At 36.0% G+C, this 144,179-nt stretch overlaps 11 protein-coding genes, 1 long non-coding RNA gene and 2 pseudogenes across 12 annotated transcripts in view; 7 read left to right on the forward strand and 7 right to left on the reverse strand.

The window, feature by feature from the left end:
- LOC128676513 (uncharacterized) overlaps positions 1 to 1,114 on the forward strand; it is a 2,263-nt gene extending 1,149 nt beyond the window's left edge. The window contains exons 1-2 of the mRNA XM_053756650.2: positions 1 to 411; positions 527 to 1,114. The exon at positions 1 to 411 is cut by the window's left edge and continues 1,149 nt beyond it. Coding sequence (XP_053612625.2) covers positions 1 to 411; positions 527 to 1,114 — 999 coding nt within the window. The remainder of the gene's footprint in view (positions 412 to 526) is intronic.
- A 5,674-nt stretch (positions 1,115 to 6,788) lies between these two features.
- On the forward strand, positions 6,789 to 35,803 carry LOC128676386 (fatty acid synthase-like). The gene is made up of 24 exons (XM_053756474.1): positions 6,789 to 7,170; positions 9,340 to 10,106; positions 10,397 to 10,627; positions 11,685 to 12,002; positions 12,647 to 12,959; positions 13,184 to 13,606; positions 14,514 to 14,739; positions 15,210 to 15,465; positions 15,567 to 16,508; positions 16,944 to 17,264; positions 18,565 to 18,861; positions 20,608 to 20,817; positions 21,202 to 21,756; positions 21,917 to 22,104; positions 22,542 to 22,687; positions 30,329 to 30,449; positions 30,573 to 30,772; positions 31,237 to 31,434; positions 31,725 to 31,931; positions 32,518 to 32,849; positions 33,015 to 33,245; positions 33,974 to 34,138; positions 34,435 to 34,649; positions 34,843 to 35,803. The coding sequence occupies exons 1-24, from the start codon at positions 6,987 to 6,989 to the stop codon at positions 34,994 to 34,996; spliced, it is 7,200 nt and encodes a 2,399-aa protein (XP_053612449.1). The 5' UTR covers positions 6,789 to 6,986; the 3' UTR covers positions 34,997 to 35,803.
- Positions 35,804 to 37,410: 1,607 nt separating this feature from the next.
- LOC128676616 (acyl-CoA Delta(11) desaturase-like) lies at positions 37,411 to 44,336 on the forward strand. The gene is made up of 4 exons (XM_053756815.1): positions 37,411 to 37,527; positions 38,254 to 38,458; positions 39,014 to 39,350; positions 39,772 to 44,336. The coding sequence occupies exons 2-4, from the start codon at positions 38,260 to 38,262 to the stop codon at positions 40,280 to 40,282; spliced, it is 1,047 nt and encodes a 348-aa protein (XP_053612790.1). The 5' UTR covers positions 37,411 to 37,527; positions 38,254 to 38,259; the 3' UTR covers positions 40,283 to 44,336.
- Positions 44,337 to 46,831: 2,495 nt separating this feature from the next.
- Positions 46,832 to 50,022, forward strand: LOC128676615 (acyl-CoA Delta(11) desaturase-like). The gene is made up of 4 exons (XM_053756813.1): positions 46,832 to 46,926; positions 47,105 to 47,309; positions 47,603 to 47,939; positions 49,189 to 50,022. The coding sequence occupies exons 2-4, from the start codon at positions 47,111 to 47,113 to the stop codon at positions 49,697 to 49,699; spliced, it is 1,047 nt and encodes a 348-aa protein (XP_053612788.1). The 5' UTR covers positions 46,832 to 46,926; positions 47,105 to 47,110; the 3' UTR covers positions 49,700 to 50,022.
- A 3,303-nt stretch (positions 50,023 to 53,325) lies between these two features.
- LOC128676483 (O-acyltransferase like protein-like) lies at positions 53,326 to 63,710 on the reverse strand. Its single transcript, XM_053756617.2, has 13 exons — positions 63,460 to 63,710; positions 62,039 to 62,324; positions 61,765 to 61,953; positions 61,484 to 61,563; positions 60,035 to 60,222; positions 59,680 to 59,794; positions 59,271 to 59,485; positions 58,685 to 58,878; positions 57,420 to 57,549; positions 57,027 to 57,213; positions 55,867 to 56,009; positions 55,166 to 55,274; positions 53,326 to 54,678 (listed from the first exon to the last, which is right to left on the reverse strand). The coding sequence occupies exons 1-13, from the start codon at positions 63,635 to 63,637 to the stop codon at positions 54,557 to 54,559; spliced, it is 2,136 nt and encodes a 711-aa protein (XP_053612592.1). The 5' UTR covers positions 63,638 to 63,710; the 3' UTR covers positions 53,326 to 54,556.
- Positions 63,711 to 67,540: 3,830 nt separating this feature from the next.
- LOC128676514 (uncharacterized) lies at positions 67,541 to 71,176 on the reverse strand. Its single transcript, XM_064436464.1, has 4 exons — positions 71,134 to 71,176; positions 69,849 to 70,051; positions 67,937 to 68,052; positions 67,541 to 67,668 (listed from the first exon to the last, which is right to left on the reverse strand). The coding sequence occupies exons 1-4, from the start codon at positions 71,174 to 71,176 to the stop codon at positions 67,638 to 67,640; spliced, it is 393 nt and encodes a 130-aa protein (XP_064292534.1). The 3' UTR covers positions 67,541 to 67,637.
- Positions 71,177 to 72,614: 1,438 nt separating this feature from the next.
- LOC128676485 (acyl-CoA Delta(11) desaturase-like) lies at positions 72,615 to 76,113 on the forward strand. The gene is made up of 4 exons (XM_053756619.1): positions 72,615 to 72,734; positions 74,096 to 74,300; positions 74,600 to 74,936; positions 75,025 to 76,113. Exons 2-4 carry the CDS (start codon positions 74,102 to 74,104, stop codon positions 75,527 to 75,529), a joined length of 1,041 nt encoding a protein of 346 aa, XP_053612594.1. The 5' UTR covers positions 72,615 to 72,734; positions 74,096 to 74,101; the 3' UTR covers positions 75,530 to 76,113.
- A 131-nt stretch (positions 76,114 to 76,244) lies between these two features.
- LOC128676484 (nose resistant to fluoxetine protein 6-like) lies at positions 76,245 to 85,133 on the reverse strand. The gene is made up of 12 exons (XM_053756618.1): positions 84,998 to 85,133; positions 84,213 to 84,355; positions 83,067 to 83,364; positions 82,780 to 82,891; positions 81,945 to 82,032; positions 81,361 to 81,533; positions 80,458 to 80,640; positions 79,926 to 80,105; positions 78,760 to 78,910; positions 78,208 to 78,385; positions 77,687 to 77,829; positions 76,245 to 76,807 (listed from the first exon to the last, which is right to left on the reverse strand). Exons 1-12 carry the CDS (start codon positions 85,053 to 85,055, stop codon positions 76,703 to 76,705), a joined length of 1,812 nt encoding a protein of 603 aa, XP_053612593.1. The 5' UTR covers positions 85,056 to 85,133; the 3' UTR covers positions 76,245 to 76,702.
- LOC128676486 (uncharacterized) lies at positions 81,941 to 86,768 on the forward strand. The gene is made up of 2 exons (XR_008405417.2): positions 81,941 to 82,052; positions 84,924 to 86,768. It is a non-coding gene; the product is annotated as an uncharacterized LOC128676486 (long non-coding RNA).
- On the reverse strand, positions 86,239 to 93,607 carry LOC128676482 (O-acyltransferase like protein-like). The gene is made up of 13 exons (XM_053756616.2): positions 93,398 to 93,607; positions 92,968 to 93,256; positions 92,520 to 92,708; positions 91,430 to 91,509; positions 90,960 to 91,153; positions 90,511 to 90,625; positions 89,958 to 90,172; positions 89,454 to 89,647; positions 89,052 to 89,181; positions 88,262 to 88,448; positions 88,040 to 88,182; positions 86,660 to 86,768; positions 86,239 to 86,389 (listed from the first exon to the last, which is right to left on the reverse strand). The coding sequence occupies exons 1-13, from the start codon at positions 93,573 to 93,575 to the stop codon at positions 86,286 to 86,288; spliced, it is 2,127 nt and encodes a 708-aa protein (XP_053612591.1). The 5' UTR covers positions 93,576 to 93,607; the 3' UTR covers positions 86,239 to 86,285.
- A 1,587-nt stretch (positions 93,608 to 95,194) lies between these two features.
- Positions 95,195 to 97,480, forward strand: LOC128676515 (uncharacterized; annotated as a pseudogene).
- A 967-nt stretch (positions 97,481 to 98,447) lies between these two features.
- Positions 98,448 to 108,897, reverse strand: LOC128676445 (nose resistant to fluoxetine protein 6-like). Its single transcript, XM_053756554.2, has 13 exons — positions 108,666 to 108,897; positions 107,831 to 108,113; positions 107,558 to 107,746; positions 107,266 to 107,345; positions 104,723 to 104,910; positions 104,363 to 104,477; positions 103,961 to 104,175; positions 103,399 to 103,592; positions 102,213 to 102,342; positions 101,760 to 101,946; positions 100,355 to 100,497; positions 99,470 to 99,578; positions 98,448 to 98,998 (listed from the first exon to the last, which is right to left on the reverse strand). The coding sequence occupies exons 1-13, from the start codon at positions 108,841 to 108,843 to the stop codon at positions 98,910 to 98,912; spliced, it is 2,100 nt and encodes a 699-aa protein (XP_053612529.1). The 5' UTR covers positions 108,844 to 108,897; the 3' UTR covers positions 98,448 to 98,909.
- A 6,882-nt stretch (positions 108,898 to 115,779) lies between these two features.
- LOC128676444 (O-acyltransferase like protein-like) lies at positions 115,780 to 126,043 on the reverse strand (annotated as a pseudogene).
- Positions 126,044 to 128,870: 2,827 nt separating this feature from the next.
- On the reverse strand, positions 128,871 to 140,400 carry LOC128676443 (O-acyltransferase like protein-like). Its single transcript, XM_053756553.2, has 14 exons — positions 140,343 to 140,400; positions 140,110 to 140,309; positions 139,390 to 139,741; positions 138,345 to 138,527; positions 135,893 to 135,972; positions 133,647 to 133,849; positions 133,194 to 133,308; positions 132,428 to 132,642; positions 132,037 to 132,230; positions 130,619 to 130,754; positions 130,335 to 130,521; positions 129,837 to 129,979; positions 129,352 to 129,460; positions 128,871 to 128,997 (listed from the first exon to the last, which is right to left on the reverse strand). Exons 2-14 carry the CDS (start codon positions 140,291 to 140,293, stop codon positions 128,882 to 128,884), a joined length of 2,217 nt encoding a protein of 738 aa, XP_053612528.1. The 5' UTR covers positions 140,294 to 140,309; positions 140,343 to 140,400; the 3' UTR covers positions 128,871 to 128,881.
- Between the last annotated feature and the right edge of the window lie 3,779 nt (positions 140,401 to 144,179).

Here is a 144,179-nt window from a genome sequence, read left to right on the forward strand (position 1 = left end):
GAAACGCCGAAAGAGGAGCTGCTGGATATAATCAGCAGCCAAAACCAGGTAGCCGTCGACGACCTCCGTCTCTGCTTCCTTCTAAAGAACAGAAACGACAAATTCTACAATGTAGTCCTGGAAGTGGCACCGGCAGTTCGACGAACCTTCGTGGAGGAGGGCCGCGTCAACGTGGAGCATCAGAGGGTACACGTGGCGGACTTCAGCCGCTTCGTGCAGTGCCGGAAATGCCTACAGTTTGGGCACACCGGCAATAAATGCGAGGCGGAGTTCTACCCGTGCGCCCACTGCGGCTCCGCCGCGCACCATATCTCCACCTGTTCCCATAGAACCGACCCGACTAAAATGTGTTGCTACAACTGCAAACAAACAAACAGCACAAACACTAAACACTCCGCTCTTGACACTAAAGTTTGCCCAAAGATTCTGAAAGCCCAAAAATCCCTAAATGAATCAACCGACTATGGTTACTAACACAATAAACATCGTACAATGTAACCTTAACCGGTGCTATACATCCCAACAGGAATTTTTAGTGCACTTCCGCGATAACAACTTCGATGTGGCCTTGATATCGGAACCCTATGTGGGTAGTGGCCTAGAAGTTAGGCCCCCACCGGGAATTAATGTCTACCAATTTTCAAATGGCTCCCGAGTCAGAGCTTGCATCCTTACCAAATCCACGGTGGCCGCCATTGGCGTTACGCAGCTATCCACCGCGAACCTGGCCGTCGCCCGCATCAACTTTGGTCCCAGATCCCTGGATGTCGCCTCAATTTATGTGGAACCCGACACAGACAAGGAATCCACACTGCCCAAATTAAACAACTTCTTGCGGACGACCAACTCCTCCTTGCGGCTGGTCGGCGGCGATGTCAATGGAAGCCATCAGGAATGGGGACATCGCGATGCGAATGACAGGGGAGAAGAAGTGGCCACCATCATGGCATCTAACAACATGGCAGTCTGCAATGTAGGCGATGAACCGCGACCGACCGACCGACCGACCGACCGACCGACCGACCGACCGACCGACCGACCAACCAACCAGCGACCTTATTCCTTGGAATTCCTTAATCGTTGGAAGAAAAACAAACAATTTGTTGAAATATAGGTTCATATGTTCAATGTTTATACATTAAAAAATGTGTTTCCGCCCTACGTTAGGACCACTTCACAACTGCCTACAGTAAAGTACCAACAGTAACTTACTACCTTTTTCGCACGCAAGAAATTTATCGAAGTAAAATTAATTTATTACTATGATTCGCATAAATGTTCACCTACATCATTCCCCCAAAAATCCTGTATCTACAAGTGGCGCTTAATGCGCTGTGTGAATTTTAAATCAACGATGTAAAAATTATGGCTAGGAGACGTTCACTACAATAGGAATGTTGTCAATACTTTGATTTGAACATTGGTAAACAACTTCCTCTACTTTGTAAACCACACATTGACCTTATACCTACATCTTTTTTGTGTCTTGAAAACTTTGTCAATTTCTAGAGTTGCGACTTGCTACAGCCACTTTAAATTTTACTTATCTGACAATTCGAATAGCTTTACTTTTTTTGGAGTGTTTGCCATATGGAATTAGTAGGTACTCCCTACAAGTACTTACTAAATCCATGGTTTTTATTGTTTCGATTTCGCCCCACCTCTCATCCCGTAGGTAGGTACTTGTCCCGTGTATATTTCTTATAGTTATTTTATAGATCCAAATTTTAGTCACAGGTAAATCATTGATTTACCACCTGTAACCGACGAAGCACCGCCCGAAAGGAAAACTTTTGGTCGAACATTATTTGCAAATTCAGTTACTTTGAAAAGTCATTGTTATCTACCGGAATTAAATATAACCTATGTCCATTCTCACATTCCATGCTACAAATTGGTACAATAATATATAAAATTGTTTCATTTTAGTAGTACCGAAGTTTAAAAACTCATAAACTAACAAACACTTCTTCTTTAATAATATTAGTGTAGAAATCTAGATATGATGAAAATAATAATGGAGATTAGAAAACTAATAAAAGAATGTTATGTAAATAGATGAAATTTAAATTTTATTACTTATAGTACCAACAGTACCAACAATGTATACAATAACTTTCTCTGATCCATCAAATTATTGACGTATAAATTAATGACGCGAGAGAAACCATAGCGTGTTTCCGAAGTGGTGACTACTATGTATGTCACGCTCAGCCGCATACAAGCAAACATCACGTGCGGGAGACATGGCTGCACACGAGTGTTGTATTAAATAAGACGTACCAGATTTTATGTTTTGTAATGACGCAAGCAATATCCGCAAGAGTAACACAGATTCGTTAGGTAACGTTTTTTCCGATAAGTAAATAAACAGCTTAAATGGCTCGAACTATTATATCGTCATAATTTAACCCGCTACTTTTCTACACATATTATGTGATGGTGGCGCTAGTGTGCAAATAAAGCGCCTTATGAATAGACGGGATGGGTCATTATGAACTTGCACCGTTCTAGAGATTGAAGATGTTGTGAGGTGTCTGTACTCGACAACATCATCGTCGTAGCCCGTGGCCTGAACCCAAACTGAGTTTATGTAACGGTTCTTTACTGTATCCTAACGTAAATAAACGATACATCAAAGAAATGTAACGATCTCACTTTTACAAGACAGTTGTCTTTGGCATGGATTGTAGTAGCATTGAGCTAGGTTATGCAGCCTACCCTCTGTCGCACCCGCGCCTGCGACTGGGTGCCAAATCGGTATTTTCACCTCGAAAAAGAATAATATAAAGAGTGGATGCGATAGAGATAATAAACTTCACCATCAGTCCGTCTTGCTTACAATATTTAATGCCCGGGTCACGCCGTGTGTTTTTTTCTATGAAATCTGAACATAGGTCGACCTTGAAGCGATATTTATTATTTTTTTATTTATTTCGTCAAAAAAACAAGTTTTTTTTAAGAAACTACATTTCTGTGTAATGTTTGTTTTGAACGTAAAGCAAACGGTCATAAGCCTACACCTAGTCACTTCTTAGACAGATTTGAAATATTCAACTGAAACAAATCCTACTATCCTACTAATATTATAATAGTACGTTTGTGAGGATGCATGTGTGTATGTGGTATGTTTGTTACTCTTTCGCGCATAATCTACTGGGCGGATTGTTGGATTGTTATGAAATGACCAATAGGGTTCTTTTTATCCGGAAATTCCCACGGGACATTTCCCAGTAGTCAACAAGTACTAATATCAGACACATCTTGATTTGGTTATTAAAAACAAAGTTATTTAAAAATATGCAAATGAGTCACATGACAAAGTAGTTTTAGTAAAACAGGCATATAATTAGTATATTTCAGTAGGACAGTCTATATTTATTTACTAGCTGTTCGCCGCGAACGTAGACCTCGCGAATACAATAAATTTTGATGATTTTATAAAATTGTGAATTTTTCGAAAACGACTTAATCGATTTTGTTGCGCCACGAACTTAAAAAGTCCATTTGCATATCCTACATACCTTTTAAATTTCATCGAAATCGCCGTTGGTACGATTTTGATTTTCAAAAGTTATCGCGTTACCAACATACATACATACATACATACATATACATACAAAAAATGTATTTTTGTCTCATGTCGAATATAAGAAAATAATTTGTAAAATAAACTTTGAAATGGCGTTCGCATAAAACTAACTCGTAAACTAAATATCTATAGTGAATTAAAAGAAGTCGCCTTCCAGCGGGATTCGAATCCTAGACGCTCAAGTCAATCAGTTATTATCTTTTTGTAAACGAACTGGACTATTCATCTTTTGACAACGCTGATGAAAATATCCGTCTATTATGTCTATGTGTATGTCATAATCCGATGAAAGAAAACATCGTGAGGAAACCTGCACACTGGTTGATTCTTATTAACTTGTGTGTGAAATGGAGAAGGCAATGGCAAACCACTCCATTAATAATGCCAAGAAAGTTGTTGTGTGTGTTTCATTCCACGTAATAACCATGACCCTCAGCCATGAGGAATACGATTATGAAGAAGATATGTCATAATAGAAAATGAAATTCCTTTGTTATTTCGTTGTCGCTACAAACACAAAAAAGTCGTAAGAGCCATCAATTCCAAAGGCGCTCAGGCCCTTTGTGCCAACTCACTCTCTCCCGCTTTGCTATGCGGGCCGTCCTACATTCCTTTTTTTTATTAACCACAAACGTAAACCAAACATTTTGCGGGTCTCTCTTCAAAAATAATGAAGTTTTATATAGTTGATATAATAACTTGAAAATTGTATTAGGTCCTATACAATGTTTCACCCCCCTTTTGACGGGGTAGAGGGTTAATTTTCAGAAAAATCTGAAACACATTCATTAATTAGTGTGTAAATAATTAAAATCCATATTTTCAAGTCGTTACCTGAGTAAGCAGGTATAGTATAATGAACACTGTATATTTCATTTCATATAATATAAAAATTGTAACTTGTAAAAGTTTCTTGATTTTGTCACTCACTCACTGACTGACAGATCATCAAAAGTCCAAGGCACTTCTAGCAGACATAGAAGCTTCAAATTTAGAATATAATTAGTGTTTAGTGTCTAAATCAAGGGAAAATCTAAATATTTTGTAATATCGGTTCATTTTTCTAGATACATCAACTGCATGAATAACTTTGTAATTCCATTACAAATTCGTTTTGGAGACGAGAGTTTCAATCGCGTGGGGCGCCATAGACTAGACAATCTAATATGATATGTATTACTTGTAAGATACATTGTGTTTCCATGTGATGGCCAAGTCGATCTATTTATTTACAAGATGTTTAATATTGATAAGATAATAACTTACGTAATAACTAAATATAGAAGGTCCCTAAGTAGGAACTGAATAAATTAACCGACTTGGTATCTCACAACTTTTTACATTTTTATATTTTAATTTATTTATGGTAGAATAACTGAGCTGCGAGACTTGATTTTTACAGCATGTTTTTGATTGCATTATATCTTTTCGAATCCGGAGGTTTTGGAAGCTAAATGTCCTTGGGTGCACATCGATTGCAAATAACGGAACAGACTTAGTACAAACCATTTTATTAAATACTTCTGACGTTTCAACGTATGTAGTTGTGTGTTTAATTCAAAGCTCGAAAGTTAAAAAAACACTTCTCGTCTCCTTTGTGGTGAGTGAAGGACTCTACAGGCTAGAGTCTTGTTGCCGCGGTAGACGAATCATTAACTATGTTTCAAATGTCATCGATATAGGCCAAGTGACTTAGGCATGACAGATAGACATATATTTCGCATTTTTAATATTAGTGGTATTTATATGGATAAAATGTATGTGGATATGGAAGGATGACAGTATGTATATTGGTAAATTATTTGTGAGTTCATCAGTTCATGTTCATACACTAATGCTCAGTATCAAACACAATGATTTGTGCAAAATGTCTGGAAAATACCAGCATTGTTTATTTTTGGTAAGTGTTAATGTCCTGGGTAGGAGTTATTCATTTGGGAAACACAATGATGTCACAACGAGAAGAACAAGCGCCGAGTAACGTCACCGACATGCGAAGACTAATATCTGCACATTTACTTTGTACTTTAAATTAAATTATACACGTTTGTTTACTTAAATAAACTTTAAAAAATAAACAACATTTATTTTTTAAAGTATTAAAAAAATAAATGTTGTTTAAATTAAATACTTGTAATTTCTATAGTAAACAAATTTTGATTATAAAAGTGTATTATATTAAAAGATATATCAACACTATTTATCTAATCAAATTTTATTCAGAACGCATATAACACCTGTTTCACTTTCAAATACACTTGTTCCTACGGTGACACGAGTGTCGGTCAGTGTCCGCCCGAGTGCTGCGACAGCGAACGGTCTGTCCGTAGCGGATCAACGCAGAACAACGTAGAAATTGTTTGGTCATTCTACGTACCTACATCAAAATCAAAACCTATAAAAAACAACGGAGTTGCAACGACTGAGCAATGGGGCCTGGCTCTACTATGTCTTTGGGCGACTGTGTTAGCAATAACACACTCGATAATCAATTTCCCACAAAACGATCTTAACTAATCCCAACTAATAATTATAAATCAGAATGTTACCGAATGCTATATTATCTGCTCAAACTGCTCAAAAAAAGTATGGAGAAGGACATACCTTTCATCCCGGAAAACTAAATGTCCCCATGGAAAATAGACGCGGACGAAGCCGCTGGCAAAAGCTAGTTTCTTAATTTAACTGAAATTTCCAATATTTTTGATTTTTATATTATTAATGACTTTTTTATGATTTTGAACAACAGAATATTGCTTTTATCTGTTTATTTCGTAAGTTTTAAGACTTTATTATTATACTAGGTTTTGCCCGCGGCTTCGCACGCGTGAATTTCAGTTCTTAAAAGGAATAGTAGTAAAATTTCAGTTATTCTTTTATTGCGCATTCTACAAGACTGGTAAAATTTATTTCTTTATTACTATGATTCAAATTCGTATTTTTGTCATCTTTAGTTCAATTCTACCTTTCCCGCTACGACTTCCGCTACGTGTCTCATAATAAAAATTTCGGAAACATTTTCAGACGTGATCTGTCGATTGATTTAGATGTTTTCGAATTACAAATATGACGACGGAACCCATGTTCTCTATATTTTGAGACGCATTTTTATGCTTTTTCTCAATATTTGATGTGACGACCCCTAAAAACGAACGTGTTTAAATATCACGATAAGTGGTTAGTTACGTCATTTGAAGAATCTGTTAGAGTCGTCGTAGGACGTGCTGTCGTCACTTCCCACCCTCATATAGTCTTGCGGAACTCCATTGTGTCACCATCTCTGTGAACATAGTCGACGGCGCGCGTTCTTCTTTTGTAGTGCAGCTTACTTCTTGACTGTCTTTTAATTGAACAGACGAATAAATTCAATATTAGTAAGTGTGATAATTTAGAAATGAAGGATCAGTTTGAGAAGCCTGCATCGCTAGTGAACGGCAATGGGTCGTGTCCGCAGCACGAGGTGGTGCTGACGGGCCTGTCCGGCCGCCTGCCCGAGTCCGACTCCATCGAGGAGTTCGCCAGCAACCTGCTGCAGGGGGTCGACATGGTCACTGCTGATGATCGCCGGTGGCCTAAAGGTAACTAACTATTAAATAAGAACGAGAAAAATAACGATATTATAATATTATGCTAAAAAGAAAAATATTGAATACTGCTATAACACTCATAAAATATTATGAGGTTGAGCCGACATCTATATACTTAGTCTCTGGCCACGTGGTTCATACTATTAAAAAAGTGTGTCTGTCCGTCACGTTTTCACGGCTAAATTGCTCAGATTTAGATGAAGTTTACAATACTTAATTATAGTTAACGGCTAGAAATTAACAGCAGGCAGCAGCTAGTAAATTTTATATTGCTTTATGTATATTATGCATCGCATACATGCTTTTAAAACTAAATTTAAATAATCATATGAAAAACTACATCGCGCTAGAATCCTGAATTATTTCATGTCATTTAAATTTAATTGCCAATTAATAAATTATAAATAGGTTTTTATTATTAATTTTTTTTATTAATTCATTAAAAGCAAAGCTAAATGAATATTTGTCTTCGAGTTAGTTATTTTTCCTGGAGTAGTTTCGTTGATCTGATTGATAAATCTGCTGCAATTACAAACTTATGTAACTCTTGTATGTTCGCTCGGGTCAAATAAACTTAATGAGAACTACTTGCACTCGTCCGAAGATTAGTAATATTGCATTTATCTTGAGTTCTAATAACAACGCTATGCTAAGTATAACCTGACAGTGTTATCACATTAACATTAAAAGGGGGACTCTTCTACGGTCAACAATGGCTAATTTAATGGCTAGAACTAGGTGCAACCGGTGTTGCTGGGTTACATCTAACGGTAGCCCGCTGGACTTAGGTAAAATATACTTTCATCGTCTCTAGACCTAGAGTGCAGCGGGTCACAGATGGCTAAATGTAATCATCACATGTATCTAGGAACTAGCTGATGCCCGCGGCTTCGCGTGGATTATATGACTCCAGCATTGAGTTCTACGTACATACAGACGTAACATCGGAATGTTCTAGGTTTTTGATTTTTGTTCGTGGTCAGAAATGCGGTCTAGCCGAAATAATAAAAGCTAAACCTAAGCTGAACATAAACAAGCTAAACCTACGTGTAGCCGAACTTAATTAGGCTGACACCGGCTGCAGCTAGATCTAGCCTGATAAACCTAGATGTAGCCGCACTTCGGGATTTAGCCATGACATATATAAATATTATATATGCTACTAGAGGAATAAGAACATAAGGTACTTTTTACTACCAATTTCATACTGAAGCGGATCTCTTGGGGATGCTATCAAAGTCAACGTTAGTATGTAAATAAATCCACTGTAAGAGAACCTGTGTTGTGGAATTTGGCTTCTTCCCTATGAATAGATCTTCTACCTATATAAAGAGTAAAAGAAATAATGATGTACTTATTTTAAGGAAGTCGGTATATAGCAAGTTTTTGTAAAAAATATCCGTTCACTTTATTTGATGATTCCATTACATAACACAAACATTGTTTGTACAAGATCTTTCCATTATTTTCCTCACATGACACCCGAAAGTGACTATTGAACCTAATGTATATTTTATGTTTGTTTCAAAAAATACCATTATGAGTGTTTACGCATACAATATAAGAATAGGTACATAGATAAATATGCAAGGCAAAGGTGACTGATCTATTTAGCACATTAATAAATGTGATATCATCCATTGTGAAAGGAATTCAGGAAATTCTAGCCCTACTTTCTAGTTTGTACTTCAAAATTACTACAGGGTGACCAAGAGTCTAGTTTAACTGATGAACTAGTGAGTATCTCCTTGCCTCATTTATTTACGCTGGCTATACAGGGTTAGGGACAGAGGAAGTAAGACCACGTGGTCCGGAGCGGATTTCTTTTATAACCATAAGCAATAAATTAGTTATTTCATGATTGCCGTCCTCATTACCTCTTTTATTTTCATTTAAATCATTACAGGTTGTATAAATTTTTGTAATCAACTTCGAAAACTGAAGCACTGGTTTCCCCGCTCGATTGTTGGATTGTTTTTCAATTGTCTGTCCGTCTGTCTGTCTGTCGGTGTGTCTGTCTGAACAGTTCTTAAAAAAAATTGAATGATACATAACGTACAACATTTTAACTTTTACATTTTTTAAATTCGCACTTAAAACTTTTGTTGTGATAGTTTGTCTTGACTGTTTCATAAATATGCTGCTGTTAATTGAGTACAGGACTCCACGGGCTGCCAGAACGCAATGGAAAGTTGAAGGATTTGGCACACTTTGACGCGACGTTCTTCGGCGTGCACGCGAAGCAAGCGCACCTCATGGACCCGCAGCTGCGTCTTCTGCTGGAGCTGACACACGAGGCCATTGTCGACGCCGGCTTCAATCCGCAAGAATTGCGCGGCTCACGCACCGGCGTCTTCGTCGGCGTGTCCAACTCTGAGACTGATGAAATGTGGACGCATGACCCGGATAAAATAAATGGCTACTCCCTCACTGGCTGCTGCCGCGCCATGTTCCCCAACCGCATCTCTTACACTTTTGACTTCAAAGGGCCATCGTACGCCATCGATACTGCTTGTTCGAGTTCAATGTTTGCGCTATCACAGGCGGTAACCTCTATGCGTGCAGGACACTGCGATGCAGCTATAGTCGCTGGAGCTAACTTGTGTCTCAAACCTGGCACTTCACTCAACTTCCATCGCTTGAGCATGTTGTCTCCTGAAGGTCGATGTGCGGCATTCGATGCTGAGGGGCGCGGATATGTGAGGTCAGAAGCCACAGTAGCAGTGCTGCTACAAAAGCGGGCGGACGCGCGGAGAGTATACGCCACAGTCAGAGGCGCGCGGATGAATACAGATGGCTACAAAGAGAATGGGATCACGTTTCCTACCGGCGCAATGCAGAAGCAGCTTGCAGAAGAGACGTTTGCTGAGGCATGTTTAAAACCTCAAGACGTCGTATATGTCGAGGCTCATGGTACGGGTACAAAGGTAAGTACTTCAATGTTTAGAACTTTGATGTAACTAATTAAGTAATAAAATAATTATTCTTGACAATGACAAGAGAAGCTAATTATTTTAATAAAACTAACGTAAGAAACCGGCACTTTACATTGTTAAATATATATATGTGTATTTGTTGATCCTTCTTTAATGTCAAAATAGATGAGGCAACTTTTAGTGGAGAGCAGGAGAGTAATAAAGAGCACGAGCAAAGCCAATGGCATAAGCTTTATAAAATCGTTAAATTGCACGATTTTTTAATTGTAAGTTTTTTACAGGTGGGTGATCCGCAAGAAGTAAATGCTATCGCTGACTTGTTTTGCAAGGGTCGTGAGACTCCACTGCTGCTCGGCTCGGTGAAATCAAACATGGGCCACTCAGAACCAGCTTCGGGATTGTGCGCTATCGCCAAGGTTCTGATAGCGATGGAGCGCGGCGTCATCCCTGGAAATCTTCACTTCAACAACCCTAACAAAGAAATTCCTGCTTTGAATGATGGAAGAATTAAGGTATATACTAATTATTAACCAAGCAAGAATTTACTATTTCTATGTAATAAATGAAATGCATTTGAATATAAAAATGTGTGAAACGGTCATGAAGATCGCGTACTGTGATACTGAGCTTTCTTAACGAGTCTGTCATTGATTGACACTGGTGTCAGGTTTTAATCAAGTTGCCAAAAGGCATTTGACATGACTTTTACAAATATCGTCATTATGAAAATGTTTTTGGTGGGATTTCATTTATTTTTGTAAGTTGGTAAAACCTATGCAACCAGATGTCTTACTGTTGCATTTCTTTAGTCCCACTATTTTTGTTATGCTTTCTTTTTTTAATTTTTTTTTATATATCTTTAATGACTTTGTAGCGACCGTATAAACTTTCACCTCCTTTTTAGTTTAGTGTGTTAGGGGATGATTTTTTAAAAATATTTATTACAAGAAATATTTTTACTAACTTTAAAATATCTAGCACAAGAAATAGTGCTAGTCTCATACAAACTTCCACCTCCTATACCAAGGGTTAGGGTTAGGTTGGGTTGGGTTTTTTAATTTTTTTGTTGTCTCTGTACTAATATTAGCTTACATACCAAATTTCAGCTTTCTAAGACTTCAGGAAGCACCCTAACAATTTTGTGAATCAGTCAGTGAATTAGTGACGAAATTATGGGTTTTTAGACATCTATAAAATCTAAAGTATACTAGCTACGATATTCAAACTTTGTATGTTTAATTAATGTACTCATGGTATTATATCTTGAAAATTTAAACTATCTGGCATTATCCAAACCAAAGTCACAAATACGACGAAACGTTTTGAGAAAAGGTAGGCGCTTCGCTTGGCTCTTCTTGGCGGGGGCACTCCCGTGCCCCCAGATCTTAAATTTAATCTAGTGTCCAATCAGTATTCTTGTTTGTACGTTAAATCTTACTATCTCTACGTCAATGATTGAAAATACCCGCGATATAAGAAATGGCGGTTGATGGCAATTTTGATAGCAAATAGTCTGTTATGGCAAATCGATAAGTCAAAATCAATCATTAGAAAAAAAATTAAACGCAGGTGGTAGAGAGAAACACTCCTTGGAATGGCGGGCTTGTCGCAGTAAACTCATTTGGGTTTGGAGGAGCTAACGCCCACGTTATCTTGGAGTCTGAGAAGATGAAACCGAAGGTGAAGCACAGTGGAGAGTTGCCAAGGCTGGTGGTGGCGTCAGGCCGCACGGAACAAGCGGTTCAAGCCGTACTGAGGCACGCTGCTATGCATCACGACGATGCAGAGTTACACGCTTTAATAGATGCCGTCCATGCACAGAATATTCCTGGACACTCCTTTAGAGGATATTCCATCCTTACTGATAAACCCGTGGAGGATATCGTGGTAAGTCCAGTCATGCTTGATTAAAAGTTCAGACTTTATAATTTGTTTAGGTAAGATATTTATATTGGTAAGAGAATAATGGTTAAGACGCCCGCCTGCGCCCGTAAGGTTCGAATTTTACTCGTGCCAGATGAGTTTGTATACCAATCTGACTCATGTAGAGTAGGAACTTTTCATAGACCACCCTGTTTCCGGCGAAGGAAAACATCGTAAGGAAACCTGCACATTGGTTGATTATTTCCTTGTGTGTGAAAAATGGAGAATGTGTGTGAAAAAATGAGGCAATGACAAATTACTCCATTAATCACGATTAATGCGGTAATTTGTCTTTGAAGATCGTGGTCATTACGTGGAATGAAACACACACAACTTTCTTGGCACTCCAAGATGTATGTTTCATTCCACATAATGAGCATGATCTTCAGCCATTCGGAAATACTACTATGAAGGGAACGAAACGATCCATACGATTTTTATAAAGAGGTAAGCGTATGTGAGTTTGAGTATCGGGTATCTCCGAAACTATCGAACCGATTTCAAAAATTATTTCACCATTGGAAAGTTACATTATCCAAGATTACTGAAGGCTATATTTTACATCAAAATTCAGGCAACATCTAGTATATTTTTGTGAATGTTATCAGGAGGCAGAAGGCATCGGTGAGAAGCGTCCTATTTGGTTCGTGTTCTCTGGTATGGGATCACAGTGGGCGGGCATGGCGCGCGATTTGATGAGGATCCCGACCTTCGCAGCCACTATAGACTGCGCTGCCAAGGCGCTTCGACCTCATAGCATAGACCTCGTCAATATCCTAACGACGGCAAATGAGGCTGCGTTCGACGAGGTCATCAACTCATTTGTGTCGATTGCGTCAGTACAAGTGGCGCTAGTAAACATATTACGGGAAATTGGATTGCATCCCGATGGGATTATTGGCCATTCTGTGGGAGAATTAGGTTAGTGTTTAATCTAAAAAATAATAATAATAAAAAATACTCATAAATCATCTGCGTATTATCTGTTATATAACTAAGTTTTTTGCGTTAGGTTTATCAGTTTGATCACAATGTTTCCTGATTCTCATATACATAATACTAATTTACGACTACGACAAGAACTATCATTGAATAGCAGTAACAGACTTTGACAAAAAGTAAATTATTTTTCATGTGCTTTGCAGGTTGTGCTTATGCAGATGAGACTCTGACAGTAGAACAAGTCGTGCTTGCGGCTTATTGGCGAGGTCGCAGCATTCATGATGCCAAGCTAGAACCAGGTGCTATGGCAGCAGTTGGTCTTACGTGGGAACAGTGTGAAGAACGCTGTCCTCCAGAAATCATCCCAGCTTGTCATAATTCGTACGACAGTGTTACCGTATCTGGTCCAGGATCCGCCATCGAAAAGTTTGTTGCTGCTTTATCTTCAGAGGGCATCTTTGCTCGCCGTGTCAACAGCAGCGGTGTAGCATTCCACAGCAAGTACATCGCAGCCGCGGCGCCCCTGCTGCGCAAACATCTTGAGACAGTAATCCCCGATCCCAAACCACGCTCTAAGAGGTGGATTTCCTCATCTTTGCCAGAAAATAAATGGGACTCTGATATTGGTAAGTATTACTGTGTGAAGCTTATGATGTAATTTAGTAGGGTTTATGATTTGAAAACATTTGATTATTATTATTGTAGAATAGTCTATCTTATCTTCTTTTCGATATGTCTTACTTATCTTTAGAGTAGGATTGCTTCATATTCTCCATTCTATATCAAACGAGGTGACTAAGGAATTCATAGCTTTGGGAATTAATATACACAGAAAACACTCTGTGCTAGTAATTTTCAGGTTCTCGATGATTACTAATGCATTATATATGAATATTTATATAGGAAACTGCAATTCAACCGTAATCCCAATGCCAGATCTTGTCGTCCTCCTTTGCTGGTATATCGACCCAGAACGGTTGCGTTTAGGGGCAGCTACTAGATATATATATATATATATATATATATATATATATATATATATATATAGTTGTTTATTTTATTATGTATTGTAATCTATTTATGTATTGTAATCTATTATTTATGTACTTTAGCATCCTTTACTAATTTACCATGTTGTATTTTATTTATGTTTTCTTTATTTATTATGTTGGGTACGTGTATGTAGCAGCTATAGTCAATGTTTAATGTTTATGTATATCTCCTTCCTCACTGTTAATATACACACACACCGTTCGCACACTGATTCAGGTCTCATCTGAAAATCAGTGTATCGCCCCTCTACATATACTGAGATGGGCCTTTTTGTATTGCTGCAACATAGTACACTTGCTCAATTGTGCTATGTGAATACTGTGTTTTATTTTGTGTTTTTAGTCTGGTTGTGTATTGTGTTGTTGTTTTACAAATAAATGTTTTATCTATCTATCTATCATTATCCGTCATGGTAACAGATAGGCGTCCAGTTGTAGAAAGATTGAGAAATGCTAATGAAAGCATGTTTGAAATGTGCAGCGAAGCTGAGCGGACCAGAGTATCACGTGAACAACTTGCTGTCGCCGGTGCGCTTCACGACAGCCATGCGCGCGGTGCCCGAGCGCGCCGTGCTGGTGGAGGTGGCACCGCACGCGCTGCTGCAGGCCGTGCTGCGGCGCGCGCGCCCGGCGCCGGCGCTGCACGTGCCGCTCGTGCGCAGGGACGCGCCCGACGCGGCGCTGCATCTGCTCGCGAGCATTGGCAAGTCAGTAATCATTTATTTTTATTTCATATTCAAACCTCTGTGTTTGTTACCTCGGCTCATACTATTTTTTTTGGTAGAAATATGTATTCTATGATCAAGATACATTTGTAGGCACCCATCTCATGACCGACCATTGTGAGAGTGTCTTAACCGCCACTATCACAGGCCGAGCGCACTAGCCATCGAACTTCCGTTCCGTGCTTCGAAATCAAGTAAAGCCGATGGTCACGGTTGTATTTGCAATCATTACAATAGGCCCGCGGGATGGGTCATGGCCCATACTTCTTATCCATCCGTAAGGAAGGCCTGTGCCCTAGCAGAGGGGACGTTTAAATGGCTTATGACAACTCATTCTTAGAGTTTATTAAAACAAGTTTTCCTCAAAGTCCATGGATTGTTATATTATTAATATGGTTTTCTGAGATACAAGCAATGTTATTTTTCAAGACCCAAAAAATTATATTGTTTAGGATCTATGCGGCGGGCGGGCAACCTCAAGTGGGTGAGTTATATGACCGCGTGCCTTTCCCCGTCTCCCGCGGGACGCCGGGTCTGGCATCCCATGTGCTGTGGGACCACTCTACTGAGTGGAGCGTGGCCAACTTCGGCAGCAGTCAGCGTACGGGAGAGAGCGTGTTTGAATTCGATCTCAACCGCGCCGATGACGCCTTCCTCGCCGGACATCAGATTGATGGTCGGATACTGTTTCCAGCTACTGGCTATATTGTGAGTCTATTATTTTCTGACTGCCTTTATTTTTCTAGCAATTTAAAATTATTTTGTTCTGTTTTATCAGATTACAATACATAATTTTTAATATTTGGCAGATGCTTGTATGGCGAACAATAGCTAAAATACATAATAAAAAAATCGAGGAAACCCCGATCATTATTGAAGATGTAAACTTCAAGCGAGCTACCATCATTAATAAGGAGACACCTGTGCGATTTCTTGTCAATATTCTGGATGGTACAGGTGAATTTGACATCTGCGAGGGTGGCAGCGTAGCCGTCACTGGAAAAGTGCGGATCGCGGAAGACCCAGCTGAAGAATGGCTAGACTCAGAGATACCTAAAGCGTCTAATGAACCTAGTCTCTTACCATTGACATCGCAAGATATTTACAAAGAGTTACGGCTTCGTGGATACGACTACAAAGATATCTTCCGTGGTATCAAGACTGCGAATGCGCGTGGAACCGAAGGTGAAGTACTCTGGAATGGAAACTGGATTTCTTTCACTGATACTCTACTACAGTTCCATATCATAAGCAAGACAACACATGAGCTACCGACGCGCATTCAGCGCCTGCTCATTGATCCTTCAAAACAGCAGGCAGAAGTTGATGCGGCAGTGGACCGCGGTACGTCAGCGTTAGTGGTACGTCGCTGCTTATATAGTGACGTTACCGTGTGTGGTGGAGTCGAGCTGCGCGGGGTAAAAACAAGTATAGCTCCCCGTCGAGCCAATCCCCAGGCACCACCGAAGTTAGAAAAATACGTGTTTCTGCCGTACGATAACGCGGTCATAGATGACAGATGTTCGAAGCGAGACGCGTTGACTGTGAGCCTTCAGTTACTACTGGAGAATGCTGGTACGCTGCGTCTGAAGCTGACTGAAGCAGCATTGGAGAGACCCGCGGAGTCGCTGCTCGCGCCCCTGGTGATGCAAGTCCTCGAAGCCGAGCCCCAAGTACGGGTAGAGGCAACCGTGGCTGCCGGGGCTAATACAGCACCATACAATGCCACTCTGCAAGAATATGGAATTAAGGTATGCAAATAGGGTCTCACTAGTATAGTTTATTATACTTTATTTAAAAATACTTTATTTTATAAAACATGAAAAGATAATAGTGGGGGTTTTAGATCTCTATATATTTCGTTAATTACTAATTTACAAATGAGATGGGCTTTGTCCAAATATAATATTTTGAATTGAATTAAGTACGTATTTTTAATTATAATTAATAACTTTAAAAGTATAGGTATCTAAGAAAAGGTAGAATTTGGCAAGACATTAATAATAATATTATTTTTCCAAATTCTACCTTATGTTAACATGCGTGGCTAAATAACGATTTTTACTCCATCGTTAGCTACTAGCCGTTTTGCCAATAGTGACAATAGTGTTTTTTCACCGTGTTATCAATCTAATGATTATTTAGCTCAACTCCTCTAAATAAAACCAATTTATCCCATTTTTTAGGTTACATCAAAGAATGGCTTCAATACACCTGCAGATACCGAATGTCACTTGGTGATAGCTGCCAATGTACTGTCTCAATATGGCGCAATCGTGCTTGGTAACCTAGTGGCTGCTCTTGGTTCCGATGGCATGTTACTCCTGGAGGAAGCTCATAGAGTTTTGGAGGACCCTACAAAACTAGAAGTTTTATCCCACGCTGGAGTCACGCTAGTGTCACGTCAGGTTACTGCCACTCACGAGTATTTGATTCTACGTCACAAGGTTCCACTTCCAAAAGAACATATTGTCATCGATATCGGAGAAGACAGCGAATACAAATGGGTTAGTAGCATAATACTTTATTTTATCTTTCTTCTATGTAAATAGAAAATAAATAGAAATATAAGGACAAATCACACAGATTGAGCTAGCCCCAAAGTAAGTACGAGACTTGTGTTATGGGATACTAACTCAACTATACTATATTTATAACAAATATATATATATATATATATATATATATATATATATATATCCAAGACCCAGGCCAATCAGAAAAAGATCATTTTCCATCATGACCCGACCGGGGCTCGAACCCGGGACTTCTCGGTTCAGTGGCAAGAACTTTACCACTGCGCCACCGAGATCGTCGAAATGTAAAGATAGAGTGATATCATTGTTATAATCAGTATGATATTTTCCAAACATTTGATAGATAAATTGTTTATTCAACTGTTATAGACACAAAATAACAGTATAAAAAGAACAGTACACCCTTAAAAGCACAATATGAACATTAGTGTGCTACCAGCAGTAAACATGCTCATAACTCAGCGATACTTTTTGCATTAGCGAGAGTACAAAAACGCTGACTTTCAGTTATCACCTAAAATAGAAAAGATAATAATAATTTTAAAGATAGAGGTTAATATATTATATAATGTGTATTAATACGGAAGATATAACAATTGATAATTAAAATACTTAGTGTTAACCTTCGAGATGATTTGGCAGGAGCTAGCATGTGGTATGGAATATAATATTCTTTGGGCAGGCACGGGTTGTATAAAGAAATCTATCGTCGGTTTGAAAATACCTGGAAGATTTACTGGCCCATAAAAACGCTAATATAACTGTAATGTAATGTAATGTACTGTATACACTTATTCATAATCACCTTTAACCCATTACAGAGAGTTTTTGACTTGAATGTCTCGGAAATTTTACAAAAAGTGCTGTTTTAAAGATAACAAGTGTTTAGTAAGTTATGTACTTAAATCACTTAAAATTAAGGAAACTTATTTACAGTTCAAATTTGTTCATTAGTCACTTAGCGGATGCGGATAAGTAGTTACTTAAAATTATGTATTTTTTATTTCAGAATCATGTTCATCTGAAACGTAGTAAACGTTCCATTATAACATGTGCAATTAACCTCTATGTTATTATTCAAAATTGTATATATTGTAGTGATTTTCCAAGTTACATTTCGAACACTTATTAGTGAAAATACTTTTTTTTCTCCCGATTGTACACGACCACCACACATATCGTGTGGCTATCCTGCCCCTAGCTGTTTGGTACAAATTCCAGACAATTTAACATCCTGGAGCCACAACCAGTAAAGGGATAATCATTGTAGGTGGAGTCCCTTCGCTCGAGTATGAAGCGCGCGGAGAGCGAAGACCTGCGTATATACTTGGTGTCACATGACGTCACGAGCGGTGTGCTCGGACTTGGCACATGTTTGCGAGGAGAGCCGGGCGGGCGCGCAGTGCGCGTGTATCACCTGCCAGGGGCCGAGGAACAGTTTTCCATAACTTCACCTATCTATAAGTCTCAGGTTTTCAAGGATCTTGCGAGCAATGTGCTTCACGGTAATGTCTGGGGTAGCTACAGGCATTTGCTGCTTAACGACACTGTTGAGGACAACGTACAGGTACCTAATTCATGACATTTGTGTCTACATAATTTTTCATGTTTTTGTTAGTTTTCATGAATTGTTTGTAGTTCTATCATGTTTTAAATCTTCTACTGTAAGATATTAAAGAAATGTTATCAGCGCGCTTAGGATTTTTTGGAGTTGTTGTTTACAAAATTATTTCTTATTGTACATATATAATACTGTCACTATCGAGAGGTCCTATGTTCGATTTCCAACACGGGCAAATAATTTATACTTGTGATGCCAGATATGTGTCTGCGCTTCATGGTGTAATGTGTTCGTGTGTGTTTGTGATCTTTGGTTCTATGATACAATATTAGTTACACTAGCTTTTGCTCGCGGCTGCCCGCGTGAATTTCATAGTAAAATATCGGTTATTCATTTATCACGTATTCTGTAAGTCTGGTAAACATATATTATTCGTAAATTCGTATTTTTTCTCATCTTTTTAAATTATATCTAAAATTTTCTGCTTACCTCTACGTGTCTCGTCCCGCAACTTGTTCAATCCGGCTTCCCGATTTCTTCTATGTTGGGATTCAGTACAGTTTCCTACAAAATATTATTTCATCTCGTTGTTCGTAATATGGCGGGCCCCGTTTCCCAATACTTGCCTCGAGCATTTTCCACTACGTGTCTTCGTCCCATTTTCCGCTACGTCTCCCACTCCCACATTTTGCAACGCCTGCCGCCTTTTTGAGATAAATTATAGCCTATAGCAATCTTGGATAATGTACCTTTCTAATGGTAAAATAATTTTTGAAATCGGTTTGGTAGTTTCGGAGATTGTAACATTTTACGGTTCTCTCTTCAAAAATAATGTAAAAGTTTCATAAAAATGTTCATCCCTACATCATTCCTCTAGAGATGCAATTTTCAAATAATAACGCATTACCTATTATATTTTCTTCTTCATCCTCTTACCTAACATTTCAAGATATTTTCACTTCAAAAATGACAAGAATTTTTCTTCTTTGTCGAAATTTTTTAAGAAGAAAAATTCTTTGTCATTTTTGAAGTGAAAATAACTTGAAATGTTAGGTAATATGAAGAGTATGTTTACCAATTTTCAGCTTTTTATTTTGATAATTGTATTAGCCCCACAGAATCGTTCAACCCCCTTCTTTAATGGAATGAGGGTTAATTTTATGAAAAATCTGAAACATGTTTTGACATTTTGTTGTAAACAATTAATATCCAAACTTCACTAACTTCAACGATGTAGAAGTTTTATTTAAAAGTTGTTCACCCGTTACACCCCTTCCGGTTAGAATTTCCTCTCTTAATGCTCACCAGCTTCCTACGCCCAGTAGTTTCGGCTGTACGTTGTCTGTTAGTTACTCAGTAACAGAAGAGTTTTATAATATGTTGATTAGTACGTAATTAATCTTCAATTCTTAACTTGTTAGAAGATTAGACATTAACTTCTAGTTTAGTTAAAAACCAATTTAACTATTTGTGTACCGTATTCCAACGGCAAAACATTTATAGTTCATTTACCTATGATTCAACATCTATTGCATGTACCTATGTTTTATAAATAAATAACTCTTTTTCTCTCATTCTTAGTAGCGTAGATTCTAAACAATATTCCTTTTCTTATCTTCTAAATAACATAGTATAACAATGAATAAGTACAAACAAGATAAGACTAGATTTGGCTATGGAATTTTTAAGAACTTGCCAATATCTATATAGATTCAAATCCCGCATAAATTGTACCACATTTGTAATGTTCAGGTGGAACATGCGTACGTGAACGCCCTGATCCGCGGCGACCTGTCCTCGCTGCGCTGGATCGAGAGCCCGCTGCGTTACGCGCGCGAGCAACGGTGGCGCGCTGACACCGAGCTGTGCCACGTGTACTACGCACCGCTCAACTTCCGCGACATCATGCTGGCCACGGGCAAGCTACCGCCTGATGCGCTGCCCGGCAACCTCGCTGGACAGGTTATTGCATTGTCTTTATTTTTTTAAATAGTAGTATGAAAACGAGAATGCGGGTAAGCCAACACCACAGCCCATGGACACCGACTACCCGATTGTATGTGTTAGTATAATTAATTGGGCTTCCCAAAAGGATTTCATTGATTTCATGGCTCAATACAGAACTCTGGTACTTGTTTCATTTACTATGTAGCGTTTGTGCTATAATGCCTAAAAGAAACATTAGACATGATCAAAATCTAAGTCTTTGTAATACAACAGACTTGATACTGTGTGAACTACTTATCAATTTCTGTAACAATTACGTTGTTATACAATGGCGTTGTTAAAAATCGGTAAACCGTGAAAAGATTAATTAGTTATTAAAAGTATTTGTTTCAACCATAGGAATGTATCCTGGGCCTGGAGTTCAGTGGTCGTTCTTCCTCCGGCAAGCGCGTGATGGGAATGGTGGCCGCACGCGGGCTGGCGACCACTGTGGCGGCGGACAAGGGCTTCTTGTGGGAGGTGCCGGCCAAATGGACACTGGAAGAGGCTGCCACCGTGCCCGTCGCTTACGCCACGGCATATTACGCGTTAACAGTGCGCGGACGCATGCAAAGCGGCGATGCCGTGCTAATACATGCGGGAACTGGAGGAGTCGGCCAAGCAGCTATTGCTATCGCTTTACATGCTGGTTGCACAGTTTTTACTACTGTCGGGACGATCGACAAGAGGGCATTCCTCCGGAAGCGTTTCCCGCAGCTAAAAGACGCCAATATCGGTAACTCTCGAGATGTATCGTTTGAACAATTGGTAATGCGACAAACTCGAGGCCGCGGAGTGGATCTTGTTCTAAATTCACTGGCTGGAGACAAACTTCTGGCTTCTGTCCGTTGTCTGGCTGAGGGCGGGCGATTTCTAGAAATCGGAAAATTAGACCTCTCGGAAAATACGTCCTTGGTAAGATATTAATAAAAAATAATATGGTTATTTTATAAATATAATAAAATTATCTTTACTGCATATTTGGTATAGGTTGTAATAATTATTAGTATCAATAGGCTCTAGTAACATTTAACATGTTGCCTAAATACTGATCGACCAAATGAATGTCACACAGGGAATGTCAATCTTCCTGAAAAACACGACATTCCACGGCATCCTCCTAGACGCGCTATTCGAAGCCGACGGCGATAGCCCCGAGAAGACCAAGGTGTGCCGCTGCCTGACCGCGGGACTCGCGTCCGGTGCCGTACGGCCGCTACCGGCCACCGTGTACGGCGACCAGCAGCTTGAGGCAGCTTTCAGGTAATTTGCCATAATAAACTCTAAAATAGGACAATAAAATTATTGACTATTAGTGTAGGTATATACATAGATAAATAAATAAAACACACTTTATAGACATCACAGTTCCATCTGTACATAATAGGATAGGAGCTAAAGAAATGAAGAAATTTAGTAAATACCTGCTGCTTAAGAAAGAAGTAACTAGATTATGGAATACCACCACAACAATTATACCAGTAAATTAGCAGTAAGAACGATAGAAGTAGTCTCATAAAACATCATCACATAAAATTCCCGTGGGAAACTCATGCGGGCCGAGCCGCGGACAAGAGCTGAAATAAATGAATGGGTAAGAAATACTCAGAAACTACACATATTGATTTACTACAATCTATTCATTAAAGACCATACCATTGCGGCCCATTTTTGACCAATGTTGAATGGTATTTATTCAGGTTCATGGCTACAGGCAAGCACATCGGCAAAGTATTGCTCCGAGTCCGTGAAGAGGAACCCGGAGCGCCAGCTGTGCCCGCCACCAAGCTGTTGGCCGCTATTCCACGCACCTACTTCCATCCCACCAAGAGCTTCATCTTAGTCGGTAAGGATTTTTTGTTCTTCACCATTTCAATTTCATCCATGATGTTCACGAGGGATTTAAAGCTGTTCTGTAGATTGGTTGTTAGTTTTAACTTGCTTATTTTAGAGATGAAGTTTTTATAGAGTATAAAGTATACCCGGGTTTATTCCTTAAAAAAGCATATGATTATATGTATTTACAAATATTTAATTATTATCAGTACTTACTGATAATATAAACTTTTATATTATTATTTTTGTACTTCTGGGTTCATAGTAGTAGTATTTGTGGTTGGCCGTGTAAATAGGCCTTCCAAGCGGGGAGGATAACTTCAGGTTCATAAGTACAGACCAAATAGATTATGGTCATTTTATATCTCTGTATATGAAAACTTCCGCAAGTCAAACCGCACTACTTCCAAGACAGTACAAAGAAGGCACTTACCAACTATCACCACCAGCAACCAGCAGCTCCTGATGTCCAGGTATTCACGTCGCTATCAGGGGGCTTAGATTGATACGTTTTTCTTGTCGGAAGCTATTTTCACTTGAACACGAGTCACAAACCAAACCACTGCACTTATTAACAGTGTCTCCAATAACTTAGGAGAATCTATGGCGGTTTTCTCACAGAGGCAAAACGAGCAACACCAAAACACCACCGCGTATTATGAGAACATGACGCAGAAAAAACAAACAAAACACTGGTGACATTTGCCCCTTAGAGTCTATGGGAACTACTAGCCACCAAGAAGATCAAGGAGGTTCAGTACCTCCGTTTATAATGCCCGAAAGAAAGCGCTAGTTCAATCTTACGGGAAGTTTTCATATTATATAAATTTCTTATGTATAAAGAACTAAAAATGAAACCCATTGGTCCAACCATACTCCCCGGCTTGGAAGTTCAAAGAACTTTCAAAGAAGTTTAAACAATTATAATCACTATGAGAGTACATGACTAAACCAAAACAATTGACCTTTAATTGTTCAACTAAAATATATAACTCTATGTATTTAAAAAGATAAAATATTAGTTCTAAGAGATAAGTTATTACATTATTGAGTTGGTAAAGGATAAAGTTTTACAACGGGTCTTTTATATACACCGTATTTAGTTTTTACCAAGGCGACTCTGACGATACCGTCCGTCCCAGGATAAATCTTAGTGATTAAACCTATGGGCCAACTTAAAGGAGCGGCGTCATCTTGCCCCATCAACACCACAGTCCCTACATTGACAGGGGAATCTTTCGTAGCCCATTTTTGTCTTACTTGTAGAGTATGCAGGTATTCCAATTGCCATTTCTTCCAAAACGATTGTACCATGCAATCCAATAAACGTTTACGTTGCACGATATTAACCTTTTCATCGGTTAAATCGGGTGCAGGTAAATACTGCAATGGCGTGGACATTAAAAAATGCGCCGGGGTGAGAACCTCAGGATGAGGATCAGAGGACACTACATTTAATGGCCTCGAATTCAATATGCATTCAATCTGAACCAAAACTGTCTGCAATTCCTCGTAAGTAAGTAATTGAGTTCCTATCACCCTATATAAATGAGTCTTTAAACTCTTAATATTACTTTCCCAAATTCCTCCTTGATGCGGGCTTTTAGGAGGAAGCATTTTCCATTCAATACGACGATTAATAAGCTCCGCATTCAAAGCATTTTGAAAATTAGAGTCTAATAGAAAGGAGTACAAACTATCCAACTGAGCTTTAGCTCCAATAAAATTCGTTCCGTTGTCTGAGTATAAACAAGACACTGGACCACGACGGGAAATAAAGCGCTTAAAAGCAGCTAAGAACGACTCAGAAGTCAAATCAGAAACCAGCTCAATGTGAACTGCCTTCACTACTAGACAAATGAAAAGGCATATATAAGCTTTTTGAGAATGCTGGCCCCTGCGACGGGCTAAAGTAATGCGGATAGGGCCGGCATAGTCCACTCCAGTATGCATGAAGGCCTTTGCTTCCGAAATACGAAACTTGGGTAGATCTGCCATCTTAGGAGTGGGGTGAATAGGATTCGACCTGAAACAGGTATTACATTTCCTAACCATAGAACGTACAACCGTCCTGGCATCTAATATCCAGAACTTCTGTCGTAATATAGATATAAGCAAACCTGGACCTGTATGGCAATTGGTCTGGTGATAGTGAGTAATAATAAGATCAACAACATGATCATGCTTAGGTAAAAGCGCAGGATGTTTTACCTCGAATGGCAAAGCAGAATTCGCGAGTCTACCTCCAATGCGGAGAATATTAAACTCATCCAAAAAAACTGATAAGTTCTGTAATTTTTTACATGGAAGTTTGTTAGATGCTATAAGATTCATATCTTCAAAAAAATGTACATACTGTACAGCGCGTAACAAGTATATTTCGGCTGTCAGATATGCCGTTACATCAATAGTTCGGATTTTCTTTAAGAAACGCAAAATATATATCGTTATACGTAAGAGTTTATTCCAAGAAGAAATGCGTTGAGATAAAACATAAAACACTGACGTCTCATTAGGACAAGTTTTACTAACGAGAACATTAACTTTGAGTTCAGGTATAGAATCAAAACTCAAAGGAGAAAACGGTTTGATAGGCCAAGAAGTTGGTGGGTTGACTAACCATGGAGGACCATTCCACCATAAGGTACAAGAAAGCAGCTGCGATGGTAACATTCCACGTGATACACAGTCACTAGGGTTCTCATTTCCATTTATATGATAAAAATTATGAGCAGACAAATTCTCTTGACACTGCGCGATACGATTACTAACAAAGACCGACCAGCGATGTGGTGAGGAATGTATCCACGAAAGCGCTATCGTCGAATCAGAAAAAGCGTATATTCCACTAATGTGTATTCGAGCACTATAAGTGTCCAGCACAAGTTTCACCAGTCTTGACATCAACACAGCAGCACATAACTCAAGACGAGCCAACGAAATGACTTTCGTGGGCGAAACCTTAGATTTCCCACACAATAATCTAACACTAACTGACTGATTTTTATCCGTACAATGCAAATATATAACGCATCCATAACCATTCAAACTTGCATCACAAAACGCCACAATATTAATTATACAGTCATCGGAAGCTCCTACATGACGTGGAATTCTTAAACCAGATAACAATGGAAGTTCCTGTATGAAGGCCGCGAAACGACGGATTATACCCTCAGGAGGAGTTTCGTCCCAGTCAACCTTGCAGAGCCATAACTCTTTAATAAGCAGTTTAGCATATAGTATAACAGGGGCAATTAAACCCAAAACATCGAATAAACGAGCTACAATAGAAAGCATGTTTCTCTTAGAACATTCACCGAGAAAATCACAAACCGTGACAACAAAGTTGTCGTCAGCGGGCTCCCATGTAAGACCCAAAACCTTGGAAACATTCTCCCCCTTAGAAAAATCCACTGGACTACGGTAAGAATCGGGCAAGTGCTGTAAAGCCGCCGAAGAGTTACTAGACCACTTGACCAGGTCGAAAGATCCAGCCTTAAACATAGAGACCATCTGCTGAGATAAAGAAATAGCAATCTCATCATTAGCTACGGAATGAACTAAATCGTCCATGTATAACTTACAGCTCGTTACGACAGCTGCTGCCTCAGGAAACTCATGAGATATATCCTCAGCTAACTGTCTAACGGTCCTCATTGCGAGGAAAGGACTAGACTTCAGCCCAAACGGTAATCGATTAAACTGAAAAGTACGGATATCCTCGTTAGCATTGAAACGAAATAGAATTCTTAAATATTTCCGATCATCTTCAGGAATACCAATCTGTAAATACATTTGCTTCACATCGGCGGTTAAAGCAACCGGAAACAGTCGAAAACCAAGTAATAACAAAAACAAGTCAGCCTGCAAATTAGGCCCAACATGTAATATGTCATTCAATGACAAGCCAGTATGAGTTTTGACGCTCGAATCTAAAACTATACGTGGCAAAGGCTTGTCCGAACGCACAACCGCGTGATGAGGTATGTAATAACCCTCTACATGAATATCTGATTGAGGAACCTCAGACAAATAACCGTTATCAATATAATCATTAATCACCGTGTTATAACTACACCTTAACTCAGGAGAATGATTAAATTTGCGCTCTAAAGCCATAAATCGGCGGAGAGCGATAGCCTTAGAATTCCCCAATTCAGAAGGCGAGCGACAAAAAGGTAAAGATACCGAATAACGTCCACACACATCTCGTGTCACCGAAGAAGTGAACAAATTCTCACATTCTGTCTCTTCCGGACTCATATATTTAACTCGGGGCAACTCTTCTAACTCCCAGAACTTCTGAATGATGTCATTAAGAGCATACCCAGTGAAAGTATTCACAGAAGAAACTTTAGGAACATCGCCCATTAAAACATAACCGAGGGTTGTCAACAAGGCGGGTGGCGCGTTAGTACCTGACTCAACCCGATTCCCCAAATAAATATAAGGAAACAACTGAGCGCCGAGAATCAAATCCACATTCCCAGGAACATTCCAGGTGAGGTCTGCCATACTAATACTCTTTAAATAAGTAAATTCACTGCTATCTATAAAACAGGATGGCAATTCATCCGTAAGACAATCTACCACCAAAGCGAAAATTTGGTATTTTTGTTCACTATCTACGCGAGATTCGATTTCTAACAAAACGTAACCATGAATAGGTCGCGAAGACAAACCAATTCCTTTGACACTTGAATTACTCATGGGAATTATAGGTATATTCAATAACTTGCAAGTGTCAATCGTCACTAAATTATTCTGGGAAGCATTATCAATTAAACAACGTATTAATGTTTTATTGTTGTTTGTCGCATCCTTAGCCCGTGCATATACCTGTGCCGTTGCTAACAAAATTGTGCTAGATTGCATTTTAACATTATAAGACATCGACACACCATCAGTAACAAAAGAAGACGTCACAGGGGCCGGTAGTATAGATGTTTGCTGCACTGACACACAACCATCAGCACGCAGGTTCGAACCTTGCAGCGCAGGAGCCGTTGACGTCTGTGGCTCTGAACAGGAGCACTCGACACGAGGAACCAAACGATTTTTACCGACTCGCAAAGTTTGTAAATGCGTTTTGCTTTCAATAGCATTTCGATTCGCATTTTGCACCTTATTAAAATGCAATAAAAAATGATGTCGTTTGTTACATAAATTGCAAACAGATGACGAGGTACAGCTGGAAATTGTGTGATTCAATCCACAACAATTCACACAACCATTTTTAGATTTGATAAATTCAAACCTACTTTCAGGAGATTCTAAATTACGAAAAGAAGGACAACTATACAGAGCGTGTTTAGTACCATGACAACAGGGACATTTTTCCTGTATCATAGTCACACCGTTATCACTCTGAACAACCAATGAGGTATATGAGTTTTTCTTACGTAAATTATTAGTTGACGGTGAAAATGATTTATTAATATTCGGATTTCTAGGATTTAAATTACTTAACCGCTGTAATATTTTAACTTGATCCCTAATAAACGAAATCAGATCATCCGAAGTCGGAATTTCCTTATCACGCACAGATAACTCAAAGGCTTGAATAGATTGTGCTTCTAAATTACGCAAAGCACAGTTGAGAAAATAAAATCCGTTAAATTCGGTATATCTAATTGTTTCAAAGCTAAAATCGAAGCAGAGTATTTCTCAATGAATATCTCAAGACTCTGAGCAGTTTGAGAAGTATTTTTTAAATCAAAAATATTTAACAAGTAATGAGCACCTAACGTACGTATGTCTTGGTATTTTTTAACTAAGCTTTCCCATATTATCTTATAGGTTTCACCAGTCGGGACGATCCCAGCAGTAACATTAAGGGCATTGTGAGTCAATTTACCTATTAAATATTGCACACGCTGAGAATCTGACAATTGAGTGTTATTATGAATATTTGACTTGAACGACTCATAAAACATAGGCCAGTGTTCGGTACGTCCATCAAAACTAGGAATCTCGATGGCAGGAAGCTTTATAAAACCTTTCTGGTTGGGTTTAGAAGTCGAGGGCTCATTGACCTTGACCTCCTTATCAACATTATTACGAATACGTTTTATCCGACAGTACATATCGTCAAAGGCGCTTAATTCTTGGTAAGAAGGAATAAACTTAGGATCATCAGCTAACATCAATTTATTAAGACGATCGATTATTTTTTCAAACAATTCACGTACATCGTCAATTGTCTCTGACGCAGCCATGAAACTTTCACAAGATCTCATTGAGTAATCTGTAACCTTCTTTGACAGCTCATACAAACTGCTCACACGAGAAAATAACATTTCCTTTTTTGATGTAAGGAGACATACTTCCGAATTAACCACAGACTCATTGGAAGAAGTCTTCGAGGAAGTCATTTTAAAAAATTACGTTTTAAATTTATTTATATAGTTAGAATGAGAAATATATAGATAAGTATTAATCCACAACACTAAGAAATATCAATGTTATTTTCAATGTATTTCCTGAGGAGTGATACTATAATAATAATGTATCGAATTAAAATTAAAAGGAACTAATCAAATATGTACCTGTCAACTGAAAAATATGACAATTTAAGCCAAATTTATCTTGATACAATATGGCGGTCGCTCGAACGAATTTACGCGTCAATTATATTACACGCTATATTTCGAAAGATTGACCTAACCAGTTCGGATCCGGCTCGAAGGACCAATAAAATTATGGTTGGCCGTGTAAATAGGCCTTCCAAGCGGGGAGGATAACTTCAGGTTCATAAGTACAGACCAAATAGATTATGGTCATTTTATATCTCTGTATATGAAAACTTCCGCAAGTCAAACCGCACTACTTCCAAGACAGTACAAAGAAGGCACTTACCAACTATCACCACCAGCAACCAGCAGCTCCTGATGTCCAGGTATTCACGTCGCTATCAGGGGGCTTAGATTGATACGTTTTTCTTGTCGGAAGCTACTTTCACTTGAACACGAGTCACAAACCAAACCACTGCACTTATTAACAGTGTCTCCAATAACTTAGGAGAATCTATGGCGGTTTTCTCACAGAGGCAAAACGAGCAACACCAAAACACCACCGCGTATTATGAGAACATGACGCAGAAAAAACAAACAAAACACTGGTGACATTTGCCCCTTAGAGTCTATGGGAACTACTAGCCACCAAGAAGATCAAGGAGGTTCAGTACCTCCGTTTATAATGCCCGAAAGAAAGCGCTAGTTCAATCTTACGGGAAGTTTTCATATTATATAAATTTCTTATGTATAAAGAACTAAAAATGAAACCCATTGGTCCAACCAATTTGTATTATTATTATATTATATTGGGTGAGTAAGTTTTCTATTTATTATTTGCACTTTATCGCACCACACTACTGTCTCTGTTTGGTCTAATGGTTGACTGGTAGATAATGTGACGTTAAGTCCAATATTTGTACATTTTTTTTAAATAATTTGAGCAATAAAGTTTTAAATAAAAATAAATAAAGTACCATATAAAGCACACAAATTCTGCAATAAAAGGATGCAATCCAATATTTGATACGATAAATAATTTATAGTTATCTCAGAGCTACCTATGTAAAAAAATGGACACTATCTGATTCGTATATCAACGTAGTAACAATTTGAAAATATTTGTCTACCCTCAGGTGGTCTGGGTGGGTTCGGTCTGGAGCTGGGCTCGTGGCTGGTGAAGCGCGGCGCCACCAAGCTGCTGCTCAACTCCCGCGGCGGCGTGCGCACCGGCTACCAGTCCTGGTGCATCAACAGGTAAACTATTAACGAGAGCTATCAATATTATACTTGAACCTATTACCAGTTACATATAAATTGAACATATGAATTAGTATGAATAATAATAAATAAAAACAAAGTTGCATCTTTTGATTGCAGATGGCGCGAAAAAGGAGTAATGGTGTCCGTGACGAACACAAACGGTACAACCGTGGAAGGCGCGAGACAGTTGCTGCGGGAGGCCTCAGCGCTGGGCCCCGTCGGCGGCGTCTTCAATCTGGCTGCGGTTCTACGGGATGCCTTCCTTGAGAACTTGACACCAGCTGATTTCAAAGTCGTTGCACAACCTAAAGTTGATGGTCAGTATCTTTATAAACAAAAATCGAGTAAATTGATTAGGCAGATGAGAGACAATGTTTAAAAAAAATTCAGTAATCTAAATCGTTACTTAAGTCTATTACACTAAAAATTTTCAAAAAATATAGAGTATACAAATTTGACCCTTCTTCAGTTTTAACCCCCGACGCAAAAAGAGGGGTGTTATAAGTTTGACCGGTACGTGTTCTGTCTGTCAATTTATTTGTCAGTCTGTCTGTGTACGTGGCATCGTAGCTCATCAACGAGTGGACCGATTTGGATGCGGTTTTTTTATTTGATAGCTAATTTTTATGGTTAGTGGTGGTGTGACAGATATGTTCAAAAGTTGTAGCGAAAAGCGAAATGAATATTGAAAGTCGGGGATTTTTTAATTTGTCTAACAAATAAACTTGTATTATATATATTGATAACCGAATGTACTTATAATTTATTTTTATTATTAAAGGTACTAAAGCCCTGGACATTGCAACCAGAGAATCGGCCCAAGATCTCGAGTATTTTGTTGCCTTTTCATCGGTGTCGTGTGGGCGCGGGAACCCTGGACAGAGCAACTACGGGTATGCAAACTCCGTCATGGAACGCATCTGCGAGCAGAGACGAGCTGATGGTCTACCAGGGCTGGCTGTGCAGTGGGGCGCTATCGGTAAGGCCAGTCCATGTTTAGGGTTCTGAGCTAGTTAATTTATAAAGTTGTTTATTATTTAATATAAGTGCGTTTAATATATGTGCTTTCTTGTTTTTGGTAAATTAAATATAATATTGTATAAGTAAAATGTAAATGTAAAGCACTGTCATACATACTGTAAATTATTCTTAGGTTTCCAATAATTATTATTAGGTGAATTTTGTTTTTGTATTGTGATATCTTGTATCTGTATTCAATCACGAATAGCAATTAATTATAAGTGATACACGTATGTAATGTGTTGGCAGGCGAGGTGGGTCTGATCGTGGAGACGATGCACGCCGACGCCGTAGTGGGCGGCACCGTGCCGCAGCGCGTGGCGTCCTGTATGGAGGCGCTGGGCGCGCTGCTGGCATGTCCGCATGCAGTCGCGGCCTCCATGGTCCTCGCGGACAAGAGGCCCGCCTCACAGCAACAGCAGCAGGATGTGGTGCACGCTGTGGCTAATATTCTCGGTAACTTTATTATCCGACATCACACACTAGCTTAACTATTGATATTAAATAAGCCAGCAATTGGAACCTAAATTCAAATTTAAATTTAATTTGGTATGCATGTAGTTAAAGACCCAATGTATAATTCCTACTCAAATGTACATAAAGAAATGCGAAACACAATACATTTATGGGTAGCCCGATTTCTTTCTAGGAAGAAAAATATGTAAGTGTCAATAAAAGCAAATTACCTATAAATATTGTATTTGATTAGTCAATTCTAACTTCATTTACCAAATTAATTAATAGTATAGTTTACCAATAAATATTCATGAAAATATAGTGAGACTTAGAGCACCTCGAAATAAATAGTTACCAGTTCTATATTACTTCGTTTTGAAGGTTTTCAGTATTTCTTAAGATTTTCAAACCGTTAGGTGGTATTCAATGGGGCGCTCCGCGAATCAATCATAGGCTACTTTTTTAAAAATCAACCCTCAAATGACTATAATAGGTCAAAGTTTATATGATAATCAGAGAAATAAGTTAGTTACAGATAAATTATATGTAAAAATAGTAAAAGTTGTCATAAAATATAATTAACCAGGTATCAAGCACCCCAACAAGACTTCAGACTCTGCCAGTCTCGCTGAACTTGGCATGGACTCGCTAATGGGCGCTGAAATCAAGCAGACTCTGGAAAGGAGCTATGACCTAGTTCTCGGCGTGCAAGAGATTCGATCTTTAACATTTTCTAAACTTCGGGCGTTGACTGGAGCGGAGGCGGGTGTTGTGCCTGCGACTGTCGTCAAAGAAAAGCCCTTGCAGAGGGTAGAAGATCTCGTAAACCTGGCAGACATGGCAGAGCTAATGCCTAAACAGATTTTAGTCAAGTTGCCCAGTGCCCTCTCCAACGGCGGCTCACCACCTGTGTTCATGGTAAATATTTGTAATTATATGACTACTTGAGCCTCAGTATCATTTAAACTAAACATAATAAAAACCATGTAGCGAATTATGATATGTACAGAACAAATAGCAGGCTATAAAATATATTAATCGATGTCGTGACTCCATAGAAATATCAGTACTGTAATTATCCAGATCCACCCGTTGGAAGGCGTAGTCGACCTCCTCCGACCAGTAGCGGAGGCGGTTCGCGGCGCAGTGTTCGGGCTACAGTGCACAGCGGAAGCTCCACTCGACAGCATGGCTGCGCTGGCTCGCTTCTACATTGAGCACATACGTTCAGTTCAGCGCGACCCACCCTACATGCTACTTGGCTACTCTTTCGGTGCTGTTGTAGCGTTCGAGATGGCGTTACAGCTCGAAAAGGTACCTTATCTGTTACTAGCTTTTGTCCTCTACTTCGCCGGCATGAACTTCCACGGGAGCAATGAAAGAGGTTTTCCGTTATGAAAGTAACTGCCTGGAAACCAACTGCTCCCGTTTGTTTGTCCTTCAGACAAAGCAGCTATTTTACAAGGTCCTTCTCCGTACTTCCAACTACATTACTTATACAAAATTTAAGGAAGATTGGTTAAGTAGATAAAGCGTGAAAATGTAATAAATAAACAAATATATTTACTTTCGAATCTATAATATTACTATCCTTGTGGATAGTATGGATGGTTCCATGGAATTAGTAGGTACTCCGTCGAAGTACTTATTAAATCCATGTTCATGTTTATTAAACGAAAGCGACAACTGCAACTATCCGCATTCATTAGCAGCATCCGGTGATGTCAAAACGACAGACAAGACATATTACAACTCCAGATGTCACATAGGTCACTTAAATTTGTTATACAATTTACAAAATGTGTGCATAAAAAATGAGGACATATTTCGTCATATCATGCTTCTCACTTAGAAATTCGACGCAATAGAGTAGGAGTTAAAAGTAGTATTAGTACGCTTTACGTAAGATTTAGAGAAGTGAGATCCTAGACTCGAAACTAGGATAAGTAGCAGAAAACGAGGTAAACTAAGATATTTCTAACAATACGACTAATGAATTGATGATGAAGCTAAGATCCATTCGATGACTTTTTTACATTCAGGAGGGTTGCAAATCCCAAGTATTCATGGTGGACGGGTCGCCCGCCTACCTGGCCATGCACACCGCCCTCGGCACGAGCAAGTCGGCGCAGCGAACGAAATCCAGCGACGAATCTGATGCGCTTGTGGTATTCTTACGGCTCTTCAAGGAGGGAGACTTTTCCAAGGTAGAGTTGAATGCAAAACTAACTCCCTGCATATCATTGCTTTGAATAAGTATTCGCAAAATATATAAAGATTTTATTTAATCGAATTGTTATTAGTAAAGACTTTACCAAGGAAATATTGGTGGTTGAAATGGAATGATTTATCATAACTATTGTACACACGGGCTGATTAAACATGAACAAGTGTATGGATTTTGACGTTATCTTTTACGGGAAGCAAATAGGTACACACAGTTATCAGGAAACATAAAATATAGGTACCTTCACTTAACCTAACTTTATATGAAACGTTTCAGTTATCAGCGGAGTTGGATAAACTTCCAAACTGGGATGCGCGCATGTCCCGCATTCACAAGGAACTGAATGGAATGACGTCGCATTCTCCCGACGAACTTGGCACTGCTGCTTGGTGCTTCTACCGCAAGCTGGTGATCGCAGACACATACAAACCCAGCGGGAAGATATCAGCGCCAGTCACGTTGTTCCGTGCTAGAGATAACTATGTGCTCACGTTAGTTATTGTTCCAAGTTTATTCTCCTTTGTTATTTCCTTATAAGAAAGAGTGCTGACATTATATCAAATACTTACTCCGCTTGCGTAAAGATTTCAAATAACATCATAATTAAAAATCATAACTAAGTCCGATTAGGTATGATTTTTAATGTATAAGATATAAATCAATATATGTTAATTTGAACTTCAGGTTAGGTGAGGACTACGGGCTGCGGGCAGTGTGCTCGGGCCCGCTGTCTCTGGTGGAACTCCCCGGGACGCACCGCTCGGTCGTGACGTCATCGCCGGCGCGAACTATCGCCGAGCACCTCACGGCGGCGCTCGGCGCGAAATCTGCTGCGTGAACGATTAGGCACGATGACTTCGGACAAAGTGACGCTTTTCGTTTTCAATTTTATGTGGCAATTGGCAGTGATAAATAAAAATTAAGCAGGCATAACACGTAAAATTTAAAAACGAGTGTATTTTACAGAAATCGAGCTAGTTAATTAATCTAGTATTTATTTTTAATTCAAAACTTTATTGCACAAGTTACAAAATTTATGTACAAAAAGATGTAGGTACATACATTTTCTTATTTGTGGAGTGAACGTCATTATGGCATGTTCTACCAGTCAACCATTAGACCAAACAAAGTTAGCGAGGTGATGCCATAAAGTGCATCTAAAATAATAAAAAAACATATTTATAGGAGTAGTTTAGTAGAAAACAAAAGTATGCACTGTAAGTTGTGGGATACAATTTGCCGTGCATGTAAGAGGAAGTTCATACAAGTGCAAGCGCATCATATGAGCGTATTGCGTTAGTATAGAACGCCGCATTTTTTTCTACAAAAACATTTTTATTTCGGGATTTTTCTCAAATGCAAATAATTTTCACGCTTAGTATTTTGGCAATGTATAGAGAAAGATGTTCTTATATACCTACCTATTCTTTTTATCAGGCTATTGTTGTTCACTTAACTGCATTAATATTATTTAATTTGAAACAGTGAATGACATCACATAACATTCGCCTATATTATTATAGAAAATAATGTAGTTGTAATTTTAGCTAAGTAATTTTTATTTTTAAAATATTTAATAGAAACATAAGCTTGTTGTCATCGACGAATCATCAGCGCGCTGTAATTAAATATTTATTCGATAGTATTTTTCTGTTTTATTAAAAAAAAAAGAAAAATGGCTTTAAATTAAGTACCTAACCTTTTTTTAAATTAGCTTTATTGACCTGGATCTGAGATTCATGGAATAAACCTAAAATGCATATGATGTATGGTAATGTATATGAGTTTTCTCCCGACGGTCCCATTGTTTGCTATTGTAACTGAGCCACGTGAACATTGTGATCGTGTTGTTTGTTATCGAAAGCAGATCCTGGGTGCTCAATTATCAAAGTAATCAATTATCATGGCCACGCAAAAGATTTAATACCTTAAAAAATGAAAGTCGGAGTCTCATGAAATTGCCAATAATTCGTCAAGCGGAAGAATTTATGAAATGCGAAAGTAAGTTTGTTTGTTACCTATTCACGCGTTATCTACTCAACGGATCTTCTTGAAATAGAAGGACATGCGGTACCTTTCTGGAAAAAACTATTGTTTCAGTGGGATTAGGGAAAACCTGTATTCTATTACAGGTGGCGCTCTCTTACTCTGCAATAAAAACACTAGATTCCAATTCTATTTTAATACGAAGAAAAAACTGTTCCCGAGGGCATTAAGCGGGCGAACCCGCGGGTGAACAGTTAATACTTTATAAAAATATATAAATATCGTTTATAAATCTCTAATTCATCCCAAATACTGCTTTATTAGAGACTGAGATTATATTTAAAATACATCGAATAAGGCAAGAGCATTTTGTTGCACATAATTGAACCATGGTATTCTAGCTTGTTCGGAACAAGTGCGCAACTTGCTGTTTTTTTTATATACCTACATTTTTTTCATTTTTACTTATTGTTAGAGAAAAAAATTTTCACCTCAACATCACAAAAATGCTTGAAATAAAAAATATTCTACGCATTCGTATAAAAAAAGCAAGAAAGCAAGATTCAACTTGTATTCGAGGTTCCGCGCAGTTAATATAAATTTAATTATTTAAAATAAAAACAATATGACTTCTGAGTCATTTGTAGGGTTCAGTAGCATGAACTCATAGATTGTCATGTCTGTAAGTCTGTCGCTCTGGCTATGCCTCTCCTACCCAAGTAATGCTGGCTATGATGTGATGACTAGGGGTGTTGACGACCGTGCAAAGTTGAGACAAAAGACAAAAGTTGAGTAGAAAAGCGGTCCCTGAACTCCGACGCTGAATGGCTGCGGAAGAAACCGGGAAAATGCTCAGAAGAGAGAGATAGATGTAAGTCCGTCCGTAAGTCACAGTCACTTTATTTTGAAACTTATAGGAAAATACAGTTGAAATGTAGCAAGCTATACGATTTTTATACAAAAATGAAATATAGTGAAACATTTCGGGAGCTCCCAGTTTCAGGTTTCAGGTTCTGACGTACTGAGGCTCAGGCTGCGCTGACAGGCAACAATAACCGCACCGAATTTTCAAAAAAGTAATGGTACATTTTTCACGCTTATCCCCCACTTAGCGGTGTCACAGCTCCAAATGCAACTTCTCTTGCTTTCTCATCTTTGAGAACACGCAAAGTTGTGAGAACAAGAGAGAGATAGCAATTCACGTATTTATACCGGTAGTTTAAACTGGTGGGTAGAGAACTCTAAATAATATACTTATATAAAAAAGTTGTGTTTAAAAAACTCATAGGCAGTCAAAGGTAAATTATTCGCGAATCATTTCAGTTGCGGTGAACTTTGGGCTGTGTGAAGAGGCGCACTTATCTCTCTGTAGGCCTTCTATCGGTTAGTTGATTTGTTTTATCTTTCTTCGCCAGCGTTTCCGTATAAAAATGGGATTGGGATAGTAGGAATAAAATATCACATCGCCATCCAGTATTTTATTGCAAAGTAATAAAACGTAGTATTTCGTTTGTTGATCGTTCTTGGGATTTGCAGAAAACCTGTATTATGAGTATGTTTCGTAACGGGAGGACATGTAGCCTATGTCCTTCTTATGTTTTTGTTGTTTGATTTTTTAAATCACTCGTAGGTACTTATTCAAAATTACCCGTGCCTTTGTCCGCGTAAATTTGTCGACCTGTGATATTGTCGACCTAGGTGGCGCAGTGGCAAAGTGCTTGTCTCTGAATCGAGAGGTCCCGGGTTCGATCCCCGGTCGGGCCGTGATGGAAAATAATATTTTTCTTATTGACCCTGGTTTTAGATGTTTATCTATATATGTATATGTTATAAAATATAGTATCGTTGAGTTAGTATTCCATAACACAAGTCTCAAACTTACTTTGGGGCTAGCTCAATGGTGATTTATCCTAATATATTTATAATTTACCTTCTATAAAAAGAATCGAAATACAATTTTATACATTATTTTTATTACATGGCAAAATGGTAGAATACATACATGATGAGATTAGTGTATTCAAACTTGTCAGCCTTATATTTATTGTAATCGTTCAGATAACACCAAAATCGCAAAACCAACGGAATGGGTTCATTAAATATTTGCAGGACACCATGGCTCCCCATGTGGAAAACGAAGCGAGGCTTGAGGAGGAGGCACCGCGGTTTGAGAAGCTGGTGGCGCCTTCTGCTGATTCTTTCAAGTTCAGGCCCGACCCCATCGAGTACCCCATAATGATGGCCTATTTCCTCTACGGCATGTATGCGAGCTTTATCGCCTTAACGACCGCTAAATGTACAACTCTTCTCTTTGGTTAGTGTAACATTATTTTTTAAATTATCGATGACGTTGATTCGCTCTCTAATGTAATTACATCATATATTATTTTGTTTGGTCAATCGTGTTTTATATCTGTACCTTTTCCTATCAACAATGGATCACATTCATAAGATATGCTTTAAGACATTATTTCCCATAAAATATAAAATTCACTTGTAATGAGAAATATTAACAAAGTACATTTAATGAAAATTATATATACTCGTATAAAACTCTTCCGTTATTATGTGACTGACTAACTGATAGACAACGTACAGCCGAAACTACTGGGCGTAGGAAGCTGAAATTTGGCATGTAGGTTCCCTGGGGAGTGTAGGTTAGCACGAAGAGAGAATTTTTGGAAATTCCACTCCGAAGGGGTTGAAACGGGTGAAAAACTTTTATATGAAATATCTATACCGTTGGAGTTAGTGACTTGATATTTGGATTCTAGTTGTTTACAACAGAAAAAGGAAAATGTGATTTAGTCATCTCCCCAGCTCACAGTTGGTCATCCAAGTGGTCTAATATTTATTTGATTGTTTACAGCTTTTCTCATGGTGATTCCGGGTATGCTGGGTCTGGGAGCGGGCGTTCACCGGCTCTGGTCACATCGCTCCTACAAGGTCAAGGCTCCACTCGAAATTATGCTGACGATATTCTATGTGATGTGTAACCAGCGGTCCATCATCACGTGGGCCCGTAGACACCGCCTGCACCACCAGTGCTCGGACACCGACGGCGACCCGCACAATGCTCAGAGAGGCTTCTGGTTCTCACACTACGGGTGGATGGTCATGGAACAACACCCAGAAGTGAAGAAACGATTAAAACACGTCGATGTTTCCGACTTGTTTAACAATCCAATTATCAAATTTCAACATGAGTAAGTATAATTTACAAGCATTAGTAAAAACTGCTAACGATAATAGTAAATAAGAATACTTTCTTAACGTTGTCCTGCATTATTGATAAAAGATCAATATCATTATTGACCTTAAATATCCTATAGAAGAACGAAAATGCTATTTATCAATAGCATATATATTCTACATGTTGTTAAGATAAACTATTATTATTATTTTATTATATTTATTTAACTATATTATTGACTACTCAGGACAAATAAATTGATGAATATAATGCCATTCCTTATCAATGTTTAAAGTCAAAATATCAGAAATCATAACATTACAATGTATAGTATTTAATAGATCCAGATTTTTACATTTGAATCTTTTATAGTTGTATTTTTAAGTGGAGTCTTATTCTCTTTCAGTTGCTTAATTTGTGTGTTTATTTTTCAGTTATTACGTTGCCCTGGCGATATTACTCAGCTACGTCATCCCAGTATACATTCCCACCCTGTGGGGTGAATCACTATACGCGTCGTTTATGGCAAACTTGTTGCGTAAACATATATGTCTACACTTGATATGCTCGATCAACAGCGTCGCTCACCTGGTCGGATATAAGCCAATCGACAGGACCGTCGTCGGTACACAGACGCAGTTTCTGGCCTCCGTGACGGTGGGCGAGGGCTTCCACAACTACCATCACACCTTTCCTTACGACTACAGGTCATCTGAGTTCGGAGACTACAAATACAACTTGTCAGCTATGTTCATCGAACTCATGGCCAAAATTGGATGGGCCTACGATTTGAAAGTAACTTCTGAAGAAGTTATCAAAAACAGAGTACTGAAAAAGGGTGATGGAACTGATCAATATTACATTCCTAATAATCCAAAGAAACAGAAATTCTTTACCACGCAATTTTACAAAAACTTTACAACGGACGATACAAATGATGATTAAGGAAATAAAATGACATACGGTCCATATAGTGATGTGACTATTTACTAAGGGTTAAAATAGCGTTTGTTATGTTAGTAGAATGCGATGTGCTTTTATCATATTACAAGAGCCATAATAGTTTACACAGCGGAACTGATTGCCTTGTAATGTTAGCGTGCGTGGTGGAAATACAAATTATATAGGCCTACTTTTTTCAATGTCTCATTTTTCATCTACTGGAAGATACTTGATCTTCATAACGCAAACCATTCATGTCTTCTCTATGTCATTTAAGTCTGGTTAAATAAAAGGTTTTCAAATGACTGACTCTTGACACCCATATTTGACATTATCAAATATCATTAACAGTAAACAAGTAGTGTGAAAAATATTTAGAAATTAAGCAAAAGTTATCTGATAACATATGAAAGTAAACTATAATATTAGTTGATATATTGTATGTCTATTAATGTTTATTATTAAAATGTATATTTAAAATTGAGGTTGTGTAATGCTACTAGATGTTTACACGCGGCTTCGCCCGCGTAGTATTCCCTCTGGAACAGTATTTTTATCATTTCTATTTAAAATTCACTCAGTGCATTTAGCGCCATCTATACAGATCCTGTATACAGGTGTTCTGCAAATCTAACGAAAATTATAGTTTTTAAAGGTAGGAAATTGAAACATAACCTATTAAAACCTTATGTCCTTCTCCTTAAATTTTTATTAGTTGACTTTTAAAATCATTCGTACTTATTAGAAACTGTAGTTCGTCCGCAAAAATGTACCTTCTACAAAAAGAATCGAAATAAAATTTTAAACATTTATCAAATTGTATTACGTAGGTGCATCATTAGGAATGCATTTTTTTTTCTAACCTGAATGTAAATTCATAATTTCATGGCGCATACTTTAAATATAACGAAGTTTAATACAAACTTGTAACCGCTATTTACACCTTTAGGGAAAGAATTTTCAGAATCTACCTTTCTGTCAAATTTTAACTTCATTGAATGAAAAATTACTCAGCGCATTTAGCATCACCTATATAAGAGTTACTGTTTTTTTTCACGGGAACAATAGTTTTTTCCGGGATAAAAAGTACCCTATGTTCTTCTCCATACTCAGTGTATTTGCGAAATTCCAAGAAGAGTACATAACGCGTGAAGTGGTTACAAACTAACAAATAAATAAACAAACTTTCTCATAGACAAGTTATTTATTACTTATTAAACTTAAAACTCTCCTCAGTTTTAAGTTTAACTTGTCTATTATCTGTATATCTGTCCGTAGCGTCGTAGCAGCCAAAAGGTTTCTTGCTTTTCTGTCGTCGGGGGTTTAAAAGATGAATAAGGTCAGCAGAACGAACATTATGACATTTTAATATGTCATGAAAAATATAATATGGTGTGAAAACTCCTTTCTATCTGCAATGTTTACAGCTCACTGAGCCACTAGTTAACAAAGAAAGAATATGAATTAGCAACTAGATCAAAATCTATACAATAAACCAGAACAATGTAGGACGGAAAACGGAACAAATACCTGCGGTAGGAGACGGGGCGAAGGTCGAAACGTGAGGGTACCAGATATTGCAGAGAGAGATCCCTCTAACTCGACGTCAAAAAAATTACTTAAACTAAGTCTACTGCCGGCTTCCAAAGCGCAGGTGAAGAAAAAGCGGCGCAACAAACTTCACCGCAGCCTTTTCTCCAAGGACGTCAATTAACAAATATAGGTCTTATACATATATTAAAAATTAGGAGTACGAATTTACATCATTATTAAAAATGACAAAATTTGAATGAATAAATAAAATAAAAGTTATATTTCCAATAAAATTATTGAAAGTTGCCACATAATATACATATATATTATATATAAAAAAGCTAAATGTACAAAACGTACGTAATAATAACATAAATCGATTACATATGTTATGAGGATACTGCACCATGCTTGGGCCAGACATTACTGTCGTTCACATAATCATCAGACTTGTAATATGCCTTTTTACAAAGTACTCCTTTTATATAATTTCTAAATTTTTTGTCCGGCAAATAAAGAATCCATTTTACCATTATAAAAACGGCTACAGTTCCCAACAAAAGACGTTCTAACTTTGGCCAACCGATGCCCGGGGACAGACAATTTATCTTTATTACGTAAGGCTCTATCAGTGTAATCACCAACTTTTTATAATAAGTTTAAATTTTTCCGGACATGCATGATGTTGTCAAATATGTGTTGAAAGGGTAATGTTGAAATATTAATATCTTTTAAAAAATCTCTAAGGGAATCCCTTCTCCTCAAACCATATATAGCATTATACTACATATAACATAATACATTTATTAATTAGATCTTTAAAACCACGCATCGGATTTTGATGCAGATTTTTAATTCTCATTTTTATTAAATTGTGTGAAAAATAATCTGTTGTCTAAAAACCATGAAACATAAAACACTTAGCACGACATTGCGTCAACAAGTTCTCTCTTTTTTTATACGATGCACTACACTATACTAGCTTTTGTCTGCAGCTTCGCCCGCGTAAATTTCAGAGTAAAATCTCGGTCATTCTTTTATCGCGTATTCTGTAAAACCAATTTTCGGTGGAAGTATACATAGTACAATGTACAGGGATTCCTTTTTTTTGTATAAATTTTTTATCCTAATTTAATTTAGCACAACGAGTTAGGCATATTTTTTTACATAATAATATGGCTGTGACAAACGGACGGACGAACAGACAGACAGACATAATGAATCTATTTATAAGGGTTCCATTTTTGCAATTTGGTTACGGAACCCTAAAAATCTACCAATGCATTTGTTGTGTCTGCATTTAATATTCTGTGTAACTTTTTTCTTGATTTTCGAGAATTATTTTTTATTGGTTGAAGTTAATTGTTTAAAGTTCATAGGAGAAAAAAAAGTTAAGAATAAAAAACAAAAAAAGTATTATATTAATAAGTATACAGCCTCTGCTTAGTTCATTCACCATTCTCCTGCAATCTTTATATTGTGTACATAAAATGCTTGTAATTGACCGAGCGAGTGAAGCGAGGAAGGTCTTCGTTCAGCTCGGCTCAAAATGTTGTGTTCTCCTCTAGAGGTCGCATGTCTAAACTGAGTCCCGTGAAATTTTGGGAGCAGGTTCAATAAATATGTGGCGGTCGAGCATAATCACCTCGCTCCCGCTACAGTGGTGACCTCGACGTGATTGAAAGCTGCATTCGCCATCATCACACCCGATGTGAATGGAAGCAGCCTTCTCCAACGTCTTACTCTTCAATCTTCAGCATCAATCCTCGCACTCTCATTGGTCTCAAGTCAGTAGCAAGGTGTCACTCTCAGCAGCAAGCCATCACTCATCTTCAAGGGCATCTACAGGACCATCGCAGCCGACGCAATATGCCGACGCACCCTTCAGCCCACATCTGGACGCGCGCACTCACCTTGGCAGCCTTGTAGAGACCGGTGCCAACAAGTCACTTTCCGCTCACGACAGTCTCGACTCACCGCAAACTACGAGGTCAACCTACGTATCCCGACTCACTGCAACATCGAGTAACACGGCATACACGAGAGCACATACTGCACATTAAGACTTCATCTGATCAGACCTCCGGTCTTTTGGGGGAAGTAATATGGCGACATCTATCACGCTACATACACAACGCGGCTGACTCAAAAAGTCGACTATACAAGTCACTTAAAACGTCACGACACTACGGACAGATGGCACTACGGTCGACTCACTATAGAAGCTAAACAAATAGATTATGAAATCGAAAATCGATAGTCGAGTCATTTCTTAAATATTTTTGAATTTTTGGTCCTAAGCGCCTTTAGATTCTATAGCTTTTACGATCATTTTGTTTGACAAAGGAATTTTACTTTTTATTATGACGTCTATAGACCGACATTTTCACCACCATTGTCAAAAGATGAAAAGTCAAGATTGTGTGCAAAGAGGCGATTGATGTTTGAGTCAAAAGTTCTAATTCCACCGGTAAGTGTTTGTGTTGTAAGTGGTTGTGTTCAATATATTTTTTTTATTTTATGACCATTGAAGTTTATATCACAAGTCTTTTTTATTGTTTTCTTGGTAATTATCTAGCAACTGAAAATATTCGTTTCGGTCTACTTTACTAAAATTTTATAATAATTCATTTTCATAACGAAACTAAAAAGAGAAGTTAACTTTAACCTTTATTACCGGTTCATGAGATACTGAATGCCTATGGTGACAGACAGACAGACAGACAGACGGATACAGTCCTCTGTTTATCCATCTCTCTATCTTAGTAGGTACCTAACAGGGTCCCGTTTACATGTAACCCATAAGAACCTATACGAATAAGAACTCGGGTCTTTAATTATATCTATCCCAAATTTCTTCGAAATCTGTCCAGCGGCTTACCCGTGGAAGCTTGACGGCCTTGACAGACAGACTTTCTACTTACAGAACACACCTACTTATTTACAGAAATTATAATATTATTATTGAAATGGAATAAATATAATATATGTTGAATATGCACAAGTTTGTATGCCCGCTTGCCGACTGAATAATGAAACTTTATCTCAGATGCGCAGCGGATGGTCTAACTTAATATCTAGTATAGGTCTCACCGCGACATATTGCTTAGAACACATGTGACATTGATAGTTTTGAGCTGACGCACGAAGCTGGTAATAATATTACTAGCGACTCGTCCCGGCTGCGCTCGGGTAAAAATAAATTATATATCTAAACCTTCCTCAGGAATCACACTATCGAAAACGAAAAAAAAATCAGTTGAGTTTCAGAGAATCTTTTATCTGACAGCACGTCAAGTTGCCAGCATGGTGTCTATTGCCATGGTAATAGTGGCGCATTTGCAACGAAATGAGCTGCTGGTGTCACACAGTTGGAGGTCTGACGCAATTTCTATTGTAGTCAAAATCGATTTTTCATTATTGTATAAGTTTTTTAACATAATAAATGCAGATGTGGCAGGCAAGTTATGCATTCATATTTTAAATTACATACCTATTTAATTTTGAATACAATTTTGTTTCATCCACCTAAATATTCATGGACATTCAATTTTGGCAAAATTGATGTTTCAAAAACGATAATTAAAAAAAAACTATAATCTGTCTACTAACCCCGTAAGAGCTAAAGACGTTTAATAATGATTTTGAAGTGACTAAAGAGCTTCATACAAGGAGTTACATACAATGCCGGCCATACCACACTGATATAAATGTCAAGAACTAGAAGAAGCACAAGCTTTAAAAAATGACTTTCGAAAATATGAAGTTTCTCTCTTATCTTCGCGTGTTCTGTGTTGTATTCTGGACTGCGATATCGTGAAACCAACATAGATTCAAGATTAGGCTGTGATTTCATAACCCGCTGCCTGGCTGACTACACACCTCCTTGGAAATGCTTTCTTTTTTATTTTTATTGATGTATGGCTTGCGAAGCCTATCAGCTGCCAGAGCGTCGTCGCTCGTGCGACATCCGCCGGGAGGACGCTGAGTGGGGCTGAACTAGATGCCACAATTCGAAAACATAAAGTAAGTTTTTGTCTTATATTTTAGATTACAGGTTGATGACCTTGATGCTCAGTTTTGTTCGGGACTCAATGTACACTTTTTCATTCATCAACTGACAAATGTACACTTTTTCATTCATTTTTTGAATTGTTTCACTTTTTGTTGGAGAAAAAAGTCTTGGTAAATATTGTTCGTTTCCTTTTGTCACGTGTAGAATTCGGGTAAAAAAATGGCGACGTGTGAATAAAAAAAACTCTTAGTGTTCTGCATAGTTAATTTATTTTAAACATAATAAGAAGTTGATATTTGCACGAATACGGGAAATTCGAATCCCCGTAAAACTTAGAATGAAAGTTGAACAATAAATAACCAGAATAATAAATATAACAGAATATTTCATAGATACAAAATGAGTGCATACGTAAGTAAAAGTTTTGAACTTTTGAAAGTAGGTATTTACACATACGAGATGTCATTTGACTGGATTTTGATTTGAGCACAACCCAGAAACAATAGGTTTCTTGAATGTTTTGCGTCGAATCCCACTTTAAGATCCCATTTTAAGATGTCCCATTTGAATAAGCTTGGCATCAAATCAATCATATAATAGCTTTTCCGACTCGACAAGAGAAGAAGATCCCATGTAACATATTTGTATATCTTCATCAAAACGATTTACGTGAAACGCTATAAGTATATCTGTTGAGATAGAACAATAATCGATTTTTCAGATATGACATAGTAGCTTTTTTATTATTATAGCTATATATATTATAATAAATAATATTATAGCTATATTATTTATTATATTATATTATCATTGCTCAGTTTCTCCAGTTCAGGTTTTAACAAATTTACAACTGTTCCAAAGCAGATTTGTAGATATTATAATATATGACATGAAACAGATAGACAGACAGGATATGAGTGGAAAAACTTGTATACATGTCTGGAAACCAAACTTGATGAATATTGACAACTGATGAGTAGGGAACTCTAAAAAGTATAAAAACGTTGTGTACTTATAAGTAGTGAATGAAAATAAAATTGACAAATACATTAAAGTAGTTGGTGTGAACGAATCTGTGCATCTTCTACCGGTTTCCTTGGTACGTTTTATTTTTCTTTAACATTTATTTCTCCCCAAGTTTACTTACGATGTCTGAAATAAGAGTATACTTCAAAACTAGTTAGTTTCAGAGACTAGCACGTTCAACCAACTCTTCAGCTTTATTAATACAGATATCACCAAAATGATTTCCGAATGGATTCATTACATGTTTGCAGGACACCATGGCTCCTCACGCGGAAAGCGAAGCAAAGTTTGAGGAGGAGGCACCGCGGTTCGAGAAGCTGGTGGCGCCCTCTGCCGACTCGTACAAGATCAGGCCTGACCCCATCGAGTATCCCATCATGTTGGCATATTTCCTCTTCGGCATCTATGCGAGCTATCTCGCCTTGATATCCGCTAAATTAACAACTATACTTTTTTGTTAGTAAGATTTAAAATTATTTCATCTTTTTCTGATCTAGATTACATAATTTGACATTTGACTCCCAGTGGTTCATAAAACTTGCTCATCAACTGACCATGTCATCCACCCATTTCACAGCTGTGCACTCAATGATCATATAATGATCAGAAGACAGAAGACTTGAATGACGCCAATGACCAAGCAATTGCTACAGATGCTTACTGGATTGAACAAATATAATTTGACCGTTGTTGTTTATCAACTTGAAAATAAGAATTCAATCATCTAAAATTATTTTAATTGTTTTTAGCACTTTTGATGGTGATTCCTGGTATGATAGGCGTGACAGCAGGCGTACACCGTCTTTGGTCACATCGCTCCTACAAGGTCAAGCCTCAACTCGAAATTTTGCTGACAATGTTCTATTTGTTGAGCAACCAGCGGTCCATCATCACGTGGGCCCGTAGACACCACCTGCACCACCAGTGCGCGGACACCGACGCCGACCCGCACAATGCTCAGAGAGGCTTCTGGTTCTCACACTACGGGTGGACGATGATGGAACCTCATCCAGAAGTGAACAAACGCATAAAATATATGGATGTTTCATACCTGTTTAACAATCCAATTGTTAAATTTCAACACGAGTAAGTATATTTTACAAGCTTTTGTCCCTGTTTTAGGGTGTTGATGCACATTCATTTAAATGTATGTTTCATTCGAATATTGGGTGGGAGATGCAAAATTCTAACTGCGGTGGAGACAAACTCTTATGAATGTAAAAACAAAATTCATTGTTTTGGTAGTTGCCCTCGACCAATTTAAATTATAAATAACCAGCCAAGATCAAGTCAGACTCGCTCACTAAGGGTTCCGTAGCGACAAAAAACCACGAAGTTTTTTGTTGCTACGGAACCCGAAAAAATTTTTGTTATTGGCATTGGAATTACTATAGTTTTACAAATATTATAACTTTTATAATTTTAATTCATGGACAACACCCATGAAATACAAATTATATCTGGGAGATGATTGGGTGTAAATTCTATCGGGAAAATACTCGCGAGGTCTAAGTTTGCGGTGTACCATTAGCATATTCAAAATGAAAAGTAAATTCAAATTCAAATCATTTATTCAGAAAGTAGACCTTCACAGGTACTTTTTCACATCAATTAGTATTTATTAAATAGTTATTTCTCACAAGCTAAAAAAAACTACTGGCATTTCGGAACGACCACTGCTGAGAAGAAATGCCGAAAGAAACTCATTTGAACAGTGTTGGTCCCTATCATTCCAGAAGGGCTTACCATTATTGTTTCTTACAATTTTTTTTCTAATAATATATCAAAGTACATAATGTAAAAAAAAGTATATGAAAACATGTTTTGATTGTGATCAGAGTGCTGGTTACTTAATATCGATATGTAACACAATTAACTTACACAAAAATCTCTGGCAGCACCCGTTCACGAGTTGACGCATGGAGAGTGTACGCAGTAGAGTATTTGTCACGGTTTAATGTCATTGATTTTAACTCAGATATAGTATTTATATTTCTAATTACATACCTCAGGATTTTATTCCTTTTGAACCGTGGCTGCCAGAGTACTATGTCCAATGTACTGCGTTGCTGAATATGTAAGTCGACTTAGGTAGTAGTCGATAGGTAGCACTATCTTACTTCGAAACTATTTTCAAAATTAATTTGATAATAGTTTAACTAGATTCTATTACAATGGGCAAAAAAATAGTAATCGGAACAGCAACCTTAACAGCTTAATTTATTAATCAGAATTTTAAATCCAATGCCCGGTTTTTTATTAAAAGTTTATCATATATGACATGTGTTAGGTCCTGTTTTCTTTCTGTTACTTATTTCGTGCCTTTCTTTTTCAGTTATTTCGTTCCACTGGTGATATTAGTCACTTACGTCATCCCAGTATATATCCCAACCCTGTGGGGTGAATCACTGTACGCGTCCTTTATGGCGAACATGTTGCGTATGCATATAACTTTACACCTGTCATGCTGTATCAACAGCGTCACTCACTTGATTGGATACAAACCGATCGACATAACAGCTGTCGGCACGCAGACACGGTTAGCGGGAATAATGATAGCAGGCGAGGGATTCCACAACTACCATCACGCCTTCCCCTACGACTACAGAGCATCAGAATTCGGAGACACCAAATACAACCTCGGAGCAATGTTCATCGAACTCATGGCTAAAATCGGATGGGCCTACGATTTGAAAGTAACGTCGGAAGAAGTTGTCAAAAACAGAGTATTGAAAAAAGGTGATGGAACTGATCAATATTACATTCCTAATAATCCAAAGAAACAAAAATTCTTTACTACACAATTTTACAAAAATATAATTACAGGCGATACACACGATGATTAAAACAATAAAAACAGACAAAACATATAGAATGATATACGAGAAAATTGTCCTATAACCGTATGCAAAGTTTTGGCTTTAAATGAATTTCTATATTTTTGTGGGATGTAATGTAACATTATTTACCCAGCACTGAGTCTCTTGTAATGTTGGCGTGTGCGTGGTCTAAATAAATGTATACGGGTGACACGGTGACAGTCATCTACCAAAAATCTTGGGAACCACTCATGTCTGGCCTTTAGGTTTTGTCATACTATAACACTATTTTTTATGTTTTTATGATTGTTTTGCAAAAAAAATATGTATAATAAAGAAAATAAAATCAACAATCTTTATTATTTATTTCGCGTTCAATAAATGTATTTTAATTTTTAAGAACCAAAGGTAAGTTTACATGACTTTTTATTATATATTAAGTAGTAGTAGTAAATATTAAGATGTATAATTAGAATCAAGGTTTCCTTTATTTATATATATTATAACTAATTTGATATTATTTTTTACTAGTTATGTTTTTAGAATAGTAAAGTCGGTGACAATTTATATCTCTAGCTAGGTATATCTTAAAATGTGACCAGATGTTCAGCAACTTACAAATAGCCAAAAATCTAAAAATAATATATTTTGGCAATGAAGAGAACATTTCAGAACATTTCAGAAATTAGTCGGCCATGTCGTCCCACAACCAATAACTGACAGTGCGCTTGATGTTGTCAACGAGGACATGCGTCCCAAATTGCTCTGTCTACTGACGATGCTGAAGTAGGAAAGCAGATCTTTGTGGATTACAGTACCTCGTAAAATTTGAACATTCGGCTGTGTTTTTAACCGGCCGCCTGCCGGACGCCAACTCTCCTTGGGAATGCTATAGTTGACTAGGCTGTGTCTCTTGGTCGGCTTATACAACATCCACGGGTGGATATGGAGGTTCCAACCTAGTATTAGGTGGAACCACATACGATGCTATACATATTACTACTGAGTCAGCATTTTAAAAAGGTACACTTTACTCGGAATAAATTGACTGCCTACTAGAAGAAATGTAGTGACGATTTCGTTGATATCAAACATCACACAAATAAATAAAACTGAAGTGTTGTGGTATTTACCCGATTCCGAAACAATTATTTTTAGTTTTTTTGTCTGTCTTTTTATTCAGGCTAATCTCATATAACATTATCCCACCAAAACATTTTCATGTAAAAATGTTGCCAAGACGAGTCTAGTGTGCTTATCCTGTGAAAAAGTTATCAGATATCGTATAAAGCCAAGCCCCATAGACTACACGCTCTAAACCTACAAGCCCTAACTTCACAAACCCTACACTTTATTTACGTCTAAGTTTAAATCTATATCTATCTATACATATAATAAAACAGGGTATAAATGATTTTGAAAGCTGGAACACCTGATGGAGAACAATGATGGTTCAGCTAAACTATAGGAAATATATAAATTACACCTTAACAAAAGTTGTTCTGCCTGATGAGCATTTTCTGTTGAGATATAAAAATCAAAGATCTGGAACACCTGATGCAGACCCATGATGGCACAGCTAAACTAAACTACAGGAAATGTAGAAATGACGCCCTAATAAAAGTTGTTCAGTCTGATGAGCATTTCCTGTTGATGTATGAAAATCGAAGATCTAGAACACCTGAAGAAGAGTCACAATGGCTCAGCTAAAGTATAGGAAATATATATTTCAGTCGTATGAGCATCTTCTCTATAGGTATCGTTACGCTTTGTCTGTACACTGTACAGTTAAATTTATTTAATAATTTTGACTCCTTACCAAAAGTTGTTCGGCCACGCGAACGAAGTCGCGGGAATCATTAATAGAAAGAAAACAATTTTTGATCTGCTGTTGTGCGACCATTTGCCATAGTGCAATGGTGTCAGCGCCTTGGTGCGGCGCTCAATGTCTACTTCCCTCCATCTCCGGTCCTGAACTGATTCGTCGCTCACCTTCTTGACCTTCAAACCGGCGGCGGCGTTCTTCGCTAGTAAAGACGTTCAAGGTCACTACCGAGTAATACCACAGAGTTTAAACATTAATATTTAATTATAGACTTATTAATTTTAAACTATTTTAAGAATAAAATATAAAAAACATTATTGTTGGACTAAATTCAAGTAACAATGGAATAAATTCATGTAATGAAATGTTTCAGTGCTACTTAGCTTATTCAACAAATTTGATGCAATCTGTCTGTCTAATTATGTACATAATCTTTAATAATAATATCTATATAATCTTTCCTATACATAAAATTCTTATATTTTCATCACGGGCATCGTTTTCAATGCAAAGGGTAAAAAAATAATTGTTTACTAGACCCGTATATTTTCATTACGATGGATTATGTGCAGGACATGGAAATGTTGCGAGTTCATAGAATATAAGTAGCTAGTTATAAATTGTGACTTTGTTCTGAGAGGAGAATGTTGAAATAAACACAAATATAAATAATTTAGATTGGTTTGCTACTCGAGGTCAATAAGAAAAAAGTATGTATTGGGCCAATGAACTCATGCTCAAGTTCATTTGACGGACATGATAATAATCTATATCTTATTTTATCTCTATTAATACGTTTAATAATAAAGCTAAAGTAGGTATGTCACTTCATATTTCGTTATTTTAGCCACTATCCTTCAGTGTCAGTGCGAATAGCGTAACGCGCTGGATTTTAGCTGGGGTATTGGCTAGGAGGTTGTAGATGAACATTTGTGTGTTCCAGCTTCATATAACTTGACGACGGTACACATTAATTAAAAGCTCATCTCGAGACAAGAGCGGAGTGCCGCGGTTTGCAGCTTTCGTCGTTCCTCCGTCGCGTCGTCGCAAACTTCGAGACTGTAGCAAAAGTGTAAATTTAATTGATACATAGCAAAACTTATTTTACTTATACGACGCATCATATTTTTACTATTTTAAACGTCTTGGCAATTTAAACTTTTCTAATAAAAGAGAGACACAGAATATTAAGAGCCTTCCATTTTAGACAAAGCTATTATTCGGTTATGAATTTTTATTTTATTGGTTTTCGTCGTCATTGCCTTAAGGTTTGTTGCTGTCATCATCGCTTTTCTTTTGTATGATGCATACTTTGGCTCACAGACAAACCTATAATAATTACACTTAGAAGTTTCTAAAATTAAATACTTACAACAATGAATTACATATTAGGTACCTAACTGGGATTTATCGTGCCTACTTGTGTATTACCTGAAATAAATAGATTTACCAGGCTGTCACGCGCATGTACTTCATATAAGTTTGTATATGAAAGTATTATTTGATTTATGCAACTTTTAATTAGACAGCGTGCAAATGTAAAATCGCCACCAACCATTCAAAGCGCCTCTATCCAATTTTTCTGGCGTTAAATTTAAAACTCTCAGCGCCAATTAGCGTCATCTGTCCAAGTCTTCTCAAATTAATTAATACAAAATTAAAAAAATAGATTCACTAGTGATCCTGTAAGAGTTCTGTTTATTATTTTTTTTTGCACGGAATCCTAATAAACAATAATTATAAATTTACTTCACTTTATTTTTCCATAATCATTAGGATAGCTATGTAAATAAAAAAAACATTTTTTTTTATAAATTTAATTTATCAGTTACCTTAAAAGCTAAGATGCACGGATGCCGGCTACTGATACTTTCCATCAAATGGGACTGAGTAATGTATTGTATACTACGAAATATATTCGCAATACTGCGCTAGCATAATTTGTTACATTTGTATATAGGTAAAACCATAGATAAAAGAAATATATATGTATAAAATAGATTTGTCATAGCCCGGCTCGTATGAACAAGCGGTGTAAGAGCTGTACGTACATACCTAGTTCAGATTTCCGCCGTCAGTCTAGTAAGTTTACACGCGTCTGTGTCAACATCTTTCGACTTTTCACAAAATGCAGGCTTGTTCAGTGGTTATTTGTAAAAATACTATTGGCAAAGTTAACATGGTGAAAGATGGAATTACATTTTATGTGTAAATATTAATATACATACATAATTAATTTTTAAAGTTTGCAAAATTGTTATTATATTTATGACTTGAAATATATGAAGTGTCAATTCGTGCGTATTTCATAACAAAGTTCATTGCACATCTCCCCTTATTAATTTTATATATGTAAAACGTTAAACCAGCCATTAATAGCACCAGTCTACTTTAACTTAGGTATGTATGTTTGGACAAAATGCAGTATTGGCGCATGTTAAATTTTATGTCAAAGTAGACTGGTGGCTTTAATAGTAACACGTACAACCATATACGATATAACAATGAACCATATTCATGCAAATTTTAAAGACTTAGAAAAAAATATTTGTGTTGAAAGTGATCTCTCTAAAACTATTATAATATGAACTGGTATAATATTCTTATGATATTCTTCATTTATCATACATAATAAATTATAACTTAGGCACAGATCAATTAATTCCATACATAAGGACATCGTTTTTAAATCAAATTTACATTATCTGTTTAAAGTTCTAAGCTGAAGTGAGTACCTACTGTTAATATACCTATATTTGATTGCTAGAACACAGTTATCTTCGGAACTAAGTACCACCGGGCTAATTTTGACTTTCGATACTTGTGTGTATGAGACGGCTGTATTGTATATGATATAGAATCTCGAAATCCTGGTGACCTCATATTATGAATACTTTTAAACTTTACTTTTTCCATTTACTTGTTAATACCACGCTAGAGACTTAAAATGTTTCTTACATTATACTAATTCTGAGTCCAGCTCACAAATATTGTTAATCATTTACATTTATTACATATAAACCTAAATACTGGCTAATAAATTAGCTATAATATAAAACTTAAGTATTAATATCATTACTTTTATAACTTGTTGTCGCGAGTTCGCCGGACGGCGGGTCTGCCTTGGCTGCTTCTACATTATCTTCGAGGCGCGCCACTGTTGACTTTTCTTTCTTTACACCTGAAATTTAATATTTCGTTACAGAAAAGTGCCTAGTTTTCATAATATGAATAATATGTTATTATTGTTTACATTTTTAAAAAAATTGTTTTATTTGTATAAAGCATAACATAATGCATAATAGTTTTCATCGAGCACCACTTGCTTCCGGTGAAGGAAAACATCGTGAGGAAACCTGCACTCTAGTAGATTATCAACTTATGTGTGAAATGGAGAAGGCAATGGCAAACTACTCCATTAATAATGTTTAGAAAGTCGCTGTGTGTTTCATTCCACGTAACGACCATGACCCTCAGCTACGGGGTATACGACAATGAAGAAGAATGTTTTCACATTCATATAAAATAAGGGATAATTCTGTTTACAATGTGTATTGGTACAAATTAACAAAGTTTAGACAAGATGAAATGATTGTCGAAATAAATATTCAACGTCGTACATAAATTTTAGAAGTTAAATATTTTTAGTAAAAATACCAAATACTCACCACCACCCAATACCATTTTGAACAGCACGGAGCAGGGAGCATCGACCAATAGACAGGCGAAGAAGGACACGATGAAAGTCAGCGTAATGTACGCCAATGATTTGAAAGTCTGGAAAAATATATGCATTATTTTAAAAATGTAATTGACAGTATATCTACAACATCACAGCATGGCCACGGATTTGTTTCATATTTGTCGATTGACGCATCAGCGCTAGCTTTATCTGCTATGCCACCGTCTTGAAGAAGACATACATGAGCATTTTTCTCGCGTGTGTTCTATTTTGATAGAATATATCTATACTGTTATTATAAAGAGCTAAGCGTTTGTGAGTTTGTGACTCACATACGTAGCTTGTATGTTTGAGGCGGGTAGGTAATCTCCGAAACTATCGAACCGATTTCAACCTACATGCAAAATTTCAGCTTCCTACGCTTAGTACTTTCGGCTGTATGTTGTCTGTCAGTCAGTCATTCTGTAACGGAAGAGTTTTATATATATTTGCAATGATTGTGCCTGGAAATATTGTAGTGTATTATAATTTGCATTGCGTTTTTTCTTGAACCTTCAACAGCAAATACAGAATGGCTGGATATTCAGCTTAATAAAATGCAAAGTCATAATGAGTCTCTTTCGACTGTACCTTTATAAATTGTATAGTATCTCTGTTAATAACTCAATTATTAAGATAGGTACTTACAAATGCTGCAACATCAAAGTATACTGGAGCTATTTCTATAGAGTTGATAGTAAACTGCAACGGATAATGGAGCAAGTACATCGCATAAGACAGTCGAGCTGGCAGCTTCCACATGTCAAGGCTCAGGAACCAATTGATCGGACCTGGAAATCAACGTTAATTAGGTAGGTTTATATAAAATGGTATGAAACTTACAGCTACCAAAATCGTGTCAATACAACTTATTATCTGATCTAAGCTATAAATCTATTATCTAGTAGTTATTCGCCGCGAACATAGACCTCGCAAATATAATCTTTTTTTACAAAATTGTGAATATTTCTAAAACGGCTTAACCGATATTGTTGCCCCACGAACTTAAAAATGCCATTGGCAGATGCTACATACCTTTTAAATTTCATAAAAATCGGACCAACGATTCGAAAGTTATCGCGTTACAAACAAACAAACATACATAAATACAAAAAATGTATTTTTGCCCCAAGTAGAATGTGAGACGCCACTCACTTCGCTCGCTCGGTCAATTACTAGCAATCTACTGATTGACACTATTGCCATAAAGTTCTCTTAAATTTGGTGGTTTCAACGTATTATTGCTGTATTTTCCTTGAGGTAAATAAAACGCAATGTTCAATTTGACTGAATTCGGCTATAGTGTGTAATACGTTTGCCGTTCCTGATATTTTATTTTGATATTTTTAATTTTGTAATTCATTGACTTAAAATTTGATACTCTTAATTTTAATCTAATTTGTATTTTAAATTGCAATGCCGGGCAGGGTTTACATTGTGCCTAGATTATAATGATGACTGAGGTGACTAAGTTACTGAATTATCTTACTGTACATTGTAAAGAGCAATAAATAATTTGAATTGAATTAAATTGTATAGTCTTACTAACGAAGCATAATTTTAAATCGTAACACCAATACATACGACTGTCGCGTTTATCCCTTACGGGGTAGTCAGAGCTGTGCTTATTGGTGGAATTGATGAATAGATTCAGGTTGCTAGCACAAAGGCCTGTAAGAAGTGTCTCATATATATAGCCATTTCTCTTGATTGGATTTTACAATCTGTGCGGAATGAAAAGCAGCTACCGCATTCTATATTAATCTCCTGGACCAGCATGGAAAACATACATATAATAGGAATAATACCTCCATAACCATGGATACACGCGAAAATCATCCACCCCAAAGCCGCGGCCCAGGCCGAGCGGCTGTAAGTGGCCATGATGGCGTCCACCACGAGGTTGTCGAATGTAGGCTGAATCACCTCGTGTATGGCGTACGCGATCAGGCCGAAGATGGTGAACGTGAGGGTCCAGAACAGTACCACTAGTCCCTGAAAATACAATTTAATAACCTTATGACTATCGACGTTACAGAATTTATATTAGGGAATAAAGGATGATATTTTTCGGTTCCACATGATACCTATTATCGTGCCCTCAAAGTTCCACTTATAATACATAATAAACACAAATTTCAACATCAGTAACTAGGAAGTCAATTCAGTGATCATTCATACTCACGACGTAATATACTTACAGGGTGAATTTTAGGTGTTTTTCCTTTCCACGTGTGGAGAATGTATCCGAATATCATTCCGACGAAATATGGAGCCGCTCTTGTGAAAGTGTTCATATAATAGTTTTCCATGTAATCCTCTACATTCGGTCTGAAACATTGAGTTGATATCAAAACATAGTTTCACATGTCAAATTACCTTTCCAATATCTCTATGCCGCGGTAATATTGGCGAAATTGCAATGAATTTGGGTAGCGCGATATGCTGTCGACTGTACATAATTATGTCTATAATGAGTAATAAATAGTGGAGAAGAGTGACACTTTAATTAAACTTTTTTTTTATATGAAAAAATGAGTAATAACATTTTTTATTTATTTGATGATATTTCCAAACTAGCAGGGAGTTACAAAATTAAATAACACATCTATTACAAAATGTAATACTTAAGTAATATATTTTTACACAGATCGATTGTTAGTGGGTTTGTAGAAATCGGAATCTATGTATATAAGTGAAATACACTCACTCACTCACTCACTCACTCACTCACTCACTCACTCACGTATCACGAAATATCGAAAAATACTGAGCCCATGAAGATGAAATTTGGCAGGAAAGTAGATTGTGACTAGGAGACGTCTGCTAAGAAAGGATATTTCCAAATTCCATCCCTGAGGGGATGAGATAGAGGTTGCCAGTTTGTATGAAACTTCGTCATTTTTGAAGTAAGACACATAAAATTTTTAATTTAAATTTGTGATTCGTAATAAATAATGATTAATTATTTCGATTTTGAAAATTACATCCCTATGGGGGTGAAATAGGGAATGCAAGTTTGTATGAAACATCGTAATTTTTGTAGTGAGACACATGAAATTTCTAAATTAAATTCGTAGTTGGTAAAAAATTATAATGCAATAATTAGATTTTGAAAATTACATATCTAGGGTAATAATGTAGGGGAAGCGGGAGAAGAACACGTGGCGGGAAATGGGATGGGGCACGATGCGGGCAACGAATTTGCAGGAAACGGGACAGGACAGGTTTCGGAACGAGACACGTAGCGAAAATCATAGCGGGAAATGGAGAATTGAACTAAAAATGACAAAAAATACGAATTTGAATTATACGAGTAGTAATAAATAATTTTTACCAGTCTTAGAATACGTTATAAAAATAACTGAAATTTTACTTCGATTCCTTTTAAGAAATGAAATTCACGCGTGCGAAACCACGGGTAAAAGAGAGTATTATATAACCCTATCGCTTACAAAATACCAACCTAAGTATAACATGGTGGCTAGGGAACTGTTTGTAAGCGTTGTAGTAAGTTGTCGTTGAAAACAAAATACACAACGTTACGGTGAGAACAGTCCAAGCAACTTTCCTGTTCTTGTTGAGAACCCAGTACAGGACCACCGGGGAGATGATGTGTAGTTGGATGTCGTTCGACAAGTACCAGCTGTGGGGCAAACACTAGCAAAAAGCACAAAATTTCTTTAGTTTATCGGAAGGAAAATTTGGATAAAATTTGTTTATCTTTCTGTATCTTATGTTTGAACAAAGTCTAAATATTTAATTTACTAACTAACAATATAGATTCATTATTTAACTTATCAAATTATTCATTTTGATTAAAGTTATCAATTAAATTTAAATATTTAGATTTTAAATTAAAAATGTCTCAAATATAAACACAAGATTTTTTCTAAAAAAGTTCATAATCCCGGAAATGACTTCTTATATTATCAACCTAGGTTTATATCTCATCATCACAAGATCAGTAACCAGTAACCTATGTAAAGATAATCTTGCCAATTAACAGAATTTGATCAACGTTTCACCTGATTTTGTTCCAAATTACTCACCATAGATGAAGGTGTCGCATAATTTTGAATGTACAGTAATGTAGTCCACCAATACTGCCTGCAATTGTGGATCTGTTGGGCGGCATTGATCCAGTATGGCCCATCGAACATGTGGTTCAAGAGAGAGGCCTGGAGCAGCACCGTTAAACCTAAAAGGGGAAACAGCCGGAGGAGTCGGTTCAGATAGAAGAGGTGAAGGTTCTTTATCAGACCAGCTGAAACAAAAATAGGAAACAGTTTTTATTAAATCAGTTACAACTATTCCGATGTTTAGTTAAGATTTGTTACCCAATTATATGAAGTTCAATCTAATTTCATTTTAGAATGAGCAATTTTTTAAAAGCAAGTCTTCCATTTCCTGAAAATATTCATCTAGAATTAGTAATAACCTGGTTACTCATTAACTTACCTCCTGTGAGTTTTCCAGCTATGGTATAGACAAGCAGAATACCGGTAATGAAAAAGAATGTATCCACAGTATATGGAGCTAACATAATCCAAATAGACTTGGCACTGGCAATCCACTACAAAATGAAAAGACATTTTTTGTTAGTGTGTTATTTCAAATATTTGTGTTTCCATGCTGGTCTGAAAGTATTTGAGAATCTCAATGCTTTATTCTGTCTACCCCATCAGCGGTGAAGTTGTTGATACTGTATTTGTATAATTACTTTAAAAAATAATGCAATATTAATACTATCCACGTATGTGTAAATAGATATATTATTCTTTAGAAAGAAAAATCGAATGTTCTTTTAGCTTACATTTGCAACATCCCATAGATTGATTATGAAATTTTCCGAAGCAAATGCGTGTCCGACGATCACCCAGAGCATAGCCAAGGTTCTTATTCCGTCTAAACATTGGATGGAATTGGACGGAAAAGAAGTCAGTCTTTTTGCATTGGTGTAAATGGAAAAAGACCTGTATAGTACGTTAGCTTGTTTTGGATCTGAAATGAATAAAATTTCCATAAAAATAATAAATTTAAGACTGATTCTATTGACTTTTATTAAAACGTTGATTACAGTGGGTTTATATTCTTGCGGAAACAACTAGAAGTCAATTTTTATCCCATCCTAATCAGTCTCATTAATAAAAAGCGAAAGTTTATGAGTATGTTTGTTACTCCTTTACGCTCAAACGCGACTAATTTACGCGAAAATACACGATTCTCGTGACATAATATTATATGGGGATTCATAAAGTAGATAGCGCTACTGTGTATGAAATTAAAAAGTAGTTAAGTAATTTTAAAAATAATTGCGTGTGATAAACCGCATGCAACACCGCGGGCACTAGCTAGTATAATATATTCATACTAATGTTATAAAGATATAAGTATTTGTGAGTTTGTAGGTTAGAGGCGGATAATCTCTGAAGCTACTAAACCGATTTCAAAAATTCTTTCACCATTAGAAAGCTACATTATCCGAGATTGCTATAGGCATATTTTTGTTTTGTAATAAATTAGTTTTTAACCTGATCAATCAACATTTATAAAGTAATTCGAAAAAAAGTACTAATGAAAATCTTTACAGACTCCACTATTGAATAAACATACATACAATGTGTACCAGTAAATACTGGCATCAGTTCTCAACTAAGTAAATTAGTCGATTTACAGAAATTGTTTTATAAATGCGAAAGTCAGTCTGTTTCTTTGCATTACCTCTTCACGCTCAATCTATTCAACCAATATTCTTGAATGTTTGCATACATGTAATTTGAAGTACCTATGGATAAGAACATAGGGTATCTTTCATCCCGGAAAAATAACTGTTCCCGTGGGAAAATAACGCGGGCGAAGCCGCGGGCAAAAGCTAATTCGTAATAAAATATATTGATTAAAAAAAGGTTTTGTAGATGATCAATAACTTTATATTTAGAATTATAAAATAAGATTTATCACTCAAACTGGATTCCAGATAATAAAAAATGTAGGTTGTAGACAACTAAGGATTATCATTAATTCTATTAGTAACTACTAATATTATAATTGCGAAAGTTTGTGAGGATGTACGTGTGTATGTATGTATGTTTGTTACTATTTCACGCAAAATTTACAGACGGATTCATTGCTATGAAAATTGGTGCACGAGTAGAATATAACCTGGAATAACACGTAGAGTACTCTTTATATCGAAATTCCCACAGGAGTAAAGCCTCGGGGCGCAGCTATTAAATAATAATAAATACTGGTATTTTCGTACCTTGTTTGAGGATTAAACAGTGATTCAAGTCATAACACGTGCTCAATACCGTAATCAATCCGATGACAGAAAACAAAACGCTGAAAAAATAGATAATTGAAAATACGTCATGAAATAACATTATGCTATGTCTTTTGCATGCTATTGTCTTTTCCATTGTATTATATTTATGTCAGTGAACTAACGGGTTTGCCTAATTATGGTCTTAGTTGTAGCGAGATATAAAAGCAAACATTTAATAAAATTTTCTTATTCGAAGAAATATAAAACAAAATACATACATAGCAGTGTAATCGGCTGGGCTCCAGGGCTTGTCGCCAGGCAGTCGACAGAAGTCCTCTTCGAACTGGAACCCCACGGCGGAGAGGTTGAACAGCGCCGACGTCATCGCTTGCTGCACGCTGCACGGCCTCGGGATACACACGGCCAGCCGGAGTGACAGAAAGGAGAGGATATCGTCTGCATCCGACCTGGAAGAGACAGAAAAAAATTAAGTATTGCAATTTGTGTTATATCCTTAAAATTGTGAGAGCTTTTCTTTTACTTTTAGCTTACCATTCAAAGTCACCTCTCAAATGTTGTACCATTTTCTCAACCTCAAGTGATTTTTGAGCCTCTTTGATTCTTTTATTCAGCAGTTCATCGACATTGTCTGCTGAAAGGCCAGGAATTATGTCGATGTCGAAATCTTGTTTCAGCGGTATGCGCAACATGCAGTACTTTCCTTTTATTTCATGATCTGCTCTAACTTCGTCGATCCCAAGACATTGATGGTAGTTGCCGAGGTCTGCTAAGTTAACCATTAGTACAGATCTCGGTAGTCGTAATCCAGCGTCGATAACTGTAATAATGATTTAAAGTTAGCATGGATCACTAGTGTGCTTTTGGTTTTGGAAGCCAAATTTCTCTTGAACCTTGAACAGAATAGTGGTTTGTGGGAAATGTTGCTTTTTCAAATATTTCAAGTTTGTTGCAATTTATCTCATTGATCTGAAAATTTGAACTGCCAATTATGTATCAGGAAGAATAGTATAAAGTACAGTATTTCATTAAGTCCAGATTTTAATGGCCAAGTAGCAACCGAAGTCAACTGAAATACGCATAATAATGTATATAAAACATTGCTGTAAATAAATAAGTATGTAAGTATTAATTGTAAATACTAATTTGATTATTGAACTCATGAAGTACTTAAAAGTAAGTAAAAAGAAAAAAAATATATACAAAATAACCTCGCGACAAGCTTTTATGATCTTGTCGCGAGGTTTGCTGAACTTGTGTGTGTGTATCGTATATCGTATATTGCCCGTTTCGTTACTCTAGAAATAAGATAACGAATGCCTATGAAATCTACGTTACATACCAAATTTCAACTTTCTAAGACTTCGGGAAGTACCTTAACAATTTTGATGATTAGTAAATCAGTCAGTGAGTCAGCCAGTGACGAAATTATGGGTTTTTGGACATCTATGTAATCTAAAGTATACTAGCTACGATATTCAAACTTTGTATTGTTAATTAATGTACTTATGGTATTATATCTTGAAAACGTTAACTATCTGGCATTATCCAAACCAAAGTTACGAGGGTTCAAAAATACGATGCAACTTTTCGAGAAAAAGTAGGTGGCGGGAGGATGGCGGTGGCTCTCCCGTACCCCCAGATATAAATGTTCGTTACTCTTTCACTCGAAATTTATTGGGACTTATTGTTATGAAATTTGATACACGGGTAGAATATAACCTGGAATAACATTTAGGGTACTTTTTATTACGAAATTCCCACAGGGAGCGAACCCCCGGGGCGCAGCTAGTGTAATATAAAGAGCTCGAGAGTACCGACACGACAAACTTTTACTAGTCTAAAAATATGGGTGTAACTAATATTAGTCTTGTACTCCGTGATCTTCAATCATCAGTCTCAAATGTTTAAAAAGCTTTTAGCACACTTCAAATAAATGTTTTATTAATACTTACATCTTAGCATAAGTAACGTATCACTGCTCAAATACGTGACTTGTTGATGGCATAGCTCAGGATCCAACACCTCTTCGTAAAGGGCTTGATCAAATACAGTATTCTTCTTTTTTAGATTTAATCGTGCATCGACAGCACTCAGTATAGCCAAAAGTATGCATAATATATGTAACTCCATTTTCCCCAACTTGTGCTGAGAGTGACGCTGTCAATGAGTTGAATGTATCACAGATGTGTGTATGAGTATATATATCTAAGACGGGTTGTATTAATTAGGAATCTTATCTAATAATAATCATTAAAACTTCTTAAAAACGATAGGGTTGATAAGTCGATATCATACCATTGAATCTTCCTAAGTAGTTCGAGAATTAATTTCTTGTCTGGTATTATAACTAGCTGTTCGCCGCGAACGTAGACCTCGCGAATACAATAAATTTTGATAAGATTTTACAAAATTTTGAATATTTTGAAAACGACTTAACCGATTTTGATACCCCATGAACTGAAAAATTATATTGAGAGATACATACCTACTTTTTAAATTTCATCAAAATCAGACCAACGGTTCGAAAGTTATCGTGTTACAAAGAAACAAACGTACATAAATACATTTTAAAAAATGTATTTTTCCCCAAGTTGATTTGTTTTTCAATTAATAAATTTCTACTGATTGGCATATTTTTATTAACTTATCCTTTCATTTTATTTTTCGTTTAAAACTTTATAATATATAAAAATATAGTGAAAAACAGTCATAACTGGATGGATACAGGTTTAAGGCAAAATTTGATAGTGCGACACAACACTGTAGCGTCCGCTACAGTGCTAGCCGTGTCCTCATGTACACTTGCGTTAGTTTTTGTTTTGACCAAGCAAGCCATAATCTTCTTAATATGTTTACCATTATCATCATTTCTATATATCCTATCGTTTAGCGGTACCATCATGGGTCTGCATCAGGTGTTGCAGATCTTCGATTTTTTTAATTTTTACTCTGTTACTATGTCTCTATCGCCTAATTTTGTTTTTATGTAAATTTATTCTATGTACAGAATTTTTTTTTCTACTGTTTTATTATTTTATGACTGTATTGATAGATCATCAATACATACATACATACATACATACATACATACATACATATAATAAAATTGAAGAAAGGTCAAATTTGTACATTGGATATTTTTTAAAATTCTTCATGGAATATACTTAGTTACTGATATAGATGACGAAAATATAGTTTTGGAAATTTTTGTCTGTCTGTCTGTCTTGTCTGAACGCGCATCACTCCAAATCTACTGGACCGAATCCCGGGTTAACATCTTATAGATATTCCATCCCGGAAAATGAGGGGGTCCTGTAGGAAAATTAAAATAACAATCCACGGAGACGATTTACTTTAAAATTTTGTAGAAAGGTGTAAACAGAATATAAACAAATTGTTTTTATCGATTAAAGTCTGATATAGATATAATGGGCGCAGTATCAATATATCAGTATAAAACTCTTCCTTTACTGAGTGACTGACTGACTGACTGACAGACAACATACACCCGAAACTGCTGGGCGGGAAGCTGAAATTTGGTGAGCACTAAGAGAGGATTTTTGGAAATTCTACTCCGATGGGGGTGAAAGGGGTGAAATCTGTAAATATGAAAGTTCTACACCGTTGAAGTTAATGACTTGAAAATTTGGATTTTGGTTGTTTACAACAAAGTAATGAATACATGTTTCAGATTTTTCTGAAAATTAACCCTCAACCCATTCATAAGGGGGGTGAAAGATTGTATGGGACTTTAACACTTTTTTTTTACTATACAATTTTCAAGATAAAAAGCTGAAAATTGGCTCTCTTACTTTTTGTAGCAAATAACAGTAATAGTAAATACAAAAAATGTTTAATTTACGTTTGTGGTTAATAAAAAACCAGGACGTAAAACGTCATGGAAAATGGGATAGCACGTGTTGCAGAAAGCGGGAGTGGGAGTAGGAGCGGGAAATGGGAAGGAAACACGTAGTGGGAAACGGGATGGGACACATTGCAAAAAACATGATGGCACAAAATGTAGGAAACGGTATGGGATATCTACTTTACATTACATAGCAGGAAGCGGGAACGACACAAAATGCGAATTTTAATCATATATGTTTACCAGTCTTACAGAGTACGCGATAAAATTACTAAGATTTGCTATGAAATTCACGCGGGCGAAGCCGCGGGCAAAAGCTAGTTTCAAATAATTTCGTCGTCCAGCCATTGGGCCCGGAATTGTCTACTGGTATGGTGATTTAACAAAACTATGAGAAATCAAAACCGAGTAAGATCTTATTTTCTAATTTGATGAAGGAATTTCAAAAATTTAATCTATTAAACTTAAAATATGTTAAATTAAACTAAAATATACCTATCTTCTTCTATCTATCGATATATATAAAACTCACATATCACTTACTCACGTATCACGAAATCTCAGTCAGCGATAACTAAAAATTAATCAGCAATAACTAAAATAAAGATGCCCGCGACTTCGTTCGGGTGGCCGAACAATTTTTGGTAAGGAGTCAAAAGGAGAGAAATTTAACTGTACAGACAAAGCGTAACGATACCTATTACAGAAGATGCTCATACGACTGAAATATATATTTCCTACAGTTAGCTGGACCATTATGACTCATCTTCAGGTGTTTCAGATCTTAAATTTTTATACATCAACAGGAAATTCTCATCAGGCTGAACAACTTTTGTTAAAGCGTCATTTCTATATTTCCTATAGTTTATCTAGACCATCATAGGTATGCATCAGTTATTCTAGATCTTCGACTTTTATACTTCTACAAAAAATGCTTATCAGACTAGACAACTTTTGTTAGGGCGTCATTTCTAAATATCCTATAGTTTAGCGGTACCATTATGGGTCTACATCAGGTGTTTCAGATCTTCAATTTTTATATCTCAACAGAAAATGCTTATCAGGCTGAACAACTTTTGTTAAGGCGTAATTTCTATATTTCCTATAGTTTAGCTGTACCATCATTGTTCTCCATCAGAAGTTCCAGTTTTGAAAATAATTTATACCCTATATTTTGCCCAGGCTTAATAGCTATATAACAAAAAAGTTTCATTCAAATCTGTCCAGTATTTCCGAAGATTAGCGTGTACAAACAGACAGAGTTTTTTTTTTCGAATTCTTTCTTTGTTACTATGACTCTATCGCCTAATTTTGAAATATATTCAATGTACAGGAGTTTTGTTATATGTATTATATGTATATTTATTTCATTATTTTTGAAGAGAGACCAGTAGCGGGAAATGGGACGCAGACACGTAGGTAGCAGAAACGGGACAGGACATATTGCGAAAACGTGATGGGACAATATGTAGGAACTGGTATGTGATACTTACATTACAGGAAGCGGGATTGAATAAGTTGCGGGACGAGACACGTAGCGGGAAACGGGAAATTTAACTAAAGATGAGAAAAATATGAATTTGAATTATGTACTTATATATTTACCAGTCTTACAGAATACGCGATAAAAGAATGACTGAGATTTTACTTTATTACTTCTAAGAAATAAAATTCACGCGGGCAAAGCCGCGGGCAAAAGCTAGTAATAAAAGAAAATCAAATATATTATAGAACTAATATTTTTACTATCTCTTGTCTTACAGACAAATGTCTTACATTTGATCACATGGAATTTACGTTTCAGTCAGTCGTTGATAAATTAAATTTAAATAGTATTATGAAGTGTTTATTAAGTAATAGTGTTTATAAAGTGTTTATTACTTAATAGCGTTATTGCTGATGGGAGATAGTATCACCAGGGTTTATCTAGAATCGGTACGGTAACAATACGTAATGAACTTTGTTCAAATCAATTATACATTTTTAGACTTTCGGCACCATTGTAGGACCAGCGATGTCATTATTATAGTATTGATTTGTAATCGATATAAACATTTTTTTTATTACTTTGATTAAATCGACAGATAAGCACAAACGTGTTGTTCAAACTCACCACAAGGTAATGGACAGGAAATTCTTCATGAAGTTGTAGATGCTAGATCCGATGAGCCAAGAGCCCGGTGAGGATGGCCACCCATGCGGCCCGCTTTCTGCCGCTGACCACCCAGAACAGAATCAGGGGGGAGAGGAGGAACATGTGGAAGTCTATAGCCAAGTACCACGAGTGAGGGAGGCACTGGAAGAAATACGTGTATTTGTACACAAAAAAAATATTCTATAAAAATAGTTGAATTTGGCATACATATTCCAGCGACTCGAATACGGTTTGAACCTGCCTTTTCGATCCCATGATCGATCAGGCAGTATCCATATACTGCCTCAAGCTTGATAATATGAAGCCTGCAGAAAAAATCTCAGCCACTTGTATAAACAAATGCGGTTATATTTTGAAATTAAATCGGTAGTGGTTTGTATGGGTATTTAAAATAAATATTCATACATACCATACTGCTAGGGTTGTGGAAGTTATGGAAATATAGCAGGGTGTTCCACCAATACACGTGACAATTGTGCGTATGCCGAGCGACCTCTTCCCAGTCACGCGGCTGAACAGAGACACCTGCAGCAGGAGGCAGAAGCCGGTTCAGATAAAACAAGTGCACATTCTTTACGAAAGAAGAAATTAAAATCTTTAGTTTTAGCACGAAGATAAAAATGAATTTCAATATTAGAATGAAACGCGAAAGTTTTCAATTAGATTTCAAAGGATACCTAAAATAATTAGGTTTATACTATTTTTAGTAGTTTTCAAAAAAGTAATGGATTGAGTTCACCATGGATGACCTCCACAAGGTCAAAGACTAAGCGATAAAAGTCTCATTATATAAGTAGCCATAACGAGCCAAATTTATTTTATTTTAACATGTTCAAGGAGAACCAACAGCTTGCATTCTTAAAAAGTAGATATATGTCAATGGGTTACAAGAAGCCAATTATAGATGATAATTACAAAAATACTTAGATAAAAATGAATTTAGAGCAACATGCAACACAGTAGGCCACACACATAATTAAGATATAGATATAGCATCTTATCGCTGAAACATTACAGTTAAACATATCAATATCAGAATTACGAACCAGTTCATTTACACTATTACTCGCACGCACGAGAAAAGTATTACTTCGATAATTTGTTGAGACATATGGAATCTAAATAAACGCACAAGATCTAAAATGTTTATAAAGCACTTTAAAGGAAATAAGGAACGAAGAAGTTCAGAGCAATCTACACACCCTGCCATGATTTTACGCAGATATACAATGTCAGCAATATCTCGCCTGTTCTCGAAGGGCAATAAATGATGCCTGATACAGTGACCGTTATATTCACTACCATCATATCTGTGACCGGTGCGATAGCACAGAAAACGGACAAATTTCTTCTGAATGCTTTCGATACGTGACCTATATGTTAAATATTAAGGATTCCAAATTTGTTAGGTGTATTCCAAATGACTACAAACAAAAATACAATAAAGAATTTTAAGAGTTTTAACCGACTGAAACTCTTTGGCTAGCGCTCGATAAGCTTTCGCTATAATATTGTCAACATGACAGTCAAATAATAGATTGGAATCATGATGGACCCCGCATCGCGAACCGCGGAGTTCCTTTGCAGTTTTTCACCCAGTAAGTTGTAGTCGTAGACAATTGGATTGCCCTTACGACTAAAAGTAATTATGCTACCTTTATCAGGACTGAGGTCCAAATAGTTTTTAAAACAATAATCTTAAAGTCTAAGTAGATGACATTGAAGAAAAGTTGTACAAGAAGAAGGACTCCATGATGAGTCAGGCGCAAAGTCCATGTTCCAGTATGTACATATATATATCTACGATCTGTGTACCCTTATCCGTATCTTCATCATATAGATACTCGTAATAATGACTATAATTAATGATTTTTAGTACTCCAGTTAGTAATTTTCCATTTAGATCATTTTTATTTTGTTCCATTATTTCAAAGATTCTTAATCATTTGTGCAAAACGCTTTATATGTAGTAAAGCGTTTTGCTTATGGTTGAGTAATGGTTAAGTAAGTAATATTTACATTTAATTTTTTCACAAAAAGACTGTAGGTAAATCAATAGTATGTAGAAAACTGCAATATTATAATAGGTACTTCTTGTTATCTTGCCTGTTGTGGAGAACTGAAAAAGTGTAAGTTTTTTTTTGAAACTACAGGGCCTTTGTCTATTCCATCATAATTTTATAAAAATGATCCAGCGATTTTGCCGTGAAAGCTTTTGCATAGGCTTTTGCATTAGTGATATTAGTCAGAAGAAAGCCTACAAGGTCGAATGCAATTTGGAACATGGAGAAATGAAAGAGAGAAAGACTAAAATAACTCACATTCAAAGAATCGATGGGGTTAGCCATGTGCAGCCCGGAGATCTGGTTGACGAAGGTGTGTCCGATGATGACCCATATCATAGCGAACGCGCGCACCCCGTCCAGACACTCGATGGCTCCCGGCACAGGCGCGAACGTCAGCAGTCTTCGTGTGTTCGTGTACACGGAGAACGACTGGTATAGCTTGTTCAGTGATTTAATATCTGGGAATATATTTTATGCAATTCAGACTATCTCAATTTCTCATTTGAGCATTTTTCTAGTTTCTTCCTCAGGTGTTAAGCGTCTTGGGTGCGCTTTTCTACTTTTTTTTTACTTTCTACGGCATACGACACTATATATTTGAATAATATATTTTATGCCATTATGATTATACTATAATTACTAATTATGTGATTATATGTTATGTAATTATATGTTATGTGATTATATGGTAGATGTTTTTGATTTTCACTAGTATAGCGACATATTGTTCGGAAAGATTTTAGGAATAGACAAGTAGCATAGCTTTGTAGTATATCCACGTCTCGCATCCATATGCGAGACGTGGACTTCGATAAAAAAAGATAAGAAAAGGTTGATGCATTCAAGATATGTTGTTGGCGGAAATAGAAATCGATCAGCTGGGAAGAAAGAATTTGTAACGAAGAAGTTCCAAACCGAATAGAGACAACAGGACATTATTATCCAATGAAAATAGAAGAGGGAAATAGGTATATTATAGAAGAACAGTAGAAGGAAGAAGAACCCAGGAAAACCGAGAGATAGTTTCACCAAGCACATAAAAGAAAAAGCGGCCAAGTGCGAGTCGAATTCGCCCATGAATGGTGGTCGCCCTCGTCTATTGCAGCAAGTAACATAACGTAAACGTTCCCGTTGATCGATTTATGACGTATAAAAAACGACTTACTAGAATTCGTTCAAACACATTTTCGATGGAAGTGTACATAGTGTACATTTGTTTTTTTTTTGTTTTATCATTCTCTTATATTAGAAGTTACCTCTTTGGAAGTGTCTCTTGCGCAAACATTACATTTTTTTTCTAAACTGAATACAGTTTAGAAATAAAATGTATTAGAAACCTCATCAAAATAAATACATCACAAGTATGGATTTGATAAAAAAAAATATTTCATTTCTTAGTATGGGGATCCCTAAAATTTTTGTGTAAAATCTTAATGCGGTTCACAAAGTACATCTACTTCCCAAGTTTCAACAGTATAGTTCTTATAGTTTCGGAAAAAAGTGGCTGTGACATACGGATGCATGGACGGATGGGCAATACGTTGAGGAGTTCCTACGTCTGGAGACGTTCCTGGATGCGCCATCGTGCTTATCATAATAATGTATTGTGTAAGTATAATTAAATTAAATAAGAAGGTTTTTCCGGCAAAGGTTATTTATGTCACAGTGTGTGCACTTTCACTAATCTATGGTCTTGTTTCAATAACGATTGTCACTGGATGATGACATTTCGATATATCATCAAATATCCAACTACTAAGGAAACTACAAATTGCAAAGAAAATTCAACATTTTTTTAATGCGCAATAAATACGTAAGCGCATTTTTTACTGTTAAAAAAGAACAACCTTTCGGGCCGCCGATCTTAATTTATGAGAAATAAAAAAAAGTAAATAAGTAGGTATGTTAAATGGAAGTAGGCATTCAACCAGCAACTGTTAATGGAATAAATTCATGTAATGAAATGTTTCAGTGCTACTTAGCTTATTCAACAAATTTGATGCAATTTTTAATTTAATATATATATATATATATATATAAGATTATGTGTATATATATATATATATATATATATATATACACATAATCTTTGCCTATATATAATTTTTATCAATATAGCCGCGGCTTCGCCCGCGTTAGTTTCGTGGGTCTGTACATAATATATTAACGTCATTATCTCTGGTTCTAAGCCACGTGTCGGGATGAAACCTATACCAGATTATAAGTTAGACCTTCCGCCATTGGCTTCTACTAGTCTCATAATGCAAGCAAAATTAGCAATTATTCTTGAATTAAAAACTCAGGATGATTTTCTTTATTTATATTTAAAGATTTAGCTGTGATGGAACGATCTAATCGTTAAAGCGATGATGAACGATTTAATCCTTTTTGGGCAGTTGTTGGTTTTCAGCTGTCAAGGCTTTTATGCCTTCTGTGCATCGTCCAAGGGAGTACAAGAAATTTTCCTATACCTACTGGGGTGACGATTCATTGTATTTTTTATATACTTTTTTTAATATTACATTATGTACGTAATGTTTTTTACATAAACCGAGGCACTAATTCCATTTTCATAATTTATACGATCTGAGTTTTACACACAGGGCTCACGTCCAATATAAGTTTTAATTAAATTGAATAGTTTATTTTGGGTAAACGAGCATGCGGGTAGCCTCATGGTAAGCAAACACCGCAGCCGGTGCGTTGTCGACTTTTTGATAAAGCGATAGAGTATTTCTTGAAAGCCCAAAGTTAAAATTATTTGCCTCATCACATATTCGGGATATACAAAAACAAGGGGAGAAAAATACATTGTCTTTTTTATTTAATATCCGGTACTAGTAAAAGTTAGTTACCGAGAGGAGTAAAACAAATATTGACAATAACGCAAAATTACATAAATATTGTTGTCCGCGAGTACCCCCGGGCCCGTTAAAAGAGTAAAGGTCTTGGTGCATCTTTAAAAAAATATTAACGATATGACAATGGGTATGCCTAAAAAATATGCCTCTCATTAGCATAGACGTACGCAATATTTAACCGAATAACTCTAAAACAATTGCCTATTGATAAGGAGGACGCAGTGCGGGTGAACGCGGATTTCCAAAGCTCACGCATCTATGATTGAACTCGACTTTTTCGGTTGGTGAATAGATTTTATCATTTTCATTATTTTTTTTAAATATTTTATTCTCTATCTCTGATCCTTATATTTCTCGATATATTCTGGGCGACGAGGCCGCGAAGCTCGGGGTCTGCGTAAAAATAAACCTTATTCAGATTTGAAGATTCCGCTGTGACCGGCCACCGCCTGCTTGACGTAACTGACTGCCTACTCTCTTTGTGAATTATATTGTTACTAGCTTTTGCCCGCGGCTTCGCACGCGTGAATTTCAGTTCTTGAAAGGAATCGGAAGTAAAATTTCAGTTATTATATATTGTAAATTCTAAGACTGGTAAAATTTATTTATTACAAATTCTTCTTCATGGGCTCAGTACTTTTCCGAGATTTGGTGGTACCACGAAACGTGAGTGAGTGAGTGTTTTCCGCTTTTATATATAGGCTATTTGTCCCTTAGTCACCACGTACATTTACGAGTAGATAACGGAGTGATTATATTCTAAGGTTACGCCCTTTCGAGAGCTTTTCTTGTGAATGGACTAAAATGAAAAAGATAAGGATATTTTCTTTTTTATTATTGTATTCATCAAATAATTGCTAAACAAAATAACAAATTTCTTCCGCCCAGCTAGCCGAAGAAACAAATATTCTTTCACATTTTGTCATTTAATTATTGTCACATCATTTTATTGCTAATTTTCTGTGTGATTTCTAAATTTAGATTGTCTTTGTTTCACTAACCTTTCTAGGTTAATACCTCTCCGGAACGAGCCGTCCGTTATCCCAATCGGTTTTGTCCAACGGTCTACACGAATTCGTAAAAAGTCATTTTACAAGTTTTCACCTAATAATAGAAATACCTTTGGTTCCATAAATGTATTATTTAGCAAGAAATTTTGATAATTTAGTTGACTGGTAAAGAACTTGGTAAATTAAATACCATCTTCTATGAAAGTAGTTCGGCAACAAAGTATCTTGGCAACATTTTGAAATGTGTAAATTCTACAAAGAAAGGATATATAATATTCCTATTTTTCAAGTCTTTATTTAGTTTTATCTATCCCAATGATAGATGTAAATTGCACAAGTTAAATCGCTTGTCTTATAGTTGAAAAAAGACAAGAGAACTCCTTCTCAACGGTTTGCAGTATTACATATGTATTACATACAGTTGAATGCAACAAGATCTCTCTTAGAAATGTTGATTTTTAGTGTGTGAGATTTGTTGTGCATAAGATTTTTACAACTGAGCAATAGGGTATGGCTCTAAACCTGTTTCAATGTGCTTTGTTTTTTTCTTAGGGTATTCAGTTGTAAAATCTCTTGATCGTTTCTATGTCAACGGTCAAATTTTTACTATTTAAATTATTTACTCGATCAGGACACCATGTCTCCCCATGTGGAAACTGAACCGAGGCTAGTGGAAGACAAGCCGCAGTTTAAAAGACTGGACACCTTTACTGCAGACGCTTGGAAATTCAAACTCCACCCGATTGAATCCCCTGTAATGATGATCTACGGTCTCGGGGGCTTCTACGGGGGATATGTCTGCTTGACTTGCGCGAAACTTCCAACTATTATATTCAGTTAGTATGCATTTTTTATGAGATATAAATACCATATACAGGCTTTTTTGTACAAAGTCCTTATTTAATAATACACGTCACATAATATTTTGTATAATCATACAAAACAAGTAGTATTAGATGGGGTTCCGTCATTTGTCTACTTTAAGATTGCGTCATTAGTCATATATGGTATTTTTTTTTTCCGAATTACATGCAAATTCATTTCATAATTTAAAAAAATATGATGTATCTATAAGTAATGTGCAATGTTAACTTGATTCTCTTTTACTTGACTATAATATCATATATGTTTTAAGCATTTTCGCTGGTGTATCCATGCATGTTGGCGCTGACGGCAGGCGTGCACCGGCTCTGGTCGCACCGGGCCTACAAGGCCAGGGCCCCTCTGCAACTGCTTCTCACATTCCTGTATATCCTGACCAACCAGCGCTCCATAATCACGTGGGTGAGGAGACATCGCCTGCACCATCTTTGCTCGGACACTGATGCGGATCCTCACAATGCAACCAGAGGATTTTTCTTCTCACAATTTGGGTGGATGTTAGTTGAACCACACCCAGAAGTGGCTAAAAGAGAGAAACACATTGACGTTTCAGATCTGATGAATAACCCTATTGTCAAATTCCAACATGAGTAAGTATACACTGCTGCTATTTCTGTGTGTGTGTTGGTGATATGGACTTGAAATTATTTCTATTAATCTTGATGTTTATTTTTCTAGGTATTTCGCTTATCTAGTTACAATTATAGCATACGTTATCCCCACGTATATTCCTATTGCATTATTTGGAGAATCATTATATGCAGCGTACTGGTCCAACATTTTCCGTATGAATATGGTGATGCACCTCGTGAATACTATCAACAGCATAGCCCACCTAGTGGGCTACAGACCCATCGACAAAATGATTCCTGGGACGCAGTATCCATTTATTGGCCTAGTCACACTGGGAGAGGGCTTTCACAACTACCACCACAGCTTTCCGTACGACTACAGAGCTTCGGAAATTGGGGATTACAGATTGAACCTAACGGCTCCGTTTATAGATTTTATGGCGAAAATCGGACAGGCGTACGATTTGAAAACCGTTTCGGAGGATATAGTCAGAGGCAGAGTACTGAAAAACGGCGATGGTACTGATCTGTACTACATTCCTAATAATGAAGTTAAGCAGGATTTCTTTTGCACCAAATATTACAATAGGATGGGAAAATGCAATCAATAACATTAATGAATACATATATAGTACAAGTTCTGGAGATTTCGGACACAAATAGTTCTTTTTCATTGAAGAAAATATATTTTATTTTCAATTTAAACTATTTCAAAATTAATAACAGCAAATGTTAACGATAATGCGTCGAGTAATAGGAATATACAAAAAGGAATTTTGTAAAACAAAACCTGTTATTATCTGTATTTTCACAAATTTGATTTGAACATGATGATATCATTCTACATGCTAAATATTTTTTTCTATTACTTGAAGTTGAATACATTTAGTAGATCGTACACAAATTGCCTGTAACAAACAATAATGTGTCTTTTGTAGCAAATTCTGTTTTAGAAATATTGAAAATATAAATATTTAACTTATATTTGTTAAACTAGGTTAAGTAGGTTTTTATATGGGAATAGTAGAATTTTTAATAGTAGGTACTTACATGTTTTGTGACAATGTAATTTTTTATAAAATAAATTCCTAAAATATAAGACGAAGCCGGTTTCTATCAATCTTCCTTGTAGTGTGTAAAATATAGCTTGATCCCTGTAATGGCAGGATGAAACGATACATTCCAAATGTGAGCGACAGAGACAGATGCATACTAGTTGATGGTAATGGAAACCCATCTGTCACAGATATAATGTTTTGCAAAGTATATTCTCATCTTGTCTTGGTTTGTATTCTTCAACTGTTGGCACAAAATAAAATACTAACCAAAAACTCAAATAGCTTTATTTGATTAAGAAATATATAGTTACTATATAATATTATACGCAATATATATCGGTATAGATCGGTATAGGTTGATGATTGGGAACATTAAATTTGCTTGAATAGTGTAATAAATAACTTCAACAACAAAATAAGAATCCAATTTCTTTTTACTTTGTTTTTAGTTTCCATATGGATACTATATGAATGATCATAGTCTTGTCAAAGCAAAATCATCTACCCTGATCTTAAATGTTGGTGAAACATCAAGATTGTTTAGTTTTACGTTGAAATTTTCCATACATCAGTCTCAGGTTTGAATCATCCTTGTTGTGTCATGTATGATAGATTTCTCAAATGACGATAGGTATAAAAACGATAGAAGTGGAATTAACTACTTATGTTTTGAACTGCAAATACTATAAAAGATTTGAAGGCACATATTCTATTCTATATGAGGGATCACATTATTATGTCGATGAGTTTCTGTGTTGGTAGTTCCACCATGAGATGCAGCGGCAGCGCGAGCATATACGACAGCGCCAGTCCCGAGATACACTGGACCACCTTGCAGAGAAACAAATATTATGTTATTATTATTACGAAGGTTTGTAAAATTTTCATTTGTGTTATAGCGACCCTCATAAAACAGCCCTATTACTGAACGTGATTGATATAAGGAAATATAAATTATAATTCATCAATAATATTTTGTGTTCTCAACACAAGCGCGTTCGTGCTGTCCCAAGGCAACATCACTGATTGTTTCTTCACTTCACAAAATAAAATAATCTGCTTCCTCCTCATCGCAGTTTGCTTCGCTGTACATCTGATAGGGTTTTTCGTAACCGTATAAAAGAAATTGCATTACTGCGGCAAATTAATGGTAATGCCAATAAAGATTTTTAATTACCATAGATCTCAATTATATTGAGATTTATTTATATATTTCTGAATAGTTTCTATCATATACTATTTATTTATAATAATATAATGGCCTTTTATTTTATTTTACCTATTTATTAAATTCTTATCCTGCAACTTGCGTCACTGAATTTTATTACGGATGTTTTATTTTATAACTTTTTCGCTTTGTTCTGAAGCCACCACATCTCCTATGCTTCATGGTGCCAGCTGAAAATCAGCGCTATGGTAGTTGAGCGGGTCGCCTTTTCGCCAAATATACTGAATTGTTAATTTTCACATTCACATAGTTGTAAGTTTATTTTTTTTGTCGAATAAACATATTTTCTTTTTCTTTATAGGGGCCCTCATGTATCATTTAACATTATCAATCTAGTGTTTGCCCCACACTGGTGACACCACATTGGCGCTCCCAGCACATACATCCCAGCACAGTGCTCCCAGTACAGACATAGCTAAATATCACGAAAGCTATGATAAAAGTGCCGAAATGATAATAAAACAGCATCCTTGAATACTCACATAGTTGTATATGGTCAGCTCAAACATCTGAGACTGCGCTGCTGGCCCGCCTAGGTTGATGTGCCAGTGGACCAGAGCGACGGACAGAGCGATGCGGCTGGCGATGTGGAAGCCGCGCCAGGTCAGGTAGTCGCGTACCGTGCCTGGTGACAGAGTCAGAATTTCTTTAGTTGCAGTAAATGTGATTGTTTTTCTTTTTTTTAATGTATATATTTATCAAACAAAATACAGTATAAACACTATAACATCTAAAACCATGTAAAGGTTTGTCTTTTAAAATCCATTTGTTTAAATAGTAAAACGTTACTGGCGTAACGTATTTAATAAGTTTTCGCACACGAGGACCAACTAATAGATGTGCCATTGTTTGCGAAGAGAAACTATTATTTTTGGCCGGCTCAAAGTTTAGTCTGAAGACAAAAGTTGACTGAAGCAGGCCAATAAAGATTAAAGTTGTAATCAAAACACATCCTCTTGGAAAGGAACTTGTCTAAATTTGAAAAAGATTGATACAAACATACCATCAACTTTATTGATGAGTGCCCAAAGGATGAACGTGACGAGTGCGTTGAAGACAACTCTATCGAAGGTGGCTATGATGGACAGCGCCAGCGGGCTGGAGACCTTCTCCACCAGCATTCCGCTGAATATCGCGGCGAGTAGGCCGGCGTATGCGCACTTCGTAGCCACATGGGGCCACTATAACGAAATTATAGACTTAACCTCTCTTCTTTCTAAATGTAGAGTGTCGCAGTTCTTACGGTATTTATCCATTTAAATATTGAAAATTCTATTATACAATTCTATCATGGGACTACTGAGTTTTTTTATTATTATATAAAATAGAATGCAAGAAAAAAATCCCAGTAGTTCCATATACTGGAATTATGCTTAACCAAGATTACAATCGGGTATATGCCTGATGTGAATAATTACAATTAGCATTTCCATTATTGTAGCTTATTATCTATTATATGAATCAAAATCCATCCAGAAAATTTTACACTAATATCTGCGCATTGCGTATACACCATCATCCTTGCTCACATCCATAATATTAAAAAAAAAGATACCTTGTGTTCAGCAGGCTTGAAGCCGTCTTGCTGCAAGTTGTAGTGGACGAAGGCGAGGATGAGCCCGTGAAGGCAGGCCGGGAAGCTGATCCACGGCATCAAGTAATACCAGTTGTAAGATTCTAGTTCCACGCATAAATTGCGCATGTTACTGTCAAAACAAATTCTGAATTAGTGGTCATTGAACTGAGTTTTGCCTATATTTATTTATTTATATATTTTAATTGTTGAAATTAAAGCACTTTGAAACAAAATTATGTTATTTTATTCATAACAACCGGAATTAGCACTCTAAAAAGATCTCCTGAAGCAATACAGCATCTTTTTCGTACATGTAATGTACCAAGCAAGCTGTCTTTGGGGGAAATAATAAGTGTGTGAAAAAAATGTAATCCCACCAAAAACATTTTCATGTAAATATGTTGCCAAGACAAGTCTAGTTTGCTTCAGTAACTCTACACTTTAGTATGAACAAGTCTTATGTATGAACAAATGGTCCAGATCTCATGTAGATCTCATGTAGAGCCAAGATTATTGATATATGCGGCCTAACTTTACCAGACCTAACTTCACATATTCTACAATCTAGTTAAAACGTGTATTGGTCGTTTTGGTATCGTCACGTTGATTTCTAGAAATAAGATAATGAATTATCGTTATTTTATATAGCGTTATATAGCGTTATCTTATTTCTAGAGTAACGAAACGGCCAAACTAATTTCATTTATTTTTGTAAGTTGGTAAAACGTATGCCTATTGTTTTGTTTTCTTAATATATATATATATCTGTACTAATTTTTGCCTACCAAATTTCAGCTTTCTAAGACTTTAGTAAGCACCCTAATAATTTTGATGATCAGTGAATCAGTGACGAAATTATGGGTTTTTGGACATCTATAAAATCTAAAGTATACTAGCTACGATATTCAAACTTTGTATGTTTAATTAATGTATTTATGGTATCATATCTTGAAAATGTTAACTATCTGGCATTATCCAAACCAAAGTTACGAGGGTTCAAAAATACGAAATGTTTCGAGAAAAGGTTGGTAGTGCCCTTGCGCTTCGCTTGGCTCATATTGGCGAGGGCACTCCCGTGCCCGTGACTCGATGGAATACTTACGACCTTTACCTGTATTGGCAGGTTGGAAAAGAAGCGTACTAACTCAACAGTAGTCATGCTGACCATGGGCACCATCTGCCACTTGACGTTGAGCGCTAAGTTGGTCGCGACGACCGCAGCGTAGAGCGAGAGCAGGATCCGGGGCGCGCGACGCGGGTTCGGCAGTAGAAGCAGCGTGAGGACAACAGCTACTAGGAATAATTGCATGTCTACCGCGAGGAACCTGTACACATTCTCAACATTAATTTTAAAAAAGATTAGATAAAATCCCAAATAACATTTTACACAATATTGAAAGACAACAGGAAATTAAATGTCTTGAAATTTGTAAAAATGTAATGTTTGGTTTCTAGTGGAGAGAAAAGTAAAGACAAATATTGAAAAAAAATCAGCGCCATCATAATGTCATCAATTTAACTAGTGTGTACGCGATTACTGTCTTATGATGGAGGATGCTTTTAGGCACCAGGCTTTTACGCCAGGCATAGCTTGATCAAAAGAAAAAAACCCGAGATGATAACCTGGTGAATCTGATTACTTTTTAACAAAAAGTTTTTAGAAAATAGCATACAAACCATGTCTGTACCGTACACCTTTGGTCTGGATTGATAATATTGTTTAGGAAGAAGAGGTGGGTCCACCACTTGGCGCGGCAGTCGGCCTCAAGCTGCTCCATGTGCCACCACATCGGCCCGTCTCCCGAGCGCGCCACCCAGGTCGCTGTCACGCCCACCATGAACATCACTGTTGGAGTCATCCTGACACAACAGTAAATGTATATGCACTGCGGCGATAGGTTAGTGTGGAATGAAACTTTTTAGACCACGAAATAGAACTGTTTTAACAAAACGGACATTGTAATGTTTATCACTATTTGGAGTTTAATCTGTTTTAACTTCTTCCTTTCCTTCAATAATATTTTGTAATAAGACGTCATTGCGAGTTATGCCCATCAAGTGAACTTACATTTTACATTCCCTTGACCTTCCATTGACCGAGCGAGCAAAGCGATCGAGGTCTACCAAATCAACTTAGGGCTAAAATATTTTTTTGTATGTATGTTTGTAACACGATAACTTTCGAACCGTTGATCTGATTCTGATGAAATTTAAAAGGTATGTAGGATCTATCAATAGAATTTTTAAGTTCGTCAAGATTTTATTGCTGATTTTAACCTTAACTTAACCGATTTTATTGCCCCACGAACAGTTCGTTAAGCAATAAAATCGGTGAAGTCGTTTTTGAAATATTTACAATTTTGTAAGTACTCATAAAAAAAATATTGTGTGACCGAGGTCTATGTTCGCGGCGAAGAACTAGATTTAAATAATTTTAGATATAATTAATTTCTCTGGTGCTCAGTTTAAGAAGATACTTATATAACTTAAAAATATGTTTTGACCCTGACATCTATTTAACTATGTTTGCAGAATATTTTATGAGGATACCTACGTATATTGAAATTAGTACTGTCATACCTGATGTACCGGTTCAGTATTATGGCGGGTGCTTTGCTCAAAGGCAGTATCTTCTTCGTCTTGTCCACGTGGAGGAGCAGCATGTAGGCCAGCAAGAAACAACTGAGTGTCGAGAACGTCTGGACTACGATTGTACCATTTTTTGCAAGGATCGCTTCTGGACGTGTGATAATCTTAAAATTAGGAAAAATAACAGCTTTGGGAGTCGCTATCCCCAGGAGTGTTGACGTCAGTTTGTATATATATATATATATATATGGTTTTCATGTTCAAAATAAAAACCTCGTTTTGAAAAAAAAATCTTGCGTCATACATATGCGTTGAAAAATAAATAAATTATTGTAAAAACTACGTAAACATACAATGTTTTTAGCATATTTTAATGTCATGTCATTTGATATATAACCATGGTTATGTAACCATGTGTTCTACTGCTGTTATAGGTGATTTTAATTACAAATATCTAATATCAAAACAGAACTATTAATTAAGTTATTAGTATAAAAATTATTATTATAAATTAAATTTATTTCTGTTACATGTTCTTTATGTGTGTATGTCGGCAATATAAATCACCTACTTACATCATCAACATATCTGGTATCTTTCAAGTACACCACAACGAGAGCCAGCATCGTATGCGCAGCCACAACCAACAGTCCTTGGTGCGCCCTGGAAAATCCAGTAATAACGTAAGTAATTAAATGAAAACAAAGACTAAATAACTGGATTGCACTGTATTGTATCAAAAACAATGAGATCACGAGATCAAGAATAAATACAGCAAGTGATGAATGAACTTTGACATTACTGAATTACTTATTGTTAAAACACTGATGAGATTGACCTAAGTATGTAATATTCCTTATCAGGGCGTACATAATATATTTGGAGTAAAATAGTAAGCGCGTCGCATTGGTCTTGTGAATATATAGTGTCCTAAAGAGTTTCAAATTTAAAGTCAAATCATTTTCAGAAATTAGACCTTTTTCTCGTCAATTTTTATATTTATAGTTATTTCTTACGAGCTACAAACTACTGGCATTTCGGAAAGACCACTGCTGAGAAGAAATGCTGAAAGAAACTCATTTGAACAGTGTTGGTCATATCATGCCAGAAGGGCTTACCATTATTGTTTCTTACAATGTTTTTTTCTAATAATATATCAAAGTACATAATGTACATAGTCAAAAGGTATAACAAAACAGGTTCTGATTGTGATCCGAGTGCTGATTATAATTATTGATTGAAACTATACGCGACATCTCTGTAGTAATAACAAGTGATTTACTAAGCTGACCCCAGATAATTGGGGAATCAAAATTCATAAATCATTAACAAAACCTTGAAATTGAAATAAATGGACTCTGCGTAACAGACTTAGTGCAGCCTAAAGAAAAACAAAAACGAGATACGTGCTTGATGCCGTGTATGACCGCGAGCGCGTCCAACTTCTCGTCCCCGTGGTGGTGCGCCGTCAGCCGGTTCCAGTTGTTGCGGAGAGACCACGCCATCAGGAAGCGGTTTATATCTGCAATCGAATAATTTTCTTCACAGATTGGTTTGATGGAAATAGTCACTCTACCTGACAATGTCCATGTTGGATGTAACCACAGACATTTCATTTATATAACCAACAATCGAAACAAATCCGATAGCGTTTTGCTCTTTTAAAACTGTAGTAACGCAAACTTTTCGACACTTACGTTTCTCTTCAGGATTTCTCTTAAAATCATAAACAGTTCCAGCAACATTAAGTACTAAAATCGATAAAATCACTGCAGCCATTAGCACATCAGTGTAGTCTATGGGTCGTGTGCCCGGCGCGTCTTTGCTTTTGCAATAATTGAGGCGTTTGATTCTCGCGCGCAACCCGTAGTTCTCAGCCATGTCTCGGTCCACCATCTGCTGGAACACAGTGGTAGGGTCCTCCTCGGATGATGTCAAGCACAGTCCTCGGTGAAGCAGTGTGCGATTTGGAAGATACCGATGAGATGATATCTCCTGCAATGTTGTTAATGTTAATGAAATGAGTATGAATATATTATGTGTACGACGGTACGAGTATTACAATATGTCATACTATTATGGAGAAGGACATGGAGCACTAGTTTGTAAACTATATTTAGGCAAAATGTCAAGAAGATTGGTTGAGTATATAGAGCGTGAAGAGGTAACAAACAGGCAAACTTCGCATTTATAATATTAATTAGGTTTAGGATAAATTGCAAAAGGTAGAAATAAGAATACAGAGATAGTCTACCGGAGTCACCTTATTCAGAAAGTGCCGAATTACCGTGGAAGCTTCAAAAACCTTACTCTGAAGCTACCTTGGTAATTCTATATGAAAAACTAAAAAAACGTCTATCGACTCGATGGATAAGTCATGAGAAGTCCACACAATCACATTGTTGTGCTGAAACTCGATTCGACAATAAAACGCCCCGGAAGACTCCTACTGACATGGATGTCTGTCGTGAAAGGGTGCACGAAATATTTTGAAAGCTGTCTTTGAGCTGTTGGCCCGTGTAAATTAGTGGTAGATGGAAGTAATGGATAAGACACCCGCCTGTGGATAGAAAAGTCTCAGGTTCGAATCCTGCTCGTGCCACATGAGTTTGTATACCAATCTGACTCATATAATATAGTAGTTTTCATCGCCCACCACTTGCTTCCGATGAAGGAAAACATCGTGAGAAAACCTTGATTATTAACTTATGTATGAAATGGAGAAGGCAATGGCAAACCACTCCATTGATAATGCCAAGAAAGTGTGTTTCATACCACGTAATGACCACGACGACGAGTCATGAGAAATACGACTAAGAAGTAAGTTAGGTACTTCATCTTACCTGCAACTCTTGGAATAGTGAGACATTTCCTTGTGGTCGTAGCTGGAACTCCCCGAGGCAGAAGGTACCGCCGAGGAACAGGCAGCGCTCGTAGTCGTCCAGGTGGTACAGCGGCGGTGCTCGGAAGTAGAGCTCGTCTGATACTGCGGCACAGATACACAACAACCGCAAGTTCAACCATGGAGAGAGGCCAAATTTTAAACAGAAGAATGGAGTCGCCGAGAGAAGAAGTCGCCATGATCATTACATTCTACTAAGATTTTTATGATGAAATTATATCAGTTTTTGTGTAAAATAAGTAAGCAACGATGAACCACTCCTGTGACGTGACAAAAACGTCTTTTTATTTTACATTTTTTTCCCTCATTTTGTTTCTTCATGTAATTATATATAGTAGTTAGTTTCTCTTAAAGCTTATACATATGCATTATGCTTACACAAGACACGAATTATTTGTTCAATAAAAAAAATTGAATAAACAGACAGATATACCGACTCTTTCACTGGGCCAGATATCCTTTCCGTTCATTCATATAGCACAATATAACTAATCGTGTAGGGGCCGCCGTATATCGGAATCATTGATGAGAATGAACCAAAAGATTCAGATTGATTTACATTGACGTCATAATAATATTGCACTGTCATGCCGCATATACTTACATAAAACAATTTATTAATTCGAAACATAATTAACATTTTGATTTGCAGACAACAAGACTGAAGAAACATTAGTGAAAGAGTAAAAAACTTGTAAGGAGTCCTGTTTATAAAGATATGCGTACTCTGTAGTCCAGAAACCAGCGCCGGCAGAAGAAGACCTAACCACACCCACACTAACATGACTCGGCAGTTCCTTGGCTCCAGGTCTCACAACACCACTTTACCCTTCGACAACTTTAGTCTTTATGTCATGTTCTTTATGTCTGGAAATTCAGAACTCACAAAAATATGTACAACAAAAATTTTAACATGTAACGCTGTTTAAGGTACATGTTTCGACTATTTTGTTTACCAAAGCCGTGTAGTTATTTATTTTGACAGATTTTATTTTGAATAAGTCACTACTAGATTTCTCATTACAGATTTATTTTAATGGATAACGAAATAACTGGTCAAGGTTCGATGTTTGGGTTCCGTAGGTATCATTATAGATATTTATGTTAACATTTATACATATGGTGAGAGTGATTTGAAATCGGAGCTACCTATGCAGAAACAATTTTAATTGGTATCTAGACGAAACCTTATACTGAAGAAAAAGTATTTTTGGAGATATTTTTTAAAATTTGCTTTTGTTTTAAAACATTATGTTCCGAACAAAAGCATTTTTGTATGATTCTGTGAAGTTGTGACTATTATGTCAACCCCTGCATGTTTTTATACATAATTATATAAGATTATATTATTACAGCCTGTATTGTCTTTAAATGCATGTAATAATTAAACACATAAGTACTACACTAATACTCTAACATGAATAATGAACAAGATGTTAATGTCGACATTGTGAAGAGGTTGGTTGAAGAGTCGAAGTGTCAGAGATCAGTTCTGAGACATTTTCCATGCAGGCAATTTTAATACTATTCTGGCTCTTACATGACATTCTTGTGAGTATTGTAAATTATTGTAAATTTCAACATTTTAGGACAATTAGTTCAAACAAATTGATGAAAATATATACAGAAGCATGGACGTCAAACATTTCACAGACGAGAAATCTATCTGTCTTAATTTGTTTCATTTTTTTCCACTAATAGACGAGTACCTTCCTTTGTGCGTTAAATTGTTAAGAAATCCCTTTCTGGGATAAATCCGCCTTAGTACGCGTTTCTTTCTTTATTTTACTGCTTTCTCTGTAGGTATGTGTTTTATTCGTGCAATAAAGTGTTTGGGAACAAATTATACGTTCTTAAAAATATTTATTAATATAAGAAATTTGTTTATCACTTAAATAAGAGAGATATATATATACGTTTTGAGTCCAGCTCATATTTTATTAAAATATAAAATAAAAATACAATAATTTCATTTAAATAAATGAAATGTAAGTTTCATCAGAAGTTGTATTCATTAGTCAATATTTCGGGTTTTATGATTTCTTGCAGGTAGTCCATCGGATGGCAAATCTTCTCTGGCAGTTACATCTGCTACTGGAGGCTTTTCTTTCTTTACCCCTGAAATTGTAATAGTTTTGATCACATTTTAAAGGTATGCAACTAAAGTGTTACAATGTACCTACTTTGCAGCTATTATGTCAGCAATTTATGATTTTTTGAAAACACAAACTGAAACATTGAGCTGTATAAAGTGGACTACGTGTGTATATCAACCCCGTAAGGGATAAATATATAGTACATTTGTATCTGTATATTTTTTCAAAAAAATAAGTTGTAATAATAGAAATACAAAATAGTCAAACAATTGTTAAATAATTCAGAACCCACCTCCACCCAGCATCATTTTGACCAGCACGGAGCAGGGAGCGTCGACCAATAGACAGGCGAAGAAGGACACGATGAAAGTCAATGTCGCATATGCCAAAAATTTGAACGTCTGTAACAAAAGTATTTAATTTAAAACATTGCTTCCTTATTATGGCAATAAGTTTAAAATTTATCGAAATAATGTAATTATAATTGAATTATGTTTAAGCTTTCAATAGATATATTTCCTATCATCGTATAATATACTGATAATGTAAGAATGCAATAACTTAGGGTCAATATACGATAAGTCTTTATCTAGATGACAATTTTATATATAGGATATTTTTCTTATTTTTATTTTAAATTTATTATTCAAAAATAACACGCAATATATTTGGGCTATTGGGTCACCAAAGTGCAGGACAAAAAGAGACTTCACTCTACCGAAATGCAGATGTTACGCTGGATGTGCGGGGTTACAAGAATGGACAGGGTAAGGAATATTTATATCAGAGGAAGTTTGAAAGTTGCGCCTATAAATGATAAACTTATAGGTTTGGACACGTGATGAGGAGAGAAGAGAATCATTTACTGAGGAAAGTTTTAAGTAGGAAGGTACATGGATATAGAGGACGAGGAAGGCCTAGATGAAGAGATGCCCTAGAGAAGAGATGGATGATTGTGTCAGGGAGGATGTGAGGCTGCTGGGGTGGATCCAAATATAGCAAAAGATAGAGAATTGTGGAGGGAACAGACATTTTGCACCGACCCCAGATGATGGGACAAGGTAAGGCAAATGATATGAATACCAATTCAAATAAGTAACTCTTTTGTGGAATCATTTAAGTTCCGCCCACGAGCACGAAGTGGAACAAACGATAATATGTGGGATATGCAAAAGTAGGTCAGATTAGACTTGCAAGTTTTTATTATAGACCGAACAACACACAAATTAACCGGTAAAACTAAATAAACGCTATAGAGCCGACATTTGAAATAAGAAATGCAAACTGAGGAACCCTATGAATATGTCATACTATAATTTATTGTTGTCTCAAGTCATGATCGTTAGTTTTTACAAATTTTCTATTTCAAGTACGTAAATAAAGTGACGCAGGTTTTAGAATTGTGTTGTTCAAAAATAAGTTTACAAACGATCAGTGTTCTGGAGTCCAAACATTATTATCTATTCAATATATGGCTATGTTTGAAATTCATTCAGTAATGGCCTCCATATTCTATAAGTCTTCGTATCACGTGGTCTTTAACTAAAGTGCAATAATGTTAATTTTATCAAGATTTACCTTTGAGCTGTTATTATGTATTCAAAGTATTTTTGTTACAAATATATTAAAGCTAGTATTAATCAATATAGAGGCACATACATAAAATACTCACAAAGGCTGAAACTGTAAAATAGACTGGCGCAATTTCTGTGGAGTTGATCACAAACTGCAAAGGATAATGAAACAAATACATCGCATAAGAAAGTCGAGAAGGCAGCTTCCACATATTTAGGCTCAGCAACCAGTTAATCGGACCTGAAAATGATATTAAGTTACCGAATTATTTTTAATTTTTGATTCAGTAATAAAAGTACAAAATAGATTCTGGGTGTACCTCCATAACCATGGACGCAGGCAAAAATCATCCACCCCAAAACCGCGGCCCAGGCCGAGCGGCTGTAAGTGGCCATGATGGCGTCCACCACGAGGTTGTCGAATGTAGGCTGAACCACCTCGTACACGGCGTACGAGATCAGGCCGAAGATGGTGAACGAGATGGTCCAGAACAGTACCACTAGTCCCTGAAACAAATTACTCATAAAATTATAGTCAACCAAAATTATAGTAATCTAATTTACATAGATGAACAGAAACAAAGAAAGAAAAGTATCCTCGAGGATCAGCTGTAGCTACCACTCTGGTGATCAGCTATATGAATGATGATGATGACTTTTACGGTTCTGTACAAATAATAAAAAACAGAACCCTCATAGGATCACTCTTGTGTCTGTCTGTCCGTCCGTCTGTCACAGTCTTTTTGCTCAGAATCTACTGGACTAAATCCGGTAAAATTTGGTAAGATGATGTAATTTTATAACCCACACAGACGTGCAGAGTAAATACATATTTTTAACAAGGGTGATTTTCGGGCTTATTTTGAAAAAAAATACAAAAAATATATAGGTACCTAATAGTTCATTGCTTGTAGATTACATGAAAACCTATAAGAATTGTATAAATTACTATATCATATTTAAACGAAATTAACTAGTAGAAAGTCTAAGAGCAGATTAAAAACAGACAACGGAATAGGTGATAATTTGTAAACATACATTTGTGTACAGAACAGATAACATAAATACAAGAATACAAATAATAAGTACAAATGAATAGAAGATACATACAGGGTGAATTTTAAGTATTTTTCCGTTCCACATGCTAAGTATATATCCCAATATCATCCCGACGAAATATGGAGCCGCTCGAGTGAACGTGTTAATGTAGTAGTTTGGCATGTAGTCCTCTACTTCACGACTGAAACATAGCATTTAGATGATTTATGTAAATCAACTTTTGAGCAGTATATGCTTATATTATTCCAATGTCGTGGTTACCATTTTATATGAGATAGACGATAGCATTGAAAAGGCAGCCATTATTTTGTTTATTAGTTGAGTTCACTTCTCGAGACGACAATGTTTTAAGAGATGAAGTATTTTATCTTTTAAGGATTTGTAAAAAGGGCTCATTATGCAGTTATTATCTAAATCCAGTGAAGCTGTACTTATAATCATAAAATAACTTACCTAAGTACAATACTGTTGCCGGGGTATTCTTTATAAACGTTATAAAATGTGGTCGTCGCGAATAAAACAGTTAATGTGGCAGTTAAAACAATCCATGCGACTCTTTTGTTCTTGTTGAGAATCCAGAATAGGACCACAGGAGACACGAAGTGAAGCTGGAAGTCCATGGCCACATACCAGGCGTGTGGTACACACTGAATTACAATATTTTCGAATGAAACAATAACATAACGTTATATATAGATAGAATTGAAATATTAAAAGGTGTTGATAAGGTCTCATCTTTTCAAGAAAATATTTAGCTCGGACGCAATATAGAGAGATAGAATACTATAATACCTTATTGTACAAAAGTTTTACATATAATTTAAAAGAACAAATGTAATATATATCTAGCTTAAGACAAGTATAAAGATAAATACCGCAAAAGGCGGCCCTACCGCTATAACAAGCGTCACCTCACTCTCATCAATATTACATATGAAAATGTAAGAATTCACTCACCATTGTTGAAGGCGTCGCATAATTTTGAATAAACAACAAAGTAGTCCACCAGTGCTCCCTGCAGTTGTGGACCTGATTAGCGACATTAGTCCAATATGGCCCGTCTAACACTAAGTTCAGCAGAGATGCTTGGAGAAGAACAATTATGGCCAGAATTGGGAATAGACGGAGTAGCCGGTTCAGGTAGTAGAGGTGAAGATTCTTTATCAGCTTTGCTGTAAATTAATATGTATCAATATTGTAGAACTATCGACCCGATTTTGCGCGGTCTAACACCTAATTAGTATGCTACTTGTTTTGATATAAATGGACCCTAATGGATATCTATGTAAATAAGCAGTTAGGTTTAGAAGCTTTAGGAATACATTATGAATATGACTACACACGATAACTAGATAACTTAGTAAGATTTTCCTAAACCGACCTATAGTAGCACCTTTAAATGGATATTCTTCCTCCGAACCAACAACTGGTGCATTGCATATGGATAGGTATGTTGTGTTATGCGTTGTTTATCTATTGTGTCCCGATTCTGCGCGGACGATTAACTTACCTCCTGTGAGTTTTCCACATGTGGTGTATACGAGGAGTATTCCGGTAATAAACAAGAACGTATCCACAGTGTATGGAGCTACCATAATCCACAGAGACCTAGCCGACTGAATCCACTAAAAAGTAAACGAGTATTTAATAGATTTCCTTCCACCCCATAAACCCACAATGAATTGCTGCAAGAAATTATTTTGAATTGAGTTTAAGCGTCTCAGTAATGTATATGGGGCAAAACAGAAAGATTCTTTTTGTATATTTAATCTAAAGACTCACTCTATCCAAGTAAGATCCAGGTCAATCAGGAAAAAGATTTCAGTCTTCACCTTCAGTACTACCTTCAGTAATACAGTCTGACCTGATGACCATTGTGCTACAAAGGTCGGCAATTTCCGTGATTACGGCAAAATATTTTAGATCTAGGTTCCTGTACTCTCTTTACTTTTAGCTTACCGGAGTGACGTCCAATTGATTGATAATAAAATTTTCCATAGTAAACGTGTGTCCGAGGATAACCCACAGCATCGCTAAGGACCTTATTCCATCTAAACATTGCAATGTACTCGCATTGGACGGGAACGTGGTTAGTCTCTTGGCATTGGTGTAAACAGAAAAAGATCGGTAAAGTATATTAGCTTGTTTTGGATCTGAAAAATAATCATTTCAGTATTATTCCATTTTAATATGAATTGTAACATTTTAAAATAATCGATTGGGATTTCTTTTAAATTCAAAACAAAAAAGATTGCAGATTACAATTGGAGAATTGAACTTGATCATTTTTAGGGTGTACTTTACATCAAAAATAAAAGACATAACTACGATTATATAGACACGCTTTGTACTCTACCTAATGTTTTAACATTTACACTTATATTATTGTAAATAGACAAATCATTTTGTTGAAACGTGACAATATATACCTTGTTTGAGGACGAAAGTGTGATTCAAGTCGTAGCAGGTACTTAGTATCGTAATCAGCCCGATGACAGAAAACAAAACGCTGAAAAAACGACAAGCTAGATAAATTAGCAATTAACCCCATTAGATAAAGGTGGAGCTACACGAAATATCATTCCGATGTTATCTAAATCATGTTTATTATTTTAATTCTATTGATTGTTGTTTTTATAGTTATTGTTTTCCGGATATTCCTATTGCCTTTAGGCTCGGGCGCCAATAACTAAATTTATTTAATAATTTGAATATTTTTATACTTTTTAAAAGGTGTAATAATTAATATAGACTATAAAAAACATAAATATTCTCTAGTGTGGAAAATAACCTTACATTTTTTCACAAATGTAACAATTCGAAAGAAATTTTTAAAATGGATCCAATTTAATCTTGGTGCATTCAAACAACATACTTAAGCTTTATTATTAAAGATATTAATAGAGATAAAATATAGATTATTATCATGTCCGTCAAATGAACTTGACCACGAGTTCATTGGCCTAATATTATACATACTTTTTTCTTATTGACCTTGAGTAGAAAAGCAATGTAAATTATTCATATTTGTCTATATTTAAACATCATTCTCCTCTCAGAACAAAGTCACAATTTATATGTTCTGTATTCCTATTTTGCCATATCTCTCTCTTAGCTTATATTTCAATTCTATGAACTCGCAACATTTCCATGTCCTGACATAATGCATCGTAATGAAAATATACGGGTCTAGTAAACAATTATTTTTTTACCCTTTGCATTGAAAACGATGCCCGTGATGAAAATATAAGAATTTTATGTAAATCTATTTTTTTATAGATCTGAGTGACATCGAGTGAATCTCATATTCGTTTTGTGTTTTACCCAACTTTAAACTGCACCAAAGAGTTACATGGTTCACAAGTGCCATACTACATCACCTGACACTTGTCAATAAGATTCTACAACAGTTATTGGGAAGTTTGTCTTGTAATAGAAATAAATAAGCTGAGCAAGAAATGGTGGCAAATACTTCACCAAAAAGAGCTTTGAAATACGGAAGATGTAAATAGATCTCACATAGCAGTGTAATCAGCTGGGCTCCAGGGCTTGTCGCCAGGCAGTCGACAGAAGTCCTCCTCGAACTGGAACCCCACGGCGGAGAGGTTGAACAGCGCCGACGTCATCGCTTGCTGCACGCTGCACGGCCTCGGGATACACACGGCCAGCCGGAGTGACAGCTGGGAGAGGATATCGTCTGCATCCGTCCTGGAAGAGACCATTTTTATGTTTTTTTTTTATTTTCATTTTTTATTCTTATATTATTTTCATATTGCATAGAAAATATTGTAACATTATACAGGATTAATTTTAACACCATAACAATCATCAGCTATTTTAATGTCCGCTGCTGAGCCATCTTTATTAAAAGATAAGGCATAGTTTCGGGATGTGTCTGAGAATTGGTTAGGTAGGTACCAAAAATTGTATATAATTAAGTGCCAATATTAAAATAGAAAGTATTAACCTTCCGAAGTCGCCTCTCAAAAGGTCTATTAATTTCTGGCTATCTTGTGCCTTCAGACTCTCTTTGATTCTCCTGTTCACGAGTACGTTGAAATTGTATTCTGAAATGCCAGGAATTTCGATGTCGATATCGAAATCTTGGTTCAGCGGTATTCGCACCATGCAGTACTTTCCTTGAATGTCATGATCTGCTCTAACTTCGTTAATTCCAAGACATTGATAATAGTTTCCGAGGTCTATTAGGTTGCCCATTAGTATGGATCGAGGAAATCTTATACCAGAATCGATGACTGTAAACATATAAAATATCAAAATTGAATTAGAATAGTGCGAGACGAAATTCTCAATCATCGTAATCTTTTACCGAGTTAAGTTTACGATGAAAAATTGCGGAATAGGAGAAACCACGTAACATGTTGATTGATACTTACATCGTAGATTGAGAAAAAAATCATCTTTCAAATAATTCACTTGTTCATCACATAACTCACGGTCCAATACATCTTCATAAAGTGTTTGATCAAATGCTGTGTTCGGCCTTTTTAGACCTAATCGTGCTTCCACAGAACTCAATGTAGATAAAAGCAAGCAAAATAGTTGCAACTTCATCCTGTTCTCGTATTGGGAGTAACGGTTACTGAATGTAGTGAAGCGGGCTTTAGTATATATGGGATGATAAGTTGGATATCTACGGGATGACATTAATTGATACTCTTATCTAATCATAATCAACTTCTTCAAAATTAATATGGATGATAAGTTGATTTATCATTTTTTAAGAATCTTTCTGGTCAAACATATAGATTTCTGCTCCCAAGGTTCCGTACTTTTCACATTCACTATAACTTTCACTGTTTATGTCACTTCATATTTCATTATTTTAGCCACTATCCATCAGTACGAATAGCGTAACACGCTGGATTATAGCTGGGGTATTTTAGGAGGTTGTAGATGAACAAAAAGTATGTATAATATTAGGCCAATGAACTCATGCTCAAGTTCATTTGACGGACATGATAATAATCTATATCTTATTTTATCTCTATTAATACGTTGAATAATAAAACTAAAATAGGTATGCCACTTCATATTTCGTTATATTAGCCACTATCCTTCAGTGTCAGTGCGAATAGCGTAACGCGCTGGATTTTAGCTGGGGTATTGGTAGATGAACATTTGTGTGTTTCAGCTTCATATAACTTGACGACGGTACACATTAATTAAAAGCTCGTCTCGAGACAAGAGCGGAGCGTCGCGGTTTGCAGATTTCGTCGTTCCACCGTCGCATCATATTTTTACTATTTTAAACGTCTTGGCAATTTCGACTTTTTTATAAAACAGGGACACAGAATAGTAAGCCTTACATTTTAGATAAAGCAATTATTCGGTTATGAATTTTATTTTTATGGTTTTCGTCGTCATTGCCTTTAAGGTATTTATATCTATGGTTTTTTTTCGAAATAAATTATATTATTTTTTTTTTATTTATATATCTTCCTTTAATATGGGGTTTATTTTTCTATTTACACGCACCATAGTCAAAGCGTAAATTAGAAGTTATATGATGGTATTAAAAGCATGAGTTATTATGAGGCAACTATTTAATATGACGGCCTTCTGCAAGAGATGGAGGATATTTTTGTAGGCTTGGATGCAAACTCCTAGGCACGACGCCAATCGCAGAAACAATGATTGGGACTATGTACAGTATCGACTTGCCATTGCCGTTTTAATTCTATTAGCGAGATCTTGATATTTTGAGAGTGTATGTGATATGATGGCCTGATTATTGTTAGTGTTTGCAATTTTTATGGTTTTCGTCGTCATTGTCTTTAAGGTATTTATATCTATGAAATTTTTTTCTGAAATAAATTATATTATTATTTATATTTAACTTCTTTAAGTTCTCAGCCGAGGCTAGTATTTTAATGATAGATACGGGCCATCACCAAGTGGCTATCATTTTTAGGGTAGATTAAGGGGGTCAGTCCGTGTGTCGTTGGTATTCATGTTGTAGAGTCCATAAACTTCCTAACTATTCGACAGGTATTAAGGATTGCTGCTTTCTGCATATTAATATATGTAAGGGGTTTGAGATTGAGTAGCTTGAGGGAATTATGCAAACTTTATCTTGATTCCATATCTTAGATATTTCATCTTTTAGGTCTGTGTATTTATGAATTTTGTCTGTAATAGTTTTTGTGAGATTATGCGTATTCGGTACTGCTATGTCTATAAGGTATATAGTTTTATTTAGTTTATCTTGTAGTACAATATCAGGTCTGTTATAGTGTATGGTTCTATCGGTAAGGATGCTTCGATCATAATATAGATTATGTGTATTGTTTTTTAGGACTGGTTTTGGTAAGTATATAGTACTCATACTTAGCAGGGTGTAGGCTTGTTTGTAGTTTGTAAAAGGTTATGTTTATGAGCAAGTTTTTGGTGTATGATGTTTGCAACTTGGTTGTGCCTGTGGATGTAATCTGTTTGAGTAATGTGAGGGCATGCTCCAGTTATGTGTTGTATGTGGAGTACTTTCCTTTTCCATTCGTCTATCTTTTCATCCTCATAGTCGGTTCTACAGGGTTCTGTTTGTCAGTTAGGTTTAGTGGTGTGTACATTTTGTCGTTATTAATGATTGCAATGTGTATTTGGCTATATTCGGCTTTTCTACTATTTTTTTCTTCTTATCAAATCACTTATTTGTTTATAACAAAATATGTGTAAACAGAGAATTGGGTAGAGGGATTTTTTCGAATAGAGATAGAAGAGTAGAGTTTTTGCCGCGGACATTTTTATATAGATTCTGCAATCATACAACCCTTACCTATTAATTCGTCATCAGATTCCAGTGATTGCGAGGATTTGCAAGAAAGTTCCAAGAGCCCGCCCAAAGACATGCAACCTGAAATGTGTAAATCAGTGCGGAAGAATTTTATTACCCCGAAGTTAGTGGCAGCATTGGACCGATGTCAATTGAGTATGAGAGATTCTGTATTTATTATAGAAGCCACTATTGAGGCTCTAGGATATAATATTGACGATTTTCTAATTAGCAAATCCTCCATCCAAAGAATCAGAGCGGAAAAACGAAAAGAGCGTGCGGAAGCTATAAAAATCGATTTTCAAAACAAGGTCCCGGATGTTGTAACTGTTCACTGGGATGGAAAACTTTTGCCTACTTTGGATACTCGAAAATCGAAAGAAGAACGTCTTCCAATTATTATTTCTTATGAAGATAAGGAGCAACTTATATCTGTGCCACGTCTGGAGAGTTCTACTCGAAGTGAGCAAGCGCAGGCTGTCTGGACCGCAATAGTAGACTGGAACCTCGAAGAAAGAGTACAAATTCTTTGTTGTGATTCGACGGCTTCAAACCCTGGTCGACTCAACGGAGCTTGTGTCCTTTTGGAGCAAAAGATCACCACAGAACTTCTTATTTTTGCTTGCCGCCATCGCGTCTATGAATTGGTACTCAAAGCAGCCTTCGAAGCAAAAATTAGCCAGTGACAACAAGCCCAGATATCCTCCTATTTAAAAAAAATCCAAGACAGCTGGAAATATATAGATAATACCAAAATTGAAACCTATCGAGCAAAAACTGCATTGTGCCCGACACTAAGTGAAATTGAGGACCTAATTTCGTTTTATCGCTCTGAACTGACGAAAACAATAGAGACGACTATCGTGAGTTAATAGAGCTCTCAATTATATTTTTAGGCGGAGATGAAGGAAACAAGATTAAATAGCGACCCCCGGCCTGCACCAAGCTCGATGGGTGGCTAGAGCTATCTATTCCTTAAAAATATTATTACTTAGCTCTCAATTTAAAATTACTATTAAAGGTAAGAACGTTCTGTTTGATGTCTGCTTGTTCATCGCATCATCCTATGTCAAACCATAAATTCAGTGCATTTCTGCAGTTAAAGCACCTTAGAAAGATCTGTGCTTTTTGAAAACTATGAGAGCTTATGAAAAAATTGATGAAAATATATCAAAAGCAGTGTTGAAGAAGTTTACTCATCATTTATGGTATTTGACTGAGGAAGTATCTGTGTTATCGCTTTTTGACGATGAGGTGAGCCTAGAAAGTAAAGAAAAAATTATGTCAAATTTGTTTAAAGATAGTATCTCGACTCAAGAAAGCACTACATACCTTCAAAAGAAGAATTAGACGGATTGTTGTATGAGAAAAAAATTGAAGATTTTACATCAGCTTCAAGCAAGTCTTTTTTCTCACGTTTGAACATTGATGATAGTTTTCTCGGAGAGAGCCCTGCTTCATGGTGTAATAATCCTTTATTTCTTGAAGCAAAAATGAAGCTATCAATGCTAAAAGCAATTAATGACATGCTGAAAGAGCGGTAAAATTGATGCAAGACTTTCACGGGTTAATCACAGTTAAAGAAGAACAATAGCAATTTTTGTTACGTTATGTACAAGACCACCGTAAAATTTACCCTGATTGCAAAAAGAAAACTTTAAAACGAAAGTATATAGAAAGCCGTTAATAAACAAAAATATCATTAAGTACTATTTTTTCATAAAATTATTGATTGTTTTCTTTACGAATCCTGAATTAAGACTAAGTTACATTTTATTTCCATACTAATTCCTAATTCACGACTTTGAAGTCAAGTCGGCACGAGATGACATTAATGTATTACTATAATATTTATTATTTAGGCTTTTGAGGTCAAACCGAATAAATATAAAGGGTATGCGTATCAGATTTTGCAAAAATAATTTTTTCACTTATAGCTTGGGACACCTTAATACATGGTGTACCTACCTACCCTAATATATTAGCACCTATATATATTCTATACCTATATATAAATATATATAAATTTAAAACTCGCAGCGCCAATTAGCGTCATCTGTCCAAGTCTTCTCAAATTAATTAATACAAAATAAAAAAAAATAGATTCACTAGTGATCTTGTAAGGGTTCTGTTTATTATTTTTTTGCACGGAATTCTAAAAACAATAATTATAAATTTACTTCACTTTATTTTTCCATAATCATTAGGATAGCTATGTAAATAAAAAAGCATTTTTTTTATAAATTTAATTTGTCAGTTACCTTAAAAGCTAAGATGCACGGATGCCGGCTACTGATACTTTCCATCAAATGGGACTGAGTAATGTATTGTGTACTACGAAATATATTCGCAATACTGCGCTAGCATAATTTGTTACATTTGTACATAGGTAAAACTTTAAGCCACCCATTAATTAGCACCAGTCAACTTTGACGTCGACTTTAACCTGTGCGCCGCTTATATAAGTTTGAACAAAATGCAGTTTTCGCGCATGTTAAATTTCATGTCAAAGTTGATTCGTGTAACATTTGTTAGTGGGTTTAATAGTAACACGATACAACTTAACCACATGTCAATACAAATTTGAAAGACTGAAAAACTCAGTTTATTTATATTGAAAAAGATATATCTAAAATAAATTATATAAACTGGTATGATATTCTTGTGATATTCTTTATTTATCATATATAATAAATTATGACTTAGGCATAGATCAATGAATCCCACATACTCGTAATATGGACATCGTTCCTAAATTACATTTACTCCATATGTACTAATGATATATTAGCTGAAGAAAGTAGCTATATTTGTTTGCTGGAGCACTGTCATCTTTGGAATTAGGTATCACCGGGCTGAGTTCGATAAATGTATTTGTGTGTATGAGAAGGCTAATAAAATGTCGAGATAAAGTTCTATATCCAATAAAGAATCTCTAAATTTTGGTGACCTCATATTATGATTTTTAGAGTATTCCTACCACTTACTTCTATAGGCCAAAGACTTAACTTACGTTATACTAATTCTGAGTCCAGCTCACAAATATTGTTAATCATTTCCATTAATTACATATAAACGACTACTGAATAAATTAACCATAACATAAAACTTAAGTATTACTTAATGCCATTACTTTTATGACTTGTTGTTGCGAGTTCGCCGGACGGCGGGTCTGCCTTGGCTGTTGACTTTTCTTTCTTTACACCTGAAATTTAATATTTCATTACAGAAAAAGGCCGTTTAATGATATGAGTAATATATTTACATTTTTTAAATTGTTTTATTAAAGCATAACATAATGCATAAGTTTTCATCGAGCACCACTTGCTTCCGGTGAAGGAAAACATCGTGAGGAAACCTGCACTCTAGTAGATTATCAACTTGTGTGTGAAATGGAGAAGGCAATGGCAAACCACTTCACTAGTAATGTCTGGAAAGTCGCTGTTTGTTTCATTCCATGTAACGACAATGACCTCCAGCTACGGGGTATACGACTATGAAGAAGAATGCTTTACATTCGGGTAAATGGATAATTCTGTTAACAATATGTGTATTGGTGTAAATTAACAAACTTTAAGCAAGAAGGAATTATTAACTTCGTATGTAAAGTTTCGAAGTTAAAAGTCAAAATGATACGAGTTGGTCTAATTAGAATATTTTTAGTACAAATACTCACCACCACCCAATATCATTTTGAACAGCACGGAGCAGGGAGCGTCGATCAATAGACAGGCGAAGAAGCACACGATGAAAGTCAGCGTAATGTACGCCAATGATTTGAAAGTCTGGAAAAATAAATGCATTATTTTCTACAAAAAGTATGTACACAGTCATGTGTATCATTATTTATTCTTTTATCTGTGCAGGGTATCTATACCTACAATAACGTCACGGATTTGTTTCATATTTGTCGATTGACGCAAGACGTGGTCGTATCAGCGCTAGCTTTATCTGCTATGCCACCGTCTTGAAGAAGACATTTACATGAGATACGTAATTCATGAGCATTTTTCTCGCGCATTTTTTTTTGATGATGATACGGTAATTACAAAGAGGTAAGCGTTTGTGAGATTGTGTCTTTGTATGTTTGAGGCGTGTGCGAATCTCCGAAACTATCAAAACGATTTCAAAAAATATTTTAACTTAGAGGTTAGAAAGGTACATTTTTCAAGATTTCTATACATTTATATCAAAACTCCCACGGAAGCGAAACCCCGGGCAACATCCAGTATCTATATAGAGAAGTCCCCTTGTTGCGTCTTTTTGTACGGTCTACACATTTCTTTTCTCTGTCGTCTTCACCAATGTTGGTGAAAGTGATTCGTGAGGAAGGTAACTAGGTAATATTTATTATGCTTTTACGCCGCTCGCCGTAAGCCGTTTACTATTGTGCAATGAAGGGTCTGGTAAATATTATAGTGTATTATATCGTTTTTTCTTGAACAATCATCTTAAAGACAGTATAGCTGGATGTTCAGCTTAAGCAAATGCAAAGGCATAATGGTCTCTTTCGACTGTATCTTTGCAATTTTTTTATTACCTCTGTTATTAAGATACTTACAAATGCTGCAACATCGAAGTATACTGGAGCTAATGCTTTAGCGTTGATAGTATACTGCAACGGATAATGGAGCAAGAACATCGCATAAGACAGTCGAGCTGGCAGCTTCCACATGTCAAGGCTCAGGAACCAATTGATCGGACCTGGAAATCAACGTTAAAATTCATAAAATAAAAAATCTGTGTGGTTTGTCCTAATACATTTATTAGGACAAACCACACAGATTGAGCTTACTTTGGGGCTAAAGTAAGTTCGAGACTTGTGTTATGGGATACTAACTTAACGATACTATATTTTATAATATACATATACAAATAAACATCCAAGACCAGGGCCAATCAGAATTTTCCATCTTGGGATTGGCCCCTGCCAAGTCGAGTAAATAAAGCGGCACGCCATCCTTTTCTCGAAACAATTCAGGCCAATTCGAACCCCAATAACTTCCTTGTGGATAAAACAGGAAGCATGAATTTTCCGTAAGGAAACAGGTATACACATTGTATAAACATTGAATATTTCAAATTTCATTCAATTTGAACTAGTAATTTAAGAATTGTAACTTGTAAAAGTTTCTTGGTTTTTTTCACTCACTGACTGACTAATCGATCATCAAAAGTCCAATGCACTTCTAGACAGTTTCATACATAAAAGTTTCAAATTTAGAATACAATTAGTGTTTAGTTAGTAGGGAAAACCCAAATATTTAGTAATTTCGGTCCAGTTTTCTAGATACATCAACTGAACATGAATAACTTTGTAATCCCATATAAATACAGGAAATTACAAAGTTACGTTTGCAGTTAATGAATCATTGTACAGCGGCAGTTTGGTTTTATTACTATTGATTACAAGGCCAGCATCGTGACTCGACTTACAGATAGAATCGAAATCCGACTGCAGGTACTCGTACGCTTTGTCAAGATATTTTTCACTGATTACTAAGCAAGTGTCGCGCAAATTGATAACTGGTGCCATGTTTGACAAAACAATATACTTGATGTTGTATGTTTATACAATGTGTATACTCGTCCAAGCAGTTCGCCACAAACCTCACTGGTTTTCGGAGTGCAATTTATTGTCACACTCAAATAATCAGTAATAAATAAATAAATAAATGTACAGTCAATGTACAGTACAATTTAATCGTAACACCAATACATACTGATACAGTGTCGAGTCTTAGCATAGCTCTGACTACCCCATACGGGGTAGAGCAGTGCTTCCTGGTGGAATTGATTTATAGTATAGTGTCAGGTTGCTAGCACAGGACCTGTAAGAAGTGTCTCATGTATATAGCCATTTCTCTTGATTGGATTTTACAATCTACCTATAGAAAAGCAGCTACCGCATTCTATATTTGTCTCCTGGACCAGCATGGAAAACATACATATAATAGGAATAATACCTCCATAACCATTGACGCACGCAAAAATCATCCACCCCAAAGCCGCGGCCCAGGCCGAGCGGCTGTAAGTGGCCATGATGACGTCCACCACGAGGTTGTCGAAATTACGCTGAACCACCTCGTGTATGGCGTACGAGATCAGGCCGAAGATGGTGAACGTGAGGGTCCAGAACAGTACCACTAGTCCCTGAGAAGAAAAAAATAATTTAATAACCTTGTAATTGTCGACGTTACAGATTTTATATTAGGGAATTAAGAACTGTACGGTAGTTGTGAAAACAATACAATTGGCCAATGTTTACTCGTATATTGAGTATTTCGGTTTCATCATCAAATAAGCCTATTGTGGTGCCCTCTTAGTTCTACTTGCAATACATATTAAACGTAAAATTTCAACATCAGTATCCAGGAAGTGAATTCAGTGATCATTCACACTCACGACGATATACTTACAGGGTGAATTTTAGGTGCGTTTCCTTTCCACGTGTTGAGAATGTATCCGAATATCATTCCGACGAAAAATGGAGCCGCTCTTGTGAAAGTGTTCATATAATAGTTTGGCATGTAATCTTCTACAGTGCGGCTGAAACATAGAGTGGTTATGGATATTAAAACATAGTCCAAACGTTCATAATTATGTCTAATTTGAGTAAAAGACTAAAGTGGTACTTTAGTTAAACTAACTTCTTTTATTAATATAATAATATTGGTAATAATTTCCTTTAACATTTTTTATTTATTTGATTATATTTCCAAACTAGCGGAGAGTTGAAGGAAGGAAGGAAGGAAGGAAGAAAGGAAGAAAGGAAGGAAGGAGGGAGGGAGGGAAGGAAGGAAGGAAGAAAGAAATGTATTTGCCAAACATGAGTACAAATATACAAATTGATGTCAAAATGAATTAAACCTACATGTTTTACCGAATATAGGTATGCAAATATAAACAAATAAAGAGGAGCAACTAGCACTAAATTCTATCCGAGTCTATCATTAAAGAAATCATTTAAAGTATAATAACATTTATCAGTTAATAAAGACTTGAGGTGCTTTTTAAATAGATTTAAGCTTTTATATTGATTTGGAATTTTGTTGTAAATTTTCGGTGCCATATATACTATGCTATTACCGAGTAAAGCAGTTTTTGATGGGTGCATGCATAATCGATAGATATCTCGATGAGCATTGGTTTCCACAAATGTTGCTACCTCAAGTATGTAAAGTGACGGAAGTGTAATAATTTTGTGTTCTTTAAAAAACGGCTGACAACTATCAGTGCTTTGGAGTCTAAACATTGCGCGAATACAGCGTTTTTGCATTTTAAAAGCTATATCCTTATCCGTCGAATTGCCCCAAAAAATTATTCCATATCTAAGTATTGATTCCACTAAACCATGATAAGCATAAGAAGCGCTTTTATGTTTAATTCATTTGAAAGTTAAGTAATACAAACGCGGAACTAATAAGTCTTTTACTAAGACCGTCAATATGGGCTTTCCAGTGGAAACTGTAAAAACTGTAATAAATTACAAAATTATGTGACACCTCCATTACAAAATGAAATACTTATTTCTGCAGAGATCGATTGTTAGTAGGTTTATAGAAATCGCAATATTATAGACCTTATCGCTTACAAAATACCAACCTAAGTACAACATTGTTGCCAGGGAACTGTTTGTAAGCGTTGTAGTAAGTTGTCGTCGAAAACAAAATACACAACGTTACGGTGAGAACAGTCCAAGCAACTTTCCTGTTCTTGTTGAGAACCCAGTACAGGACCACCGGGGAGATGATGTGTAGTTGGATGTCGATCGCCAAGTACCAGCTGTGGGGCAAACACTAGCAAAAAGCACAAAAATCTTTAGTTTTTCGGAAGTAAAATCAGGATAACATTTGTATATCTTTCTGCATCTTATGTATGAACAAAGTCTCAATACTTATCAAATAAAAAAATAGACTCATTAACTTGTCAAATTATTTATATTGATTAGTTTATTTAAATTTAAAATGTCTCAAAATATAATCACAAGAGATATTTCTAAAAAAGCTAATTATTCCGGAACTGACTTCACATATGCTATCTATTGATATGTCTAGGTTGATATCTCACATACCAATAGATAGAAAACCAGTAACCTATGTAAAGATAATCTTGGTAATTAACAGAATTTTGATCGTTTCACCTAATTTTGTTCCAAATTACTCACCATTGATGAAGGTGTCGCATAATTTTGAATATGTAATAATGTAGTCCACCAATACTGCCTGCAGTTGTGGACCTGGTTGCCGGCATTGATCCAGTACGGCCCATCGAACATGTGGTTCAGAAGAGAGGCCTGGAGCAGCACCGTTAAAGCTAAAAGGGGAAACAGCCGGAGGAGTCGGTTCAGATAGAAGAGGTGAAGGTTCTTTATCAGACCAGCTGAAACAAAATAGAAAAGAGTTTATTAAATCAATTACAACTATTCCGTTGTTTAGTTAAGATTTGTTACCCAATTATATGAAGTTCAAACTAATTTCATTTTCGAATGAGCAAGTTTTTATATGCAAGTCCTCCATTTCCTGAAAACATTCATCTAGAATTAGTAATAATCTACTCATTAACTTACCTCTTGTGAGTTTTCCAGCTGTGGTATAGACAAGCAGAATACCGGTAATGAAATAGAATGTATCCACAGAAAATGGAGCCAACGTAATCCAGAGTGACTTGGCACTAGCAATCCACTGCAAAATGAATAGACATTTTTATTAGTGCATTATTTCATTCAAGTATTTGTTTTTCCATGATGGTCTGAAAGCAAAGAAAATCGTAGAATGTACCTGTGCCGGACCGGACTCAGGTTGTAAATAGAATGAGGGATGAAATCGTTGATACTGTATCTGTATAACTATTTTAAAAAATATTGTAATAAATATCAGTATTATTATATTATTCTATCGAAAGAAAATCTAATGTTCTTTTAGCTTACATCTCCAGCCTCCAATTGATTGATCAAAAAATTTTCCGTAATAAATGTGTGTCCGACGATCACCCAGAGCATAGCCAAGGTTCTTATTCCGTCTAAACATTGGATGGAATTGGACGGAAAAGAAGTCAGTCTTTTTGCATTGGTGTAAACGGAGAAAGACCTGTATAGTACGTTAGCTTGTTTTGGATCTGAAATTAATGAAATTTTCAAAAAAATAATAGATTTAAGACTGATTATATTAATTTAGGTATAATAATTACGTGAAATTACGCGATTCTTGCTAAATTTGGACTACAATTCTTATAGTCAATGGGGATGGATTTTGCCCGTCATTGTGTTGCTTATCACACGTGTTCGAGTTAAACTCGCAATATTTTTATGTTTGTGATGTCTGTCGTATGATTGGTGGTTGGTGTAGTGTTATAATTTATCCCTCTTGCCCATTGTATAATGGGCAAGGAACCCTTGATGGGGAGGCCTCCTGATGCTGACATAAGCGAGGATTCTACTAGTCAGCTGAAGTCTTGTTTAAAACGCCCAGCTAACTCTAAAATTTCCCATGAGGCTAAAAAAGTTCTCCTCCTTCTGATTCAAGTCAATCCACGTTTACAAAGCCGAGTTATGAAGAGGATTCTAATTTCCAATATAGTGATACTGACTCCGGCCCATTCGTTGCCCACGTTACACGCTCAGATTTAGACCAGTCTGCTGGACACAATTACACGAGTGCTGAAGTTTGCACAGTTGATGCATAAAAGCAAAGTGATGCATAAAAAAAAGATATGTAAAAGCAGTTAGCCGCAGCAAAAATAGTACCATATTTAAATTCCCTAAATATGCCTATAACTTTGTTAACAACCCCCTGCTAACAAATCCTGCCAAACAATTTATCAGCTCTGATCCCAAAATATTTGGTGTTCCGAATGGGGGCATCCTATCCGTGGCATCTCAAAATCAATTTCATTTAGTATTAATTGCATTCCCGTACAGTAACTGATGTAGGCATAAATAAAAACACTTGCCGCGAATCTACAGTTGGTTACGCAAACAACTTGGTCAATGATCAATGGCCTCCAAAATGACCAATGATGGCAATGTTGGAGCAGCTGTGTGGATCTCCAAATACCAGATTTTTTTAAATTTTAAATATCCCCTGCAGTCATCAGTTTTCTCTGGTGAAGCTATCGCTCTTCTGGAGGCTGTTAATTATGTGAAGTCTCACCAAATTAAGAAAGCCCTGATAATATCTGATATTATGAAGCTCCCAATTCACGCTAAAAAGCATTTCTCACTATCTTTGCTGACGCAAAAAATCTTTTGTCAATGTGATCAGGCTGGCCTAGAGGTAGTTTTGGCCTGGGCATTCTGGTATTTTTGGCAATGAATCTGCTGATATGTTTTCTAAAAATGTCATCGAATTTGGCATGCAAAAAAATTTTAAATGCCCCCCTCGAGATCTTCGAGTTTCCTCCATATCATATCTTACAGAAAAATGGAAAAGACTGTGGTATAGTAATGGGCCCTCCAAAGCTAGACATTACTCTAAAATACTATAAAACTATGGTTCTTCAAATATCGAAGATTTGATAAATATTGTACCTCCGCTTTGATTCGTTTACGTTTGGGTCACGTTTGCTCTCCTGTCTTTCTGGCCAAAATCCGAACTATAGATAACTCATATAGAGCATATTTTCTTTGACTGTCCAAAGCTGTCCGTTTCCCTTTACGAATTACTTCTCTGAAGTATTCCTCGTACTGTCAATGTTACTTTCCTTCTTACCCTTGTTTCCAGTCCAATTGTTTTAGCAAAATGTATTAACAACAATAATATTTATTTATAATCTTCTCCAATGTTGTCCTTATTACCTATTTCTTTTCTGCTTTTTATTTCGCCTCATCTCTCTGGTTAAAGGTTACAATTGTTATAAAAAGGGTACTAATGCTAACTAGGTTAATACTAACTTTATTTGTTGTGTTGTTTTAAGTTTCCCCTGCTCTAGGGTACCGGTCAATCGCTACTTTAGAATTTCTAACTTATTATAACTCTTAGTAAAAATCACAGTGTCTTTGTCATCTCGACAATGGCAAAATCATCATTTAGCGAATCTTTGGAGCCATAATATTCAAAAGTGAAGTCAATGGGGATTCATAAAATTTAAAAGTAAGTTATTTTTCAAATAATTACAACGTGTGATAAACCGCTTGCAACACCGCGGGCACTAGCTAGTATAATTATATTAATAATAAAATATATTAATTACAAAAAGATTATATGATGAATATTTTTATATTTTATACGAGTAAGATAAGACATTTTATCACTCAAACTGGATTCCAGACAAATTCCAGATAACGTAGATTATAGAAAACTAAGGAATATCATCAATTCTATTAATAACTACTAATATTATAAATGTGAAAGTTTGTGAGGAAGTACGCACACACAAACGGTGTGTATGTATGTTTATTACTCTTATACGCTTGTTGTGTAAATTGGTACACGGCTAGAATATAACCTGAAATAACAATAAATATTTTCGTACCTTGTTTGAGGATTAAACAGTGATTCAAGTCGTAACACGTGCTCAATACCGTAATCAATCCGATGACAGAAAACAAAACGCTGAAAAAAATAGATAATTCAACATGCGTCATGAAATAACATTATGCTATTGTCTTTTCCATTGTATTATATTTGTCAGTGAACTAACGGGTTTGCCTAATTATGGTCTTAGTTGTAGCGAGACATAAAAGCCAACATTTATTAAAAGTTAAAGCTTTATTATGTAATCATTTCTTATCCGGAAATAAAAAGAAACAAAGTAAAATACATACATAGCAGTGTAATCGGCTGGGCTCCAGGGCTTGTCGCCAGGCAGTCGACAGAAGTCCTCCTCGAACTGGAACCCCACGGCGGAGAGGTTGAACAGCGCCGACGTCATCGCTTGCTGCACGCTGCACGGCCTCGGGATACACACGGCCAGCCGGAGTGACAGCTGAGACAAGAAAGTTTCCAGATCCATCCTGAAAGAGACAGAGAGAAATTAAGTATTGTAATTTGTGTTATGTCCTTAAAATTGTGAGTGCTTCTACCTACTTTTAGCTTACCTTTCAAAGTCACCTCTCAAATCGTGTACCATATTTTCATACTCAAGTGATTCCTGAGCCTCTTTGATTCTTTTATTCAGCAGTTCATCGACATTGTCTTTTGAAAGGCCAGGAATGTCGATATCGATACCCTGATTCAGCGGTATTCGCACCATGCAGTACTTTCCTTTTATTTCATGATCTGCTCTGACTTCGTCGATCCCAAGACATTGATGGTAGTTGCCGAGGTCTACTAAGTTAACCATTAGTACAGATCTCGGTAGTCGTAATCCAGCGTCGATAACTGTAATAATTATTTAAAGTTAGAATCCAAATTTCTCTTGAGCCTTGAACAGAACAGTGGAATTTTTGTTTTTAAATATTTCAAGTTTGTTGTAATCTATTTCATTGATCTGAAAAGTTTAACTGCCAAATAGAATATTAAAAATAATATCATAAAGTTATTGAGTTCCTCGAGCTATTGTTTAATAGCGTTTCAATTGTTGCATAACGTGATTTCAATTCAGCACAACAGAAATACACAAACTGGGACATAAGTCAGCAATGTTTATATACCAAACAAAATAAATATCTAGGTACTAATTTGATTATTATACTCGCGAACTAATAAATATGTAAAAACAAAATAATAATATACGAAAAATATATACTTACATTATATACTACACCTTTAAACTACATCTACACTATTATATACTACACCATTATAATTTGGTAAAAATATACACTTTACAAAGAATATAAAATATCTGTCAAAAATATTAATTACAACAATCTTCTATTTAAAAGGAGAAGTTCCCACACAAACACTTGAAATGTTTTTATTAATACTTACATCTTAGCTTAAGAACCGTATCACTGTTCAAATACATGACTTGTTGATGGCATAGCTCAGGATCCAACACCTCTTCGTAAAGGGCTTGATCAAATACAGTATTCTTCTTTTTTAGATTTAATCGTGCATCGACAGCACTCAGTATAGCCAAAAGTATGCATAATATATGTAACTCCATTTTCCCCAACTTGTGCTGAGAGTGACGCTGTCAATGAAGTGATTGAATCACAGATGTGTGTATTAGTATATATATCTAAGACGGGTTGTATTAATTAGGAATCTTATCTAATAAGAATCATTAAAACTTATTAAAAACGATAGGGTTGATAAGTCGATATCATACCATTGAATCTTCCTACGTAGATCGAGAATTAATTTCTTGTCTGGTTCCGCACTTCAGAATTATTCTTTTCTTTCTTATCTTGTCTCGATGGAAAATGTACAAACACTCTATTGGCGCTATAACCGAGCTACCAATAAACAATCCATACTTACTGATCCTACATATTATAAAATGTACTCCACCTATGGCGTCTACCTATTTGTCTGTATGAAAACTACCGGATGGATTTTGTAAATAGATAGTATGATTGGTGAGAAAGCTTTAAGTGTATAAATTAATTTTTTAGTTTTATACACACACACACAAACGCGCGCACACACGCGCACACACACACACACACACACACACACACACGCACGCCCGCACACACACACACACACACACACACACACACACACACACACACACACACACACACACACACACACACACACACACACACACACACACACACACGCACGCACGCATACATACATACATACATACATGCATACAAACTTTCGCAATTATAATATTAATAGGATTAGTAAGTAGGATGCGATAACAATACCGCCGTCAATATTTATGACTCATATAATAAAATGGGTGAATATTATTAATGTAATACTGTATATGTATTTTATTTATGATGTTTCGTGGACTTCTGTTTTCTTCACAATGCACGCTACCTTACTTTATTAGGTCCTTACATATGAAATTGGCGTTTGGTATAGGAGGAACAAAATGTCGAATATTTTTTAATATATTTATTTAATCAAAGTAAGAACAATTATTATCTATGACTAATAAACCCATTTGGACGGGAATCAATGAAATCCTTGAAGGCGGTTTGAACTGCCCTATCGGGGTCAAACTTTTTCCCTTTGAAGAAGATATCCAAATTTCGAAAGAAAATGGTAATCTGTTGGAGCAAGGTCCGGGGAATGCGGTGGATGTTTTAGACATTCCAATTGAAGCTCCTCTAATTTGGTAGCCGTCTGTTGTGTAGTGTGTGGTCTAGTGTTGTCGTGAAGCAGCAGTGGCACGAAGCGATTGACCAGCCTCGGTTGTTTAGCAGCTAGCTTTTCCATCATAGTTTGCAATTGCTGACAACAGACGTCTGCCGTAATCGTCTGGCCAGATTTGAGAAAACTGTAATGAACGACACCGGCACTAATCCACTAAACGCTTACAAGTAACTTTTTTTAGGTCAATTTTCGCTTAGGGCAGGATTTGGCTGACTGGCCAGGGTCTAGCCATTGCGATTATCGTAGAGAATCCTCTTTTCATCACAGGTAGTGATTTGATTTAAAAACCCTTCACCGGTTAAGTAATGTAACGCAGCAGTCGATTCACTCAATTCGTGAGGTACCCACCTTTCAAGTTTATTCCCAATTTGCTTTTAGTGGATTAAAATAGTTTTATCACTAATAACGAAGCCTGAAGCTAACTCGGACGTGGTTTGCGATGGATTTTTCCATAATAGACTTCAATTCTTCATTATCGACTAGCTGTCCACGGGGCTTGTTCTGCAGGTCGAAATTTCCAGAACGAAAACGTTGGAACCAAAAACGCACTGTGTTTAATGACGGTTAACGAAACACAAATATATGCGTAAATAGCTGTATAAATTTGAATTTGGAATTCCTTACCAAAGAGGAGAAATTTGTGATTAAATTGGCCAGTACAACAAAATTCCAATTTCATATGTAAGGACCTAATACTTAGTTGAAAGAAATCCCTTTCTGGGAATAAATCTGCCTTTGTACGCGTCTTTTTCTTTATTTCACTGCGTGTTTTCTTCGTGAACGAGATAAATAATCGTTTAACGATAACGGTTATGATTCAAACGATAGATTGTAATTATAGTCCAGTAGTTTTAACACTATCACAAAAAATATGCCATCATATGACTCACACAAACCTTTACAAAGTGAACAAAACGAAAGCAGTTCTAAGAAAATTAATTTTTGTACTCACCTAGAAAGATGATAGATGATTCGCAATTATAAAATAAAATGTATGTATATCCCGTACCAATTCTATTTTAGGATCTATCGTTACAGGGACTTTTTATCCTTTACTACTTTTTCTTATAGATCATAACTTGTTATTACCGACATCTCAGGTTCTAAGCAACGTATCGCGATGAAACCCACACCAGATTTTAAGTTCGACCTTACGAATATAAAGCTGTACAAACCGTATTAAATTCCATTATTTGCGTAATGCGTGAATAAACATACAGATAGAAAATTCTTTAAAAAATGGTTTTGGCATCTCAAGTCCCATAAAGACATATACCTAAATATTTTTCTTTAATATCTCCTATGAACAGACAAAGCCCACGTAGAGTTTTATTATATATAGATTTCGACAAATTAGAAAAACACTGGTAAGCCGGCCTCCTGCCATTTGGCCCGAAATTGTCTGCTGCTATCGCTATTTAACTGAAAAATCAAAACGAAGAAAGATCTTATTTTCTAATTTGAAGAAGGAAAAATCAAAATTAATTTCGAAATATTTATTCATATAACCAAGATCTATTGAACTAACAATAAATAACTCAAAATCAGTATTTACCATCAAAATATATTAAATTAAACTAAATCTACCTATCTTCTTCTTCTATACATATAAAAAGCGAAAAACACTCGCTCATCACGAAATCTCGGAAACTACTGAGCCATGAAGATGAAATTTGGCAGGAAGGTAGATTGTGACTTGGAGACGTCCGCTAGGAATATTTCGAAATTCCGTCTCTAAGGGGATTAAATAAGGGTTATGTTTGTATGAAACTTCCTCATTTTCACTTGTATCCTCCTTACCTCATTACCTCCTTGTGCCCAATGTTACAATACAATTTATTACCTATTTTTGACACATGGAAAACATAATCTGATTTCACTTGATAGCAGTCACTATAGAGTAACTGCTATCAAGTGAAAGTTCAGTGTTGTTACGAGTTATATAGATGACTTTTAAAGAAAAGCAGCATTATATTAATTACCTATGTGTTAATTTTCGTGTATCAAAATTAAATGCTATTCATTGTGGATGGACATGTCACGATGACATGTCATTATACATGCGTATGCGCCATTTGATAACATTTCAAGGACACGATAAAAACTAAATGATAATTAGTTTTTCTACCTGATAATAGATGACGCCACATGTGAATTCATACAATTGAAAATAAAATGGTCAAATTATAATTATAGTACCCATTAAATATATTTTTTTTGTTATAAATAAAATTACAGTTTATTTTATTCTCCCCAACGTTTTACTCTCCTCATCGAACTTTCACCATTTAATATAGAAGCTGAACTCGCTTCAATTTTAATCTATACAAGATGGCGCCACAAGGAAATAAAAAAGCAATGCCGATTCGAGTGTCCGTCGGGAAACTATGTAAGTCGAACTCGAAATACCTTTTGGATTTTCTATTCGAATAAAACAACACATTTTTCTTAACTATGCCTTTCCGAAAACGATCTAATCTCTCTTCCGTTTCTTTCACGCTTGAGAAGGCTGACAGAAAGTCGACCGGATCGTGATGAGCGATTAGCTTCACAGCATTCCAAGATGATTGAGATCCCACTCTTTGAGACTCTTTTGAAAGGGAATAATGTTTGGATGGTGCCTCTTAATCTATATCAATAAAATATATTGAATTTTCGCAACTTGGATCTATAAACAAAATATGAGGACATTATAAAGACAAGGCAGATTTGAGGCTACAACAAAAAACTATAGTCGTGAAATTTGCGTAAACCCTGTATTCTCTTATAGGTGGTGCTAAATGCGCTGAGTGAATTTTGAATCACACTCTTCACACTTTGTCTACTCAACAAATCTTCTTGAAATTTTGCATATCTGTAGGCAGTCGCACGAGTACGAAAAAGGGCAACCAAAAAGTATTATTCCTATGGGTTTTACTAGAAATGACTCTGCAATATTGCATTGCGTTATTTATCCATTCATACATTAATAGATACAGAACTAATCGCTTCTAGCTTCCAGCCTACTAATTCCAACAAATTTTCCAATGACAGTTTCAGAATTTCCAGTATTCAGAATTTGTTTGTTTTTGCTCTAATTGGGAGAACGAGCACTATTTTTTACAACAAAGACCTAAAATAAATTTCAGATTTCTTCAATCCCATTCCAGTTTTCCGATCTCAATTAATATCCTAATCTTATCCTAACTAATATCATAAATAACAAAGTAAGTTTGTTTGTTACATCTTCACGCTCTATCTATTAAAATTGAAATGCATACATATAGTTTGAAATATGGAGGTCATATTTCAAACTATATGTATCTCATCGCGGAAATTAAATGTTCCCGTGGGAAATTTACGCGGGCGAAGCCGCGGGTAAAAGCTAGTTTTTGAATAAAACTTATAGGACATACGTATAAACGTATATATCAATAGTATTCATTGTATTTTTTATCAAAATATTTTCACTATTCACATTTTGGACACTTTATTTTTAAATAATCTCCAAGAGCAAAATTAACACGTGTTTGTGTATCGACCTCACACACACATCCTCGATCGTGTGCCTTCGCTTGCGAGTTGTTGACATTTGAGCTGAATTCTTATGTGTAAGATTAAAAGACTTTCTTTGTTTTTGCGTGTCTTTTATGCACTTTTCATGACATATATCTATTACTATAGGATTTTCTATTTCTTTATCGTCTTTTTGTACCTGTAACATTTTCTCTTCTGTTGTATTTTTATCTTTCTTCTGGTTCACGACTGGTTTTATTTTCGTATATTTTTTGCTGCTATTAATTTATATGTTTTGTACTATTGTAATTTTTTCAGTTTTCGGTTTTGGGGCTACATAAGAGTTCGCGTGATTTTTACAATCAATATATGTATATCGTCTATGAAATGAGAATAGCAAAGATAACATGGGCAATATTTACATGCACTAAAAGTCTCTACTTTGCAATTAACATAATCACATGTAGTTGTATAGTCATTGACTATAATTGCGTCATTTTTTTTTTCATTTGGTAATATTTTCTCCGTAGGTAAATTACAGTTATCTTCATTACGGTCATTTTCTTTATTTTTTTGTTTATCGGTAATATGTAGTTGATGTTTTTGGCTGTAGAATTAGGCGAAGAAGCATTAGAATAAGACGGATAATGTTTTTGGCAAATCATGGGAACTTTGTCGAAATGAATTGAGTACAATAAACAAAAACATTTTTCACAACAGCCTAAAGCAGGTAGCTCACATTGTTCATATTCGCAGAGCTGTGAAGGGTTCATTTCTTTAGAAAATAACTTTACAGGCATAGACACATGATTGACTGCTATTACAGCTTCATCAGAATGCTGGCTGCTTAAGCTTTCCTCTGGAACGTAATTGTTGTCTTTACAAGTGTCATCTGACACTGCCTGAGGATCTGCTTCTAGTGTGTCTTCACATGACACAGACAGTGGAAGTTCTTCATTGCAGAACAGAAAATCTGCGGAAACTTGGTTCTCTTCAATACATTCGACATGATGCAATCCCGTATTTACTATTTGACGTTTGATTTTAACATTTTGTCGTTCAGCTTGTTCTCTTTCCGATGTAATATTTTTGTATGGTTTGTGAGAATTCTTTGCTTCGTCCACTCAAGACTCAATGTTTTGAAAATTATACAGTATGTGTGCAGAATTCAGAGTGTTACTATACTCTTTCTGATAATCAAAAATGCAGGAATGGTCTTTAAAATCATATGGCCGAGAATAAATGGTTTCTATATCAGTAACTTTCATTCTTACTGGCTTCATCATTTTGCACATAATGATATCTTTTCTAGTGTACATTTTCTGAAAACAAAAACAAATTTATGAATGACTGAGTACATATAAATACTGATCAAAAGCGTGTCTGTTTAGTCCAATACGTAGGTAGTCATTGATATGTTTGACACTAGAGAAACAAAGCAAATATCTCGGGACAAAAACATTTAAATAACAAAAACCATCACTTGATTTCACAACACCTATCTGACGATAACCTAATCGATGAGCATAAGACACAGCGTTATTTTTTTAATAATCCTAAATAACATTTTGTTAATAAAACAATGCAATACTTACGTAATATTTGGCGCCAACAGTTACGTCGCGTGGCGCGGGAAGATGGCAGCCCAAACGCAGCGCACACTCGTCTTGTTAAAACTCCAGCACGGGACTGAATTTGTTTCGATTATCCTCCCGCACAAGATCCGCACCGCCCCCCAGTGAGAAAACTTAACGGCGTTTTATAGTAGTAATGTGGGATAGCGGCATTATAGTTGTGACTATATTTTCAACAATTTACAGATTAGTTAAATAATTTGGCCACTGATTAGTCCATAAATGTATCATTCTAATAAAAATTTCGGCAATAAAACGTTAAATTGCCGTCATAGCGGCATTATAGTCTAGGGTCGCAAATCTAAAAGTTTCTGAACTTTACATAAGTAAAAGACGGTTAAAGTATTTTAACCGTATTATAGCTACTTACAAAATTCGGATAACGGAATTCAATCTATGCATTTGGAAGTAAAATTATTCAGAACTTCCAAGTTATTTAGTTTTTATGTCGTTTTAGCCATGCAATTTTAGATAGCCGCATTATAGCTATGAGCAATCATATAAAACAATTACTTAACGGAAAATTTTCATTAATTATTTCAGAAACTAGATAAAATAGAAAAATATGAGTCAGATGGGTCGATATGGATTTGTTATTAGGATGCCATCAAAAAGTGAAAATCAGAAAAATAGCATTAACATTAGCAGAAATATTGTTAATAATTTACATTAATTACATATAAACCTAAATACTAGCCAATAAAGTAACCATATTATAAAACTTAATTATTAAGAGGTATCATCATTTTTATAACTTGTTGTCGCGAGTTCGCCGGACGGCGGGTCTGCCTTGGCTGCTTCTACATTATCTTCGAGGCGCGCCACTGTTGACTTTTCTTTCTTTACACCTGAAATTTAATATTTCGTTACAGAAAAGTGCCCAGTTTTCATAATATGAATAATATGTTATTATTGTTTACATTTTTTTTAAAATTGTTTTATATGTATAAAGCATAACATAATGCATAATAGTTTTCATCGAGCACCACTTGCTTCCGGTGAAGGAAAACATCGTGAGGAAACCTGCACTCTAGTAGATTATCAACTTCTGTGTGAAATGGAGAAGGCAATGGCAAACCACTCCATTAATAATGTCTGGAAAGTAGCTGTGTGTTTAATTCCACGTAACGACCATGACCCTCAGCTACGGGGTATGTGACAATGAAGAGGAATGTTTTACACTCATGTATAATAAGGGATAATTCTGTTAATAATATGTCTATTGGTACAAATTAGACAAGAGGAAATTATTGACGAACTAAAAATTTGACGTCGTACATAAAGTTTAGATGTTAAATATTTTTAGTAAAAATATTAAATACTCACCACCACCCAATATCATTTTGAACAGCACGGAGCAGGGAGCGTCGATCAATAGACAGGCGAAGAAGGACACGATGAAAGTCAGCGTAATGTACGCCAATGCTTTGAAAGTCTGGAAAAAATAAATGCATTATTTTTACAAAATGTAAATGACAGTATATCTATATCTACAACATCACAGCATGGCCACGGATTTGTTTCATATTTGTCGATTGACGCAAGACGTGGTCGTATCAGCGCTAGCTTTATCTGCTATGCCACCGTCTTGAAGAAGACATTCACGTGAGATAGGTAATTCATGAGCATTTTTCTCGCGCATGTTCTATTTTGATAGAATCTGTCTATATTGTTATTAGATAAGCGTTTGTGAGTTTGTGACTTTGTATTGAGATTGTTTAAGGCGGGTAATCTCCGAAACTATCGAACCGATTTCAAAAATTCTTTCTCCATTAAAAAGGTATACTCGTATTATTCAAGATTGCTATATGCTATTTTATCTCAAAATTATCACGGAAGCGAAACCCCGGGCAATATCCAGTATCTATATAAAGAAGTCCCCTTGTTGCGTCTTTTTGTACGGTCTACACATTTCTATTATCTATGGTCTTCACCAATAGATAGTGATTCGTGAGGAAGGTAACTAATATTTATTATGCTTTTACGCCGCTCGCCGTAAGCCGGGAGGGGCGCTAGTATAACACATTTTCGTAATTATGTAGTGTATTATTTACTACTAGCTTTTGCCCGCAGCTTCGCCCGCGTGATTTTCATAGTAAAATCTCGGTCATTCTTTGATCGCGTATTCTGTAAGACTGGTAAACATTTGCGTGATTCAAATTCGTATTTTTTCGCAAATTTAGTTCAATTTCCTGTAGAGATCCCGTACTATAACCTATCACATATTGTCCCACCACAATTTTTCGCAATGTGTCCCACCTCTGTTCCCACTACTTGCCTCCCTTTTTCTACTACTTATCTCCGCCCCATTTCTCGCTACATCTCCCACTCCCGCTTTCTGCAACGCGTGCCGTCCAATTTTCTAAGAAATCTTAAGAATAACGAAGTTTCATATAAATGTTCACCCCTACATTATTCCCCTAGAGATGCAATTTTCAAAAAATTGCATTATTATATTTTCTTCTTCTCCCTCTTACCTAATATTTTAAGTTATTTTCACTTTAAAAATGACAAAGAGTACGTTTCCCAATTTTCAGCTTTATATCTTGAAACTTGCTTTAAGTCCCATACAATCTTTCATCCCTTTTTCAAGGGGTTGAGGTTAACACGTATCCATTAATTTGTTGTAATCTAATAAAATCCACATTTTCAAGTTATTAATAGGTGTAGAACTTTCATATAAAAGTTTTTCACCCCTTTAACTCCCTTCGGGGTAGAATTTCCGACAATTCTCTCTTAGTGCTCACCTACACTCCCCAGGGAACCTACATGCCAAATTTCAAGTCAATTATTAAGATAGATACTTACAAATGCTGCAACATCGAAGTATACTGGAGCTATTTCTGTAGCGTACAAAATTGCAACGGATAATGGAGCAAGTACATCGCATAAGACAGTCGAGCTGGCAGCTTCCACATGTCAAGGCTCAGGAACCAATTGATCGGACCTGGAAATCAACGTTAATTAGGTAGATTAAATAAAAAGGTATGAAACTTACAGCTACCAAAATCGTGTCAATACAACTTATTATCTGATCTAAGCTTATTATTTATCTATTACTAGCAATCTACTGATTGACGGCTATACACTATCACCATAAAGTTCTTTTCAATTTGGTGGTTTCAACGTATAATGCAGCATTTCTTTACAGTAAATAAATACTTACAATAAATAATTTTCAATTATTCGATCATCCGAATTTGACTGAATTCGGCGGTAGTGCCGGCTACACACCGGCACTACATCGATACGCCAAGACCCGGTCAAGCACGGCTTGGTTATCTCGTAAGTTCAGAACTATTTCACTAGATGGCTCTTTCACAATTTGTACAAGTAGGAAAATGAGGTTGCAACTTTCAAACCAGAACGCAGCATTTCATTATGATATTAGATTTAAAATCCTGCTTTGTATTACCTACACCCACGGAAAATAGGCAAAACAATAAGTAATTTATTTTATCTATGATGTTTGTACAATCTTACTAATGAAGCATAATATCGTAACACCAATGCATACTGGTACAGTGTCGCGTCTTTATCCCTTATGGGGTAGACAGAGCTGTGCTAATTGATGGAATTAATTTATATAGTGTCAGGTTGCTAGCACAAGGCTTGTAAGAAGTGTCTCATGTATATAGCCATTTCTCTTGATTGGATTTTACAATCTGTGCGGAATGAAAAGCAGCTACCGCATTCTATATTTATCTCCTGGACCAGCATGGACAAAATACATATAATGGGAATAATACCTCCATAACCATTGACGCAGGCAAAAATCATCCACCCCAAAGCCGCGGCCCAGGCCGAGCGGCTGTAAGTGGTCATGATGACGTCCACCACGAGGTTGTCGAAAGTAATCTGAATCACCTCGTGTATGGCGTACGCGATCAGGCCGAAGATAGTGAACGTGAGGGTCCACAACAGTACCACTAATCCCTGAGAAGAAAAAAATAATTTAATAATCTTATGACTGTCGACGTTACAGATTTCATATTAGGGAATTATGGACAATATTTTTCGGTTTCATCATCAAATAAGCCTATTGTGGTGCCCTCTAAGTTCCACTTGCAATACATATTAAACGTAAAATTTCGACATCAGTATCCAGGAAGTGATCACACTCAGGACGATATACTTACAGGGTGAATTTTAAGTGTTTTTCCTTTCCACGTGTGGAGAATGTATCCGAATATCATTCCGACGAAAAATGGAGCCGCTCTTGTGAAAGTGTTCATATAATAGTTTGGCATGTAATCCTCCACAGCGCCGCTGAAATATAGAGTTGATATGGATATTAAAACATATGTAGTTCCAAACGTACAATCAAATTACCCTCCCGAGATCTCTATGCCGCGGTAATAATGGCGAAATTGCAATGAATTTGGAAAGCCTGGCATGCTGTCAAATGTACATAATTATATCTAAAATTAATAAAAGAGCAGAGTGGAGTGATACTTTAATTTAACTATTTTTTTAAATATAATAATTAGTAATATTTTCCTGTAACATTTTTTATTTATTTGACGATATTTGCAAATTAGCAGGCAGATACAAAATTAAAGAACACATTCATTACAAAATGTAATACTTACAAGTAATATATTACTACACAGATCGATTGTTAGTAGGTTTGTAGAAATCGTAATATTATAGACCTTATCGCTTACAAAATACCAACCTAAGTACAACATTGTTGCCAGGGAACTGTTTGTAAGCGTTGTAGTAAGTTGTCGTCGAAAACAAAATACACAACGTTACGGTGAGAACAGTCCAAGCAACTTTCCTGTTCTTGTTGAGAACCCAGTACAGGACCACCGGGGAGATGATGTGTAGTTGGATGTCGATCGCCAAGTACCAGCTGTGGGGCAAACACTAGCAAAAAGCACAAAAATCTTTAGTTTTTCGGAAGTAAAATCAGGATAAAATTTGTATATCTTTCTGCATCTTATGTATGAACAAAGTCTCAATACTTAACAAATAAAAAAAATAGACTCATTATTGAACTTGTCAAATTATTCATATTGATTAGTTTATTTAAATTTAAAATGTCTCAAAATATAATCACAAGAGATATTTCTAAAAAAAGCTCATTATCCCGGAAGCGACTTCATATTCGCTATCTATTGATATGTCTAGGTTGATATCTCAGATATCAACAGATAGCAAATCATATGATAGTAGTAGTAGTAGTCTAATAATCTTGGTAATTAATAGACTTTGATCAACGTTTCACCTGATTTTGTTTCAAATTACTCACCATAGATGTAGGTGTCGCATAATTTTGAATGTACAGTAATGTAGTCCACCAATACTGCCTGCAGTTGTGGACCTGGTTGCCGGCATTGATCCAGTACGGCCCATCGAACATGTGGTTCAGAAGAGAGGCCTGGAGCAGCACCGTTAAAGCTAAAAGGGGAAACAGCCGGAGGAGTCGGTTCAGATAGAAGAGGTGAAGGTTCTTTATCAGACCAGCTGAAACAAAATAGAAAAGTGTTTTTATTAAATCAATTCCGGTGTTTAGTTAAGATTTGTTACCCAATTATATGAAGTTCAATCTAATTTCATTTTATGAGCAGAGAAAGTTTTTATATGCAAGTCCTCCATTTTCTGAAAACATTCATCTAGAATTAGTAATAACCTGGTTACTCATTAACTTACCTCCTGTGAGTTTTCCAGCTGTGGTATAGACAAGCAGAATACCGGTAAAAAGAATGTGTCCACAGTATATGGCGCTAACATAATCCAAAGGGACTTGGCACTGTCAAGCCACTGCAAAATGAATATACATTTTTATCAGTACGTTATTTCAAGTATTTGTGTTTCCATGCAGGTCTGAAATATATAAATATATATATATATTATTCGACAGAAAGAAAAATATAATGTTCTTTTAGCTTACTTCTCTAACATCCCATAGATTGATCATGAAAATTTGCGTATCAAATGTGTGTCCGACGATCACCCAGAGCATAGCCAAGGTTCTTATTCCGTCTAAACATTGGATGGAATTGGACGGAAAAGAAGTCAGTCTTTTTGCATTGGTGTAAACGGAGAAAGACCTGTATAGTACGTTAGCTTGTTTTGGATCTGAAATTAATGAAATTTCCATAAAAATAATAAATTTAAGACTGATTCTATTGTTTCTATTAAATTATATTAAAACATTGTTTATAGTGAGTCTATATATCTTGCTGAAACAATAATAGAAGTGAGTTGTTACCTCATTCCATTCCGTGTCATTAATAAAAGGCGAAAGTTTGTGAGTATGTTTGTTACTCCTTTACGCTCAAAAGCGACTAATCGCGATATTAGGCGAAAATACGCGACTCTCGTGACATAGCGTGTGATAAACCGCATTCAATACCGCGGGCACTAGCTAGTATATTATAGATGATCAATATTTTTATATTTAGTGTTATAAGGATAAGACATTTTATCACTCAAACTGGATTCCAGATAATAAAAAATGTAGATAATAGAAAAGGATTATTATAACTTCTATTAATCTATATCAGTATCATCATCAATACATATAATAAAATTGAAGAAAGGCCAAATTTGTACATTGGATACATTTTTTTAATTCTTCATGCAATATATTTAGTTACTGATATAGATGACGAAAATATAGTTTTGGAATTTTTTGTTTGTCTGTCTGTCTGTCTGTCTGTCTGAACACGCATCACTCGAAATCTACTGGACCCATTTGCTTGAAAGTTGGTAAGTCGGTACCTTATATACCAGGCTAAGATCTTAGATACATCTCATCCCGGTAAATGGTCAGGTTCCCTAGGATAGGATAGTTAAAAACAAAATTAACTAATGGAAGAAGGGCCATATTTGTACATTTTTTATAACACAAAAAATAATTAATGAAAAATAGTAGACATTTCATCCCGGAATATGAGGAGGGTCCTGTGGGAAAATTAAAATAACAATCCACGGAGCCGATTTAAAGGTGTAAACAGAAAAAATAATCATTTTTTTAAATTTATGAATGTCGGATATAGATATAGTTAGAAGGTATTAATTTTACATTTAATTTTGTTATTTTTTAGTTTTGAACATATGGATAATAGATGGCGCCACCAAGACTTTTAAAAAGCCTATCTATATATTACATAAAAGCGAAAAACACTCAATCTCAAAATTTCGTAGAAAATTCGTAGCAGAAAACGTATAGCAAGAAACGGGGAATTAAAGATGAAAAAAATACGAACAAATTTTAGATATGCGATAAAAAAAAATTGAAATTTTACTTCGATTCCTTTTAAGAATTGAAATTCACGCGTGCGAAACCGCGGGCAAAAGCTAATGTATATATAATACTAATATATAAACTCTTGCGTTACTTAGTGACTGACTGAGTAACAGACAACGCACAGCCGAAACTATTGGGCGTAGGAAGCTGAAATTTTGCATGTAGGTTCCCTGGGAGTGTAGGCAAGCACTAAGAGAGGATTTTTGGAAATTCTACCCCGAAGGGGGTGAAAGAGGTGAAATACGTTTATATGAAAGTTCCACACCGATGAAGTTAGTGACTTAAAATTTTGGATTTTAGTTGTTTACAGCAAATTAATGCCTTCAAAAGGGGGGTGATATAGATTACAATTTAATACAATTTTTAAGATAAAAAGCTGAAAACATCATTTTTGAAGTGAAGAAGAAAGTTTAATAATGAATTATCAATTTTTTGAAAATTACATCTTTAGGGGTATAATGTAGAGGTGAAAATGTATATGAAACATCATTATTTTTGAAGAAAGACCCGTAAAATGTTTAATTTACGTTTGTGGTTATTAAAAATACGGGACGTAGGTAATACTGATGAGATGGGAAAATATGTAGGAGACGGTACGGGATCTCTACATGAAGGGAACTGGGATTGGTCAGGTTGCGGGACGAGAGACGTAACGGGAAACAGAAAATTGAACTAAAGATGAGAAAAAATTCGAATCTTAATCATATACTAGCTTTTGCCCGCGGCGTAGCCCGCGTGGATTTCATAGCCAAAATCTCAGTAATTTTTTTATCGCGTACTCTGTAATACTGGTAAACCTATATGATTCAAATTCGCATTTTTTTTATCTTTAGTTCAATTTTCTGTTTCCCGCTGCGTGTCTCGTCCCGCAAACTTGTCCAATCTCGCTTCCTGTTATGTAATGTAAAGTAGATATCCCGTACCGTTTCTTACATATTGTGCCATCATGCTTTTTGCAATGTGTCCCGTCCTGTTTCCCACTACGTGTCACCTTCGCATTTCCCACTCCTACTCCCGGTCCCGCTTTCTGCAACGCGTGCCGTCCCATTTCCCATGACGTTTTACGACCTGGTTTTTAATTAACCACAAACCTAAATTAAAGATATTTTTGTATTTACTATTACTGTTATTTACTACAAAATGTAAGTGTGCCAATTTTCAGCTTTTTATCTTGAAAACTGTATTAAATCTCATATAATCTTTCATCCCCCTATTGAACGGGTTGAGGGTTAATTTTCAGAAAAATATGAAACACGTATTCATTGTTGTAAACAACCAAAATCCAAATTTTCAAGTAACTAGCTTCAATGGTATAGAACTTTCATATTTACAGCTTTTCACCCCTTTAACCCCCTTCAACAACGTACAGCCGAAACTACTGGGTGTAGGAAGCTGGAATTTGACATAAAGGTTCCCTGGGGAGGTGAGCACTAAGAGAGGACTTTTGGAAATTCCACGCTCTTTTACGCAAAATTTACAGACGGATTGCTTTGAAAATTAGTACACTGGTAGAATATAACCTGGAATAACACGTCGAGTACTCTTTATCTCGAAATTCCCACAGGAGTAAAGCCCCGGGGCGCAGCTATTAAATAATAATAAATACTGGTATTTTCCGTACCTTGTTTGAGGATTAAACAGTGATTCAAGTCATAACACGTGCTCAATACCGTAATCAATCCGATGACAGAAAACAAAACGCTGAAAAAAATAGATAATTTAAAATGCGTCATGAAATAACATTATGCTATTGTCTTTTCAATTACATTATATTTGTCAGTGAACTAACGGGTTTGCCTAGTTATGGTCTTAGTTGTAGCGAGATATAAAAGCAAACATTTAATAAAATTTTCATATTCGAATAAAAATAAAACAAAATACATACATAGCAGTGTAATCGGCTGGGCTCCAGGGCTTGTCGCCAGGCAGTCGACAGAAGTCCTCCTCGAACTGGAACCCCACGGCGGAGAGGTTGAACAGCGCCGACGTCATTGATTGCTGCAGGCTGCACGGCCTCGGAATACACACGGCCAGCTGGAGTGACATCTGGGAGAGGACATCGACTATTTCCGACCTGGATGAGACAGAGATAAATTAAGTATTGCAATTTATGTTATATCCTTAAAATTGTAAGAGTTTTACTTTCAGCATACCATTCAAAGTCACCACTTAAATGTTGTACCATTTTCTCAAACTCAAGTGATGTCTGAGCCTCTTTGATTCTTTTATTCAGCAGTTCATCGACATTGTCTTTTGAAAGGCCAGGAATTTCGATGTCGAAACCTTTATTCAGCGGTATTCGCAACATGCAGTACTTTCCTTTTATTTCATGATCTGCTCTGACTTCGTCGATACCAAGACATTGATGGTAGTTGCCGAAGTCTACTAAGTTAACCATTAGTATAGATCTCGGTAGTCGTAATCCAGCGTCAAAAACTGTAATAATGATTTAAAATTAGGATGGATCACTTGGATCAGTGCTTTTAGTTTTGGAAGCTAAGCTTGGAATAGTGGAATTTTTATTTTGAAATTATTCAAATTTTGTTACAAGCTATTCCATTGATCTAAACTGCCAATTATGTATCAGGAAGAATAGTAAAACGTATTTTATAAAGTTCAGATTTTTATGGCCAAGGACCTAAATCAGTTGAGATACGCAAACTGAGACTTAGTGAATAAGCAATGTTTTATATGTACCTATCTATGTATTATAAAACATTTTTGAAAATAAATTACTATGTTTTATTTTTAAACTTATTAATTACTAAAAAATATATTGAAAAAACATAATATACCAAATAAAATACAAAAAATAAAATTATACTGGGAAAAACACCATTATAATTTGGTAAAGATAAATACTTTACAAAGAATATTAAAAATCTGTAGGGGTAGAATTTTTGTATGGAAAAATCTTTAAACGGCACCGATTTTTATAAAAATTCAAAAGTTAATTTTTTTTTAAACGTGTTTCATTGTTTATTAGAATACACCGTCTATAGGGTACAAATAAAGGGTTGAAACTTCGTATGAATAATATTTAAAAACTACTCCGTTTTCTTATTAAAGACAACTGATTGAAAACGATAAAAATACTAACTACTAAATTAAAACATTTACGTAGGTACTGAGTAACTACTATTTATAAATGTGAAAGTTTGTAGTAAGGATGTATGTATGTGCAGTTACTCTTTCACGCGAAATCTACTGGGATTGTAATGAAATTTGGTACACGGGTATTCCCACGGCAGCGAACCCCCAGGGCGCAGCTAGTGTAATATAATTAGCTCAAGAGGTACCGACACGACAATTAGTCTTGTACTCCGTGATCTTCAGTCATCAGTCTCAAATGTTTAAAAAGCTTTTAGCACACTTCAAATAAATGTTTTATTAATACTTACATCTTAGCATAAGTAACGTATCACTGCTCAAATACGTGACTTGTTGATGGCATAGCTCAGGATCCAACACCTCTTCGTAAAGGGCTTGATCAAATACAGTATTCTTCTTTTTTAGATTTAATCGTGCATCGACAGCACTCAGTATAGCCAAAAGTATGCATAATATATGTAACTCCATTTTCCCCAACTTGTGCTGAGAGTGACGCTGTCAATGAGTTGAATGTATCACAGATGTGTGTATGAGTATATATATCTAAGACGGGTTGTATTAATTAGTAATCTTATCTAAAAATAATCAAAATTCTTAAAAACTGTGGGGTTTATAAGTTGATATCATTCCACTGAATCTTCCTAAGTATTCCTAAGTGTTCCGCACTTAATGATAATATTTTTTTTTGGGTCGATCATACACACATCCTCACAAACTTTCGCATTTATGATATTAGTACAATCAGTAGTATATCTAGGTTACACCGATGCAATCTTCTCTGTCGTTCTCGTTTCTCTATCGTCTTGGCAGAGCCGTCGTGGTCACATTGAGGCATCCATGTTGGTGTTAGTGCGGACACAGCTTTCTTTACGTTCTCCCGCCATCTCTCTCTGTTTGCACACCGTCTGGCGCAGTCTGACACTCGGTTTCCCACTGCGGATTTTATTTGGTCGGTCCAGCGCATAGGTGAGCGGTTCCCTCCACTTTTCCTTGCACGACGAGCCGCTCTATTGCATCGTTTCCACGTCTAAAACATGGCCAAAGTACTGCAATATGCAATATGTCTGTACTAAGGTTGATAGGCGCTGCCGAGTTCCTGAAGTATGGACAGGTTGATGCGGAATTCTCTCCACGATATGCCGAGCATCTTTCTACAGCACTACATCTGTAGAGCATCTGTTTTCCCCTTTTCCAACTCACGCACTGTCCATGTCTCTGTCGCATATAGGAAGATTAGGATAGTGAATACCAGCGTTCGCAAGAGCTTAACTTTGGTGGCTTTGGTGATGTTGCGATTCCTGTGTTACGACACCGATGCAATACCGTATCAATTATTTATGATTCATATAATAAGATGGGTGAACGAATACCTACTATTCATATATTATAAATACTGCTATTGAATTAGAGCGAGATAAATAAATAATCGTTTAACAATTACAGTTATGATTCAGTCGACAGATTCTTATATTAGAAAAAAGATCCCCTCATATGACTCACACAAACTTTAGGGAAAACTAAACAAAATTAAAGCAATTCCAAGAATATTTAATTTCGTATCTAAAAAGATGATAGATCATTCGCAATCATCGTCAATACATGTAATAAAACAGTAGATAAAAATAATAGGTACATAAAATATATTTACATAAAAACAAAATAAGGCGATAGAGTCATGGCAATATAGTAATAATTTGAAAAAAAAATCTGTCTGTTTGTCTGTATGTCTGTTTGTATACGCTAATCTCCAGATCTTTTGGTCGGATTCGAATGAAACTTTTTTATTAAGTCTGAGCAACATATAGGGTATAAATTATTTTGATAACTGGAATACCTGATGGAAAACTACGATGGCCCAGCTAAACTTCAGGAAATATAAAAATGACGCCCGAACAAAAGTTGTTCAGTCTGATGAGCATTTTCTATTGAGGTATAAAAATCAAAGACATAGAACACCTGATACAGACCCATGATGGTCCAGCTAAACTATACGAAATAAAGAAATTATGTCGTAACAAAAGTTGTCCTATCCAGGGATTCATTCTCAGGTCTTGGAATCCGAAGTATTCGAAGTATATACAATGCGCTTTAAAAGGAAATTTCTCTCGCGTACTCAAAGGACTGTCACATAAAATTAGAAAAAGAATAATAATAATATATTAATAAAGAAATCGCAGTAAGGAACCTTAGACTTGATTAGGATTTATCTTCTCTAGAGATATCTAGATTATCTCTGGAGAATGAGTATTAATATCTCTAGAGATTTCATTACTTTTTATAGAGAAACAAAATGCTTAACCGAGATTTGGCGAGTTTTGTAGCGGATGTTTTAGTAGAATTAGGTGTGTGGTTTTAAAATCAGTGTTTTTCAAATTTTGACAATTACTTTCTGTATTTTAGTTGACTTCCTCAAATCGTGAATATAACGTAGCGACTATCAAAAGTTGGCTTTTTAATATTATTTATACTTCAGTGACTCATTATATGATAAAATAATGAGATACTAAATTGCGTAAAGATAAGTTTAAAAATAAACAAAACCTTATATTGTTTTTTAATCTAAATGACTAATCTCTTTTCGCTATATAAAATATGGAATAACATTATGAGTACATGGAACGATGACGATCCTTGACTCGGCGACCGAAGTAGTAATTTTAAAAGTGGTATTGTAGCGGGAGCTAAGTGATTATGCTGGATCGCCACAAAGGGAAGATCTTCCCGCCAGGCTAGGTGTTGCGCCTGGGGAACCGCACGGCTCCGACGGTGTCATGTCGGAGGTTGTATATATGCTTCCAATCGAAAACGCACTGTCTGCGCGGTCTAGGTTTGTTAGCTTTTGGTAGAGATTCGACCGTGGTGCCATCTGTCCGTAGTGGCTTGTCATTCGTTGCGTTTTGGTCGGCTTTTACATCTGCGGCGTTGTGCATGTAGCGTGGTGGACAGATGGCACCACGCTCGACCCTCTACCAGAAGCTAACAAAAATATATAAAAATGATAAAAAATACGAATTTAAATAATTAAAGTAATAAATAAATTTTACCAGCCTTAGAATACCCGATAAAAGAATAACTGAAATTTTTTTCGATTCCTTTTAAAAACTGAAATTCACATGTGCGAAGCCGCGAGAAAAAGCTAGTTATTATATAAGTTAATGTAGCTACGTCCTGTTTCACATTATGTCAACATTGGTAGTAACACTCTTTTGTAGTATCTTTCGCTGTGCATTTTAAGGACTAAATAGCTGGTTCTATATTCACGCTATTAATTGTTTAATTCTACATTTGCAATACTAGTGTGAATTATAATAATCATATAGTAAGTAGTGCGTAGGGTGAAAAAACAAACACAAATTATAATTCGACTATAAAGCTGCTTTATTCGAAGCTTCTGGAGTTGAACTTATGATAATATCGATGTCTCTATTTTTGACATCCGACCGGTCTTCAGGCTGCTTCACTGGTGGCGGTCTTTTTGGACCTGGAAAAAAACAAACGTCGTTTAGTCAGTTTCGAGATTCAAAACTATTTTGGCCAACAACTTCACAACAACGAATATATGACGAATGGTATATACCGTTTTTAGCAAAAAAAGTTGTATTACATTTCTATGACCAACTTTTTGCAAGAAGCAGTCCCTCAGACACGCACATTTGGCGAATATATGACGGACGGGCGTGACTATTACACCACAGGGGACGTAAGATCAAAAGACATTTTTAGTGTATATTCGAAGGTGTAGTTTCTATCTCCGCCTGCTCTTCAAATGCGTTTTGGAAGTCGTCAGTAAACTTAAGTAAACTTTAGACGACAACAATAATGTTGTAATACAAACCTCCGCCGATGGCCATCTTGATGAGCGTGGAGCACGGGGAGTCCACCAGCAGGGTCACCACGAACGCGGAGAACACCGCGATAGCGAAGTCTGTGCAGAACTTGTGGAGCTGACAACAAAACATATTACGTCATTTATTTCATGTTTAAAATATAGCGTCTTCTCGCTACTTCGTCTGTTTATTAACGATTAAAGATAGTACAAATTAACTCATAGAGGTCTAGTCTATTTCTGTGCAAAAAATGTTTTCCAAACTCGGTCTAATTGTACTTTTATTAATAGGTAATTAGAGTTTGGTTTTTGGGTATATTTACAAGTAAACGGTTTGATGAACCAAATCGCTGGTTAATGAAAAAACATAACAAAAGAAAATTTGACGAAGAATGAAGAAGCCCTTTTGCTTATCCATCTTTTACTCTTCTATGCAATATTTAATAAGTTTTTTTAGTTTACTCTGTTATATTACCAGACCACAATGTACTCACAGAGAATTCAACCGAGAAGTGAAGCGGCGCGACGTACGTGCCATTGACGACGAAGATCAGCGGATAGTGGATGATGTACATCGCATAGGACAGCCGCCCCAGCAGCTTCCACATCCCTAGGCATAGCACCCAGTTCACAGGACCTGACCATAGAATTGACATATGCATTAAACACCCTATGTCCTATAGATGTAGGCAGAGACTAGGGAATTCCACTTCCCACGAGCCTGACAAATGTTACTAGCCTCCTCAACGTTATGAGTACATCACTCTCTTCAGGCAGTTATGGGCGCTTCTATCTACCTTATTAAGGAGAATCTAAGAAAGAATAGTCATGGCAGTTGGTCATCAGGCTGGCAAAATCAATAGCGTAATTTTCAAAATTTTAAGGTATATTTCTTCACGCAAATCCTAGGCTTCGGTTTTAACACAACCGTGAATGCAACTAGGAATTCAAGATATAGATGTGATAACAAACTCTAAAATAAAAAGTCTAACCTCCGTATCCTTTAGAACAAGCAAACACAATCCACCCAACGGCTAGAGCCCAGATCGGCCTCATGTAGGAGTTGATGAGGTTATCGGCGAGCTGGTTGTCCCAGTCCGCCTGCACGACGAGGTTGGTGATGCAGACTATACCCACGATGATGGCCAGCGCCAAGACCCACAACATGCAGGCGCTCACCTGCACATCATTAAAATTTTTGAGATTCCGATGGTGCGCATGCGCACAGGTTAAGTCAAAAATGACTTGTGCAACCCACTCTTAGACTAATACATACTCTAGAAATAGTCAGTTTCTGCCCCCGGTACATATGAAGCATATATCCATAGATCATTCCCACGAAGAATGGAGAGCCTCTTGTCAGCGTGTTCACGTAGTAGTATTGTAGATAGGCAGGCTGGTCCTGCGGCCGGCTGGAAAATAAATAATAATAATCAACACATATAATAAAATTGAAGAAAGGCCAAATTTGTACATTGGATATATATTTTTTAAATTCTTCGTGGAATATACTTAGTTACTGATATAGATGACGAAAATATAGTTTTGGAAATTTTTGTCTGTCTGTTTGTCTGTCTGAACGCGCGTCACTCGAAATTTACTGGACCGATTTGCTTGAAATTTGGTATGTAGGTACCTTATATACCAGGTTAACATCTTAGATACATTTCATCCCGGTAAATGGTCAGGTTCCCGTAGGATAATTGAAAACCTAATTATGTATCAAAAATTCCTCGGAATCCCGGGTTAACATCTTAAAGATATTTCATCCCGGAATATGAGGAGGGTCCTGTAGGAAAATTAAAATAACAATCCATGGAGACGATTTACTTTAAAATTTTGTAGAAAGGTGTAAACAGAATATAAATAATGTTTTTTTATCGATGAAAGTTTGATATAGAAACTGGGACGTAAAACATCACAGCACGGCATGTGTTGCAGAGAGCGGGAGTGGGAGTCAGAGCGGGAAATCGGAAGGAGACACGTAGTGGGAAACGGGACGGGACATATTGCCAAAATCTACTAACTAAAACTATTGAGCCATCATGCACAATATGTAGGTATCGGTACGGGATATCTATATTTCATAGCAGGAAGCGGGATTGGACAAGTTTGTGGGACGAGACACGCAGCGCGAAACAGGAAATTGAACTAAAGATTAGAAAAAATGCGAATTCGAATCATACATGTTTTAGTCTTACAGAGTACGGGATAAAAAAATTACTGAGATTTTGCGATTAAATTCACGCGGGCGAAGCCGCGGGCAAAAGATAGTAATAAAATTAAATCAAACATGTTATCAGTATTAGAACTTATAATTTGATTATCTCTTAAAATGTCTTGCAGACAGTATTTATATAATCGCACGGAATTAACTTTTCAGTCAGTCGTTGATATATTTAACTTAAATCGCATTATGAAGAGTTTATTGAGTAATCTATATATATGATACCATTAATTGCTGATGTGAGATAGTATCACCAGGATTTATCTAGAATCGGTACGGTAACAACTTTGTTCAAAGCAATTATAAATTTTTAGGCTTCCGGCACCATTGTAGGACTAGCGCTGTCTTTATTATTATATAGTATTGATTCCTAATTAACAGAAAAAAAAAATTAGTTTGTTAAACCGACAGATAAGCACAAAAATGGGCGGATCTAAATTAAGGCACGTAATGATAAATATACTCACGCCAAGGTAATGGACGCTGATGGGAAATTTTTCACGAAGTTGTAGATGCTAGATCCAATGAGAAAAGCCAAGAGCCCGGTGAGGATGGCAACCCATGCGGCCCTCTTTCTGCCACTGACCACCCAGAACAGAATCAGGGGGGAGAGGAGGAACATGTGGAAGTCTATAGCCAAGTACCACGAGTGAGGGAGGCACTGGAAGAAATACGTGTATTTGTAGACAAAAAAAATCTATAAGAAAAGTTGAATTTGGTTGATACTGCCATAAGCTTGATAATATGAAACCTGCAGAAAAAATCTGAGTTTATATAAACAAATGCGTTTACATTTTGATTTTGATCCATTTTCTGACCAAGCTCCGCATGCTTCTTAAAATGAATACTCATACATACCATACTGCCAGGGTTGTAGAAGTTCTGGAAATAGAGCAGGGTGCTCCACCAATACACGCGGCAGTTGTGCGTGTGCCGAGCGACCTCCTGCCAGTAGGGCCCGTCCGTCATGCGGCTAAATAGAGACACCTGCAGCAGGATCACGGCCGCGAGCACCGGGAACAGGCGCAGCAGCCGGTTTAGATAGAACAAGTGCACGTTCTTTACGAATTTTGCTGGGAAATTAAAATCTTTAGTTTTAGCACGAACATAAAAATTAATTTCATTATTAGAATGAAACGCGAAAGTTCTAAATTTGATTTCAAAGGATACCTAAAACAATTAGGTTTATACTATTTTTGATAGTTTAAAGTAATGGTTCGAGTTCACTATGGATAACTTCTACAAGGTCAAAAAACAAGCGATAATAGTCTCATTATATAAGTAGCCGTAACGAGTCAAATAGAAGAAGAACTCCATGATGAGTCAGGCGCAAAGTCCATGTTCCAGTACGTACATATATCTACGATCTGTATCGTTATCCGTATCTATATCATACAGATACTCGTAATAATGACAATAATTAATGATTTTTCCACTCGGTACTCCAGTTAGTAATCATCTATTTAGATTATTTTTATTTTGATCCATTATTTCAATACCGAATTCTTAATCATTTGTGCAAAACGATTTATTGCATATAATTACATTTTATTTTTTTTTACAAAAAATATAGTAGGTAAAACAGTAATATATAGAAAACTGCATTATTATAATAGGTACTTACTTCTTGTCATCTTGCCTGCTGTGGAGTACACAACGAGGAGACCGCTGATCATGAAAAATGTGTCTACGGTGATAGGGCCAGACGTGATCCATAGTGATTTGAAAGATATGATCCACTGAAAAAAGTGTAAGGTTTGTTTTATAATATACGCTTTTTCGTATTAAAGTTTGAGAACATAGATATACATATAGAAACATGATGGTGAACATACATAACCGGTTCCAAAATGAAACTCCCATGAGAGTAAAAAGTGATGGAAATTTAATTTAGACTGTAACTACAGAGCGCCTATGTCTATTACATCAAAATTTCATAAAAATGATTCAGAGATTTTGCCGTGAAAGCTTTCGTGTAGGCTTTTGCATTAGTGATATTAGTCAGAAGAAAGCCTACAAGGCCGAACGCAATTTGGAACATGGAGAAATGAAAGAGAGAAAGACTAAAATAACTCACATTCAAAGAATCGATGGGGTTAGCCATGTGCAGCCCGGAGATCTGGTTGACGAAGGTGTGTCCGATGATGACCCATATCATAGCGAACGCGCGCACCCCGTCCAGACACTCGATGGCTCCCGGCACAGGCGCGAACGTCAGCAGTCTTCGTGTGTTCGTGTACACGGAGAACGACTGGTATAGCTTGTTCACTGATTTTGGATCTGTGAATATATTTTAAGCGATTAATTTACTCATTTTTTCACTTGAGCATTTTCCTAGTTTCTTTCTTAGCTGCTAAGCGTCGTAGTCTTGGGTGCGCACCCAAGACTACGACTTTTCTACTTTTTTTCTCACGGTCTACCGCATTCGACACTAGTGATGATATATGATAGTGATAATAGCTTCATTTTGCTTGTGAATAATATATTTTGTGCCGTTATGACTATACTATAACTATTAATTATGTGATTGTGAGGTGTTTTTGATTTTCACTAGTATAGCGAAAATATTATTTGGAAAGATTTTAGGAACAGACAAGTAACATAGCTTTGTACGGATGCGAGACCTGGGGGCCTACCATCAAAACGATTCAATTGTATGGCAGTTCAGTTTAGGAACCTAAAAGAATCGCGTTATTTAGTACCACCAACTAATCTTAACAAAGTCGCATTTGAATAGTAAGGAGTGAATGAAATCATAATTAAAAAAATAAAAATTGTCTCTGAATTGTAAACCCCAGTGACAGTAGCCAAATGTAAGAAAGAGATAAGGCTATATATTTTATTATTTGTCGATATATTTTATCTCGTTTCAAGAGTTGCGTTCCGATATCAAATTCTTACCATTTTGGGCAAACAGCCCAAAATGGTAAGAATTTGATATACGCACTCCTTTGTTACTTAAAATTAAAATGTATATTATTATCTTGCTGTTACATGACTTTAGTAAATACAAAACACAATAAAATAAAATATTTAAATTAAAATAAATTCAATATCATGCAGACTAAAAATTTGTCGGTCATAACATATAAACTAAACACAAAGTTCGGAACATAAAAACCGTACCACGAAAGAGTTTCCGTGGCAAAATTAGGAACTATCAATAACAGATAGACCACATCGTTGTTTTCAGCGACAGTAGCGCCACGTCTGTGGGACTTCTATCGTGGAAACCTATCTGAAATAGTAACTTTTTTGAATCGCCAATTTTGACAGCTAACCGATCCAGTTTACGTTCTCAATACACAATAATGGTACGGAATTGTATGCAAAATGGGTGAATGAAATCGAATTGGCATATTGTTTTGGTATACTACTTATAATGTATTGTTATATAATCTTGATGGTACTAATTAGCGATGCGAATTTAGGTCCTGGATGAATCGCATTAAGAGATGATGGTAAGCCCCCTGGACTTCGATAAAATAGGATAAGGAAAGGTTGAAAGCATTCAAGATGTTGTTGGCGGAAATAGGAATCGATCAGCTGGAAAGAAAGAATCGAAGAGGTTCGAAACCAAATAGGAGACAAAAGGAACATCATTATCCAATGAAAATAGAAGAGGGAAATAGGTATATTATAAAAGAAAAAGTAGAATGAAGAAGGATCCAGGAAAACTGGGAGATAATTTCACCAAGCACATAAAAGAAAAAGTGGGTGTCGACGTGTGAAGTGAAGCAATTAGCAAAACCATGGAGGAACTCCTGGAACTGATGGACCGATGTTGAATTCTAATAAATTTGGGTTTCATTGTGTGGACAATATTTCACTATTATATATAGCTCTAATATTTTTGTTACTATTGGAAATACTATAATCGATAAGTTAATCTTGTTGAAGGACTTAGTTGCTAATTCCCTGTCTAGCCGGTAGTAGTATTAGAGGATTCAGGTGTTATCTTTATGATATTGCAATCGAACCAGACGAGTACGTGTGATTTCCATTCAGTTTCGAATGATTTCATAAAACGTAATCTGAATGACGAGACAAATTAAAGAACGTGAGGTTCGAAGGTTATAAGTACAGTCACGTGAATGTATACAACTGCAGTCAATTTTAGACTTTATAACATTGGAATCTTCTTCACCTGCTTGTTAAGTCGGTAGTAGACATCGTTTTAAGTAATTTTTTTAGGTCATAAGGTTTTTATGTATATCACCATAAATTGAAAAAAATAATATCTGGATTTTGTATATTTTTGATAATTATCAGTTTTGGACAATTAGAAATAAGGGTCTATCAAAATGCAAAAAAAAAACTTACCTCGTTGAAGTACGATTGTTTGGCGAATGTCGTAACCGGTACTGACGAGGGTTAGAATGCCGAGTAACGAAAATATTACACTGCAATTAAATATAAAATATATTAATAAATTTTAGCCATTTATGATAGAATAACTACGAAAGTAAATTTAATTTAATATCCAATTATATAATATTCTTTTATTTTTGTGATTGACTAATTTGGTATTTTTTTATGATTGATTGGTGGAGAACGTATTATGTATACACGGGTGCTATAAATTTTTTTAAATAAAAATATTTTTTTTATTTAAGCGAGACAAATCTATTGTTATAGAGGGCTGGTGTTCTGTGGTACAGGCTCTGCTTGTTCAGACGTCAGTCTCGTGCAATATTTGTTTCATATTATTTGTGTTACATTTAAGAACAATAAGAATGAAGGTATTGACATTGGGCTTTGGGGGTAAGTATTTTCATAGACCATTAAGGTACGTAATGATTTCAAGTAACCAGCTAGTACCATCAATAGCTAATCACTTCTTCACTGGGGTGGGGACTGTTAGTCATTGATATCGAAATAATACATATATAGAAATATTTTTAGTTGTATACACACTAGCGCCACTAGGTAAAAATGTACATCAGCCACGAAGATAATAAAACTATAACATGCTAGTGTCTATGATGTAACTTCTATTGTTTCCGTGATCTTGTCTATACTCTCTCTCTCTCTCGTACTTAAATAAAAGGGTTGCGTTTTCGTAAAACATTAGTTTTAATGATTAATTATAGGGACCACCATGACTTAATAAGTAATATAAATGCGAAAGTCTGTCTGTCTACTCGCTGTCCCGACTAAACCGCTGAACGGACAAAATTTAGTATGCATGTATTTAAAGACCTCTGTTCAAACATAGGCTAATTATATCTTAAAAAAATCAACCCACAATGGAGGGCGAAGAGCTAGTTTATAATATTTTCCAAAAACAATTGGTCAAGTGCATGCGATTTACACTCTAACGAGTTATACATATTCGTATAGTGTCCTACTAATATTATAATGTGAACGTTTGTGAGAATGTGTGTGTATGTATGTTTGTTACTCTTTCACGCAAAATCTACTGGACCGATTGTTACTAAATTTGGCACACGGGTAGAATATAACCTGGAATAACACACTTTTTATCCCGAAATTCCCACGGGAGCCCCTGGGCGCAGATAGTACTTTATAAAGCCAAAATCTGTTACACATTAATGGATAATCCCCTGGCGCTGGTCCGATTTATTAAAATTCGGGTATTTAGTTCCGGGCAATAGCAGGTTGACGGTATCTATATAAAATCTATTTAACTTTAAGAAACATATTTCAATTAATATATCGCTATTTTTATTATACCTAGTCATAGTAGTTATATATTAATATGTATGGTGTAAATATATTTATCAGATATTACTATATTATACATATGTTAGACATCCCATCGGAACCCTAAATAAGATAAAAATAGCCTTTCGCTCTTTGTCATCATCATCAGCCTACCCTTATCCCTTATCCCACTTTATGTGGGGTCGGTACAGTGACACGCTTCTCCCTTCTTCCTCTACACTTCTCCCTGTCTGATGTTAACCGATCTGTTAGCCATATCCTGTCTAATGCGCTCAATCCTTTCGCTCTTTGTATACCTGATTTATTTAATAGTTACACGTAAATGCATCACTTCATCTTGCCCTTGTAAAAATTTGTAACTTTATCTGATAAAACTGAATAAAACGCACCTGTGTGGTAGACTACGACATGTTGTATGATTGATCACGCTCTCAATAATTGTAATTAAACAAAAACAGATTATAATACTTCCTTTATCAATTTTATTAACAACATAATATTTTGACGAACTTTAGGTAGAACCACTCAATAGATCAATCACCATTATAGCATGTGTTCGATACATATATGTATGTATTATATCGAATGAGCCACAACCAATTACCGCTAATATCGAACACATATTTTAGTGCAGAAGAAGCGGTGGTTGTCGAGTGGTTAAGATCGTCCGCCTATGATTGATAGGTCTCAACTTCGAACCCTACTCATGCCACATGAGTTTGTGTACCAATCTGACTCATATATAGTAATTTTCACAGACCAACACTTGCTTCTAGTGAAAGAAAATATCGTGAGGAAACCTGCACACTGGTTGACAGTTTAAGTTCACTAGTGTTTATGTATTACTTGCCACTAAACGCCGTAGGTAGCCATAAAAGTTATGTCAGATGCCTTTAAGCAACTTGAATAAAATCTGACACCAGTGTTAGGAAACTCAAAAGAAAGAAAAAAGTGCAGAAGATCTACAAATATTAATAAACTTAAAGTGGTTGTATCCCTAGTACTGAACGAGATGCTTGTGTGTCTGCTTGGTAATACAACAAACAATGCAGCTAACATTGAGATACATCAAAAAACTTTGACTCACATAGCCGTGTAGTCCCCAGCAACCCATTTCTTGTCTTTGGGCAGTCGACAGAAATTTTCTTCGTACTTCAAACCGATTTCGTCTGTAATTCCAACCAAGTTTATAGCATCTCGAGAGGTGCAAGCCTTTGGTACACATAAGGCTAAGTTGAATTCCATACCAGACGTCGTTCCCTCGCCTGACCTGAATACAGGAAGAGGAATATATATTTCTTATCTTTAACTTAGCTAATGGACTGTAAGGTCAAGTCGAAACTAAATAATCGACAAATCTTGATTGTTTCACCGCATGCTTATGAAAATATCGATGATAGTCGACATGTAATGTATATCGAACTACATTGTGCATCAAAAATTATGTTTTAAAAGCATTGGATGGTGGGATTGGCTAATTATATCAGGTAGATTTAGTTTATTTATCAGTTAGTTTTATCAGTCAGATTACAATATGATATTTATTTCATCAGAAAGAGGTGAAAGAGGCCCTTGGACTTTAGAATCTGTCTTATGATAGTTTAAATTTTAAATTCTTTGTTTTACAATATTAAAATGACGACTACTTGGTCTAAAGTACAGGAGTATTTTCTTTACAGATAATTTGTTGAGATATTTCCTCTAATTAACACAAATGTAACATCTCAACATACTTAATAATGTGAACTAAAAGTTTTGAGGCACTCCGTCGATTGGACTTCGGGTGATTTATCATTGCAAATATTACCAACATTTGTGTCCTGCGGTAACATGACTCGAAGTTTACGTGCAGTAATATTGATAAGGAATTCTTAAAACAGACATCATTTAAGCCCTTTTATAGTATAGCCATATAAAGTCTGCTGTTAACGATAATACCTTTTCCTTTTTATAAATTTCCTCAATATAACAAAAAGTACAAAATTATTTTAATTTAGTTTTAATCACGCATACAGTTTTGACGACATTTTCATATAAAGTCTGAGGAGTACATGAAAATACCATTGATACCAGAAATACCAGAAAACGCAATTGCGTTTGTAGTAATAGATAATTTGGTATTTTTCGATTACCTAGGCGAAATCGCAGCCATCATTTGGAACTCAGTCCTCAGTATTTTATATTTCTTAATCTGCTCAATAGTGTGCTCACTTAGCCGACTGCTCACTGAACTTATTTCGGGCCACGGGAGTTCAGGCCATGTTGTATTTTCAGGCAGAGTTATATTAGGCCAAGGAATCTCCCAATCCGGGAAAGAAGGCCAGTCTATATGTTGGTCTAATGGTACTGATATTGTACAGTACTTTCCTTCTATTTGTCTGTTTTGTACCATTTCATTTATCTCCAGACATTGGTGGTAGTTTCCCATGTCAACAAGGTTACCTTTCAGGATGCCTCTGGGAGTTCGGATGCCAGAATCCAAAACTGAAATTTCAAGATTACATTTGTGAAATGCAGTCCAAAAGATATGAGACAAAGTAAAAGTTATTTATTTTATGTTTTTTCTTTTCACAACCGCTAGCGAAGCGTTCAAGCCCGGGAATCTGACAACTAAAGATATCTTTGCATGCTCTTGATGATCTTCGACATCCATAACTTACACCACTACATTGCACCAGCCTACTGTGCGTTAACTTTAACTCCACCTTTTTATGTAATAGGCGACCCGTGCTGGTTGAAGTTAACGTCATAATGTCTTAATTTTATCTTAAATATAGGAGATTTGTATTATTATAATTAAGGTACTTAAATAAATTATAAAATAATCCTCAAAATAAAAATAAGTGCCTTACACTGACTCAGAAGCTCCGAATGGTTGGACACTATCCTCATCTGCTCCGAACACAATTCCGGATCCAGGACCCCCTCGTAGAGATCCAAATCAAATACATTTTTGCCATCCGGGACCACCATCTGTACGTACGCGTTCACTGTACTCACTATAACTATATTTAATAAACATATTGTTAGCTTCATTTTGACTTATTTAAAATGTATTTTCAATAAATAATTTTACGTTAAAACGTTTTTTATGTTTTAATTACTTGTACATATCAGTCAAATTTGCGTCCTCCTCCCGTGGGTATAGAAATAAAATGACAAGCATATTATTGAGAAAAACATAAAAAGTTATCGATAAAAAGATGTTAATCTTATCTTGACATATTTGATTGAGCTTTAGTAATTGATACTGTGATTAGAGATAATTATTATGATATAGCTGTATCGCAGAGATACTCGTATATCAGATGGTTGTGTATATCCGACGATTAAGGAAATCACAAATTCTAAGTTTCCATATCATGAAAATTTTCCTACCAAGTTCAGAAGAAAAGCAATCAAGATGCTTATATTTAGTTTATTCAACTATGTTATATTTATAGCTTAATATATATATGTGCCTATCATATTGAATAACTTTTGTTACGGCAACATTTGAATTTCTACCCGCTGCTGGTTTAGCCGAGAAGAATCTTATACCACGCAAATTAAATTTTGCAAAGGCAGTATGTCGATAGCTATCTATAATAGCTTGGCTGAGCTTTTTCGGTTTACCAACAGAATCACCCACAATCTTCGATATTCCTAGATTAGACAGTTTTCTCTTTATGTAGGCATTTTAAACGCTTGTACTAATTTTCAGCTCTCTAGGTCAAAAATAGAACTGGTACTTCCCATAGGAAGTGCCAGTTCCGTTTTGATCAGCAGTGAGTGAGTGAATCAGTGTCGAAAACGTGAAATTTTGCTTTCGAATAACTTCGAAAATATTTGACCTACAAGTTTGAAATTCTAGTTTATTCTTATAGCTTACTAGAAGACAATAATTTCAATGTTCTAAATATACCCAGAGGTTCTCAAATAGAGACACGAAAATACGCCAAAATGTTTCCTGTAAAAAGAATGATGTTTGCTTCGCTGCCCCCAGATACGTTCGGACATTATATTTTCATTATAGCCATACATATAGTTCCCGAGTCATTCAATATTTCTGTCTGTACATGCGTAAAACTCAGAGCTATGATTACAATTTATGTTAATATCTCACATGTCTTGCAAATATACAAAATGTTTATCTCAATAATCGCGCACAAGAGGACGATGTAACCCGGCCAAACACGCGGTCAATTAAAGCGCAACAAGACAGTGTAACAAATCAGCCTCCCTAATTATCGGTATAATGTACCATTGTTAATTGTTGGGTTATCTCGGCGGATCTCTTTAAAACGTCCGCGTTATCTCCCGTGCGCTGCGGATGGGTTAGGAAAGCTGTTCATTAATTTTATTTTTAAAAGTTACAATATCGATTATACCTATAACCGATAACTTTACTATGTAAAAGTGTAACGAGAGTATTGAAGGTGAGACCCGAAAGTTCCTATGATCGAATCAAGATGAAAGTTTGCTTTCATCACGGTGTTCCAGGCGTCATGACCCTGAATGCAATTGGGAACCTGTGAAGAGAAATTAAAGTAAGATAAAGTTGTTCAAGCTTCATACTGAGTACAGACAATCACATATAATACAGTTATGCAGTAGTCCACCTTCAGATAGAGATATATTTATAAAGACAATTTTATGTTTTTGTTCCATAGATAATTTTGATTTACTTAAAAAAATATATTAACTATGTATTTTTAACAAATCTTAAACATAAATAATAATCGTGAATAGGTGGCTTTATTATTATATTATACTCACAATTAGCGTTTTACATAATTTTAGAAACATTAAATCTCATTCCGAAACAATAGGCCTGTAAAGTTATAACTATTTCTAAAACAAAAATTATTACAAGCTTTTATTTCACTTACGATGTACTTATATTTGTCGCTATGTCCCATGTTTCGGGTGGAATCTTGCAACGTAAGCACGTTGCAAGATTCCACCCGAAACATAGGTTTGCAAGACTCCACCGAGACAAATCTTCAACCGATTGAGCTCAAATATTGTACACACGTTTAGTTTGGACGACAGTGCATTATTATGATAAACATAATCTGATGATGCTCCAGACGTGCGAACTCCTCCACGGTCTACTACACAAACATGACTTTTTATCACATCTTGAATGCCATAACATTCTCTGACAATAATAAAAGCTTATGTCAATAAAACTGTCAAAGCTTTCTACACATTCGCCTCGTACGACTATAGGATAGAGTGGGAATAGGGTATTTGCCAAGGTCAGAAAATTGAAAAAAGATTATTTACATGAACAGATATATTTAGGATCATTACGACAATTCATAGACTGTAACAATGCAGCTGGATCTAAATACGAAGATTCAAAGTTGGTTAGAAAGTCCATTTTCAAAAAGTATGAAATTATAAAAATAAATTTAACCGTCACAAATAACAAAAATTTTGTAACAACTTTTATTAAGAAATCATCACCATAAACGTAATATTTAATGTATTAGCTGTCGAACACACATATTTTTCTTCGCGAACATTTTCGCACGTTGTGACGTCACTTGTTCGTGTCATTTAGTATGGAGCGTTTGGACGAGTCCAAACTTATTTTAACTGATTTTATTTTTGAAAGTATTGTCATTATCACAGTATTTTTTTCACTGGTGTTTCTAATGATATAAGAGCCTTCGAATAGTCATCAAAACAAAAAATTTTCAACTAGCCTATTCTAGGACAATAATCACACGACTCGGTGAGAAGATATTTAGTGACGCGTACTAATTAAATCAAAACGGAGCAATTAAATCCTCATAGAATTGTGTACCTACCTCACTTTCACATATCTTTCATTTGCGACCAACACAGAACAGGACCGCTACTAATAAGGAACCGTCTTTCCGTCTGTATATCTATAAATCTGGGTAATTGCTTAACAAACAAGTCTGTAATTGGTTTGGATATATATCGAAGCATTCATCAAGGCACAGCCTATTTAAATGAGACCTGTAAGGTATTGGATGAAGACTTGCTCAAAAATAGAAGCGTCATACATACTTATTACTTCGTTCATGATTAGGATAGTTTTATTCTTTATGTACGCTTAGTAAATACGCCTTTTAACGTGTTCTCTGTTTTGAAATGTACTAAATAACAGTATGTATTCTCTCGCTCGTCGTACCTAAATCGTTTATTCAAATTCAAATTCAAATCATTTATTCAGAAATTAGACCTTCACAGGCACTTTTTCTCGTCATATTTTATATTTATAGTTATTTCTCACAAGCTACAAACTACTGGCATTTCAGAACGACGACTGCCGAGAAGAAATGCCAAAAGAAACTCATTTGAACAGTGTTGGTTTAGTTTTGACGTGACAATGATTATTCATCGTAACGTTTGTTAAACAAGTTAATTTGGTTTGGTTGGTAACGAGGTTTGGGCTGGTTTGGTTAATTCTACTAATATTATAAATGCGAAAGTTCCACGAGAGAAATTACGGGAGCGAAGTCCCGGGGCGTAGGTAGTATTTACATAAACTCGGCATTATACATTCGTTTCGCCGATTATAATAAATTTTAGTTACCTATATCTATCATTTTTGATCTAAATAAGTTTAAATGACATTTTTTATTTATTTACAAGTTTGGAACAGTTCTATACATTTACTTATCTATATCTGAAAATTGCAGTTCCTAGGAAACTGTTTTTGGAAGCTTTGATTGGACTTTTACCGAAGATACAGTATGGAACCATTAAACGCAAAGTTGTACTAGCATTGAATGCGTTACGTATTTATGATTAATAGAATAATACTCAGTATGATTACACGGTAGATAACGACGGTAGTGATTCTGACTAATCCACAATAATATATTCCCATATCTCGAAACCTACTTTTTTGATACCTTTTGTTCTGAGAATCAATAACAAAAATAACAGTTAGCCGAAT

Source organism: Plodia interpunctella, chromosome 16 (genome assembly GCF_027563975.2).
Source record: "Plodia interpunctella isolate USDA-ARS_2022_Savannah chromosome 16, ilPloInte3.2, whole genome shotgun sequence".
Lineage (NCBI taxonomy): Eukaryota > Metazoa > Arthropoda > Insecta > Lepidoptera > Pyralidae > Plodia > Plodia interpunctella.

Excerpts from the sequence above, each read along its gene's own strand:
- LOC128676615 (XM_053756813.1), top strand. The coding sequence starts at position 47,111 with ATGGCTCCTCACGCGGAAAGCGAAGCAAAGTTTGAGGAGGAGGCACCG. Across the intron at positions 47,310-47,602 it reads ATTAACAACTATACTTTTTT|CACTTTTGATGGTGATTCCT; the intron begins GTTAGTAAGATT and ends AATTGTTTTTAG. Across the intron at positions 47,940-49,188 it reads ATTGTTAAATTTCAACACGA|TTATTTCGTTCCACTGGTGA; the intron begins GTAAGTATATTT and ends TTTCTTTTTCAG.
- LOC128676386 (XM_053756474.1), top strand. The coding sequence starts at position 6,987 with ATGAAGGATCAGTTTGAGAAGCCTGCATCGCTAGTGAACGGCAATGGG. Across the intron at positions 30,450-30,572 it reads CAGTCCTGGTGCATCAACAG|ATGGCGCGAAAAAGGAGTAA; the intron begins GTAAACTATTAA and ends TTTTGATTGCAG. Across the intron at positions 31,932-32,517 it reads CGCTGTGGCTAATATTCTCG|GTATCAAGCACCCCAACAAG; the intron begins GTAACTTTATTA and ends ATAATTAACCAG.
- LOC128676482 (XM_053756616.2), bottom strand. The coding sequence starts at position 93,575 with ATGAAGTTGCAACTATTTTGCTTGCTTTTATCTACATTGAGTTCTGTG. Across the intron at positions 88,449-89,051 it reads AAATACTTAAAATTCACCCT|GGACTAGTGGTACTGTTCTG; the intron begins GTATGTATCTTC and ends AATTTGTTTCAG. Across the intron at positions 88,183-88,261 it reads CTGCGTCCATGGTTATGGAG|GTCCGATTAACTGGTTGCTG; the intron begins GTACACCCAGAA and ends TATCATTTTCAG.
- LOC128676445 (XM_053756554.2), bottom strand. The coding sequence starts at position 108,843 with ATGGAGTTACATATATTATGCATACTTTTGGCTATACTGAGTGCTGTC. Across the intron at positions 104,176-104,362 it reads AGCTGGAAAACTCACAAGAG|CTGGTCTGATAAAGAACCTT; the intron begins GTAAGTTAATGA and ends ATTTTGTTTCAG. Across the intron at positions 101,947-102,212 it reads ACGCACCTAAAATTCACCCT|GGACTAGTGGTACTGTTCTG; the intron begins GTAAGTATATCG and ends TTTTCTTCTCAG.
- LOC128676484 (XM_053756618.1), bottom strand. The coding sequence starts at position 85,055 with ATGTTAGTGTGGGTGTGGTTAGGTCTTCTTCTGCCGGCGCTGGTTTCT. Across the intron at positions 81,534-81,944 it reads ATACCAGATATGTTGATGAT|ATTATCACACGTCCAGAAGC; the intron begins GTAAGTAGGTGA and ends CCTAATTTTAAG. Across the intron at positions 77,830-78,207 it reads ACTCATCAATAAAGTTGATG|GCACGGTACGCGACTACCTG; the intron begins GTATGTTTGTAT and ends CTCTGTCACCAG.
- LOC128676485 (XM_053756619.1), top strand. The coding sequence starts at position 74,102 with ATGTCTCCCCATGTGGAAACTGAACCGAGGCTAGTGGAAGACAAGCCG. Across the intron at positions 74,301-74,599 it reads ACTTCCAACTATTATATTCA|CATTTTCGCTGGTGTATCCA; the intron begins GTTAGTATGCAT and ends ATATGTTTTAAG. Across the intron at positions 74,937-75,024 it reads ATTGTCAAATTCCAACATGA|GTATTTCGCTTATCTAGTTA; the intron begins GTAAGTATACAC and ends TTATTTTTCTAG.
- LOC128676616 (XM_053756815.1), top strand. The coding sequence starts at position 38,260 with ATGGCTCCCCATGTGGAAAACGAAGCGAGGCTTGAGGAGGAGGCACCG. Across the intron at positions 38,459-39,013 it reads ATGTACAACTCTTCTCTTTG|CTTTTCTCATGGTGATTCCG; the intron begins GTTAGTGTAACA and ends GATTGTTTACAG. Across the intron at positions 39,351-39,771 it reads ATTATCAAATTTCAACATGA|TTATTACGTTGCCCTGGCGA; the intron begins GTAAGTATAATT and ends TTTATTTTTCAG.
- LOC128676483 (XM_053756617.2), bottom strand. The coding sequence starts at position 63,637 with ATGGAGTTACATATATTATGCATACTTTTGGCTATACTGAGTGCTGTC. Across the intron at positions 60,223-61,483 it reads CTGTTTAATCCTCAAACAAG|ATCCAAAACAAGCTAACGTA; the intron begins GTACGAAAATAC and ends TATTCATTTCAG. Across the intron at positions 57,550-58,684 it reads AGCCACCATGTTATACTTAG|ACCGAATGTAGAGGATTACA; the intron begins GTTGGTATTTTG and ends TCAATGTTTCAG.
- LOC128676514 (XM_064436464.1), bottom strand. The coding sequence starts at position 71,176 with ATGGCGCATCCAGGAACGTCTCCAGACGTAGGAACTCCTCAAC. Across the intron at positions 70,052-71,133 it reads AGACGTAGGAACTCCTCAAC|ATATTAAATCACTGAACAAG; the intron begins GTATTGCCCATC and ends ATATATTCCCAG. Across the intron at positions 68,053-69,848 it reads ACCCCATCGATTCTTTGAAT|GTGTCTCTGTTCAGCCGCGT; the intron begins GTGAGTTATTTT and ends CTCCTGCTGCAG.
- LOC128676443 (XM_053756553.2), bottom strand. The coding sequence starts at position 140,293 with ATGAAGCTAACAATATGTTTATTAAATATAGTTATAGTGAGTACAGTG. Across the intron at positions 132,231-132,427 it reads TCTACAACCCTGGCAGTATG|TGCCTCCCTCACTCGTGGTA; the intron begins GTATGTATGAGT and ends TATTTCTTCCAG. Across the intron at positions 130,755-132,036 it reads TCAGCGTCCATTACCTTGGC|CCGGCCGCAGGACCAGCCTG; the intron begins GTGAGTATATTT and ends TTTATTTTCCAG.